Below are 144,179 nucleotides of genomic sequence, written 5' to 3' on the forward strand. Positions count from 1 at the left end.
GCTTGCCAATCACAACAGTATTTTATGTGTTTGTTCTGTCGCCCCTTGGTGAGTAGATTTTTTATCTACCTAATTAAATAATTTTATCAATAATTGATTGTTTTTATTGTTAAATCTCTCTCATGATATACACAAAAGACTGCCACTTCAATAGCACATTATTTAGGTAACGTCTGGAATGTTTAGAAAATGATGTTACTTTGTGGGCAGTGGCTGAATACCTTCGCATCTCTTATAGAATCTCGTGTATCCAGTCATGAAATTAGTGTTCATGTGGAACGGCATGCTTTAATATTTTTTCTCTATTTTTGGTTTAAAATTTCACAGCTCAATAGCACAGAAATGATAATTGGTGAATTCTATTTTCCTTTTCTGTTCCTTATCTTTGTATTTTCCCAGGTGAAGAATTAAAAAATTAAGCTTCAGAATCCACATTTTTGTCAAAATGTTAGTCAACCCTGCAATGATTATCAATATTTCAGCAGCAAGTGAATAGATGATTCTCGTCTCCATTAATATATATGTCTTACTTTGATCTAAAATAAATGTTACATCCTTTGTATTGTCACTCACATAGTACATGCACTAACCATATGCTGCCTAACTGATGGAAATTAGCAGTCTGATCTAAAATCCGTAAACACAGTGAATTATAAATATAAAGAACCATTTGAAACATTACAGTCCTTTGCTTAATCTTATCAATTAATTCTTCACACTACAAATATCAAGTTTTGCCCTCAATAGGGTACTTTCGAGCATCAATCTTAAACTGTCCTTAATGCATTTTACTGTTGTTGAGGAAAACCTTTGATGAAGAAGGGAAAACTGCAAGTCATACCAAATCAATAATTTGAAGACATAAAAATGTGATAGTCACATCCATTTTACCTAATCACTTATTTCAATATTATTACAGGTGTCAAGAAGTGTATATTACAAATCTTATTTTGCTGAAATTCACTCTGTCTCTGATGGAAAACTGTTAGCAAATAATTTACTTTGTTCACCTGAGAAAATATCACAACAATTGTTACTTCCCGTTTTTGAAGAAGAAACTGAGAAAATATCCAAAGAAGATAAATTCAGGGTTGAAAACTGTAACAATCTCAATATTTTACATTTCCCTGGTACCTTTGTTACATTTTATTCTTGGCAGAAGGCATGTTTTTAAAGCTAAATTTTTTCTCCGCTAACCACACTATGTAGGAAATATGACATACTACGCCAGAAAACTCAAATTCACCTGGGGTAACATAACAGGCTGTTTTTGATTTGGCTTTAATGATACATTAAATCCAAAACTGCAAATGTTAACACACTGGACAGTATTTCTCTAGATCACAGACTCTTAGAGACTTTCATTAAGGCATGTTCTGCTAATGATATTCCATGAACAAGTCTAAGTAAATTAACATGTCAAGAGGTCAAGATGAATCTATCAAATTTAAAAGTTCAGTACTAATCACTGAATTTTCCAAATTATAAATTCTGTAGAGAAATGTGTCAACTTACTAATACATATAAATTTCCTGTCAATACCACTAATTATTGCTCAAGGAATTCTATTTCTGTTTTAAAAACAGAAAGTAAGAAAAATCAAAACATATATTTATATACAAGATTTTTAAAACATTTTACATATTAAAGTTACATGACAAAATAAGAAATTTATTTCTAAATAAATACTAACTTCTTTAGAATACAAACTCTTGTATTAACAAAACTTTTGTCCTTCATGTAGACATATATACGCACACACGTGCTCCAATAACAGTATTCTCATTTAACACATTACAAAACAAACTTAAGGTTCTTATATTCTACGTTATGTCGTTTTTAAAATACTGGTGTTCTTTATCAGATTTAAAAATGTCTGCTCTAGATATACATGTTGTACAACAGCAATTGTATACACAACCTATTTGTAATTTAGTTGCTTAGGAACACTGTAGGCCATTCTTTATGCTCCTTTGGAAGAGTGTGGCTGTACTTCATCACTATGACATTTAAAATATTCAACAATAAATGAGGTACAATTATTTTCCATCTATAAATAGTTAAAAGTTCACATTTTGCTTGGCTGAGGACTCAATTGAGGTCCCTCTTTCTTGAAAACTTTAATAAATTAAAAATTAATTTACTGTGATCTTGATCTTACCACATTAATTGGGTGCCTTAATGCTCACTATTTCTGCCAACACACATTGTACTAATACTTCTGAAAAAAGGTGCAATGAATTAGAGTAAGTATGCATTTTAACAATATGATTTGTAAAGACACTGAATGACCATTTTAAACAGAAAAAAGTACATAAAACATTTTACTGGATTGTGATGTGCATTTTTAATGACACAATGGACTCTCCAGCAAGTAAAGTTTGCACAACTTCCAAGCCGGAATCCTGCTACTATAAATGCAACTTGCTTTTATAAAATGCCTCAAAGGCAATGAAAGTCATGCCAATTGCAATAACATCCCATAAATTCTGGCCGTTCTAGCTGGATCTAGCACCTAGTTTCTTTAGTACACCAACACCTTTCTCCTGATATTCTTCATTGGTCATCCAGAACGTATCTCGATCTTTCATAACATCTGCTAGAACAGCTCCACCAATGAATACCATGTCCTTTCGCCGAGGAGGGTCTTCTATGCGTATTTTGAATTTCTGAAACAATGGGATCTGTACATTAGTTTCAAGTTTTCAGACACTGCCACACAAATGAATTAATATTATACATATGTAGTAGGCTGGTAACTGAAGACATATTTTAACAGTGACATTAAACACAAAACATCAGTCCAGTTGGACATAGTAAGGAAGAGGAGGAGTGGTGATCATCATGCAGGAAACTTGTCAAATTACGCCTGAAGTAATTCAAGGACCTTGACAATCTAAATCAGGACATCCAGATAGACATGTAAATCAGTGTCCTGACAGCTCTCAGTAACTGCCCCCTTTCCTCCTCTCCCCTGCTGCATTTTGAAGAACAAACAAATTGTAAAGGATTAAGTTTTATTATGATTTCAGTGCACAATTCTACACTTTTTCTTGCAATTACAGCTTTTACATCAATCTTCATCTCTCATTTTTTGATATACTGTAATTCTGCACAACACAAAATTACTACAAAACCTTATTCTGCAGTGAAAGAAACCATGGTAGCGAAGTTCTCAATCATCAGTCTTATGACTGGTTTGAAGATGTCCTCCATCTTGTCCCACCTTGTGCTTATCTTTTCATCTCTATGTAACTACAACACCAAACATAGTTTGTCATCTATTTTGATTATTATAGTCATGTTACTTCCCATTATTTTTCCCTTCTCCATCTCCTTTAGGTGCTTGAACTTCATAGTAGATGTCCTGCTAATTTGCCCTTTCTCTCCCAGATGTTTTTCATATATAGTTCTTCCGTTCTCAAAATGCAAAACCTTCCAGTTTCTTTGTCTCCACATTTCCCATAAATACAATACTGAGCTCCAGGTGTACAGTTTTCAGGAATTATTTTCTCAGTTTTATATCAATATCTGATAGCAGCAGCATTCTTACTGAGTAAAGCTTTCTTCACCTGTGCCAAACTTCTTCCGACATGCTTGATGCTTTAGTCATTCTGTGTAACCTTGCTTCAGACACGAAATTCTTTCACTTCCTCTGCCACTATGTCGTTTCCAATTTTAATGTTAAGCTAGCTGAAGTTCTGATTTCTACAACTCTTCCCCCACATTTACCTTTGTTTTCTTTAATCTTAGGCCATAATCTGTGCTATGTATATTCCTTTCAGCAGGCCTTCCTTACATATGGCTAGAAAGTCCATGTCATCTACAGAAGTCAGCATTGGTGCTTGTTCCCTTCAACTTTATTTCTTTATTGCTTCTTTGATTAACAAGTTGAACAATAGTGGTGATAAGCTGGAACACCATATCTAACCCTTCTTAATAAGAAGTTTTCTTTCTTGACCTTACACTTTTATTGTAGCTGTTTTACATCATCTGTGGATTTCTGTATTAATCTTCCAATGATAATGAATGCTAAACCACCTTACATTACCAAAGATCTTCTCTAGGTCCACAAATGCACAAGCTATCCAGATTTTTCATTACTCTGCTTTCTATTACCACAAACAGGGACATGTTAAAACCAAGTGTTGCACACACCGAACTACCTAGGCACAACCCACAGCTACAAGCTACCAGTACCTCTTTCCAACTTCCCAACTCTACAGATGTTCTGTGCATACTTTCATGTATTTATTTCTATAGTCTAGTGTTATGCTTATGGTTGTACAATTACAAAATTAATTAGAAGTAACTTACAGATAATTTGTCAATGTCATTCTTAAGAACTCGTTCAAGGTACAGCTGCTTGATTTCCCTTTCCAGTCTGCTTGGTAAACCTGGGTACATGGTTGACCCACCAGATAACACTATGTGTTTGTATAATTCTGTGCGCATATCAATGTCGGCAGCCTGGATTGTATTAAAAACCAACTCAGCAATTCCTGTAAAAGAAAAGTTGTATATATAGTCCAGTTACCTTTCTTATGTATTAACACAAATGTTTTAACACAGTTCTACGAAGTGAGATTCCTATTCTGATTTGTTTCATACATGGCAATACATTCATTGGAGCTGCTACTGATGAAGGAGGAGGTGAACTTGTTGTACCCATGACATATACCATCAATGATGAAGAATTTGATGATAATAGCATTTATGTGTGCTAAACAACTAATGTTCTTAGTATACATCCAAAACACTGAGATGTGATTAACAGCGATCAACAGTAAATAATTCTGAAACTTTCTAGCTGATTAAAATTGTAAACTAGACTAAGAAACAGTGCACACTATGCTGCAGAGTGAAAGATTCATTCTGGAAATAAATAGTTACCACAAGCAAACGTTCATGCATGTGCACGTGGAATGACTCCCCTCCCTCCCCTTTCACTTCCTTTTCCACCCTCCCATCCCCTCCAAGTCTCTAAACTCTGTGGCACCCTCATTCCCCCACATCACCCACGAAAGATTGCTGCTCACATCTGACACAACTGCAGTCTGTAATTGGGCCTCAGTGATCAGAGACAGTGGCACAGAGAGAGAGAGAGAGAGAGAGAGAGAGAGAGAGAGAGAGATTGGGGGGGGGGGGGGGAGCTGTGCTTTGTGAATGTGTGTGTTTTATAATCTCCAAGAATGACTTTGTCCAAAAGCTCAAATGTTTAGCGGACTTTTCATTGTGCCTGCCTGAGACTCAATACCTTTACGTGGTAAATACTTTAATCTCTTATATAGTGATGTGCTTTTGTGTTTACCTACAGTAGTAGTTTCCATTTTTGTGTGTGCATCAGTCTCAAAAGGCATCATTCCCTACAAACAGTTACTGAGAAACTGTTCTACAGGCGGCTTAGCGAAGGCATGAGGTGCAAGTGAATGAAGAATACAATAAATTTTGTACTCATGTTACATAAAGAGGAGATCCTCACTGATGGGGATGAGGCTGGATATAAACGCCACTGTGTCCAACAAGATTACTACATGGTGTACTGCATTGAGGTCTTCAAGCAGAATGGACAGTAGATCCATAATCACAAAACCAAATCCGTACGAAAGTTCTATAAAGATGTAGCTGCAAAATTTTGCCTATGGCCCAGGTACTGAGACAAGTTTTAATGTACTGAGTGCTTCGAGGTATTGTGGTTTCGTATCTCCAAGATAGGACAAACAACATAAGCTTATCACTGGGAAAATAAAAATCCTTTGACAGGACTCATCTAAGATATGTTCATCCACACACAGATGATGCACTCTTGGGGGCAACTATTAACCACTCCTCATTATGTTTCAGACTTGGGTATCACTATTTCCATCATACACAGCCTGGCACTGCAGTTTCAGAGTACAATAAATGCAAAATGAGTACTTCATACACATATGAGCTAGTGTGATCCACTTAAATTTACGTCAGAAGAGATAAACGAGAGATTTATGCACTAGTGTATCAGATGCAGCCACTGCCAATGGAACCCTCACTACTACTGCTGATTCTTCCCATACCCCACCATTTCGACAGAGGCCAACTTACATCAAAAGTATTCTTTCTCATTTAATAGTTAAAATTTAAAAAACAGCCCCCTTGATTCTAATTTCTGGAAAATAAAAATTTCATGAATGGTTAAAAAGAACTCACACAAATTTTTATTTAGTTGCTAACTGAAACTGCCATGTGGTTGATTGGAAGCTACATGAAGAGCAAAACATTGAAAAATAAGAAGTACCGAACAGGGCCCCTTTCTGTGGACAATGTACAGTTCATAGTTCCACACTTCCAACATTACCTTGAGGGAAATCATTCTCTTGTTTAATAAAACTATCTGAAAAGACGTCACAATTCAGTATCATCATTTGATAAGAAGAGGATCCCATACGTAGTACCACGTGCCTTCTGAAGGAAACTCCTCCTAGGTAGTAACACCTAAACCAACTTGTGGAAATAAGTTACAAGATGAGCAGGACATTTTGTAAGTCTTGTGCCATAGGCAGTGCTGAATTCTGCTCCCACAATGAGACAGGGCAATTTGAAAACTTTGTCACTGGTAGTGTTGGTAGCCCTCAGTATCGTCAGTGGTGATTTGCTGGTTCAGAGAGCATTAACAAACTACTCAGCAGTTAGCTGGCACATGAACTGTGTCTGCTCTTTTGCTCTTTATTTATTCAAATAAAGTTACCGGATTGTACGACATTCAGCTTGTCTTTCTGAGTGCCCACATTGACGTACACTTTCAAGGCTACTGCTCTCTCTTAGGTGTATCCAAGTCAGGAAATGGCTGCTGGAAAGCAAATCATTGACTACTTCCCACTAAGCATGGAGGAGGGGAGTGCGATGAAAGCTCAATATCAGAAGATGATTCCACAAAAGTGGCAAGGAGTGCTCTGCCCCATGTCTTCTAGGTCTCTTCCCACTAAGATCATACTCCCTGTGGAGGCTATAGGACCACAGTGCAGGAGTATCAGTGAATTTAAAGGCATGTTCTTGTAAACACAAGTACACAATTCTTCCCTGGGCTAGAAATCTAAATTTCTCATATTTACCTCAAATCCAGTTAAATTCCCAAGTAAAGCAGAAGCCAAGTTACTGGCGAGACGGTATTTTTGTAATATCTTCTATCTAGGTGGGGACACTGTGACATTTTTGGAGGTCATTTAGTGGAGTTGCTGGCTCCTTCTAGCAGACTTCAATACCCACCATATCACTGCTTGGAGCACCATCTGGATCACTACTCAAAAGCAGCGCAGTCTGATCTGAGAGCTTTAAATCTTCCCCTGTAGCAGTTTTTTTTTCCCTTTCTTTCAACTGCCTATTACATTACCAGTGGAGATAGTGATTTCGATATTGCCAAGACATAATTAGGCACTGCCAGCCAGCCTCAAGTGATGAACTTCAATCTATGGTGAAAATTTACTTGCAACCAATGTTGGTGGTATGGAGGAGAAAACCGATTTGACTGTTAAGTCCACTGTCGCATATGTAGGTCTTAATGCATGTACATTCATCTCCTGGATTTGTTTTTTACTTAAAGAAAATGCGACAGTCTCTATATAACACTATTATTCAGTCATCTAAATTTATAAAAACTTTTTGCATTTAAAATTTGTCATAATATTTCTGCAATACGCAAAGAATATTTGAAAAGTATGATATATATGATGTTAGAGTACTTTGTTAATGTATGTTTGTAAATTATGTAAAAAAAGTGAAACACATAATTTACTAACATTTTGTCACAGATTAACAAAATGAAAATGTTTGTGTGCGTAATTTTATACATTTGTGCAAGTTGTCATTTGTATAAAATGGTACGCACTTGGCGACAATGTGTGTGGGGTGCATTGCTTAAATCCAGAAACATGAAACTGTTTTTAAAAGCAAATTTATTAAACCAAAGTACAAATGAAAATGAAATTTCTTTTACATATAAGTAGTGGTATCTTTCAAGAGTAACATTGTTCAACGTAACCCCCTCCCCCCAGCCACAATGATCGCATTCAATCTTGTCCTGAACTGGTCGCACGCATTCTGTGAAACAGCACTGTCCATATTCACAAATGATGCCTCAATAGCGGTGCATAGAGAAGCAACATTAGGGTGCCTTCTCTTACTGTAACTCTTCCAGCTATGCTTCAAACATAGTAGTTGAGCGGGTTCAAATCCGGGCTACTCGGGGGTCAGAACTCCTTTGACCAGAACATGTCAACGTTATCCGAGAACCAGTTTTGGACTACATGGCTTGTAATAGGTCCTCCTCTGCCATCCGACATATTGTTTGCTCACTGACATTCGATACTGGTGTCATTTCCTCAACAATTGCCCATGTCATCCGAAATCAGTGTCCGATCCTTTTCGATGACTGCCACAGTTCGTGACATATGTTTCCTTGAATGAGGTTTCCTTGGCGGGTCAGTGGAACCTTTCCTAGACTTCTTCAAAGCATTACTTTTGGCCACTGTCTCGTAAACAGTTGATCTTGGGTACCCAAACATCGAACTATTTCAGTGGGCGAATGCCCAGCGTGAAGACTTTTGATAATCGTGGCTCTTTGGTTGTACTCCATCCGATGCCTATGGTTTTCAAGAATACCAATTGCGATATCCGGCTGAACTACGACAGGGCAGGAAATCCAAATTGAAATTAGTCCGGATTTAAGTGCTGCACCCTGTTTGATGTGTGTTACGTAAAACAAAGCTGAACTGCTTTTGTATTGTACATAAGTGCCTGTGAGAGTATAAAAGTTGGCATGGCTTTTTGGTGCACTACCTGTACAGCGAGTGGGAACGAAAACACACAGTCTGTAGCTAGCAGTGAAAGAAGCAACACTCAGACGGAGAAGGCACTGTCTTGCCCGGAAATTTTTGCACAACAGCCTTCAATGACAACTGCTAAATTGTTACAGCTTTGGTACAATAGTTGGGCTATGTTATGGATATTAAAATGGCACAAAGAAGAATTAATTAGCCCATATTCAAGAAACCTTTAAGCTGTACAAAGGGTAGTGTAGCCACCATCACTATCTGCCACACTTATCACCTACAGTCAACAGGTTACGATCTGTATAATTAGAATTGCAGAAGTGTGAACCATTAATTGAAAATTAACTTTTTTTGAATAATTATTGCGTTAAACATAAAATTTAGTTGACCCTGTAATCATTCGCCTAGAAAGAGTTCTTTCCTGGTGTTTGATTATTCCATATAAACCTGTCATAAAAACATTTGAAGTGCTTCATTCAGTATCTACAAGCATTGATTTTTGTCTTTGAATAAATGTCTGAAAATAATAGTTGTGAAGTAACTTTTACAGTAAAATGTAGAAGTACTGTATAACTTACATAACATGGGAAGTTTTGCTTGTGTACTGAAGTAGATACCTTCAGACAAATTAAACAATTTTAATTTTCTTAGTATCTTTTCTTTGTGGCAGTAAGTAAAGTGAAAGAGTCACGTTTTGAGTGAAGTTCAGATAAAATTCTTTCATTTATAAATAAAATTCAGTAAAGTACGAAGAGTCATGAAAAGAAAATTGCTTATGTGGTTCAGTAACACTGAAGTAGGGTTGCGTAAAATTACTGAATAACAATATAGTGTGACCACACCCTGCGTACCTTTGGCTTTTGACGGATCATTCATTAAGAGACATGTAAACAAAATATCTTAATAAATTTAAATGTGTGTATTGTTGTTGTTGTGGTCTTCAGTCCTGAGACTGGTTTGATGCAGCTCTCCATGCTACTCTATCCAGTGCAAGCCTCTTCATCTCACAGTACCTACTGCAACCTACATCCTTCTCAACGTGTGTATTATGCTATTAGAATATTTAAGTATTTAATTTGTTGGTTACACAAAATGCAAACATAGAGGTGTCCCCCCCCCCCCCCTCGTCAATTTTTTTTAGCACATAGTAACAAAAAAATTAAAAATTTGTGGCTTTTTAGATCAAAATTATATAGCTATATATGGGGTTGTAGTAGCTAGAAGATTCATGTGTCTTTCTTAGAACCATATCCTCAAATTTATATTTACTTGTGACAATATTTTAGGGAACAGCAGGAAAGTAGGTCAAATTTACTTCTTCTGCTTCTCTTTGAAGTGAAAGGGCTCAGACAAGGCCAACTGATTCATTTCAAATTTCACAGGTCGCTTGTCTACAACCTAAAATGAAGGACTAAGATATTTTGGCTAACACCCTCCCATTTTTGTGAAAATCAACCCTGAAGGTCATGATGAGCAATCGACTCAAAATTGGCGGGATCGATAGATAACTGGGGTCCGCAAACACATACTTTTCCAGAAATCCAGGAAAGAAACTTTTGCAATTGCCGCTTATGTACCCACTTGGTAAACGCTTTTCACTGAGCGTGCCAATAATGCCGACACGGTAGCTCAGAGTGTTCGGTCAGAGAGCTAGCCGGTCTCTGTAATAAAAAAACTGAAGGAAGGGATCAACAAGAACGGGAGGGGGGGATAGCACAACGGCTAAGTTAACTGGCTGGGAAGCACATAAAATGGGATCGAATCTTGACGATACTGTACGGTTTTCATTTTTTCAGTTGCATAATCTGAATAATGGAGGATGTACACCCTTCGACCACTGTAGAAATATAAAGTTGGGAGGCTGTCACAGACGATGGCAAGTGAGAAGTTACCGACGCTGTGTTTTGGTGTGTGAAAGCGTTGCGAGACCGTCGTATTATTACCAGAAGCAACAGTTCTATTTCTCAGCATTCCAGATTGATAGGAGTGGCCATTGTCGAGTGATTTTTTTAGCTGATGAATGAAATGACTTTTGTTGGTACTGAGGAACTATACCATGAAGGCGAAGCAGAAGGTGATTCAGTGGAATAAATCACAAATAGTGAATCACAAAATGGTCGTAACACTTTGACAATGTCCACGTCGCAGGCAACCTGTGCTTCATCTGTACCCAATGAGTATTGCAAACCGGTTACTAAACAAGTGAACTTTGGCACTATACCTCTTGAAGTAAAAGTAAAGGCGGTAGTGCTAGCCAGGAATCATCCAAATTGGAATCTAGAAACACTGCAAAAGAGTGGAGCAACATCTGCCCTGAAAAGGAAGAACAACCTAAAATTGTGGGTAAATGATATTGTTAAAGGAGTGACAAAATACTACACATACCAGGTGATAAATAAGTGGAAGTAAGACGGATTTGTCGAGTCTTGTTGTCATAATGAGAATGTAACAACGAGAATACTCCAGAAGTGGGCTGCAACTGCAGTGCTTCCATATAAGACCAATAAAGGTTTTACGTTTGCTCTGTCATTATCTCTGGCATCACCTGTTACCAGTTTTAATCGTGATTACATGATGAACACCGATCAAACAGCATGTGAATATTGGGTGAACATTCGACGCACGTTACCGCATAAAGGAGAAAAAAATAAACCCTTGTCCCAGTTGGTAGTAAAAAAACTAATACATTCATACTTGGCGCAATATGCCATCACAGCCTCTGGAAAACTGTTGCCTAAGGTTTTCCTGTGTTTACAGGAAACTAATGTTACATTTGATCCTCGGGTCACAGAAGAGCTCAATTGCTTAACCTACTCGTTGAAAAATGTTAACGCTACTTGCTCCAAACCTGGGAAATTGGCAAATGCGATTTACAGAACATTTCTTGAGAGTGTTTTAAAACCATAAGTTGCTGGTAACAAGTTTTGGCTAATATTGGATTCCTACGGTGGACAGACTAATACTCTAATGTATGACACCATGTTCACAGATGAAGAGGGTCACCCGACGTGCACGGTAAAAGTAATACCCCCAAACTGCACAGCTGTATGCCATCCCTGTAATGTTTATTTGTACTGCCAGGTTAAAACTTTATTTTGAGGCTTCAGAACTGCAGTGTGCTTCTGGAAACCCGGTGGGAATTGCACAAACGAATGGATGCAATAACAACTCACAGCATAATTCATAAGGAACTTTCAGCACCACTTTTTCAGGCAATGATATCATATGCATGGTACGCATCACAATTAATTCCCGAAAAAGACATCTTTTTAAATGTAAACAAAGTTTGTTTTCCACCTTCCCTTTGGAAGGAACAGTGTATCTGTCGAAAGATTGCATTCATTAGATGTTCTTGGTGCCGTGAGAATGTTTGTTTCTAATGTTTATATGACAAGTACCATCCATATAGTTGTTTGAGAAAAAGTGAGGACACATAACAGTGACTGGAAGAGCCATTGTAAAGTGACCAGGAGTAACATTTTACTTGTTTACTATCTCAAGAGGTTTGAGAAATTTATTTGCCTACCTTTTCATCATTCCTTATTGATTTACTTACCTTAATAACGTTCCTACCCCTATCAATTGAGATAAGGAAAAATACAAATGAGAAGAATAACATCCGCTAGGTTTCCTCGAGATTTGATCCTGGGTTATCCCCTTGCCAGCCAGTTACCTCGGCCGTTGCCTTATCGGCACTCTCGGCAAAAGGTGTTTACCATGTGGATACATATGGGGCAATTGTAAGAGTTTCTTTCCTCGATTTCTGGAAACGTACACATTTGTGGACCCCATACCTAATGATGAAAAATGCTCTATTTACAATTATTTATCAATCCCACCTATTTTGAGTTGATGGCTCTTTATAATTTTTAGGGGTGACTTTCTCAAAAACAGGAGGGTGTTGAGTCAAAATATCTTGGAGCCCTTCGTTTTAGGTTGTACACAAGGGAGGAGCCAAATTTGAGCTGAATCGGTTGGCTGTGTCTGAGGCCTTCCCCTTGTGAGACTTAACCATTTCTTTGCCTAGATAGGCTGGCGACCACAAAACCACTAGACAAACCAATCAATGAACTTGGAACAGAAAGGTCCTACATTCATTTATTACGGTCAAATACTGTAAAGGGGTAACATTATACCATATGCACAATTCCCAGCATAATAGTGTTACACGTGGCTTTTCCATTAGGACGACTACATGTTCTGTTGAAGTATAGCATTATATCTACTCCGAGCTGCTTATTTGTCCAGATTGTGCACACACTTGCAAGACTAAAAACACAGTTCGAACAATGGAAAGTACAGGTTGGAAAATCTGTCTGGCAGAGCATGCAGGGACTAGTTAGCAGCAAGACAAGAGTGTCAGGTGCAACATTGGGAGGCTGTGGTGGTGGGAGGAGAAGGAGGGGTACGGGAAGGAGAGCGAAAAGGAGAGGAACAGAAACAGGGGAAAATCGGTGGGTTTGTTGGCAGAGATGGGCGCATGCTGAGGGTGAGGGGACATGAATAGGGAGGAGGAGATAGGGCAAGGGGGTGGCAACTGTAGAGTGGAGGGTGTGGGGACAGTACATTACTGGAGGGTGAGGACAGGATAATTTTGGGCACACAAAATGTGTTTTAAGGGTAACTCTCATCTGCACAGTTCCAAGTAGCTGGTGTTGGAGTGAAGTATCCAGATAGCCTGGATTGTGAAGCAGCCCTTGAAATCCAGTATGTTATGTTCAGCTGCAGGCTGTGCCCCAGACTGGTCCACTTCGCTCTTGGTCACAGTTTGGGGGTGGCCAAGGAAACTGATGGACAGCTGGTTGGTAGTCATACCAATATAAAAAGCTGTGCAGTGGTTGCAACAGACCTGGCATATAGTACAGGTGCTTTCACTGGTTGCCCACCCTCTGATGGGATAGGATAAGCTGGTGACAGGACTGGAATAGGAAGTGCTGGCTAGGTGGATTGGGCAGGTCTTGCATTTAGATTTTCCACAAGGATATGATCCTTGTGGCAACAGGTTGGGAGTGCGACTGGCATACGGATGGACTAAGATGATGTGTAGGTTTGGTGGGTGACGGACCACTTTAGGAAGGGTGGGAAGGATTCTGGGTAGGACGTCCCTCAGTTCAGGGTACTATGACATAATCAAAGCCCTGGTGAAGGATATGGTTCAGTTGCTCCAGTTCAGATTGGTCTGGAAGTAGGATGATAAGGTCAGGGTCTGTTTTGAAACTGTACACTGCTGTGCTGAAAGGATGGTGTTCTTAAGAAGGGAGCTGGAAAAACAACATGAGGCCAAGTTTGAGGTAAGGAATTCCTGGAAGGTGACCAGGGTGTGGTTAGATGAGAGTGGGGATGATTATAGTTGGATGACGGTACAAACTGGGAGAGGCAAGACTGAGTGTTGAGGTTAGATTGGCTTTGGTTGGAGGAATAGGTGGCAAGGAAATGTTTACATTGCAGGTATCAATAGAAGGAGAGTAGGTCTTCACAAGCCCAACATAGGACTGAAGGTAAGGCCTTTGGATAGGACAAACTTCTGAGGGGGCTTAGGATTTTGGTGGAAAGGTTAACAACAGTGTTTCCGGATTGTTTCAACTCTGGATTTTAGTGGAGTACACACAGCTGACAGCTGTTCATATTTGCAACTATGAATGCATTTCATAACGGCTGTTCCTTTGAACATGCAAGCATATCCAAAGGAACACTGTATCTTTCTTGATGATGATGATGAGACTGGATGACGACTTAGAAGTAATATGTGATCCAGTCACTCTGTGATACATTAAGATCTCACACCAAGTATTTTGGGAAGAATTCTGGACACCACACAAAATTTAAAGGCACGAACGACACTCGCCCCATTATCGGTTAAAATACAGGGAAGATCCTGTGGGAGACCCAGTTCAACCCTCAGATAGTCATATAAAACACACTCAGTTAACAGATGTCGCACTGACATACTGGGGGCTCCTCCCAACATAAGAGGAAGCCATGTGTCAGTGGATAATGTCTCACTCTAAGCCGAGTAAGTGCTACTTCTTCACACCGTTGCGAGCAGGAGGAGGTGATCCATGGTCACACTTAAGTCTTGATAGAATGTAGTTTATTGTTCCTCACTACCAGCCACTGGGACTCCCACCAACGCACCATCCGATCTGCTGGGTACATCTGTCCAACAGTGAGAAGGGCACTTTGAGAATCGGGGCAGATGACAAATTTTTTGTCATGGCGCCGTCCCATCTGCTCCATTGCCCTAAGGATAGCAAACAATTCCACATAATAAACTGAAAACTGCTCTGGGAACCCTATCCTGAGGACAGTGTCGGGGAACACGACAGAACAACCGAAAACATCTCCTTGCTTAGAACCATTCGTGTAGACGGTAATAAAATCTGGGTGGCTATGTAAAATTTCATTAAATTTATTTTTGAAAACATGGTCTGGGGTACAATGCTTCTTGTAAGCAGTCAGTTCTAAGTGCAATCTAGGCCTTGGTAGTTGCCAGGGGGATGCCCTACTCAACCCCTGACTTTGGACCTTAATGCTCACCACCTGTAGTAATTCAAGGCTCTTGCACAGATCCCAAATGGCCGTGTCGCTTGTGGTTGACGATCGAACAGCCGTTCCAGTGGCGGCTGAACAACATAACTGGATGCTAGCGAATTAAGAATGGACAATGCCCTATATGCTCGGCGTACCACGAGAAGAAGACGTCGAATAGACAGTGGAGGCTCACCAGCCTCAGCACACAAACTAACAGCACACTAACAAACAACAGGGCTCGTGCGATAGGCTCCTGTTGATAGCCTAATACCCTCATGGTGAACTGTATCCAGCATTTTAAGGTATGAAGGCTTTGCTGTCCCATAAATCTGGCATCCGTATTCAAGTTGGAGTCGCACAAAGGCCTTATAAAGTTGGAGCAAACATGATTTGTCGGCTCCCCAAGACCTATGACTGACACATTTAAGGATGTTTAACGCCTTGAGATATCTCAGTCTCAGTTCTTTAATACGTGGTAACCATGTTAACTTCTCATAAAAGGTAAGACCCAGATACTTCACCTTTTCTTTAAAAGTGAGATCAGTGTCCCCCAGTTTTAAAACGGACAAATTAAACAGACAGCAACGCAAACTGTTTTCTCTAATGAGAATTTAAAACCTGTGGTGCGAGACCATTCCTCCAACTGCCTGATCGTCAGTTGCAATTGTCGAGAAGCCGTGGTGAGGCTGGAGGATGCACAGAAGATGGAGAAGTCGTTCACAAATAAGGAACATAGTGCTGGATGTCGCACTGTGGTTGTAATACTATTTGTTGCTATGGTGAAAGCCGTGACATTTAAGACACTCCCTTGAGGGACACCATTCTCCTGCTTAAAATGGGCAGACAAGACATTCCCAACCCTGTATCTAAAATATCTGTCCGAGAGAAAGGACCCTATGAAGGTTGGTATACGTCCACGGAATCCCCACTGATGGAGCTGCGACAAAATATTATGCCTCCAGGTAGTGTTGTAGGCCTTTTCCAAATCGAAGAAAACACCGATAAAGTGTTGTTTACAAAGAAAAGCTTGTTGAATTGCAGCTTCGAGCAGGATCAGGTTATCGAGAGTGGAGCGATACCTCCTGAACCCACACTGGGAGGGACTGAGTAGGAACCTAGTTTCCAGAACCCACACTAGGCACCAATTGACCATACGCTCCAGTGTCTTTCCTACGCAGCTTGTCAGGCTAATACTATGGTAACTACCAGGGTCTGTCCGATCCTTTGCTGGTTTTAAAATTGCGATTAAAATAGATTCCTTCCACAAGTTGGGAAAGTCGCCAGTTATCCAAATTTTATTGAAGAGCTGAAGGAGGACTTCCTTCGACCATTGGTCCAACTGAAACTGAGATGTCTCAAGGCCTTAAACATCCTTAAATGTGTCAGTCATAGGTCTTGGGGTCCATACTGTAGGTTATCAGGTTGTTTCCATGGGTCATATCACAAGACATTGACAATGCAAAATCTAGCTTCCACAGAAAGGCTGGTTGTACTCTTCCATGTTGGTGGAACGGAAATCAATATCAACCTTCTCCTGTGCCTCCCGATATTGACGGAAGGTGGGATCCTGGCTGGAATCGGCTGTAATGGATTTATGAGATTCAGCCATTGTCTAAGCTATATCCACTGTCAATGTTACAAGAGACCTCTGTATTCGTACAGCTGCTATCGGCGGTCAAGAGTTGTACCTTGAGATCCTCCTCATGGCTTCCCATACTTTACATGCAGGTGTGGACCTACTGATGGAGTTCAGGAACTCTTGCTAAGAACTCTGTTTACTCTCCCGAATTATTCTCCTTGCCTTTGCATGCCCCATTTGAAAGTTTGCAAGATTCTCATCTGTAGGGCATCAATTGAATCTGTGCATTGCTGCCCTCCTGTTCCTAATTGCAAGACGACACTCATCATTCCACCAAGGGACAGGTCGCCTCCTAGGCACTTCCATAGACTTTGGGATGGATGATCCAGCTGCATGGTGAATCACAGCTGTAATGTGATCCACCCAAAACTGGATGCCGTCACATTGCTCGAAAACAGCTAACTGCCTGTAAAGCATCTAGTTAGCCTTCTTGAATAACCATCTTGGTGGCTTTATTTCAGGATCTGCTCCATCAGACAGAGGGATCCAGATTGGGAAATAGTTACTACCATGAAGGTCGTCGTCCACTGCCCACTGAGCAGTGTCCCCAAGAGCAGGCGAGCAGAAGGAGAGGTCTATGGCTGCATATGAACCTGAAGCAGTGCTCAAATGTGTGGTTTGACCCATGTTCAGCAGTATAAGATCTGTTGTGTGTAGCATATCCTCAAGTACCCAACCCTTGGGGTATGTGGTGTTAAGAGCCCCATAGTGCACTGTGTGCATTGAAGTCCTCCAAACGGAGAAAGGGTCGGGGTAGTTCATCAAGAAGATGAGTGAGGGCCCCACTATCAAGAGGCTCATGTGGTGGTAAGTACACAGAGCACACTGTGATGTCAACATGGGCCACTATCTGAACAGCAACAGCTTGTAGTGTTTTTGTTAAGGGAATAGGTGAGGAGTGAAAAGTGTCCTTTAACACAGGCAATGCAATATTGTATTTTAGTAGAATATTGGCAAGGAGTTTGGGAGATGTGACAAGTTTATAAGGTCAGCTAGGCAAGGTTTGGGTGCTATGAGGGGTTGCCAAGGAGGAACACTGTGAGTAGGATAGGGGTTGGAGAGTGGTGTCCTAAGACAGCAGTACCATGTCGGCAAGTTGGATTACTTACGGAGGTGGTATCTGGAATTCCCTTCCAGGTGCTGGAGATTGAATGTCAGAAATGTGATGTATGTAGTAGGGATTGTGTGTAGCAGCATCTTGCAAGGGATCAGAGGTGCTTCTGGGATGTATGTGGCATGGAGATGTATTCTGCCGTACCAGGTTTGTGAGGGCCAGGGACTGGCAGAATCTGAAATGGTGAAGGTCATTCTGAAAGGAGGGGTGGGATCCAGAGAAAAGTATTTTTATGCTTAGGCTGTTGGGAGGGGAGGGTGGATTTCATGGTTTAGGCATTTCAGGAACAGCAAGTGGGAATGTATTTTAACCAGGTCTTTGGCCAAAAGCTCAATGTGGAATAGTCTTTTTGTTGTGCCTGTCCGGAGCTCTATGTGTCATCTTTATGGTGAGTAGCAATGTGTTGCTGACAACACAGTTCCATTTTCATGTGCAAGTTGGTTACATTTCCTGTAAGACGCGCATCACTTGCACAACAATGTGGCGAGCTCACAGGATGGGAGCTCTACACAAGAAACCTGTTATTAATTGTACGCACAGTGGCAATGTACTGGAGGTGAACACAGTTCAGCTCACTTCTTACTCTCTTCATAATATTTTCCATATCTATTGCAACTTTTCTTTTCCACTCTTCTTTTAATGCTTTTTTCATAAATCATTACTAGTCTGTCAGAGCTGGTAGAGAGGTGGTTGTGCAGTTCTTTTGGTATCAGGAATTATCCAATAGTTTACCATTAATGATCTGTTTGGTTTGATGAAAAGGCATTTCCACAGTATACATGTCACTTACCAACTACTACATTATTGCTTGAAAGTCCTGCAATACTTATAAGTATTCAGCGACATGAAATGGTAGCACCTTTTTCGAATAATGCCTGTTCTCTCTTGGTAGTAAAAAAAAACATTCTCGAGACGACCCACATTTGTTACTATTTTATTGAGTTTCTGATGCTTTTGATGAAATATCTATGAATTCTTACTAACCAGATGTGTAATGTTGCTTCCAAAATGTGCATCCATCCGACTGACTGATGATGATGGAATCAGGGTGCTCAACACCCCCCCCCCCCCCCCCCCCCCCGTACTTTGTATCATCATACATATCTTGTGGTTTGATGTCATTGCCTGTTATGTGGGTGGCTGGGAGGGGGGGGGGTGAGGGGGGGGGGGTGAGGGGGGGGGGGGGACAACATCTGTGGTGTTCACTGTTCACAGTTTGTGAGTTGCTTTCTGGACAACCCATATGTAGCCCTGCATACCTGGCAAGTCCAATACAACTAGAGGTTGCAGGGCTACTCACTAAGGGTTATCTTGCTTCAACAGCATCTATGAGTGACAGAGGAGTTGGGCATTTTTAAAATAACATTAGGCAGTCAGGTTCCAGTTCTTGCCTGTTAAGCACCAGTAGACCAGCAAGTTATGTATTTATCTTCTTATGTGTTTTCTTCATACTTTAACTCTTAAATTCCATGCGTGTTTTTCTATCAAGACAAATGGTTCAAATGGCTCTGAGCACTATGGGACTCAACTGCTGTGGTCGTAAGTCCCCTAGAACTTAGAACTACTTAAACCTAACTAACCTAAGGACATCACACACATCCATGCCCGAGGCAGGATTCGAACCTGCGACCGTAGCGGTCGTGCGGTTCCAGACTGTAGCGCCTTTAACCGCTCGGCCACTCTGGCCGGCCTATCAAGACATGTAATCTCACGTTTTTGTAACTGTGAAGCATAGATCCGTGCAGTTGTCACTTCTTTTTAATGGCCAGCAGCACAACTCATTAGAAGTCAGCCTCCATTGGTAACAAGTCAGGATGGTAGCAAGTAGCATATTTAGGATTCTCTCAGAGCTTCTATAATTTACTTCTTTGGCTGTGCTAGAACAGGTAGGATGTGTGCACGCTGCATTTGAACACAGGAAGAGCTGGCCACAGCTTGTGAACAGCTGGATGCACTTTTGGCTACAGTCACTGTCTTCAAGCTGCTGCCTCAAACAGTAGCTTTGGTGGAGGATCTGGTGTGTTGCATGGGACACCTCAGGTGTGGCTTGTTTTGCCCATGGGCTCTGCTGCCGAGGAACCTCCCAGTGTACCCAACGTGGTGGATCTGCCCACACCACAGCACAAATGTTGGGTGGTAATGTGTTTGCACTGCTCAAGGCAAAGGGTCAATGTGGAATCTGCCCTTCTGACCTTGTCCAGTCACCTTGTGAGTGGGCAGATGGCTCCTTCAACAAGGTCCCAGCAGGCAGGTGGGGGAGGGGCTTGCTAGTTACCAGGAGCTTCAACATTATTCACATTATAAAGCCCCTTAAGAAAATAGCATCCAGAGCCCAGAGTCAGAAAGAAAGCCACTCTGTAGGTCTGCCATGGGGACCTAATCCGAGATGTGGAAGCCTTACCTGTGGCTATTGAGCGTGCAGGGTGCAGCTGCGGCTCACATTGACACCATGCTCAATTCATATGAGTAGCTAGTGGAATCGTGGAGCAGAGCTTGCAATTTTCAGCACGGTTTCCAGAGTTGTTCTAGGTCCTTTAATTTGAGGCCGATTGGAGGCTCTCAACCAAAGGCTACAGATCTCTGGCGGAGAATTTTAGGACTCTCCTTGACAGATCAGGAATACGCTACACGAAGGAAGCAGCTACTCAGGTAGCAGAGTACTTCTGGGGCAAACAGAGATTTTTTTAAGGCTAGGTGGTAGACTGAGGTACTGCGATGAACACTCACGAGACATGCAGATAGCAGAACCAGACCGTGTTCAGAGTAATGACACTTTGATTACCAAAAGTTTATCAGAAAATTGTTGAAGCATTGTAATGAAGTTCCAGAATTTACAGCCCTCCAAGAATTTATCACACTCAATTTTTGGGGCAGGGAGCTGGTTGAAACACGAAATAGAAAGCTCAGAGATATTTACTGAGTCATGGAACACAGATTGGAAAGACAGATTAGACGCCACCGGAGGAGGAGTGTTCACTGCAGTCGACAAAAACATTCTCTCTATTGGGGTCAAATTTGAGTGTGACTGTGAAGCTATTGGGACTCGTATAACAGGTCTTGGTGGAATCACAGAGTTGTTGGATAGCTTTACTGTCCACCTGATTCCATTGTGACTTAGAGTCATTCAAAGAAACTCTTAAGCTCCAAAGTGTGGAAATACCCATATCATGCACGTTAACCTGCCAAGTATAGACAGGGACGTCCACAGATTCACTGCAGCGGATACACACAGGCAGTCCTCTAAAGTATTTTTTAACATGTCTTCCAGAAACTGTCTATAATAGATGATTAGATAACCTACAAGCAACAGAAATATTTTCAACCTTGTAACCACAAACAAAGGTGCAAGTATAGAGACTGGGATTACTTATCATGATGACACACCAATGACGGTTGCTAAAGTTAATAAATCTATCAAGAAGGCTAGGACAGTGTTTCTGCTAGGAAGAGCAGATAAGCAGCTGTTAGCATCCCACTTATGCAATAGACATCACTTAGTTCCAGTATGGAGGACATAGAAGAATTATGCCCAGTGCAAAGTCTGAAGCAACAGGGAAAAAAGTGAAGACGACTCCTGTTGTAAGAAGGGTAAAAGACAGGCCTTGTAAAATTACAGACCACCATCCTTAACATATGTTTGCCAAAGAACTCTTGAACATTTTTTCTACTCAAATATTAAAAATTTCCTTAAGATGCAAAACTTTTATCCACAAAGTAGCACGAGTTAGGAAACATAGCTCATGTGAAACTCACCTTGCTGTTTTCTCAAATGATATCCTGCGAACCATGGGTGAAGGGCATGGTTCCATATTCTAGCACGAAAAGAGTTTGACATGGCACCCCACTGAAGACTGTTAGTGAAGGTCCAAGCATATGTAGTAGTACGCCAACATGAGTGTGGCTCAAAGACTTCTTACATAATACAACCCAGTATGTTGTCGTCAATGGCGAGTGTTCATCAGAGACAAGGTTATCATCAGGAGTGCCCCAGGGAAATGTGATAGGGCTGCTATTATTCCTCTATATACATAAATAATCTGGCAGACAGAGTGGGCAGCAATCTGCGGCTGTTTGCTGATGACAATGTATGTAGGAAGGGTGACTGAGTGACTATAGGAGGATACAAGATGACAGACACAATTTCTAGAAGGTGTGATAAATGGCAGCTAACTCAACGCCGAGAAATGTTTAGTTAATGCAGACAAGTGGGGAAAAGGAATCTGTAATGTTCAGATACAGTATTACAAGTGTCCTGCTTGACAAAATCATGTCATTTAAAAATCTGTGCATAGCATTGCAAAGCAATAAGAAATGCAGTGAGCTTATAAGGACAGTAGTAGGGAAGGTGAATGGTCTACATTGGTTTATTGGGAGTATTTTAGGAAATTGTGGTCTATCTGTAAAGGAGATCACATATAAACACTTGTGTGACCCATTCTTGAGTACTGCTCGAGTGTTTCAGATCCCCACCAGGTCAGATTAAAGGAAGACAATGAAGAAATTCAGAGGCAGGTTGTTAGATTGGTTACTGGTAGGTTTTAATAACATTTAGGTATTATGGGGACATTTTGGGAACTCAAATGGATATCCCTGGAGGTAAGGTGATGTTCTTTTTGAGGAACATAATTGAGAAAATTTATAGAACCAGTACTTGGAGTTTACTGCAGAAAGATCCTACTGACACCAATGTACATTTTGCATGACCACGAAGATAAGAGAACTTAGGGCTCATGCGGAGGCATACAGACAGTCATTTTCCCCTCATTATTTGCAAGGGGAACAGGAAAGGAAATGACAGTTAGTTGTACACAGTACTCTCCATCACACACCATATGGTGGCTTGTGAATTACGAGTTTAAGTGAATGTAATTTGTGAAGCAAAAGTGAAACTATTACAACAACATCTTTGTAATTACATGCCATCTGAAACACATATTACGAATGAAAGATAATGCCTGGTAGGTGGTATCCTCTTTCTCGAATGTAGGTTTGAAGACTATGCTGAAAACCATTGTAAGCACAATCCAACATTTCACGGTCAATTGCTGCCACTTGTCTCCTACAAATCAGTCAAGGTGCAGGGTTTGTGGAAATATACATGGGATTTTAGGTGTCCTGACAAAAATAAGTCACAAGTGTTTAAATCAGGGGATGCCGGAGACCACGGGAAATCACCAAAATGCAAAATGACTCCCTCCGCCTGAAACATGCAATGAACTACATCCACAAATAGATGTGAAGTTTGTGGGGTGGCACTATCTTGTTTAAGATAAAAGTTGTTCTTGTGTAGATGTTACCATCACAGATGAGAATGCAAGAGTGTTAAGCAAGTGAATGTAATGTTCAAAGTGTTGACTGTCACAGTAGCAACATAAGAAAAAGGAGAGAGAGAGAGAGAGAGAGAGAGAGAGAGAGAGAGAGAGAGAGAGAGAGAGAGAGAGAGGAGAAAAAAGGGGCCAATGATGTCAAAATTGCTAATTTCACACCACACCCTTACACGAGCTGCATGGAGTGGTATTCTGTGACTGATATGTGGATTCCCAGAGGCCCAGTAGTACAAATTTTGCTCGTTAACCTTCCCACTCGAATGACAATGAGCTTATCACTCACGACGATTATTGCATTTCCATTGTCTTCAAGCAGCACTTTGAAGGGAGAGTTTCTCTCATTGCTCATAATCTCTTACCTTCAGCTGCTGAACAATAACCGTATTGTATGGATGAAATGTTAATTTTTCTCAAAAACAGTGCACACCAACTCATGACTTAACTTGCGTATGTGTCATGTAGATCGCTCTGAGCTCCCAATCGATGCATGTCTCACCATCTCGATGGTTTCCAGCATCTTTGCTCTCTTCTAGACCCAGGTTCCCCCACTATCTACACAAGTGGCATCATACTAGCCATTTCAAACACATCCTGTTCTTGGTCACCCAGTATATCATGAGGTTGATAAGGTTTTATTATTTTAATGATCTAGGTGTCATCATCATCATCATCATCATCATCATCACCACCACTCTGGGCACATTTGCACTAAACAGTGGTCACTGACGAGTGCTTATATGCGTTGTAAATGCATAACAGCACTTAAGAATGGCCCTACCCCAGATTCTTTCTCATTATCTCACGAACTACAAAAACCATTCTGTGCAGAGATACTTGCGTCGTGTACAATCAACACATTTAACAACTGTGGTGGCTTTGTTTGCCATAAACATGTTGCTGATCATGTTGTGCATGTACCAAAAATAAAAATTTATTATGCAACATCTTACCTTGCCCTTCAACATTGATTAGATGAGGCTGGAATAAAGCCTCGGGTGCTTCAAATCTCTCACCACCAACCTTAATAACTCTGCCATCAGGTAACTGAAACAAGAGTTAATAAGTATATTAATTAACTGATCCTGGAATATGAAATTTAACAATGCTGACAATTTTTTGGAGATTTTTTTTTATTTTTTTACCTTTACTGAAAACATCAACATCCTTAGACACCAGTGAAAAACCAATCAGGCAATCAGTTTCAGAAAAGGCCAAAGTGGCCAAAATGATGCAGTAGGAATAATAGAAAATCCAGGGAAAATTATTTTCAAAAAACCTGGCGTATCTTCCTAGTTACCTTTACAGTGGTTGAGTAACATTCACAAGTCTGTCTGAGTAGATTAATGAACTCAGAATTTAGTACTGTCTGTAGAAACAGAACCAATGTATGCAGATCAAAGAGCCTGGCAGCTGTCTTCTAGCAAAAGTGCGCACCAATTCATGAAAACTGTTATAGGCATCACTGCTGAAAAATTGTGACTTCCATACATTATGTGAAGCAGATCCACAAAGTAAATTTCCCGGTCTTCTTCTTTTTTTTAAAAAAAAAAATAGTTACATGAAAAGCTTTACTGGCAACAGGTACAGCAATGTTTGAGCTATTTTTCGACACAGTCACCAAAAGAATTGGCATACTTTTCTGATCGTGGGATCAACTTTTGTATTCTTGTGTCACAGAAGTCTGCCGCTTGTGAATGGAACCAGCATGTGACAGTTGTCTTTCGCTCTTTGTTGTCGTCAAAATGCTGGCCGGAGGAGAGGAATTCCTTGAGGTGCAAGGAAAGGTAGGAACTGCTGGGAGCACAAGTAAGACTGTATGCTGGATAATCAAACAGCTCCCAGCTGTATGGGAATGAGCATTGTCATGGAGCAGCACAACACTTGCAATAAGCATTCCACACCTCTTGTTCTGAATAGCACATCGTTGTTTCTGCATCGTTTCACAGTAACAGTTAGCATCACTGCTTCACCTCTGGGCATGAAGTCAATGAGCAGAATGCCCTTCCTATCCCGGAACACTGTGCACGTCACTTACTGAACAGTCACAGTCTGTTTGAATTTCGTCTTAACTGGAGATCCACTGTGGCACCAATGCATTGACTGCTGCTCACTTTCCAGGGTCAAGTAAGAAATCCACATCTCATCACCTGTGATTATCCCATCGAGGAACTCATTGCTGTCATCATGATACTGTTGCAGAAATGTTTGTGCTGCTCCAAAAAATTTCAATTTGTGCTTGGGCATAAGGTTTTTGGCGTCTACCTGGCACACAATTTCTTGAACAGTAAGTGCTTAGTAACAATTTCATGCAACAAGGATCGTGATATCTGCAGAAAATGGATGCTGAGCTACATAATCATGATGCAACAGTCCCCCAGGATGCACTGCCGCATCAGCTCAACCAGGTGACCATTGATGAGGGACGGTTGCCCACTGCACTCTTCGTCAGGGACACTTTGATGACCTATGGAAAAAAGCCTACACCAGCAATGCACCATCTGTTTGCTCATGATGTTCTGCCCATTCTGACGAATTTTAATGGGCACTATGTTTTGTGCATTAAGGACCTTATTTTGTTGGCGGTGGGAGGGTGAATAAGAGATGTCATTTCAGAGCACTGCTGCCATAGTACTGGCACCAGGCAGGACCTGTCCGGTCGGCATTTGGTTGTCACGTCATAGATCTTTTGTGCATATGCTATTTTCCCAGTTAAATATGTCTACTTTAAAGGAAGCACCACTGGGAAACTTACTTTCTGGCTGCACCTCATAATCAACTAAGGCCTTTCCTTCTACTCCCAACTGCTGAGCTTGTTGAAGACCTTCTCTCCTTCTCCTGGTCCCTACAGGAGAAATACTTTTTCGTCACCAACCCTACCAATTGGACTCAACCCAAAACCAATGCATAACCCTGGCTCCGGCAGTTCACTCCTCCATTCAATTGTGATACAGCCTCACTGTCCCCATACCATTAACATTTCAGAATTTCTCAACGTCAATCACTGCCTAATCATCATTCCTCGTATTCCGTAACATGCAAGCTAACCTTACATCTGCAGAAAGAACCACAATCAACCACCTAAAACTTATCCCAACTTTATAATCCTACCTGCTGACAAAGATTCCACTACCGTGGTCTGGTTCAGATTCAATGATGACTTCTTCATGATCTGGACTGTGACAGCTGGTAGGTCTGACAGGGGGAGTAGAGAAGTAAATTATTGTGGGTGTGTCAGAATAGAAGGATGTGCAGTCATGTATTGGTAGCAGGGAAGGGGATATGTGGATGAAAGACAGTGACTGTTGGGTATATTGCAGGGAGAGTTTCCACCTGCTCAGTTCAGAAAAGCTAGTGTTGGTAGGAAGGATCCCGATGGTGCAAGCTATGAAGCATTCACTGAAGTGAAGAACAGTGCGCAGCAACTGCAGGGTCCAGCTGTCTCTTGGCAGACAGCTTCTTTGCTGTCAAGCCCACACAGAATGCAGCACATTCTACATTCTACATTGATACTCCGCAAGCCACCCAACGGTGTGTGGCGGAGGGCACTTTACGTGCCACTGTCATTACCTCCCTTTCCTGTTCCAGTCGCGTATGGTTCGCGGGAAGAACGACTGTCTGAAAGCCTCCGTGCGCGCTCTAATCTCTCTAATTTTACATTCGTGATCTCCTCGGGAAGTATAAGTAGGGGGAAGCAATATATTCGATACCTCATCCAGAAACGCACCCTCTCGAAACCTGGCGAGCAAGCTACACCGCGATACAGAGCGCCTCTCTTGCAGAGTCTGCCACTTGAGTTTATTAAACATCTCCGTAACGCTATCACGGTTACCAAATAACCCAGTGACGAAACGCGCCGCTCTTCTTTGGATCTTCTCTATCTCCTCCGTCAACCCGACCTGGTACGGATCCCACACTGATGAGCAATACTCAAGTATAGGTCGAACGAGTGTTTTGTAAGCCACCTCCTTTGTTGATGGACTACATTTTCTAAGCACTCTCCCAATGAATCTCAACCTGGTACCCGCCTTACCAACAATTAGTTTTATATGATCATTCCACTTCAAATCGTTCCGTACGCATACTCCCAGATATTTTACAGAAGTAACTGCTACCAGTGTTTGTTCCGCTATCATATAATCATACAATAAAGGATCCTTCTTTCTATGTATTCGCAATACATTACATTTGTCTATGTTAAGGGTCAGTTGCCACTCCCTGCACCAAGTGCCTATCCGCTGCAGATCTTCCTGTATTTCGCTACAATTTTCTAATGCAGCAACTTCTCTGTATACTACAGCATCATCCGCGAAAAGCCGCATGGAACTTCCGACACTATCTACTAAGTCATTTATATATATTGTGAAAAGCAATGGTCCCATAACACTCCCCTGTGGGACGCCAGAGTTTACTTTAACGTCTGTAGACGTCTCTCCATTGATAACAACATGCTGTGTTCTGTTTGCTAAAAACTCTTCAATCCAGCCACACAGCTGGTCTGATATTCCGTAGGCTCTTACTTTGTTTATCAGGCGACAGTGCGGAACTGTATCGAACGCCTTCCGGAAGTCAAGAAAAATAGCATCTACCTGGGAGCCTGTATCTAATATTTTCTGGGTCTCATGAACAAATAAGGCGAGTTGGGTCTCACACGATCGCTGTTTCCGGAATCCATGTTGATTCCTACATAGTAGATTCTGGGTTTCCAGAAATGACATGATACGCGAGCAAAAAACATGTTCTAAAATTCTACAAGAGATCGACGTAAGAGATATAGGTCTATAGTTTTGCGCATCTGCTCGACGACCCTTCTTGAAGACTGGGACTATCTGTGCTCTTTTCCAATCATTTGGAACCCTCCGTTCCTCTAGAGACTTGCGGTACACGGCTGTTAGAAGGGGGCAAGTTCTTTCGCGTACTCTGTGTAGAATCGAATTGGTATCCCGTCAGGTCCAGTGGACTTTCCTCTATTGAGTGATTCCAGTTGCTTTTCTATTCCTTGGACACTTATTTCGATGTCAGCCATTTTTTCGTTTGTGCGAGGATTTAGAGAAGGAACTGCAGTGCGGTCTTCCTCTGTGAAACAGCTTTGGAAAAAGGTGTTTAGTATTTCAGCTTTACGCGTGTCATCCTCTGTTTCAATGCCATCATCATCCCGTAGTGTCTGGATATGCTGTTTCGAGCCACTTACTGATTTAACGTAAGACCAGAACTTCCTAGGATTTTCTGTCAAGTCGGTACATAGAATTTTACTTTCGAATTCAATGAACGCTTCACGCATAGCCCTCCTTACGCTAACTTTGACATCGTTTAGCTTCAGTTTGTCTGAGAGGTTTTGGCTGCGTTTAAACTTGGAGTGGAGCTCTCTTTGCTTTCGCAGTAGTTTCCTAACTTTGTTGTTGTGCCACGGTGGGTTTTTCCCGTCTCTCACAGTTTTACTCGGCACGTACCTGTCTAAAACGCATTTTACGATTGCCTTGAACTTTATCCATAAACACTCAACATTGTCAGTGTCGGAACAGAAATTTTCGTTTTGATCTGTTAGGTAGTCTGAAATCTGCCTTCTATTACTCTTGCTAAACAGATAAACCTTCCTCCCTTTTTTTATATTCCTATTAACTTCCATATTCAGGGATGCTGCAATGGCCTTATGATCACTGATTCCCTGTTCTGTACATACAGATTCGAAAAGTTCGGGTCTGTTTGTTATCAGTAGGTCCAAGATGTTATCTCCACGAGTCGGTTCTCTGTTTAATTGCTCGAGGTAATTTTCGGATAGTGCACTCAGTATAATGTCACTCGATGCTCTGTCCCTACCACCCGTCCTAAACATCTGAGTGTCCCAGTCTATATCTGGTAAATTGAAATCTCCACCTAAGACTATAACATGCTGAGAAAATTTATGTGAAATGTATTCCAAATTTTCTCTCAGTTGTTCTGCCACTAATGCTGCTGAGTCGGGAGGTCGGTAAAAGGAGCCAATTATTAACCTAGTTCGGTTGTTTAGTGTAACCTCCACCCATAATAATTCACAGGAACTATCCACTTCTACTTCACTACAGGATAAACTACTACTAACAGCGATGAACACTCCACCACCGGTTGCATGCAATCTATCCTTTCTAAACACCGTGTGTACCTTTGTAAAAATTTCGGCAGAATTTATCTCTGGCTTAAGCCAGCTTTCTGTACCTATAACGATTTCAGCTTCGGTGCTTTCTATCAGCGCTTGAAGTTCCGGTACTTTACCAACGCAGCTTCGACAGTTTACAATTACAATACCGATTGCTGCTTGGTCCCCGCATGTCCTGACTTTGCCCCGCACCCGTTGAGGCTGTTGCCCTTTCTGTACTTGCCCAAGGCCATCTAACCTAAAAAACCGCCCAGCCCACGCCACACAACCCCTGCTACCCGTGTAGCCGCTTGTTGCGTGTAGTGGACTCCTGACCTATCCAGCGGAACCCGAAACCCCACCACCCTATGGCGCAAGTCAAGGAATCTGCAGCCCACACGGTCGCAGAACCGTCTCAGCCTCTGATTCAGACCCTCCACTCGGCTCTGTACCAAAGGTCCGCAGTCAGTCCTGTCGACGATGCTGCAGATGGTGAGATCTGCTTTCATCCCGCTAGCGAGACTGGCAGTCTTCACCAAATCAGATAGCCGCCGGAAGCCAGAGAGGATTTCCTCCGATCCATAGCGACACACATCATTGGTGCCGACATGAGCGACCACCTGCAGATGGGTGCACCCTGTACCCTTCGTGGCATCCGGAAGGACCCTTTCCACATCTGGAATGACTCCCCCCGGTATGCACACGGAGTGCACATTGGTTTTCTTCCCCTCTCTTGCTGCCATTTCCCTAAGGAGCCCCATTACGCGCCTGACGTTGGAGCTCCCAACTACCAGTAAGCCCACCCTCTGCGACTGCCCGGATCTTGCAGACTGAGGGGCAACCTCTGGAACAGGACAAGCAGCCATGTCAGGCCGAAGATCAGTATCAGCCTGAGACAGAGCCTGAAACCGGTTCGTCAGACAAACTGGAGAGGCTTTCCGTTCAGCCCTCCGGAATGTCTTTCGCCCCCTGCCACACCTTGAAACGACCTCCCACTCTACCACAGGTGAGGGATCAGCCTCAATGCGGGCAGTATCCCGGGCAACCACAGTCGTAGTCCGATCAGGGGATGCGTGGGACGAGCTGGCCGTCCCCGACAAACCCCCATCCCGACCCCCACAGTGATGCCCATTGGCAACAGCCTCAAGCTGTGTGACCGAAGCCAACACTGCCTGAAGCTGGGAGCGAAGGGATGCCAACTCAGCCTGCATCCGAACACAGCAGTTGCAGTCCCTATCCATGCTAAAAACTGTTTTGCTAAGAACGTCTGAACTAATCTACAGAGAGCGCAAACAAATCGACAAAATTTAAACGGTTATTAAAATACAAGATTGCCTAGTAAATGCAGTAATGCTGCTACTTGCGCACTGCTGACACTGCTCGGCGGCGGAAGGAGACTAAGCGACATTACACTATTCAGGTACTAAAACACGATGCTACACTCTCAAATACTATAATACGCCCGAAATTTATGAATTAAACAATGCAAGAACCAAAAACACGCAAAGAAATTAAGAATTAAACTATGTAACAAATGAGTGAGCTAGGAGTATACGACTTGCTGCTGCAGCTGCTTATCCAACGGCGGCAGGGAGCACAGTGGTTGCAGTTTAGCTTATACATCATATGACTGCTTTCATAGGTAACCCTGCCTTTGATGGGATAGGTGATGCTTGTGACCAGACAAGAAGTTGGTGGTGGGAGGATGTATGGGGCAGGTCTTGCATCTAGGTCTATTACATGGACTTGAAGCATGGGGTATGAGGAGGAATAGGGGTGGACGAAGATATTGTGTTGGTGGTGCCCTCCACCATCCCCACCACATCCCTGTATGCTCCCACAAGAAACACTTCACTGTCTCCCACTCGTGCCCTCTTATCCTTCCCCTTCCCTGCCTCCTCCTTAGCCCCACCACCCAGATAGCTCCTCCCATCCCGTATTCATTGTATCTAAACCAAACCAGGGGCTGAAGGCTTATGGATCTCATGAAAGCCCCCTCCAAGTGATCCATGATGGAGCCATCCTATGACTGCACCTTGATCTGTGTGTGTGTGTGTGTGTGTGTGTGTGTGTGTGTGTGTGTGTGTGTGTGTGTGCCTCTCAAAGGTGAAGCAGTTGTTGGTAGGTGCAAAGGTGATTAAGGTAAGCAGGAAAGATGTCATAAGTATGGAATCAGATGGGTACTGACTGAGGAAATGTTCAACAACAGACAGACAATGTACGTGGGACATGTTGGTACAGAAGGAGGTGGTATCAATGGTGACAAGCAAGGTGTGTGGTGGGAGTGCAACAGGCACAGATTTTTGATGATCTAGGAAGTGGTGGCATCTTTAATGTAGGAGAGAAGTCTTTGTACTATCAGTTGTGGGTATTGATCAACTAAGGCAACATACATTTGGTGGATGCTTTGAAGCCATCAACTACGGGACGACCAGGGGACTGGACCTTAACATGAAGGTAAAAGGTGTGTAGTCTGGGTGGGGTAGGAAGTTCTGTGGACCGAGGTTTTAAGGAGGGGCTGCAGGTCAGTTTAAATCACAGGGATGGGAACTTGATAGCAGATGCTGTATGCAGAGGTGTCAGAAAGCTGGTACAGACCTTCACTTAGATATTCCCATTGGTTAATTACCACAGTGGTAGATCCCTTGCCCACTGGGAAAATACTGATGGAGTTATTAACTTTTAGGGAATGAAGAGCTTGGAGTTCTGCAAAGGACAGGTTAGGGCCATTTTGTAGTGTCTTGAGGAAGGGTTGTAGTGCAATACTGGATGTAGGAAATTCTTGGAATGTCCTTGGATCTCTTCATCCACCTCACCTTAATTTACATTAATTTCTTCGGTCTAAGCATTTATTCACAGTACTATTCCTTTCTTCATGCCCTTTAAATTTTCTACATCTTTCATTTTCTGACTTTTATATTCTTCGCTGTCCCCATCCCACCTCCATCACATAAAATGCACTTAGCTTACTGCTTTTATTAACACATGCACGATGTTTAGCAATAACTTCTGTTTACGTATTACACTATCTTTCACCTATACGTTCTCAGGTTCTCAAATCTCATTCGGTGCAGTCCCCAAAAATCAGTCTCTCCTCCTCATCCCATTCGGTAAGTCTTGCCTGACCTGGGATTCTGGTTGATATTTCTGTACTCTACCCGTTTTCCTAAAACTCACCAATTCTTTTTCTTCGCCCTTCTTACTCCTCTTAAACCCTTTTGCCAGAAAAAGGAGCTCCAAAAGCTTGCAAACTGTAATACTTTTTTATACTTGTGTTCTCTTGCCACCTCTTGGTGAGTACATTTTTAAAAAATTAACTTATGTTAATCTAAAATTATTGCTCACACTCTTGAAGGAGAAATTAAACTCTAATTACATTTTCTTTATACCAGAAACATTATAATTCTTTACAGAAACGGTATAATTTTCATATAAAGATGTCACACTGATTCGCTGTTAGCACATTCAGTATCAGTTATATATGGAGTGTCTGTATCCACTGCTGAGAATGAGACAGCTGTTGCTCTTAATAAAACTGTTCAGAACAGTATGGAGACACCTGACAATATAAGTAATCAGAGAATAACTTTTGTGAGAATATTACTGATGTAGTATTAACAAAAAAACTGGTGGAAATTAATTACATTATAGTGGGTGCTGGTGAAGGTAAAATAACTGTCATTATTAAAGAAGGCAACTATACTGCTAAGTTACAGGAGATCTTTGCTGAAAATGGGATAATCAGATGTAGATTTGATCCTATACCTGTAGCATGTGAAGAAACATCTGAAAACCACTAAAAGTTTACCCAATTTTTTTAATAAACATACTCTCATTCCTATGAAACCTTCTGGCAACCACTAAGGACCACAAGGTTGGGTGTACTCAATTTTATTACGACAACCCACCATTGTGGTTTGACGTTTAATGTGGGTAATCTCCCCAAAGCTGGGACTCCGTACTTGTAAAAACCTGTTTCAAAATGTCATATGTATAAACACATCATTAAGTGATAGGTAATATCTCCAGTTTAACAATATAAAGAACAATATTTTTGTTGAAAAAGCAAGAGCCTTTCTTACCGTATAGGGTTCAACTAGTACTGTTGTTTCAAGGGCCAATTTTTGTTCCGTTTCAATGTTGTAGCCAATGTAACACAGCTTCTCCTTCATTATCCTCACGGTCTCAAAATCGGCAGAATGGTTGAAGGCATATCCACGCAGTAGCAACAGCTGAACAAAAAGACAAAAGACATTTACTTTACATACAGTAACTCAAGAAAGCAATTACTTAAGCAAGTCTCAAAATTAAATAACAAAATTTAGAGAAAGAAGTTACCTTTATCAAGTATCTAGTGATATCTCTTCCTGCAATGTCTAATCTTCTTGTAAGATGTGGTAGGGCAAATTCTTCATAAACTGGACAAATATGTGTTACACCATCACCAGAATCCACCACAACACCACTTAGAAGCCCTTGTGCATACAATGTGAGTACAGCTTGTATGGCTATGTATGCTCCAGCAAACTGATATTTCTCAAACATTACCTGAAAATTGAAACATATTTCATAAAACATTTTTTAATGTTAAATTCAGCAATATGCAATCTTATTTTCATAAAAAGTGAGAAAATCTATGGGAAATTCTAAAATCTCTGAATGCAAGTTATATGTACATAATCCTTACAAACCTTTAAATTACCGTATTTACTCGAATCTAAGCCGCACTCGAATCTAAGCCACACCTAAAAAATGAGACTCGAAATTCAAAGGGAGAGAAAAGTTTTAGGCCGCACCTCCAAATCGCAACAAAGTTGGTCCATTGTAATATGAGACAGAATTTAGGTCGAATGAATGACGATACAGCTACAGTAGTTTGGTTCGAGTCGTAAGCTTAGCAGTTAAGCTTTACCAGGTTGCCATTGCTATGCATCAGGCGCTCTGTCCGTATTTATAGGGGTACCCTTCCTTTTTCAAGTGCTTCGTCAGGTTTGAATTCATTGCTTATTTTTCTTTGATCTGGTAAGTGCCGTTCTCTTTCTTATAGGTGTTTACGTCACTCTAAGCTGAAAACGCATTACTATACTGTGTTATGCATTGTTTGTCGCATTCTGATAGTGAGTGTTTACGGCCTGTCACCGCTCGCGGAATGGCTTGCTTCTGTGCACGCTACCGCCGCTTACAAATTTAGAAAAAGAGAGAGAGAGAGAGAGAGAGAGAGAGAGAGAGAGAGAGAGAGAGAAAACGTCTCATTAGCGAGACACTGGCAAGAGACTGCTATTTGTTGTTGCTTACACTGCTGCTTTCTTTGATAATGGTCAACAAGAACCAAATAATAGACTGCATATGATAGAAGATGTTCTGAACAAGTGTTTAATGAAAATTTGTCTCCGTTTGAAAACCTTTGCATACGCCTCTTCTGCACATTACATTCTGCACGGAAATTATGTACATTACATTCTGCACAGAAATTAGAGTCATCTTAGATTTAAAAATCTAGTCAATTTCCGTGCTTCATTTCTGACTGTATCACTATTAGGCATAAGAATAATACGAATATAAATGTGATATGTATATTCTTCCGCGTTTGTCGTTGTCTTGCTCTAGTTTCGTAGTTTATTAGGCAGACAGGATTTAAATGAGATAGCAGCAAACACGAAAGAATACATGGCAAAATGTTTATATTCGTATTATTCTTATGGTGAAGAGAATACTGCATGTGATTCACAATTCATAAAAGTTCCTATTAGCAACCATCTCTTCTCATAGGTAGAAAAAATTCAGAACGTAGAGTTGGCCATATTGACAAACATCCCAAACAGTCTTGCCAGTCGGATTTTCATAGTACATTGAAATGCTGCTACATTCGAAGATCAACAAAACGGAATTTGTATTTACTTCGTTGGCTAATGTATAAAAATGCAGTGGTCGAAGCTCGGGGCCGAGAAAAAAAGCATGTCTTCCACCTTTTTTTAAATTTATTTACTGACACAGAGGTTTTGGCGCCAGTGTTTATCTTTGTGCCTGCAAAGCATGCCTGTGTAGCGCTACATATATTTGATGGCAGAAGTTAGTTGTGGCGGCAGCTACTAACGTTTTTCAGAACTTCCGCTTACTTTGCACTCGATTCTAAGCCGCAGGCGGTTTTTTGGATTACAAAAACCGGAAAAAAAGTGCGGCTTAGATTCGAGTAAATACGGTAGATGAGAGAGATTATATTTGTTTCAGGTTATTTACATTTGAAATTGTTATACATTTAGATCATGGTAGAATTTTACAAATAAAAAGAGAAATGAAGGGAGTGTAACTGCAATGACTTAAATGAGGATCTATCAAATTATTTTGATAAAGAAACGTAATTCAAAATGCCTCAAAGAGTAATAATAAATACATTAAACTGAAGTTTCCCAAAGCCTTTGATTTATATGTAAATGCAGGAGGGAGAACTTAACAGCCAGTGCAACAAGAAATAGTAACAGAGTGAGCGAGCTGAATATGCTTGGTTATGTGTGACATTGTTTACAACAATTGTGCTGTAATGTCTTTTGTGAAGGAATTATTATTATTTTCTCTTAATGTTAGTAAAGTAATGAAGCTCTAAATGCCACTGGGCATAAGCTTGTCAACAAACACTCTGATAACTACTACACATATTATAACAAGTGTTTTATTGGTATGCATCACCATCATATACAAATTTGTAACACTTTATTGTGTGGTCTGTCTTTTGATTTCATTATTTTGAATTATGTAGCTATTTGTTAGCACAAAAAAAATGAAAAAAACCCTTCCACAATTCTTATTAGAATATTATAATGTTTTTGGACTGCATTTGTGAAAAACAGTGCTTGAAAGCGCACTTCAATCAAACACAAATTCAAGTAAGAGAAAAGAAAAACAGGATTACGGATAAGCTACTATGAACAGTATAGCGAACCCATTATTGTAGCTAAGATAGACATGAAGCCCCAGCTTGCCACAATAATACAAGTTTATGTATCTACTAGCTCCGCAGATGAAGAAGACATTGAAGAAATGTACGATGTCATAAAAGAAATTATTCAGATAGTTAAGGGAGACAAAAACTTAATAGTCATCAGGACTGGAATTCGATAGCAGGATAAGGAAGAGAAGGAAAATTAGTAGGTGAATATAGACTGGTGGTAGGAATGTACAAGGAAGCTGCCTGATTCATAAATGAATACATGTATTTGCACAGAGCATAACTTATCATAGGTAACACTTCTTTAAGAACCATGAACAAAGGTTGTATATGTGGAGGACGCCTGGAGACACAGGAAGGTTTCAGATTGGTTATATAATGGTAAGACAGATTTAGAAACCATGTTTTAAATTTTAAGACATTTCCAGGGGCAGATGTGAACTCTGACCACAATTTATTGGTTACGAACTGTAGATTAAAACTGAAGAAACTGCAAAAAGGTAGGAATTTAAGGAGATGGAACCTGGATAAACAGAAAGAACCTGAGGCTGTACAGAGTTTCAGAGAGAACATTAGGGAACAATTGACAAGAACAGGGGAAAGAGGTACAGTAGAAGAAGAATGGGTAGCTTTCAGAGATGAATAGTGGTGGGAGGATCAAGTAGATCAAAAGATGAGAGATAGCAGAAATCCATGGGTAACAGAACAAATATTAAATTCAATTGATGAAAGAAGAAAATATAAAAATGCAGGAAATGAAGCACGTGAAAAGGAAGACCAACGTCTCAAAACATTCTCGGCTGTTTCCCTGAAAGAATTTAATTTGGTTTTGTATATGATGTTTATATTTCAGGCTAAAATGCATAAAAAGACATTAAGTAGTTATAATCGATACAGCTAAAATTATTCTTCTAGTAGAAATTTATGAAATTATGAGATACCTGGCGTACTTCAAATTCGTATTATCAACTGCACAATCTAATGCTAATTATTGAATTTATTTCTGGATTCATTTATAAAATAATGATATAACTTTGTGATGGTTCTCCTTTTGTCAAGAAAGTATGCTAACTCTTTCCCTTCATAAACTCTTTGGAATATTGTGAGTACCGCACAATGTAAGTAGTACAGGGCATGCATCTGATGGAAAAGCACATGTGGTTTTTTTTTTTTTTTTAATTTTGTCTACAACAATCTAATTGATGGTTGTATGAAAATGGAGATTGTGAAGTCAGTATGATATAGAAGAATGGGGTAAAATAAAAGAAAATCATTGCAACAGATAGTACTTCAAAGTTATTTAGTCATCTGGGACCCAGTAGGTCCAAATTTCAGCTGCAAGAATGCACCCCTAGACGCAAGAACTGCAGCCAACAACAAGAACAGAAAATGAAGATAAGTAAAAAGTCTTTTTGCTTGTGTCTCTTATGCCTCTTGAAGCTTTTGAAAATAATGAAGAGACTAAGAGAAATTTAATGGTGATGTGTGGGAGGGTAAGATTACACCAAGCAGGGATGGCTAGAGGACAATGGAAATAGAAGAGGACATAGATGAAGGTTAAATGGGAGATATGACACTGCATGACGAATTTGACAGAGCACTGAAAAACATAAGTCTAAACAAGGCCCTGAGAGAAGACAACATTTCATTGGAACTACTGATAGCTTGGGAGAGCCAGCCATGACAAAACTCTTCCATCTGGTGAGCAAGATGTAAGAGACAAGCGAAATACCTTCAGACTTCAAGAAGAATATAATAATTCCAATCCCAAAGCAAGCAGGTGTTGACAGATGTGAAAATTACCGAACTATCAGTTTAATAAGTCACAGCTGCAAAATACAAACATGAATTGTTTACAGACAAATGGGAAAACTTGTAGAAGCTCACCTAGGGGGAAAATCAGTTTGGATTCTGTAGAAATGTTGGAACACACGAGGCCATAATGACCCTACGGCTTATCTTAGAAGATGAATTAAGGAAAGGCAAACCCACATTTTTAGCATTTGTTGGCTTTGAAAAAGCTTTTGACAATGCTGACTGGAATACTTTTTTCAAATTCTGAAGGTGGCAGGGGTAAAATACAGGAAGTGGAAGGCTATTTACAATTTGTACAGAAACCAAATGGCAATCATAAGAGCTGAGGTGCATGAAAGGGAAGTAGTGGTTGAGAAGGGAGTGAGACAGGGTTGTAGCCCACCCCGGATGTTATTCAGTCTATATAGAGGAAGCAGTAAGGGAAACAAAAGGAAAATTTGGAGAACGAATTAAAATCCATGGAGAAGAAATAAAAACTTTTAGGTTTGCCGATGATATTGCAATTCTGTCAGAGACAGCAAAGGATCTCGAAGAGCAGTTGAATGGAATGGACAGTGTCTTGAAAGGACAGTATAAGATGAACATCAACAAAAGTAGAACAAGGATAATGGAATGTAGTCGAATGAAGTCGGGTGATGCTGAGGGAATTACTTTAGGAAATGAGACACTGAAAAGTAGTAAATGAGTTTTGTTATTTGGGGAGCAAAATAACTGATGATGGTCAGAGTAGGGAGGATATAAAATGTAGACTGGCTATGGCAAAGAAAGCGTTTCTGAAGAGGGCAAATTTGTTAACATTGAGTATAGATGTAAGAGTCGGGAAGTCTTTTCAGAGAGTATTTCTATGGAGAGTAGCCATGTATAGAAGTGAGACATGGACAATAAACAGTTTAGACAAGAAGAGAATAGAAGCTTTTGAAATGTGGTGTTACAAAAGAATGCTGAAGATTAGATGGGTGGATGATGTAACTAATGAGGTTATACTGAACAGAATTGGGGAGAAGAGGAATTTGTGGCACAACTTGACAGAAGAAGGGGTTGGTTGGTAGGACACATTCTGAGGCATCAAGGGACACCAATTTAGTACTGGATGGAAGTGTGTGTGTGTGTGTGTGTGTGTGTGTGTGGGGGGGGGGGGGCAAAAATTGTAGAGTTAGACCAAGAGAGGAATACACTAAGCAGATACAGAAGGATGTAGGTTGCAGTAGTTATTCGGAGATGAAGAGACTTGCACAGGATATAGCAGCATGGAGAGTTACATCAAACCAGTCTCTGAACTGACGACCACAACAACAACTCATCTGAGCAACACTAATATCCCCAGCAAATCACAGTTTGAATTTCAGAATAGTTGCGCTACTGATAATGTCATTTACACATTCACTCACCAAACTTTACAAGCATTAAATCACAAAACAGTGCCAGTTGGTATTTTCTGCGGTATCTATGTGGCTAAATTAATGACAAAACGGCTAACAGCACCTGACCCAATTATTTTCCAAGTAATAATTCCAAGTATTGAACCACCTGGCCTACAGATAAATTGTGATGTAACATGGATGAGGATAGGAAAATGGGTCACAGGCGCAGTAAGCAATATCCCAAAGATGAGCACCACAGTGAAGCGACAACACTGGATCTCTAACGAAACTTTGGCTTTGATTGAAAGGTGACAAAACATCTGACTGTCAGTCACATATCCAGAACAATGAGAATGACTAATGAAAAAACTGAATAATGAAATTAAACACACTTGCAGGAAATACAAGAATGACCGTATTAAGAAAATTTGCACAGAGCTAGAGCCACCTGTGATAGAACCACAGCTCAGAACTATATGACAGGGTGAAATACTTGGCACATGAGTTTTCATCCAGCAAACAGATTGTTAATGACGACCAAGGGAATGTCATCACAGACACAGAAGGCAATGACAAAGTATGGAGTGAATGTTGCTTCAAGTTGTTCACTGAGGACTCTCATCCAATATTAAGGGAACAGAACAGATACTGAACCAGTGATCCTTAGAAAAGGAGTGAAATATGTACTGAAAATGTTGCAGAAGCAGGGGTCATCAGGCTAGTGTGAAACTAGTGCTGATATCCTAAAAAAAACATGGTTACTTTGGTGTGGACATCTTGCACAGTCTATGTAAAAAAAATTTGGATGTCTGGAAAATGGCCAGACTGGTGGTGCCCTATTTTCATACCACTGGTCAAGTAATGTTCCCACTTGAGTGTGCAAACTATCAAATGATAGCCCTTACCTCCAATGCCAGTAAAATAATACTCACTATACTGAAAGAGGGGCTGAACAACTTTCTTCCACAAATAACAGATGAGCAAACTGGGTTTATTCCAGGCATGAGGATCAGTGAGCTGATCCTAAATATCCGGTAGACCTTACAGAAGGCAAGGAAACATAACATCAAGATGTTTATGTGCTTCATGGATTACAAGTAAGTTTTCAACAAGGTGAAATGGTCAAAGCTATGGACTGTGCCCTCAAGATGGGTACACAGAGAAACCTGGTATACCTGATCCAGCAACTGTACTTTTCGAACACAATGACAGTAGTAATCAAGAACACCTTCTCAGGCACCTTTCCTACTAATGCCAGCAGGGGGTTATGGTTCCTTCTCTCTCCACCATTGTTCAATGCACACAGTGAGCACATTATGAGGGATGTTCTTGAAGACTGGTATGATGACATCATTGAAGGAGGCAGAAGAATTACCTATTTCAAGTGTGCAGATGAAACTCTGATAACTGTAACAGATGAGCATGAACTGGAAACAAACATTTGAATGTCACATTGTCAGAAGACGAGGTAATGAGGAGAACAATGATGGGGGGAAAAGTCAATGACCGAAGACCTAGAGAACACCCACCATTATGTGAATAGACCAGATTAAGAGCTTGGCCAGGATGGGCTTGCAGCAAGCAAGTCATCATGTCAAAGCTGATTGTGTGAATCACTATATTCTCCTGTAGTTTTATGGGTTTGATGGTTTACCCAACCAATGGATAATGTTATATCTAACCAAAATAGTGCAGAAAGTTGTACCTAGTATTACGGACAATGTGCTCCAGGGACACTATTCTGACTATTTCAATCTTAGGTCCATTCATATATGTAAATGATCTTCCATCCATATACAAGACGTAGAATTAGTTCTTTTTGCAGATGACACTACAATTCTAATCAATCCAAGTATATAAACAGCAACAGAAGAATAGGTTAACAATGTTCTTAAAACTATCATCACCTGGTTTATTGGGAATGGTCTCGCCCTCAATTTTTTTTAAAAAGAGGTGTCAACATATTCAGTTTTGCGTACCTAGGGATACTGCACCAATGATAAGTGTAAAAATGAAGAATTTAAACTGAAAAAAAAAAAAAAGGCACACCCAGTGATTATTGTGTACTGACAGTGGGCAAACAGTGTACGAGATTTTCAGCTTCACAGCTGTGTTTGGGCTTATCTGAGCATGGCCTAGAGGACTTTTTGGAACGAACTGTCACTGGCTATGAGAGCTGGTTTCATCACACTACTCCAGAAACGAATCAAGGAGAAACAACGCGTTCAGCGAATCTGATTTAAAAAAGCTGAGCTGTGAGAGGCTCCACAAAAAGATTCACACAATTATAGCTTCTGGGCGTTAAGGCCTTTGTCAACAATAGATACACATACACACAAGCACACATACACTCATGCAAACACAACTCGTACCCATGTCTGCAGTCTCAGGCAACTGAAACCACACTGCGAGCAGCAGCACCAGTGCATGATGGGAATGGCAACTGGGTGGGGGTTAAGGAGGAGGCTGGGGCAGGGAGGGGGTGGGGATAGTATGGTGGGGGTAGCAGACACTGAAGTGCTGCAGTTTAGACGAAAGGCAGCAGAGAAGGTTGGGGGGGGGGGGGGAAGGGGGTGGGGGAGTAGCAGAAAGGAGAGAAATAAAAAGACTGGGTGTGGCAGTGAAATGACGGCTGTGTAGTGCTGGAATGAGAACAGGGAGGGGGCTGGATGGGTGAAGACAGTGACTAATGAAGGTTGAGGCCAGTAGGGTTACGGAAACACAGGATGTATTGCAGGAGAAGTTCCCAATTGCGAAGTTCAAAAAAACGTGTTGGTGGGAAGGATCCATATGGCACAGGCTGTGAAACAGCCATTGAAGTGAGGGATATCATGATTGGCAGCATGTTCAGCAACAGGGTGGTCCACTTGTTTCTTGGCCACAGTTTTTCAGTGGCCATTCATGCGGACAGACAGCTTGTTGGTTGTCATGCCTACACAGAATGCAGCACAGTGTTTGCGGCTCAGCTTGTAAATCATGACTGGTTTCACAGGTAGCCCCGTCTTTGATGGGACAGGGGATTTAGTGACCATACTGGAGAAATGAGAAATGTCCTGCCCACTATCCTTCCCACACCTCCTACAGTGGTATTCCACCATCCACCAAAACTACACAATATACTCGTCCATCCTTACACAACCCCTGCTCTCAATCCCCTACATCATGGCTCATACCCCTGTAATAGACCTAGATGCAAGACCAGTCCCACACATCCTCCTATCACCACCTACTCCAGTCCGGTCACTAATATCACCTATCCCACAAAGGCAGGGCTCCCTATGAAACCATTCACGTGACTTACAAGCTGAGCTGCAGCTCCGTGCTGCATTCTATGTAGGTATGACAACCAACATGTGTATGTGAGTCTATTGTTGATGAAGGCCTTAATGGCCGAAAGCTATGATTGTGTGCATCTTTTTCTTGTGCCTATCGCAACTCGGCATCTCCGCTATAAGGTGAGTAGCAAATTTCCTTCTCTAGTATTATTACATTCCGTCCTGGATTCTCCATTGTTTGATTTAAAGATAAGACTGTTCAAAAGGCCAGAAAAGTTATGAAAACTATGTTTCAGTAAGTGCAGTACCTCATACATCATTTTTAAATAAAGATAAAACAACCACAGGAGAATAATACACAGAGATAACTAGTTTTGATGACAAATTGAAGAAAATGTGGCCCCATTTGGCAAAGAAGAATGTGCTGTTTCACCACTACATCTACATCCATACTCCGCAAGCCACCTGACGGTGTGTGGCGGAGGGTACCTTGAGTATCTCTATCGGTTCTCCCTTCTATTCCAGTCTCGTATTGTTCGTGCAAAGAAAGATTGTCGGTATGCCTCTGTGTGGGCTCTAATCTCTCTGATTTTATCTTCATGGTCTCTTCGCGTGATATACGTAGGAGGGAGTAATATACTGCTCGACTCCTCGCTGAAAGTATGTTCCCGAAACTTCAACAAAAGCCCGTACCTAGCTACTGAGCGTCTCTCCTGTAAAGTCTTCCACTGGAGTTTATCTATCATCTACGTAACGCTTTCACGATTACCAAATGATCCTGTAACGAAGCGCACTGTTCTCCGTTGGATCTTCTCTATCTCCTCTATCAACCCTATCTGGTACAGATCCCACACTGGTGAGCAGTATTCAAGCAGTGGGCGAACAAGTGTACTGTAACCTACTTCCTTTGTTTTCGGATTGCATTTCCTTAGGACTCTTCCAATGAATCTCAGTCTGGCATCTGCTTTACCGACAATCAACTTTATGTGATCATTCCATTTTAAATCACTCCTAATGCCTACTCCCAGATAATTTATGGAATTAGCTGCTTCCAGTTACTGTCCTGCTATATTATAACTAAATGATAAAGGATCTGTCTTTCTATGTATTTGCAGCACATTACACTTGTCTACATTGAGATTCAATTGCCATTCCCTGCACCATGCGTCAATTCATTGCAAATCCTCCTGCATTTCAGTACAATTTTCCATTGTTACAACCTCTCGATATACCACAGCATCATCCGCAAAAAGTCTCAGTGAATTTCCGATGTTATCCATAAGGTCATTTATATATAATGTGAATAGCAACGGTCCTACGACACTCCCCTGCGACACACCTGAAATCACTCTTACTTCGGAAGACTTCTTTCCATTGAGAATGACATGCTGCATTCTGTTATCTAGGAACTCTTCAATCCAATCACACAATTGGTCTGATAGTCCATATGCTCTTACTTTGTTCATTAAACGACTGTGGGGAACTGTATCGAACGCCTTGCGGAAGTCAAGAAACACGGCATCTACCTGGGAATCCGTGTCTATGGCCCTCTGAGTCTCCTGGATGAGTAGTGCGAGCTGGGTTTCACACGATCCTCTTTTTCAAAACCAATGCTAATTCCTACAGAGTAGATTACTAGTCTTCAGAACAGTCATTTTACTCGAACATAATACGTGTTCCAAAATTCTACAACTGATCGACGTTAGAGATATAGGTCTATAGTTCTGCCGTTCTTTTCGACATCCCTTCTTAAAAACGGGGATGACCTGTGCTCTTTTCCAATTCTTTGGAACACTACGCTCTTCTAGAGACCTACGGTACACCGCTGCAAGAAGGGAGGCAAGTTCCTTCGCGTACTCTGTGTAAAATCGAACTGGTATCCTATCAGGTCCAGCGGCCTTTCCTCTTTTGAGCGATTTTAATTGTTTCTCTATCCTCTGTCGTCTATTTCGATATCTACCATTTTGTCATCTGTGCGACAATCTAGAGAAGGAACTACAGTGCAGTCTTCCTCTGTGAAACAGCTTTGGAAAAAGACATTTAGTATTTCGGCCTTTAGTATGTCATCCTGTTTCAGTACCATTTTGGTCACAGAGTATCAGGACATTTTGTTTTGATCCACCTACCGCTTTGACATAAGACCAAAATTTCTTAGGATTTTCTGCCAAGTCAGTACATAGAACTTCACTTTCGAATTCATTGAAAGCCTCTTGCATAGCCCTCCTCACATTACATTTCGCTTGGTGTAATTTTTGTTTGTCTTCAGGGCTTTGGCTATGTTTATGTTTGCTGTGAAGTTCCCTTTGCTTCTGCAGCAGTTTTCTAACTCGGTTGTTCTTGTCCACTGATCCTCAACACTATCTGTACTTGAGACAAAACTTCTGTGTTGAGCCGTCAAGTACTCTGAAATGTGCTTTTTGTCGCTTTTGCTGGACAGAAAAATCTTCCTGCCGTTTTAATATTTCTATTTATGGCTGAAATCATCAATGCAGTAACCACTTTATGATCACTAAGTCCATGTTCTGCGTTAACTGTTTCAAATAGTTCGGGTCTGTTTGTCACCAGAAGCTCTAATAAGTTATCGACATGAGTCGGTTCTCTGTTTAACTGCTCAAGGTATTTTTCAGATAATGCACTTAAAAAGATTTCACTGGATTCTTTGTCCTTGCCACCCGTTATAAACATTTGAGTCTCCCAGTCTATATCCGGCAAATTAAAACCTCCACCCAGAACTATAACATGGTCGGGAAATCTACTCGAAATATTTTCCAAATTTTCCTTCAGGTGCTCTGCCACAACAGCTGCTGAGCCAGGGGGCCTAAGGAGACATCCAATTACTATGTTTGAGCCTGCTTTAACTGTGACCCTCACCCAAATTATTTCACATTTCGGATCTCCGTCGATTTCCTTCGATAGTATTGTACTTTTTATCGCTATAAACACGCCTCCCCCTTCACTGTCCAGCCTGTCTCTGCGGTATACATTCCAATATGAGTTTAGAATTTCAATGTGGCAGCATATAGCTCTAGAGTTGTCACCATAAAACTGCATGAATTGCGTTACAAATTGCTGCCTGTGCTGTCTCCCTGATATTTTTGTATGAAGTATTCACTTCCAGGTGAAGAGCCTGCTCAAATAGGGTAGCATTAAATCAGGTGCTTATTTTGATGAGCCTGACTTGTTTGTCAGTTGCAAACACGTCACTTCATCCACAAGAAGTGTTGAAGACCTGTCATTCAGGTATTCACTAACAAACCTTATTTCTTTACAGAACTGAACTTCCACGTATAAGAAAGCTAAGACTGATAACTTCACAAATGAGTCTTAGATATTTGGCGTTAAGCATGAAAGCAAGAGAACTTTTAGGAAAGGTTAGAAATTACATGAAATAGTTGTTGGAAGATGTTTAGTGTTCTCATTCTGAAATACCGAATGCATATAGTCAGGTAATTTGTGCATAGGGAGCTGAAACATATACACTGTTTCTAACTGTAATACTTGCTTAAGCTTTAACGTAAGATTATGCATCTTAATGTGTAGATCATGGCAGTATTTTAAATTTTTAAATGCTGTCAATAATCACATGAAATACTGAAAAACAAATTTTTGTAAGCCTTAGACAGGCAACCTGCAACTGGGATGTGTAATGATAAACTGGTTTATTTGTTTGGTAATAATGATGTGCAAGGTTTGATTGGAAAGTTTTAAGAATGGATTTGCTACTGCTTACTGGTTTGGCGGGCATGTACACGGAGGGTGGGGAGTGAGTCATTGCCTCGTCCTCGAATGTCCTCTGACAGGAAATGGCATTTCCTTTATTCAGTTCATTGTGGCAGCTGGTTCAGTGCAGGTCTGTTAGGGTTTGTTGCCATATTCTGTCTGCGTGAAAATGGATGTAAAAACAGAGCAATGAGTTTGTGTGAAATTTTGTTTTAAAACCAGGAAATCAGCTTCTGAGATTTACGAACTATTAAAAACAGCTTTTGGAGATAACTGTATGAGCCAGTGAAATTGGTTTTGTCTGGTTGAACAGATTTAAAAATGGCCGCAAATGATTTGAAGATGAACCACGGTCCGGCTGTACTCCCACCTCAAAAACGAATTAAAATGTTGTGAAAATTCACGACTTAGTGGGCTCCGATCGTAGACTTACAATTAGGGAGATGGCTGATGAACTTTAATTAAGTTTCTATGCAGTTCAGTCAATTTTAACTGAAGATCGGAACATGCATCGAGTGCCCGCAAAATTCATTCCAGAAGTGTTGTCAAGTAGACAATACCAACGTGAAGCGTGCCAAGAACTGATTAATCGGCCTACTGATGACCCAGATTTGTTAAATAGGGTAATTACAGATGACGAATCGTGGATATATGGATATGATCCTGAAACCAAAGTGCAGTCTTTGGAGTGGAAAACTCCAGGTTCACCACGATCGAAAAAAGCACTGCAAAGTTGGTCGAAGGTGAAGACAATGTTGGTGATTTTTTTTTTTGTAATTTTACCGGTATTGTGCATCATGAATTTACCCCAAAGGACAGACAATTAACAAGGAATACTACAAATGTGTCATTGAGCGTTTGTGCAAAATGGTGCGGAAGAAAAGCCTGCATTGTGGAAAGTCAGGAGTTGGGTGCTACATCGTGACAATGCTCTGGCTCATCATGTCTTCTCCATCGTTGAATTTTTGACCAAATTCAAAATTCCTGTGCTTTGACAACCGCCATATTTCCCTGATTTGGCCCCTGTGGACTTCAACCTGTTTCCTATGGAATCAGCGTGTTCAGTCACAAGGGGACTATTTTGGAGAAGATGCATCACAGTAGGATGTAAGTACCACCATTTTACAATTACAAGCCCATTCTTAAAACTTTCCAATCACATCTCGTATTTACTGCAGTTCGTAAAGTTTCTTACACGCCAGGCTCTGAGTATCAGATTGCTTTATTATGCTGAGATAGAGAACAGAATAAATTTTCTTTTAATGCTTGTTTCCTTTACTAAGACCACTCGTAAGGTCTTCCATATTATCCAAAACTGCAAGAGGACTGATAGTGTAGATTCCGTGGAGCTCCTGCTTTTCACAAATTGTAAAATTCACTGACTTTCAATGATTTACTCCCTGCTACACAAGTTTATCTCCTGAACAATTTATTTTCACAATTCATCCATGAAAAATTATGAAAAAACTGGTTTTGAGTAGATTTTTTTCCCCTAGTTCGGTAATATCTAGTAACACTGTGTGGCGACCAAGTTGTACCTGTGACAGCATAATAAGTAAGTGTTCCATCTTCTGAACTACTGTTTCCTGGTACCTTTCCATAGGACATACTAAATTATTCCCTTGGAAACATGCAAACAATCATGAAGTTCATCACTTTCTCTGGCATTCAATGTCCAAAAAAATGGAGTGGTTCAATTTACCTTCAACTAACCTGTCTGAAATGAAATATTTTGTATAGGATCTTAAAAACTTTAAAGACAAAGCCAAAACTTTCACATGCATAAAATCAATACTGCCTAATGTATAATACCATCAGCCAAGTCATCACAAGGTAATGTAATCAATTTTTCTGCTCTGGTGATGGAAACTGACAGAAGGCTTAAACAGAGGCTCAGACGATTCTGCGGAGATCTGGGGTGCAAATTTCTCGACCTCCGCTATCGGGTGGCGAAATGTAGGGTCCCCCTGAATAGGTTAGGCGTGAACTACATGCAGGAAGCGGCTACAAGGGTAGCGGAGTAAGTGTGGAGTGCACATGTGGGTTTTTTAGGTTAAAGAATTCCCTCCCTAAGCCCGACAAGACGCCTCCTGAGACGTGGCAAGATAGGAGTAGGCAAAATGCAACAGAGAAAAACAATATTAATGTGCTAATAGTAAACTGCAGGAGCGTCTATAGAAAGGTCCCAGAACTGCTCTCATTAATAAACGGTCACAATCCACAAATAGTACTAGGAACAGAAAGTTGGCTGAAACCAGATGTAAACAGTAATGAAATTCTAATGGATGAAGTGTTTGCAACTGACAAACAAGTCAGGCTCATCAAAATAAGCACCTGATTTAATGCTACCCCATTTGAGCAGGCTCTTCACCTGGAAGTGAATACTTCATATGAAAATATCAGGGAGACAGCACAGGCAGCAATTTGTAACACAATCCATGCAGTTTTGTGGTAACAACTCTAGAGCTATATGCTGCCACATTGAAATTCTAAACTCGTATTGGAATGTATACCGCAGAGACAGGCTGGACAGTGAAGGGCGAGGCGTGTTTATAGCGATAAGAAGTGCAATAGTATCGAAGGAAATCGACGGAGATCCGAAATGTGAAATAATTTGGGTGAAGGTCCCGGTTAAAGCAGGCTCAGACATGGTAATTGGATGTCTCTATAGGCCCCCTGGCTCAGCAGCTGTTGTAGCTGAGCACCTGAAGGATAATTCGGAAAACATTTCGAGTAGATTTCCCCACCATGTTATAGTTCTGGGTGGTGATTTTAATTTGCCGGATATAGACTGGGAGACTCAAACGTTCATAACGGGTGGCAGGGACAAAGAATCCAGTGAAGTTTTTTAAAGTGCTTTATCTGAAAACTACCTTGAGCAGTTAGACAGAGAACCGACCCGTGGCAATAACATATTAGACCTTCTGGTGACAAACAGACCCGAACTATTTGAAACAGTTAATGCAGAACAGGAAATCAGCGATCATAAAGCGGTTACTGCATCGATGATTTCAGCTGCAAATAGAAATATTAAAAAAGGTAGGAAAATTTTTCTGTTTAGCAAAAGCGACAAAAAGCTGAATTCAGAGTACCTGATGGCTTAACACAAAAGTTTTGACTCAAGTACAGATAGTGTTGAGGACCAGTGGACAAAGTTCAAAACCATCGTACAACGTGTTAGATGAGTATGTGCCAAGCAAGATCGTAAGAGATGGAAAAGAGCCACCGTGGTACAACAACCGAGTTAGAAAACTGCTGCAGAAGCAAAGGGAACTTCACAGCAAACATAAACATAAACATAGCCAAAGCATTGTAGACAAACAAAAATTACGCGAAGCGAAATGTAGTGTGAGGAGGGCTATGTGAGAGGCGTTCAATGAATTCGAAAGTAAAGTTCTATGTACTGACTTGGCAGAAAATCCTAAGAAATTTTGGTCTTATGTCAAAGCGGTAGGTGGATCAAAACAAAATGTCCTGACACTCTGTGACCAAAATGGTACTGAAACAGAGGATGACAGACTAAAGGCCGAAATACTAAATGTCTTTTTCCAAAGCTGTTTCACAGAGGAAGACTGCACTGTAGTTCCTTCTCTAGATTGTCGCACAGATGACAAAATGGTAGCTATCGAAATAGATGACAGAGGGATAGAGAAACAATTAAAATCGCTCAAAAGAGGGAAGGCCGCTAGACCTGATGGGATACCAGTTTGATTTTACACAGAGTACGCGAAGGAACTTGCCCCCCTTCTTGCAGCGGTGTACCGTAGGTCTCTAGAAGAGCGTAGTGTTCCAAAGAATTGGAAAAGGGCACAGATCATCACCATTTTCAAGAAGGGACGTCGAACAGATGTGCAGAACTATAGACCTATATCTCTAACGTCGATCAGTTGTAGAATTTTGGAACACATATTATGTTCGAGTATAATGACTTTTTTGGAGACTAGAAATCTACTCTGTAGGAATCAGTATGGGTTTCGAAAAAGATGATTGTGTGAAACCCAGCTCGCGCTATTCGTCCACGAGACTCAAGAGGGCCATAGACATGGATTCCCAGGTAGATGCCGTGTTTCTTGACTTCCGCAAGGCGTTCGATACGGTTCCCCACAGTCGTTTAATGAACAAAGTAAGAGCATATGGACTATCAGACCAATTGTGTGATTGGATTGAAGAGTTCCTAGATAACAGAATGCAGCATGTCATTCTCAATGGAGAGAAGTCTTCCGAAGTACGAGCGATTTCAGGTGTGCCACAGGGGAGTGTCGTAGGACCGTTGCTATTCACAATATACATAAATGACCTTGTGGATGACATCTGAAGTTCACTGAGGCTTTTTGTGGATGATGCTGTGGTATATTGAGAGGTTGTAACAATGGAAAATTGTACTGAAATGCAGGAGGATCTGCAGCGAATTGACGCACGGTGCAGGGAATGGCAATTGAATCTCAATGTAGACAAGTGTAATGTGCTGCAAATACATAGAAAGAATGATCCCTTATCATTTAGCTACAATATAGCAGGTCAGCAACTGGATGCAGTTAATTCCATAAATTATCTGGGAGTAGGCATTAGGAGTGATTTAAAATGGAATGATCATATAAAGTTGATCGTCAGTAAAGCAGATGCCAGACAGATCCATTGGAACAATCCTAAGGAAATGCAATACGAAAACAAAGGAAGTAGGTTACAGTACGCTTGTTCGCCCACTGCTTGAATACTGCTCAGCAGTGTGGGATCTGTACCAGATAGGGTTGATAGAACAGATGGAGAAGATCCAACAGAGAGCAGTGCGCTTCGTTACAGGATCATTTAGTAATCACGATCGCATTACGGAAATGATAGATAAACTCCAGTGGAAGACTCTGCACGAGAGATGCTCAGTAGCTCAGTACAGGCTTTTGTTGAAGTTTCGAGAACATACCTTCACCGAGGAGTCGAGCAGTATATTCCTCCCTCCTACGTACATCTCGCGAAGAGACCATGAGGATAAAATCAGAGAGATTAGAGCCCAGACAGATGCATACCAACAATCCTTCTTTCCACGAACAATATGAGACTTGAATAGAAGGGAGAACCGATAGAGGTATTCAAGGTACCATCCGCCACACACCGTCAGGTGGCTTGCGGAGTACGGATGTAGATGTAGATGAAGCACACAGTGTAACTTAAGTTTCCTGACATCAATTACCTATTATCAGCTGAAAACAAAGTGTGAACTGAATAAAATCTTCTCAGTTTTCAAGCAATGCCAATTGATAAAGAGATGGTTTTATTCAGACACTGAGGACACAAAGCATGAAATGTAATTGCAGACTATGTGCACGTGCATGTGATTAGTATGGTGTTGTGAACCAAGCACAAACCACTTGACTCTAACTTGTTGATCTATCTGCTACACAGAACATTTGCACATCTATGAAGTGGCCTAAAAGGTACATACACTCATATTCTACAAAACAGGCGGCTTTACACATTTGCAATACAGTTGATTCTGCATGTGTACAGTGTGTTGCATGGAATGGTTAATTTCGTTTGCCGTAAATCATACATGCATGAAAATTAACAAAAGTTAGCACACAATGATTGCACGCCTGCAGCACAGTTCATACATTTTAGGAAATCTACTGGATTGTTGCATATGCCCCTTAGTGTTTTTCCCTAGGTTTAATAACTACGACACACACACAGAACAGAAGCTTTATGATAAATAACATTTTTCTTCATATTTTAAAACAGTCTACCAATGCTGGGGTAACTATTCTTTTCAGCAGCTGTTGAAATCACGTTGTTTTGAGGCAAAGAACTCGTCAAGTCGCATTTGGAGTGCATTTTCATCTGGAAAGGAAGTTCCTTGAAGGTTGTTTGATAGAGAGCAAAAAATCTGAAAAACTGAGTGCGCAAGATCAAGTGAAATGTGAGTGCGGAATGACTTCCCAATCCAACTCTTGAATATGTTTTTTCTCAGTCTAGAAGAATCTGGGTTCATGGAGTAGCATCACTTCACACAGTCTTCCTAGTCAATGTTATTGGACTGTGTCTGCAACATGTGTCAGTTGTTGACAATAAATGTAAGCAGTTATGTTACAGTTGGGAAAAGCAATTCACAGCATACCAGATGCATTTCTTGTGGATGCACACAGGTCTTTGTACAGAAAGTGGCTGCTTTGTCTGGGCTCAATCGTTTCTTTGTTTTCCTTATGTTACCATAAAGACACCATTTCTCATCAGCAGCAATGATACAGGCTATAAATGGTCAGTGTTGTCCAGGAGTAATTGATGACAAGCAAACAGAGATACACATAGGGCAACCTGCTGGTTTCTGTGATTTTGGCTTAGAGCATTCGGTACCCATACACCCAATGTATATGCAAATGTTGCATGATGGTGGAATGATCAGAGTTCATCACATTTGCCAGTTCTCTAGTACAGTGATGTGGATCATTGTGGATTAATTTGTAGTCTTCATCAAACCCCAAAGGTCTTCCTGAATGTGGAGAGTCACTAATGTCAAAACAACCCTCCTTAAAATCAGTAAACAATTTTCTTGCCATGCTCTGTCCGATGGTATTATCCCAATACATGGCAAAAATGTTTCCGGCTACCTCTGCTGCTATAACCTCTTTACTGAACTCAAACAGAACAATATGTCAGAAATGTTCTGCTTTCTCCACTTGGCACTATTTTGTAGCCTATACAGTTCCCCAAACTATCTCTAAATGACAATATGTTAACTCAAATAAAAAATGACAACACATAAACCCCCAACAACCGAAATACCAAGATAGGAAAAAGTACAAACTTATACACAACATATGGCTCCGAGTACACGTTTTTATCAATATGAACATCTATTTATAATATCCAGCTCCATTTATTAGTTGCCCTCGTGCATATTGCTAATGGTGTGGTCAGCTCTTCTGCACTACAGAATTGCATATACTGTATTGTATTTTATCTAAGTTCACAAAGGAACAAAAGCTTAGGTTGGGGGAACATGGGAGAGAGAACTTGTGACTTAGGGAAATGACTGGAAGCCTAAAATTTGATACTATCTGAACTGTTTGTTGTCCTTAAGAATACAAGTCCAATATCTTAACACTGCCCCACGTCATATGTCAAGGAAGAATGGTGTTAAGTCACCAGGTGAAAGAAGAAAGGGTAAGGAAGTTTATGAAAAAGTCATCATGATACATCAAACATGAAAGCTAAATACATACTAAAAAGTAAATAGACCATTATTATTTAAGGACAAATAATCATTCAAAGCAATACCTCTATCATTTTTTCTCTGTTCTTCGTTGGGTTCATTGGAGGTTCAGTCAGAAGAATCTTGCATTCTTTTGGGTTTATGTTCATTTTCTCTTCGCCAAATGTATAATCCCATACATGGCACATATCTTCCCAGTTCCTGAAAACAAGAAAAATATTTTCATGATGCTATGAAACCACAAACTTTGCAGCCTTGCAGCTCTTCTTACGTAACTAGTTATTGGAAGCCTCAGTATTGACCAAGTAAAACAACATATTTCTTAGCTGTAGAAAGCAATATTTTCTCATATAAAATACTCTTGAGTATTACAATTCTAATACAAAATACTGACAGCTATAATTTGGATTTCAAAATATCGCCAATAACTTTTTTAAAATTTTGTTATGTTTCTTTGTTTTTACGCCAGCAGCAGTAGACGTAACTGCTTGAAATCATTTGGGCACTACAGGCCAATCAAAGAATATATTGTCAGCTCTGCAAGTCTCACTTGCTGTCCTTTATCAAAGATGTTCAAAGTGAAGAGGTTTCTCTTAGACAACTTGTTTTTTCTGTAGAAGAATTTCTATTATTGTAATGTGTAACCGATGGTGGGCAGGAATTACTAACTCATGTCTGCATTAAAAAGAAATCAGCATGTAGCCATATTTATGAGTCAATTTATGACTCATTCCACACCATTATGGTTTATAGTGCAAATGAACATGAGACAAACTATTAACAAGTGCCATTTTTTGTTCACTGTGCTAAGTTTTCAGCCTCAAGACTTCTACACTGCTGTTATTTTATCATCTTTAATTTTACTGAGTTATGCATTAACCCACAACCATATGCTGCTAAAAACAGAGTTGAACTGCTACACAACTGCAAGGAGTGTAAATATATTGATGCATAGCAACACAAACATGGTTGCTGGAAAGGAAAGTTTGAAACTTATAGGAAGAAACCCCCATGAATCAGCACAAGATCATATTCTCTGTTGAATAAAAATAGTGATATTAGAAATAATACAAGAAATTGAAGAGCTTGCTTTATTTATTACTTTTGCAAATTTTATGTTTTCAATTTCTTGGGATTCACTTAAAATATTTCACTGATTTTACATTACCAATGAAAACTTTTATCTTAAGTTACGATAAAGTATGGTACTTACTACAGGAAATTCAACAACAATTTTGAAAGACAGATAGAAAATGAGAAAAGACCAATTATAATTAAAGTAATTAAAATAAATAAAAACAATATGAAAATTTTCTTTTCTACACAGATTACTAGTCAAGTAAGGTAAGTAAGTAAATAACTCTTAAGACTTGATAAAAACGGGAAGGATGCTGTTTGGATTGTAGCTGTTATGGGGAATCTTAAATAATGTCTGAAACTCTCAGTTGGTAAAAGTGTAGTCTTTGAAAGATGACGACGACAACAACAATGTAGTACATACAGACTTTATACGCTCTATCCTGGTACCTCTCAGTAATATATACCCTAGGAGACATTTCTATTAACAAATGATTTAAAATGATGAAAACAATTAAGGTGTATTTGATCTTCTATGATTAAGTGGAAATGCTGCTGTGTCCACCAGTGAGAATAAATATATGAAAAAGAATCCTTGTTATGTGTGCTGCAGCAAAAAAAAGAGAAATTTATACATTTATGCCTTCCAGTCTGGCCCAAACTGAGTAATACTATTTCCACAACCACAACTCCATCCCTTAACTCAAAACTACTGACCTCTCAACCTGGACAATATGTCACTTGCGTCATTCCTACTACCAACCCATCACTTGCCATTTGCCATATGGTCACATGTGAGGGTGATCTGTGTGCAAAGCTCACTCCACGCATCCATAAAATATGGTACATCCTGTGGTATCAGTCAATGACTCCATTTGATTAAAATGACAAGGTTTGGCAGATCAAACCATCGGTGGCACTCATTCTTGTGTGCTTGCACTAAGGGCGTTTTTCTATGCAACGGACATCCCCTACCACCAAACAGAGTCGAGTCAAGATGGTGTAAAACTGCATTCTCCAGGACTGCATATAGCCATGACAACACCTGACATGCCACGCTGCACAGCTTCATGCTGCACACAAATGCATGGTGCAGAACAACACAGAACAGTGCACACCAGGGCAGAATCACGCAGAATTGAATAGAGTGCTCCTAGGTGCACAGCAATGTTGCAGTGTGCCCGTGTCATAAAAATGGAAAATGACTAATGCTGACCAAACATAGCCGCACACAAGTGAACCATTTCCTTGGATATAATGCCACTGTGTGGAACTTCTTCCCTGTTGTGTAGCGCGGCACGGTTTGTGTACATACCAGATGTGCCTGACTGTGCCGTACCTCTATCCTCCATTTTGAGCGGTACACCTAAGCGTGGTGCAGCCGGTGTGGATGCAGCTATAGAAGGCAAGTGCAGCAAGCTCCAGTGAATTCATGTGTATATGTGCTAAGTATTTATTTGCTACAATCTGGCCACTTTCCAAGGACTACTACTTAGCCCATGGGCTATGGGCTTGTTACAATTTGCTATATTGATTGATTTCTGCTTGCTGTTCACCAATGATTACACGCGGGGTTTGTTCCATATATTAGACTTGTTCTTTGTGTAACTGTTCTTGTGTTCAATGAGACATGTAGCATCTCTCTACAAGTACAATTTTAACCCCATCGCTGGTTTAGTCATACAGTCATGCATGCATGACCACCTGCAAAGTTTTATCAAATGCCATCCCCTGGAACTGCTGCACGGGTTTTTGTGTGTCTGCTAAGCAGCTGTTGTACACATTAATATCAAGCATTTTTATTATAGGGTACATAATTTTCAGTAAGACTGACATGTTCGCTAAATAAATATAAACACCTGTTATGAGAAAACTAAATGAACTACTGTAATTTGTTGAATCATATTTATGCATATATAGTCACTTCTCTTAGATATAGCATACTTTCATTAGTATTTTCATTGTTTTTTCAATCTTTCAAAAATAAAGAACATTTCTCATGCAATTTCTTTCTTCCACATTACATTACTCAAAATTATGCATATCACTTTGTTTTCTGGAAAACAGCAAATTTCTACTTTCTTCCCCTATTTTGTTTCGATTCACAATATGGACGTACCCTAAAATAACAGAGAGTTTGTGTAGCCTATTGTTAATCTTTGAGTAGTTAGTTTTTTTAAAGCAATTCTGGACCCTGGACTTCAGACAAATGTCTCATTGTGTTATTCAGTCTTGTCAAAGTCTGAAGTTCGTGGGGTAAAGTTAAGAAAAAAATGTGTAAAGTGAAGCAGAGTATCAAATTAAAATTATGACAGTTTGTGTCTCAATATGGTGAGAAAGTATTTTTGATTGATGGTAAAATACTGTACTTTAAACTGTGTGACATAAGATTAAATGTAGAGAAGACATTTAAATTTTTGTTCTCTGAATTATCAAAAATACCTAAATTTTCCAGTTTTTTATTGATCACATCAGTAAATAGTAACAAAACAACAGTGAACTTTTTCAGATTCTAATTTTATTTTTGTCATCATTTTACAAAAATGAGACTTTTGAGTACTGTCTGGACCTCCAGTGGTTTACTGACCAACAGTTCCCATTAGATCACTTTTTATAAGTAATAAATCAAAATGTGTTAGAATTGAACATTAGGAAGGTAATTGCATAGCTGGTAAATGGAATTTAGCAAAAACATCTTTATTTTTATGGCAGCAGAGGGACACACTACAAAGTAAACATTTTGAATTTGGTCTAGACTGTAGCTTTATTGCATTACGTACTTCACATCTTTCCCCATTTGCTGCAAAAGTGAGAAAATGTACACCTTTCTTTCCTAGTTGTACATCTTTTGGGACTCATTTATTCCTTTTATTGCTTTCTGACAGAACTTGCCTTGTAGCTCTGGGACTAACAAGCTTTGTATTCGTGCGATTCATCAATCCCTAAGTAATGTTACTTCTAAACTCAAGAAGTGGAATCTTCCCTATAGCTCACCACACATTTCATAAGCACTTACGAAAACTTTCTGGATCTTCTTCCCAGCCCATACGCAGATCAAAGTCTGTCAGCATGATTCATACCTCTCACATTACAACTGCAGTCTTTTATTAGAGAAGTGCAGTGAATGTTGATGTTAGTGCCACACTTCTGTTTTCTGGTCATAAATACTACCTCTATTATGGCAACTGGAAATCTGGCACACAATTCTGTTGTCTTTCCACAAAAACACCACAACCGCAGAAGATGGCATCCTAAATCCAAAGTAACTTCTTTTTAGTCTCTTAAAAGGTGCCCTGCTAGGAAACTTTTTTCTATTTATCTTCTTCAAGCCGCAAGCAAAAGTTTTCCGTACTTCTAGCCTGTGAGACCACCAGGCCTAACACTAGAAAGTTTTCACAGTGAGAAAGTACCACAGTCAGCACCCTTACAGGAACTCAACTGCTGGTCAGAATCTTACTTTACTATCAATAATTAGGTTAATGTTAAATAAAGGACTGTTTTCCTGATGGACAATGCAAGCACAACAAGAGCAGAGTCATAGTGGATTTATTTTGATTTGTTCAAGCTGGAACCTAATGTCATCCACTAAACATACATGAAAGTGGTCCCCCAGGATGAAGTAGCAAGGCTGTGGGGTGCAATGATTATCTCTGGACGCACTCTTACTCTTTCATACCTATACATACCCAACTATAGTCTAGAAAGATACCATCCTAATGCTTCCTTATATCCTCCTACAGGTATGACCCTGATAACAGTCTCATGAAAGATCATCTTCCTTGGTTGTGCACAGCAAACATAACACCTTGAGGCACGTAAAAGCAATACAGCCGCGGTACCTGTCTCTTCATTTCTTCTGTTTCCAATGTTTATTTTCTTCGTCTGTCTTAAACATAATTAATCTTTTTCAGTCGGAGGACTGACACTCATCACTTCCGGGTTACCCACACTAATAGATAGCTCGCGAAGTGTGTTCGTTAAATCAAAATTAGGCTCACAAACTTCGCTCGCTGCAAGGGGCATTGTAACATCCCCACAGAAAATACCCTCCACCATGCACCAATTAATCACTGTCAATCAAACCATCCACATTCATTCACTTTGGAAAAGTATCTGATCTGATTTTCTCGTAACATATGCGGCGACAGCTAGACGACGCCAAAGTATTTTCTAGCGCGTTTATTCTTTGAAATAACAGAATGCATATATGCATTCTCCATGGTTGTTAGAGTGGTAACTAGGACAGCTTCTGGAGTGGGGGATTGAGGGATTGACGTATTTCTGAGAGATACATATTCTGATTTTCTTCTCGCTAAATCGAGCGATTTAACTTGTGTGCCACTAGCGGTTTGTTTGAGTAGAAAGAGAGTGTAAACGGAAAATAATTAAGACGTGGAATCACTGGAGATCTGGACATGTAATGGAGATGGATTTAATACACAGTTTCCTTCATAAATAAGGTTTGTGACTTTTTGTTCCGGAGTGAATGAACGAATGAGTTTTTTTCTGAACCATTTGATGATCACGTTGGCCCTGTAATTAGTGGGGAAGTTTCAGCTGTGTCGAAGAGAGCCTGCAATCACCGAGTCTGTGTTAAATCGTCCAAAAAGGCTTCGTACACATCTGGAATTCGCAATCTTTCGTAAAAGGAACAAATTGTCCACACGATTGATTCTCCCAACTGAATACAGTGTTTAACAGTAATAATAAATGTAAAGATCTTTCACAGCAAGCCAGCCGCTGATTACCAAGACGAAGGACTCCACCAAAGATCCTATTTGGCTGATTTCACGTAATAAAATATTATAATAAAAACTGTAGATAGATAAAGGAGAGAAAGAGAGAGAGAGCGAATGAAAATAGAGATAATATTAATAATCCTCCATTAGCATAACTTTTCGCCTGTCGTATCACGGATCAGCCAAGACACGGGAGGCCCTTACATTACTGTATAGATTTATGTGTGAAGGTGAAAGGGTCTTAAAGACAACAGATACACGTCTATACAGACAAGACATTACACAAAGTTAGCGGCTAACTGCATTCATCATCTATTCATAGAGGAAGATACGACTTAATATTATTAGCTTGTTAAATGCTAACACTCAAGCAACACTGCATGAAATAATCACAGAAATCAATGTTGGCCATACGACAAATGTATTTGTTAGGACAATGCGGCAAAATTTGGCATTAATGGGCTATGGCACCAGACGACCAAAGCAAGTGCCTTTGCTAACAGCACTTCATTGCCTGTACTCTGGGGTCGTGACCATATTGGTTGGACCTTAGATGACTGGAAAACCATGGCCTGGTCAGGTGAGTCCCAATTTCAGTTGGTAAGAGCACGTGGTAGGGTTCAAAAGTGGTGCAGACCCCATAATGCCAGGGACCCGTTGTTGGTTGGATCATTAATATGACCAAACTACAAGGCCATCAGTTCTTTTTCCTCTAACAGACAGGTCTACATGACTGTAGATAAGTCACAGCCTAATGTTTAAGACACAGCCTACTGCGTAAAACCCAGGGGAAGAACCCCCACATTTATGAAAGGTCAAAGAACGTGAGATAAGGGACAAAACAAAGAAAGGGGGACAGAAGAACAAAGGCAGGCAAGGAGCCCCATGTAGGGTGCAGCCAGAAGCCCCTGATAGCAGTGTGCAATGAGGGGATATACAATCCCAGCCCCCACCACTTGCCAGAGTTACCCCACTCAGAAATTGCCTAGGAAAAACTAGCATCAGGAACAAGGCAAGATAAGTACAGAGAGACGAAAGATGAACGAGTTTAACAAACCACACAAGGGGGGGGGGGGGGGGGGAAGAAGAGCAAAAGAATAGGTAGGGTGACCACCAGGCTGGAACACCAAACCCAGACAGCCACAGTCCAGTCTGGGCAGAGGAGGCAACAGAGTGTTCTGTCAACTCCTCAATGCGCCGATAAGGTTAAGTGGCCATCCCTTAAAGGGAGTGGTAAAAGCCCCCTTCACGAATAAAACATAAAACTAAGTCAGCTGATGAGGCATCAGCTCCTAACACGAGGGAGATTAGAAGTCCGGCACAGGGTGGCTATTTTGGGACAGTCCAGCAAAATGTGGACCACCGTCAAATGAGAACCACAATGACGGGGAACAGTTTGTTAACAGCACAATGTGCAAGCTGGTGGTGGCTCCATAATGGTGTGAGCTGCGTTTACACAGAATGGACTGCGTCCTCTGGTCCAACTGAACCATCATTGACTGGAAATGGTTATGTTCAGCTCCTTGGACACCATTTGCAGCCATTCAATGATGGAATTTTTATGGAAGACAATGTGCCTTGTACTGGACCACAATTGTTCGTAACTGATTTTAAGAAAATGCTGGACTATTCGAGTGAATGATTTGGCCACCCAGATTTCCCAACACGAGTTCCATCAAATATTTACGGGACATAAGTGAGAGATCAATTCATGCACAAAATCATGGACGGGCAACACTTACGCAATTATGGGCCACTATAGAGCCAGAATGGGTCAATATTTCTGCAGGGGACTTTCAACAACTTGTTCGGTCCACACCACATTGAGTTGCCGCACTACATCGGGCAAAAGGATGTCCGATACAATATTAGGAGATATCCCCTGACTTTTGCCACCTCAGTGTATTTGTCATGCATTATGGGCATTGTTATTATAATCAGAATCTGAATAGTTTATTGGCAACCAATTTCATTGGAATATATGTACTGTCAAAATGTAGTTAAAATGTCTGGCTCCTCTCAGAGGTGTTTACATACATTGGTTGCTTTAGCTCCTAATAAAGTGTAAGAGAAATGGTTAGGGAACTAAAATATGAATCCTTTGAAAAATGGTGATGACTTCCGTGAATTGGTGGGTAAATTTGGAGAACCTCTCTCTAAAGCCTTTGCGATCATTCTTCTGCAACTGTCACGTTCTAGCATATGGATCACGAGGATAAGATGAGAGAGATTAGGGCACATACAGAACCATACAGGCTACCATTTTTTCCTTTCTCAATCTGTGATGTTTCCTCTGCCACATACAGTACAGTGATCGGTGAAGTATACATGTAGATGACCAGGTGGGATCATCATGATCTTACTATGTTTTCTTTAGACACTTTCATTAACACTCAAGTATTTGACATCCACTGCTGGATAAAGATGCCCTCTACACATTTCACGCCTTATGGTCTTCAACTATACGCATCTTCCATGTGGTTTTCTTTTGTACCTCTTCTTAGTTCTTGGTATCCACAGAAAAAAATTCCTTGGCTCATTAACCATCAAATTATTTGCATATGTGTTTTATCCATTCCAATTTTCTTTTCATTAGTCATAATTACATCTTCAACCCCATTTGTTCCCCGGACTATCTGCTGTCCTGCCTCTCCAACCAATTCCTAGCACCTATCTTACCACCGTTTGTTACGGTACCATTACTTAAACTTATGCAGCTTAATTATAACTGAAAACTGGTGATACATACTGACCGTAAGTTTCCTTTGCAAACACACTGGAAATGTGGCTTAGACTACCACATTTATACATTCAAGTTATATATATTATTCTGTAAACCATTTTTGAATGACAATTGAGGAAAAACCTTCCTTTTGTTTGGTCACAAAGGAGTGCAACAATACAAAGGACAAAAGCTGACAAACCCTGTTTTTCAAATGCTATGTTAACGTAACAACCACTCACAGAATGCTCCAGGTTCCATCGGCATTATATGTCCTTTATTCTTGATGTTCTTGTACAACAAAAATCCCAAAGTTGAACAAGTAATACAGTTTAAAAACATACCTTACAATTCCATTTTCCATTGGATAATTTACTTCCAGCATGGATCGGAGTTTGCTTGCTTCATCTCCGACCATTAAGTCCTGTTCATTAAATAACATCAATTATTAGGCAAAATGAAGCAAATGTACAATACAGGAGAGAGAATACATGCGCTCAGTGATTACTAAGATGAAAAATTAAGACTTTAGTCAGAAAATATATGTTCAAACTACATGCACAGCACAGTTTTCTAAATTGATATACAGTATACAACCCCATCTCCAGAGCTATTCAGTAATACTGTACTACAAAAACTGGAATGCCCATGCAGAGTGTGTATAATAGCATACTTCATCTTACTTTCTACAATATAGATGTGATGTAGTTTTTACATATGTGACAATAGTACAGTTACTGACACATGCAGATGAAAAATCAAATATGGCAAAAAGCAACAAAAATCAAAATAAGGCATTTATTATTAATGAATAAAGTTTCTTCATATTTCTGTCTGATAAAGTAGGAAATATAGCATCTACACATTTCATAAGCACCCACCCCCAACCCATTATTTTCAGAATTGCTTGGACATGTCTCATACCTTGCAAGCCTGTTCAAATATTACTTTTTTTTTTTTTTTTTTTGCTAAAATGACCTGCATTATGTATATGGTATACTGGTTTTCATCTGCAAAGACATAAAAGTAGGCAAAAGCCTACCTTCTAAGAAGCAACAGCATCTCATGTCGTCAAACATAAGAACCCTCTTTCCCAATTACTCCACGATATAACAGTCAACATACTTTTGTTTTGTTTTACAATGTCATTAAACTAATATAACAGTTTACATTTGCATGAGAAAAATTTACTGCCGTGTATTCCATTTCACACTTGACCTTCTCCATATCGCACAAAAATGTATCAGAATCTTTCGAATCTCAGATACACCGGGGTGATGAGATATCACCAATGGAATGAGCGGAGTAAAGTAAGTTACAGTATAGGAGTGATGAGAAATCAGGTCTGAGAAAAGGAAAGGTGGAATGTAAGGGCACAGAGTGTAATAACTTAAATGATTGAGATGGGAAAAGGAAGGGAGGACACAGAACGTCAATTTAGTGAGCAATAAATGTAACAAAATCTGAAAAACACTTTGTAACTTAGTACTTTAATGTCTCTCTGAACGGAAATGGGCATATGGACAATTAGTCTATGAACACTTTAGGCACCAAGCGCACACAACTGTTGGTGACGAAAGGAGTGGAAATACGTAGTAACAGAATGAACACCATTTCAGTAAATTTTATTGACATGACAGTAAAAATTATGAGGAAAGCAGATGTATCAACTCTGGATCACTGTACAGTTATTTCGCGCATTGAAACCAGAATGAGTTCTAAAAATTAATTCACACCACAGCATGAAATACTTGCATGTACCCTGTAATTGCTTCAAGCAAATACTCTCCACATTTGTCTTGATAGCACATGGAACACCCGCTTCACTGTAATTTTGACACCATCTGTTCATTATAGGTACAAATCTAAGAGTGTCACATCTGCATCGTTGTGTTAATATAATCTTTGACAAAAGCTGTTTGCATTGTTCTTATGCTAGTATTGCTTGAAACAGCTCAAGTGTTTCAGAATATCTAACAAATTTGAGATTTATGGTTTGCAGGAGGGGGGGGGGGGGCGTGGGGGATGGGCAGGCGAGGTAGGGAGGTAGGTGGGACGTAGTCTCCACTTTCTGCACCATCTTCTTCAGAATACTTGGAATGTGCTCTTTCATTGTGACTGCCTGTTTTCGCAAAAATACAGTGTCATGTCTCTTTTTGCTGAAGATAGCTCCAAGGAAGTAAATACTGACAAGGAGCCTAGCTCTAGTTACTCTGCTCTCATTTGTGGCTACAATTACCAGAAAATTTGCATTCTGCTAATGGTTCAGGAAATAGGAAGTAATTCAGTAAAAACTGAGAAAAGGGCATGAAATATTTCAGTATTTCAAACAATGTCTGTGCTTGGAAACAAGCACCCCAATTCAAGTAGAAACCTAGACAAAGCTTTGTGTTTATATTTACAAATCTGGTGCTGTAAATGGATGACAAAGTTAACTTCCAATCATATATTTTCAGGCAAATACAATAGATGTCACAAGGAGTAGGAGCTGCAGTCAGGTAGATTCCAACTTCTTCACACGAACAGTGGTTTTGTACATGTTCACCTACTTCAATGGAACCAGAAATGTAAGTATGGCAACTAAAAGTACTGTAAGATAACATCTACAATCTGACATTATTATACCAGGTGATCAAAAAGTCACTATAAATTTGAAAACTGAATAAATCATGGAATAATGTAGATAGAGGGGTTCAAATTGACACACATGCTTAGAATGACATGGTGTTTTATTAGAACCAAAAAAATACAAAAGTTCAAAAAATGTCCGACATGGCACTTCATCTGATCAGAAAGCAATAACTAGCTTAACAAAGTAAGACAAAGGAAAGATGATGTTCTTTACTGGAAATGCTCAATACGTCCACCATCATTCCTCAACAATAGCTGTAGTCTAGGACAAATGTTGTGGACAGCACTGTAAAGCATGTCCCGAGTTATGGTGAGGCACTGGCGTCGGATGTTGTCTTTCAGCATCCCTAGAGATGTCGGTCGATCATGATACACTTGCAACTTCAGGTAACTCCAAAGCCAATAATCGCACGGACTGAGGTCTGAGGACCTGGGAGGCCAAGCATGACGAATTGGTGGCTGAGCACACAATCATCACCAAACAACGTGCGCAAGACATCCTTCACGCGTATAGCATTATGGGGTGGAGTGCCATCCTGCATAAGCATCGTACGTTCCAGCAGGTGTTTATCAGCCAGGCTGGGGATGATGCGATTCTGTAACATACCAGCGTACCTATCACCCGTCACGGTAGCAGTTACAAAACCAGAATCACACATTTCCTCGAAGAAAAAAGGCCCGATAACGGTAGATGTGGTAAATCCAACCCATACCGTGACTTTCTCGTCGTGCAATGGAGTTTCCACGACAGTTCTAGGATTTTCGGTAGCCCAAATTCTGCAGTTGTGGGCGCTGACAGACCCTCGGAGCGTGAAATGAGCTTTGTCGGTCCACAACAAGTCACTCAACCAATTGTCATCTTCCGCCATCTTTTGAAACGCCCACACCGCAAATGCCCTCTGCTTCACTAAATCGCCAGGTAACAGTTCATGATGCCGATGGATTTTGTACAGATAGCATTGGAGGGTACACCTAAGTGCAAACCAAAAAAACAGTAGTGTATGGAACGCCGGTGCGACGTGCGACTGCATGAGCGCTGACTTCCCCGTGCATAGACGAACCCGCTACAGTCTCCATTTCTTCCTGAACTGTCTCAGCAGCATTACGTCTTGTGCTCGGTTGGCCACTACAGGGTCTATCGTCTAAACAACCCGTGGCTTCGAACTTCGAAATCATTCTCGCCGCAGCTGCAATTGTAATGGACCTTTACCCGTTTGAATCCCCTTCCTATGGTGATAGGATCATAACGCTGCACTAGCACATTCCCCATTCTGATAATACAGCTTCACTAAAAGCTGCCTCTTCAGGTAACGTCAACATGACGCGAACTTTTTTTTTTTTTGGTTCTAATAAAACCCCATGTCATTCCAAGCATGTGTGTCAATTTTCATCTCTCTACTTACATTATTCCGTGGTTTATTAAGTTTTCAAATTTATACTGACTTTTTGATCACCCGCTACATCAGAAAAGGAAAGCAGAGGAAAAAAAAAGAGGCAGCCAGAAACAGTAAATGACTCTTACAAAGGCAAATGTGGTATTATAAGTTATAGTTAAATTAATTAACTTGATATTCACCTATAAGTAATTTTGCACAACAAAGCACACATCTACATTCCAAGGGTATGATGACAGTATTATATACTTACGGGTACATGAGCAAACTCCTATGCAGCAGTAAATAAAAAGATTACAAACTGTCATAAGAATTAAATGGGTGTAAATGAATGATTTCGTGTGTGCAGTACAAAAGACAAATTGCTGATATTGTGACCACAATATTAGAAATAAAGCAATATCTGTTTTCAGAAAATCTGTCAAGCATAGATCATAGCATGTAAGGTTAGACAAGATATAGATTGCACAAAACTCAAAATAAACCACAAAAAAATTATTTCTCAACAATCACTTACGAAATGTTTCTCGGTTTGGCTGATTTTCAATCAAAGAGTCATTCACAGATTACTATCACTGAGAAAGAATTACAACATGGGGCTGTGCAGTAATGGTAAGTACAAATGTCACAGTTTCTATGATAGCATCCCTAAGTGACATCCAAATGACCAAATCTTATTTGTGAAAGTGGACAACCTCATTTTAATAATTCACATTACTGCAAAGCAATGCTGAGCTGCAAACATACATCTTCAGACAACTGACACGAAAATTTGATAGCTAATCAAGAAAAGCAGCACGACTTACAATGTGACAAACGATTATTTTTTAAAAATGTGTATAGCCCTACATCAACAATGCATAATAAAGATGTACAGAGACATAGCACTTCAAACTGGTGGCAAATATGAACAACAACTGTCAATGACAACTACAATCAATATTGATGATGTTAAAATTTACAATTAGGAAATTAAAGTTTACAATGAGTAAGGATACTTACGGTAAATATTTATATCTGTGGTTAATAACACTAAAACAATTGAAAGACATCATGAGTCTGAAAGCATCCTCCGCTAAGAGACGAAGAAAAGCAGTGTCAAAAGTTGCCAAGAATGTCACCCTGTGGCTCACTGCACTGCAAACTGTCATTTTCGACCATGACATGTGTAGTAATCAATGTCCCACAGAAAAGGGTGATTTCACTGATGTCCTTTATAACACCCTCCTGAGGCCTCTGCATGTCAATTCTGAGTGGCAGTGCACTGGAAACGTTTTCCTTCACCACACATAAGAAAACTGTGTTTCCAATGCTGGGCATCACAATTCTGACCTCCATCACAGAAGCATCACAAGAAGGGGTGAAATGTGGACAAGAGAGTACGATGGCTTTCCCTTAGTGTGATACGCCATTTGGCAGAATGGCGGTGAAATTATACTATCTTACACATCACATGAACTTCCGAGCTCTGACCTTTTTTCTGCATGTGTTGACACTTTGCTGTGTAGAGTGTCACCGAGACTCAGGGTGAAGCTCCACGGCACCATGCTTTTGCATCACTACCGCAAAAGGTTGTAGCCATCTTTGAAACAGATGTCAAACTTCTATGTTGCAACAGGAGACAATTACGGGGGTTTCGAGGAAGTGACCATTTAACTGTGTTGCACAGTGTGTTTTGATATAAATAAAATTCACAAAAAACAATTTTTTTCTTAATGCACCTAATGTATCACTGTTCTGAGTGCAAATTTATCAGCATAAGCAAAGTGTAGTTGTTACTTTTAGTGTTAAAACGGATTTTCATGTCTCCAATATTTGGTTGTCTGCCTCCAAACTGTTCTTTGCTTTATAAACAACATCAAAGATATCACCAGCAGCATTGTTGGAACAACCACTTCAGTGTCCACACTAAGTTATTTGGGGAAACTACATAACTCTATAAGTAAAGTGATCAGATAATGCTTTTTATCTTTTTTTTTCAAACTGAATCAATCATTAAGTACAGATGCCATTTGGTTTAGCAATATTAGTCATTCCAGGTGCTTATGTATCCAATTTCAAGGTCAGGAGGGAAATTCAATATTGTTCTTCAGCTTTGACAAATAATATTGCATTAATGACTGTTGTGACATCACCTTTTGGAGCGTGTTTTCATATTTTAAGTGTTAGGTGGCAAAACCAATCAATGTGAATGCAAAACACCAGACTGCAGTGACAGACTGATTTAAGTTTAGCACGTTTGACAAAATCGCTACTGGTATCACGTTCCAGTTACCACGTTTAAGACGTTTGTTGCACATTTCCTATGTCACTGGTCAAAGCCAACAATAGTTACAAGCATTTCCCTTATCCCAATTCCCATCTGTGTGTTGCAAAGGATTTGCTATGCCTCTCTCTTCTAACTTTACGTTTCATGTACCTGAAGGCTCTGTGTCACAATGTGAATGAATGAATGGGCACATACTCTGTCCCACTGCTAGTTTTTCATAAAAAGGCACAATTCCGAGGATGCCTTAAAATCTAGAATTCCATAATAGGAGTTGATTGTGGGCTTCATTGTGCTTGTTGGGGCAAACCCATCATGGATTTCCTTTTATAGTACAGTTTTTTTGTTTTGTTTTTGTACATTTGAACAATATGATCATGTCACTTACACACATTTACATCTTTAAAATGTATTATGATGTTAATATGTATCAACAACATAACTAATAACCCAATTCCAGCAAACCAATAATAAATACAGGGCAAGATACTGCAACAAATGTTAAGAGCCCTGTACTTTCCTTCTGATTAATATGCTACATTCAAAGTTTACAATACAACATGTGTGTGTTAAATCAACGCCACTACTATAAATCAAACCCACAAACTGTATTAAGATGCCCATGCATGACAGAATTAATGAGTTACTAGGAATTAACCCACAAATTTATGCAATATGCTTTTGTGAGCTTACAGCAATGATGAGCGCCTTACTTTGACATAAACATCTTCCTGTAATAGAGAAAAAAAACTGCTAAGGAGGCTTACAATTTGATATGTGATACAAGATTTTCTCATTTTATCATCCGTCTGTAAAAGTGGCACTAAAAGAGTTATAGCAACAAGTAAAACAAGCAGTCTTGATTAACAAATCCTTTTAAAATTACATAAATCATCAGCAGTGATTAACAAATGCCGGTGAACAATTGCAGCCACAGACTAGTGTCAAAATTTACTAACCAACTTCAGAAAATATCACTTTTATACTCAAGGTCTACATATGGTTTTAACATATTGGAGCCAATTCATTGAAGTGTCTTACGGGTATCATAGCCATCTTCTTATGATTTTCACAGAACTTGCTTGATTCTGTTCTCTTTCATTAAATTTTGCACTTGTTTATCAAACCACACAAATCTGTGTCCATAAACAAACCATCACATTACGTGAACAACTAATTGAGATGCAAACTTCGGAATAGCTTACTACTACTCAATGAAACGATTTTAGCCTACACATTATCATTTGATATATGCTGTTATCTTAAGTTAAAAAGAACAAATTATGGAAATCCACATAGGAATATCATCAATCTAGGAATGGCCAACAGGCTACGGCCAACAGCTCTGTGTGTCTTTTAATCATGCCTGTCTGGGTCTTCTTTACAGTAAGTAGAAATCTACCTTTTCCTACAGTGTTAAAGAACAAATAAGGCTGCATTATTACCACAAACATAAAACGTCAGGCAGATTGATTCTGACCCTCTGTAATCATCAGATGATTACCTCTGCTTTGTATGGCACATGTTGAAGTTACTTTTACTCATAAAAAATTTGTCTGCCATAAATATTAAAGAGTGGTTTCTAATACAGTATAGGTTAATACATAAGTGTGGTATCACTGCTAATATCTAAGGTGCATCCCTTAATGTTGCATAAACAAATATAGAAAATAGAATACTTTCTTTGATTAATATCTGAAGAACCATTTTCACAATGCAGGTGACTCACAATGACACAACTATCTAAACCCTACAGTAGTATTTACAATATATCAAGATGCGTATGTACGTATGTATGAATGTATGTTCCAATATCAAACAAGTTTTTGTTGATATGTCTATTGCAAATTGTTTCAGTGCTCTCAACAATACCGAGGGACCTATAAAAAATGACAGTGCTTAACAGAAACAAATGACTGCAAGTGAAATGTAAATATCAAGTTGACTATTCCATGTTTTACAGTGAATTATCTGTGTCATATGTTAAGGTATCGCCGGGTTTATGAAATCACGGTTGTATTCAATATAACTGATCGTCATTGGGAAAACATTGTTGTAGTATTAACTACACACCTCAATGTCAGTATCACATATTGTCAAAAATTCTTACTCACCTTCACTTCTATGTCACCAATCTTATTTACAGCTCTGATAATTGGCCTTCCAACCATTGATGGGAATATATGAGCAGGAAAATTCGAGCCTGCGTACCCGCATTTAACGAACTGCAAAGAAAAGAAGCAAGGTATTAATTAGGTCAAACTGAGTCGCATCCATTACTTCCCCTTCTTCTACACATGCAAAAGAGTAGCCACAACATACTCCACATACCCATTAGTTAGACATCAATGAAAGGAAAACAGTGAAATCAAAACAGTAGGTCTACAAATGAAACACAACAAAATTTCAAAATTTGTAAACTGGCGGAGACAGAGCTTGTATGTCCAGAAAGTAGGCAAAAATCAGGCGAAGTGTAACAGCCTGACAATACATTTGACAACAAGACTGATCCAACCACTGTTTAAAAGGTGTGGTTATGTCCCACAAAATACAATAAAACTTTCGTAACAAAGAACTAGTTTTACGTTTTCCTCTGAAGTTCTTACATACGAACAAGGAATAAATAAAGGCTTCTGAAAATATAAACGAGGATGTAGACTGAGAAACTACTTGTAAGTCTGATACAATTATTTTGCCACATAAACAATACACATTCCAACACAAATAAAACAAACATAAGGGATCCCACCGCATAACAAATGTTTACTGATTTAGTACAACTTTTGTAAACTCATGAGATGACAGTTGTCACTTACGAAGAAGCATATTACGATAAAAACGATGCCCAACAAAATAGAAATAGCATACATACGTACCCCTGTTCCATTATCGCAAACAATAACTTTTCTGCCCTGACTATCCATTTAAAATATTTAACAACTTCCTAATCCTACACCACACCTCCCCGGCACCTCCCTAAGATACTGATAACCAAACATTAACGTTTCCCGTCAGAGATATTCCACTTACTGCAGCGATTCTTTTTTTAGGAGTTTTCTTCAGCCCTCTGTATTTTTAGGACAGGAGGAAAACGTCAATGAGACAATAACCGTCATTATAAAAATCCTTAATTATGATAATGGGTAAACATAAAGTAATAATCGCAGGTGACAGTTGTGGTTATATCGTTATTGATGTACACGTAGCGTTGTACCGCAGTGTGGAAACGGAAGAGAAGATGACGCAGATATGACGTGTATCACGGCATCCTTTAATGAAAAGTGTCACTTACAAAACAATGTTTCTAAACATATTCGGTATACTGTAACTTTGTTCTTGAGTTTCTCACAAATGATACAGTTATCTACAAGGAAGTGAAGTCTGAACGAAGGAGCACAAATATTCAGACCTTGATAGGATTTCGAAGTGGTGCAAATATTGGCGATTTGCTTGAAATGGTCAGAAACATATAAGTGTGCGCTGCACAAAATGAAGAAACATAGTATTCTATGTGTATAATATCAGTGAGTCACAGCTGGAATCGGTAAACCACTACATTCGAGAAGTGTCTCACCGATATTGAAACCAATTGTAGCTGCCCACAGCGGTAATCATTTACCGTGGTCAATGGCGGTAATCAAAGTTGACACTTGGCGCCGTGGCTGCCGGAACGACTGTAAATGAGAAATGCATTTAAGGTCGCTCACATCAGCCACGGCGCCGGGTAGAGCTGTGAAAGTAACGAGAAAATGTGTATCCGTATGTATTTGTTACTACAGACAACAATACTCGTTACAAACGTATCGTTACTCGTTACTTTCGTTACCGACGGTACCGTATAACTCGTATGGAATCCAGTCGCATTCATACGATTGCATTTTGGTACTTTGGTGTATCTTTTTGTACTTGAATCAGTTGGAGGCGGGTTTAACAACTGAATAAAAACAAAAACCACTAAATCTGGAATTATTTAATGTGACAGCTAAAGACAATTTGTTGCAAATGCACTAGCAAAAAAATAACGGTGCAATAATCAACATAATATGTAGCCTATACAACAGACAGAAAATGTACAGAGAAATGTCTTACAGAAACCTTTGGTTCAAATTTAAAAATAAATTTTTTTCCATGGGTTTCGGCTTCAGGGAATTCCGCCTATCAGACAATATTTGGCCTGACTTCGAGAATGCTCTTTCTGACGGTACTGAAGTAGCCATGACAGATAAATATTTTTGTGCTAAGCATGACAGCCCAGGACAGAGAAGTGTTCGCGCCTGCCACCATTTTAAAGGACACTCATGCCTACTTAATAACTTTTCTTCCAAATATTGCCTCATTGAAATTATACTGGTAACACCTGATGTCGTAGAACTTGATGTTGCGTTAGCATCAAATTCTTTCCACATTGAATCCTCTTTGCCAAAAGGAATGACCGATACAGACTCGGGCAACTCTGCTTTAAGTGGTGTTCTTGAATGAATATTTGTTTCCAATTCAGTTTCTAATAAGTTTTTGGCGAACTCGTAAGCAGATTCGTCTTTAAAAGCAAGCCTCTTAAATCTTGGATCGGTGGCTGTTAGCACCTTTGAAATAGACGCTTGCGTTTGCGAGGTCATTTCTTCTGTAAACTGTTTAAAAGGCTTTAAAATTTTGATAACTTCTAGTAGAGCTAACCATTCAGTTTCAATGAGACTTTCAACAGGATTGTGAAGAAGTCCAAGCACCTCTTCAAGGAGTTCTTGTAGAATAGAAATCCTTTCCAGCATAACCAGTGTGCTGTTCCACCTAGTTGCAACGTCCATTTTCAGTTTTAAAGACTTTTGTATAATGGTTTCAATGCTCTTAAGTCCAGAACGCACTATTAAATTAAGTGTATGTGCGACACAAGGCAGATGTTCATAGCCCGCCAACCAAATTGCTGATTTCATGTTAGCGGCATTATCTGTAACACACACATATATTCTGCCTTGTACTTCCCACTTACATAATAAATAACATAATTTCATTTTAATATAGTCAGCTGTATGTTGCTCAGGGCATTCAAAACATCCTAATAATGCAGACTTCAGTTCCCAGTTTACGATGTAGTGTAGTACTGGAACTGCTAGATAGGACGTCCAACCATCGGTCGTGATGGAAATGTGAGACGCATTTCCCAGTTCGTCTTTTAGTTTATTTTTCACTCTTACATATTGAGCATCCAGTAATGTTGTGCTTAGTATGTACCTTGATGGTAATTTATAGCCGGGCTCCAAGTACTCAGTTAAAGCTTTGAAACCAGCATTTTCAGTCACAGAAAAAGTTTGCAAATCTTTAAGTAGCATATTGAAAACTAACTCAGTAATTTTTTTTCTCTTGCAACACTTAAGGGGTTTTTGATAAAGGTGGCAATAGTTGTTTGTTGCTGTCGAGGTCGAGGTTTTAATGAAGCGACTTCAGATACTGATGTAGACGGTACTGGCATTTCAGAAGAAAATTCTCGACCTTCATGGGATCTGGTGAGCTCTAGTTGATTTGGTTAAATTGTAATTATGGTCTCGTATGACGATCGATGTTTTTTATAAGGGTTTTTTTTTATGTAGAACTCGTTTCACGCAATATAAGGTATGGCAAAGATCACATTTTGCCTTATCTCCGGTACCTTCGGTGAAAAAGTTCCACAGTTTGCTTCTTTTCTTGTCCATTTTAAATTGCACTGAAAAGAACAGTACAGAACGGTTAAACAATCGTCCTGATTGACACAAGAGTCAGGAAACGAATAAGAAAGCTAAGTACTGCTCCTGCATTCTATCTTGAAGGCTTGGCCCGAAATTGGCTCATGGAATTTCAGAAACAATCGGAATATTTCGTGACGACTGTCGCCTGTTTCTCATTGCCGCCAGTGTGACCGACCTTAGTTGTATGACTACATTTGCGAGCCGCGGGACTGTTGTGCTGTGTTTTGCGACATTAACAATTAAAATAATATCGACATTAGTGTAAAAGTATCGCATTTGAAAATGACAATCTGTATAATGCGCATTCATGAATCCGTTATACCACTAGAGTTGCATGGTATAGACGCACTTCCTAGCTTCTAGGTTGGCAGCTCCGATTCCGTGGTGTGTCAACACTCCCTCACCCATGACTTAACTCGCGGCTACCCCACACTCTGTTGGGGGGCAAATGGCTTACGCAGATCGGCGAATATTTCGTCGTTCTGCGCATGACGTCAGCATAGGAGCACGTTGTGTCGAGGCGCCAAAAGAGCTATTTTATCGGTGTTGTTGTTTTGCTTTAGTTTCTGGTGTTGTTGCGGTGCTTTGTAAAAGTTTTGCGTTAAAATGCCTGGGTGTTTTGTAACAGGGTGTCTGTCGTACAGCCGAAAGACAAATGGCACGGATATAATTTATCATTCGTTCCCAAAAGACGTTAAAGTGCAGAAGGCCTGGATAATGAAGTGCCACCGAAAAGATCGCTTCATTGTTGCGACGTCAACTGTTCGTTTGTTGCATTTCACATCCGATGATTATCTACGTGACTTGCGAGCAGAACTTCTCAATCTACCGCCGAAGAAAACACTTAAACCAGACGCAGTGCAGAGTGTAAATATACCAGAAAGTGTTCCCAGTGTTAGTGGAAATTCAGGCCCTGATGACTCAGTTTCTCCGAATAGGGCAGACAGGCTACGGGCAAGAAAGACAATGAAAAATGCAATTGAGCACCTGGCTAGTGTGTCTCCGAAAAAAAGAAAAATATACCACTCAAAAGCGACAGATGACTGTAACACTGATAGTAAACAGATCAGCGAACTCTGTAAACGTATAGAAGAATTAGAATACAGGAACCACAGACTGACAGCTATGTGTGCAAACCTCAGGTGTAGTGAGAAGTGTTTGAAACTCAAAGTGAAAGCTTGTGGTGATAAAATAAAATATCAACAAAAGTGTAAAAAGAAGCAAGTGCAGGAGAAAGTGACTCAAATATTAGGCAAATTGTTTCAAAAACACAGATAAACTGCTTGTTGAGTGGAAAGAAACGAGCAAAATGGCAAAGGGAAGATGTTTGTAAAGCGGTTACACTTCGTACTGTGTCTAGGAAGTGTTTTTTGTTTTGAAGAAATCAGGTCGGTTTCTCACTTCCAGGACTATCAACACTTATAAGAGATGGACGTCACGCTCTTTCAGATGCTTTCCTGATGTGCTGACAGATGTTTTGCAACTAATGAAAGCCCACTCATCTGTATTGACAAAAACTGAACGTGTGTGTGTGCTATCATTCGACGAAATAATGTAGATAGCAATATTACTTATGATCCTGTTGAAGATCGTGTTGTAGGGCCACACAGTAACGTGCTATTTGTTATGGTATGCGGTTTGTTTTCTAGATGGAAGCAACCCATTTACTATGCTTTTGACACACAAATAACATGTGATCGGTTAAACAGTATTATCTGCTCTGTACAAGATGTTGGTTGCGATGTTGTTGCGGCAGTGTGCGACCTTGGAACAAAAAATCGATGTGTGTGGAAAGTTTTTAATGCGACAGAAACAAATTCCTGCTTTTCCAATCCGCAGTATGAAAGAAACGAATCTGGGTGTTTTCAGATGTTCCGCATTTGTTTAAATTCATGAGGAACCACTTTCTGGATGACGGACTAAAGCTTCCAAGTGGGAAAGTTGTTAATAAATCTATTGTAGAAAAACGGTTCAAATGGCTCTGAGCGCTATGGGACTCAACTGCTGAGGTCATTAGTCCCCTAGAACTTAGAACTAGTTAAACCTAACTAACCTAAGGACATCACAAACATCCATGCCCGAGGCAGGATTCGAACCTGCGACCGTAGCGGTCTTGCGGTGCCAGACTGCAGCGCCTTTAACCGCACGGCCACTTCGGCCGGCTATTGTAGAAAGACTGCTCGCATTAGATAGGAGTGAAATGAAATTGTGTCCTAAACTGTCACAGCTTCATCTCAGTGTCAAGGGGAGAGAGCGTCAAAGGGTTTATTTGGCAATGCAACTTTTTTCGAGTACCACAGCTAAAGCCATAAAGTACCTGATGCCTGAAGAATAGGAAGCAGCAAATTTTTTTTCAGTTAGCAAACGACGCATTTGACATTCTGAATGCTCGGAGGTACAATAAGAACGCGTTATCATGTGGTTGTGGGATACATGAGGATGTTCAAGAAAGAATATTGAGAGAACTGTATAAGTGTGACGAAAAAATGCGCATAGGCAATGCAAATCCCTTGCTCCCATTCCAGAAAGGCATTATGACAACTGTTGGTCATTATTTGCACTGTTTTCAGACCTTCAGCCACTACAAATGACATATATTTTAACTGCAAGATTGAACGAGGATGCACTGGAAAGTTTTTTTTCTCACAGATCAGAGGAATTGGTCATTTTCATTTGAACCCTTCTCCAACAGAAGTAAAATATCGATTACGGCTATTACTGATGGAACACAATGGTCATGACATTCCTCTGTCCAGTGACACATCAGTAGAGGCAGATGAGTGTGACGGATTTTTGATGTCACATCTGTTCACGGAATTTTACCTCACATGAGCGAAGCACTGCAAATGATAGATGGTAAAAAAGAGCTACGAGATATTAACTTTCCTCTTCAACCTGCACCAGAAGAATCTGCTGTCAAAGAGGGATGTGACTGCTCTGCAGAAGGATTCCGTTACCTGGCTGGCTACATTGCATATCGTGCAAAGAACTGTGACAAGACACTGGGAACGCCGTCTGCTGATATTTTAAGTCCTCCAATAAATGAAAATTATGGTTGGATTGAATTTCTATCTCGCGTTGGGCTTACAGTTCCAACAGATGAGTGGCTACATAAGGTGTCTCAGTTTGAACTAATTTTAGTGAATTTAATGGATTGGATACTATTTCCAAGGAAAAAATATAGTGAAAACAATATGCACTGCTGTCCAAACTAAATATCCGGAATTTTCTTCACAAGTTATAAAACTGTTTGTCAGAACACGACTTTTCATTCGTATGCGGTTCCTCAATACGAAGCATAAAATGCAGAAAGCAGCAGCAGCACAGAAGCAGAAATCAAGACAGTGGCACTCTTCTTCCACTGCAAACATCTAAACAGGTAAATCAACTGTTTTAAATAATTTCCTGAGAACTTATGGCTGTTATAAGTAATTGCTTGTCCTTAGTAAGAGTCGCTTGCTGCGCTAGCCGCTGCCTCTCTTTGCTCCTACAGTGACGTCACTGCGGCAGCCAATCACAGGCGATTTAGCTTCGGGGCCAACCTCCCTTTTAAATAACCTTGACCCACACTACAGCCACATCCGCCTCTGAAATGAAGTAACAAATAATAAACATCTAAATCATTTAAAATTCGTCAATAATGCGTATATAAATTACTCACCTCACAATAAATATTAACAGAGACTATTCCAAAAACAATATTTCAAATGAAGCTAAATTTACTCAAAAAAGCTTGTACAACAAAGCGAAATAGCATCTACTGCACCGATGCGCGAACATATCATCCGAAAACGGCCGAGTAGAACCGAGCGCAAAGCACGGCACGGTAACGAGTAACGAAATTATGAGCAACGATTCGGTACTTCGTGTCGCCGAAGTAAACGTTACTCAGTACCGAATACATGGGGCCATATGAATAAAACTGAAGCACAAGCTTGGAGCAAAAATTGGAAGTAAGAGTATTCACTTGGAAGCAAAAGGTAAGAACAGTAGCATTAGCTTCTGACTGTAAGAATAACCTTTTGCTTTTCCTCTCTACCTTTTACTTCTAACACAGTAGCGAAAGCTCCTAGCCGCATGCTTCGTAACCATTGTCAGTGAACCATTGTTGAGCAAAAGCAGGCTTCATCACTGTTTCCTTTGCCGTGCGACTGCGTTTCTCTTCATTTTTTTTTTGCACTGAGTACTGTCACTGATCGACTGAAGATGTTCTCGTCCGATTCAAATGAAAGCTCTGTAAGTGCAGAACGTACGATGTTCTTTTTAGTCACAGCTTTAGAAAATCATCCTGACTTATTAGAGAAGTCACAACTTCCAGAAGCAAGAAGAAAGAAAGAAGAAGCTATCCTAAATGTTATTCATTTGAAACTAATATCGGCATTAAAACTGACAGAAAACAATTGCTAAAGAAAGTTAGTAACGTGAAAACGAGACTAAAAAGGATAACGAATAAGAACAGAACAGGAAATAAACCGATTGTTTTAAATGTTTGGGAGAAAAAGTTTTACAGCTTGCTACAAGGAGATGGGAATCCTTCAATGAACCAGATACCAGGTAAGATAAATTATAAGCTCTTGTGATGTTAATATTTATTTATTTTCATTCGGTTAAAAAATTACACACAGTCAGTAAATGTTAAAATGAGTTTTTTTTCCCCCAAATCGTTAACTTTCAGGAGCAGTGACACTATGGGTTGCACCGTCCATATCGACACTATCGCCAGTAGAGCCAGTAGAGCACTCGAAGTCATCTGGTAAGATTGAGTTCTGCTTTTGTTAGTCAAACAAAATTAATTATTGCTACTTATAAAGATACTAGTGGAAATTTGTTTTTCGCGAGAGTAGCGAAATTTTCTTATTACTGTATCGTAAGTGCTACTACTACTATAACTATTATTAGTGGCGCTATCAGTAATATGATATGTTTGCTATTCAGTTTCATTACGTGTCATGGCTAGAGTTAACTTGGGCCATCAACATTTCGTAACCCTTTTGCGAAGGAAAGTTTCCGCTGTTATCTTTGTAAAGTAAATCTTCATAAAAATGCAAACACGCATTAAGTTCTACCCTTGTATACATCTCTGCCATACATATGTGTTTCTAGGCACAGATGTTACACCTCGTGCTGGCCCACCATCCTCTTCGCCTAGAGCAAGTCGATATGCCAGGCCACCACCCTTGAAGAAAGGAGCATTGTCAGAAACAGACGAGACGAAGATGCTCAGTACCACAGAATTACATAGGCTGGTGGTGCTGCTGGAGCAACTGAAGCTCACTCGACTGCAAATGGAAAAAGAAGCTATGTTAATGAACTTTCTTAATATAAAGATGAATAATGTAAACAATTTGCAACAGGAGGAAAATGAAAATAGTTTTAATGTATATACCGTTCTGTAGCCTGTGTTATTCCTTTTGTTATAGACGATCAGTAGTTTTGTATCTTTTCATAAATAAAAAATTCAAAATCCTGCATTTTGTATTAGAGCTGCAATTTCTTGTCTTCTTTGACGTCCTCCCCGAAGAATATCCGCTTCAGTTAAAGGCTCCTCCTCCTCATTATCGTCATCTTCATGTAAATCCTGTGCCTTGTCTTCAAAGTTTTCATCTTGTAGATGTTTCGCAACATTATGCAGCATAAAGCAGCAAACTATTATTGTTGGAACAATTGGTAAGGCAGCTCTACACATATACTGCAAAACAGGAAACCGCCTCTTCAACTGACCAAAGCAACGCTCTATCACAACTCTATCTTTTTTTAAAAGGTTATTGAAAGACTTGTGACTGTCCTCAGTTGGATTACGAAAGGGGGTCATCAGCCACGGCTCTAGGCCATAACCTTCATCACCCAAAAGAACAGTGTTCTTACATTCACTCAGCACTTTCCAGACACTTGAATTTCTCCATATTCGATTGTCATGTAATGACCCGGGCCAGCTAGCCTCAACACTAGTGAACTGTTCTTTCACATTGCATGTAGCCTGCACATTTATACTAGCAAAACCCTTTCTGTTGATATATTCGTCGCCAAATTGCATACGTTTTGGAATTCGCACATGTGTACAGTCAATTACACCAATAGCGCTTGGAAATTTACATTTTTGTAGCCACTAATTTTTAGCCACAGTAATATCATGTGTTGATGACGGAAACTTGATCCACAAATCAGCTTTTTCCATTATCTTTTTAGAAACACTACTCACTGTTTTACTCACTGTAGTTTGATGAATTCCAATTTCTTCTGCTAGTCTAGACTGAAATCCTGGATCAGCTACGTACCAAAGGAAAATCTTCATCTTCTGTTCCGACGATAGTGCTCCACCTCTTCTTTCCCCTGCCTCTGTCAGAAAATGCTTTGCAATCCACATAACATTTTCTTCGTTGAAACGATACAGAGTTTTATAATGCTCTCCAGGTAGACATCGACGTGGTCTGTAGGATTTTTCGCGGCGTAAACGTGCTGCTATTTGAGCCATATCGGCACTCTGCAAACGTGAGCCTGTTACTGACCAGCCTTCAAGTTTTACAAGCAATTGCTTCCATAATGAAGTCAGAGCTTCTCTTTATTCTTGCAGTTCATCTAATACCGATGCAAGAGCTCAAGGGGAAAGCAAAAGCTTTCATTGTTCTTTTTGTTCTCACAAGAAAAAGATCTTGCTTCACATTTTATTCATAAATTCCGAAGCTTTAGCTTCGAAATTTGAAGGAAAAGCATTTGCTTCACTTTATTATTACGGCCCATGATCTTGGTACTATGATGTATTTATTATACTTGAATACGTTTGAAGTGGGTTTAGTTATGATATTAAATAAATAGTAAGTTTTAAATTATTTAATGTGGAAGCTAAAAACAATTTCTTACAAATGCAAGATACAACGTATGTATTTAAAATAGCTGATCAGCGAAATGAAAATAATGTCAGTGATTCAATCAACTAAATAAACTAAAAAAATGTATTGAGCTTTATTTCAAAGTAGGACCCCAGTTATAACGAGACCAAAAAACAAATAGTAACCATTAAACTGAAACATTCGCTGGTAAATTTTTTTAAAAAAAAGTGTGTTTGCGTTAAAGACGGTGGACCTGCAGATCATCGAGGATTAATCTGCAAACACAGACCAAGAAGTAAGATCAAAAATATTTTATAACAGTAACCATCTAAATCATAGACCCACGCACGTCAAATTCGTCAAGAATGTCTATACAAATTAATCGCCTCACAATAAATATTAACAAGAATATTCCAATTCCAAAAACAATATCACTGAAACTAAATTTGCCCAATTCTCTAAATAGTAACTATTGCGCCGACGGGCGTACGTCCTTAAATCTTCCGCAAAAGGCCGCGCAGAACCGAGCGATACGAGCCGAACGCGGAGTACGGTAACGAGTAACGAAATGTATTTATGAGTAACGATTCGGTACTTCGAGTCAGCCAAAGTATTCGTTACTCAGTACCGAATACATACGGTTCGCTACAGCTGGGTGTCAACTTTATTTGCGCGTATAACGCGCATGTTAGTGACCTGTACACACCTATTGTTTAGCATGTTTGTGGATGCTGGTGTAGAAATCTGTTAAACACAGATGTAAACTTTAATAAGCACAATGGATAAATGATGCATTTGGGTGCTGTGCAACTTGAATCTTCCGTATTCTAGATAACATTGTAGGAGCATCAAAAGCTGAACTGGAAATAAAAGCTTTCTTCGAAGTATGCTTAATCATGTTGTTGAATATGGGGGGCACTGAACTGATTATGGATGAGTGCATGGAGGCTGATAACAGCATTACGACTGTGGAGTTCAGTATCAATGTTGTCGAGTAAAACTCAATCATAGTGACGTTTAGCGAACTTTTTCACCACTGACGAAAAAATTATGCATCCGAAGGTAGAACAAGGGATGTTACTCCAAGTGGAATGGTTGTTACCTGTATGTGTTTATCTGCAGTTACGAGTAGATCATTTTGATGGAGCGAAAATTAATCCAGAACCAGACAACATTTTGTTCCAGCGTTGTGGGAGAGTAAGTTTCCCGTCATTGGTCAAGAATATGTTTGTCCACTTCGCCTGATTTTTACGCGTTGTATGTACTTTGAAGGTAGGTTTATTTTCTTTTGCACAAGGGTATCAAATGAACAACTTGGTGCACGGACGACAGTGTGTAGTGGAGAAAGAAGTCTACCTTCCATGGAAATAACTGGCTGAACTGTATACAAATGTGGTATTCCAGACGCTAATTGCATCCCGCCAATCGTGTCTTGTTCACCCATGCTAGACAGTGTGCTATCTCTGTAAATGTCATAATTAAATCCAGATTGGTCGGTATTTAGAATTTAAGCTGCTAAATAATTAGCAACGATAGTGTTCGTGAATTCAGTACTAAATGAAGTCGCAGAATTCTCTATCTCATCTTGCTCTTGAGCACGTTTCTACGTTACATACTGTGTAACTTTGCGTCTTACAATCTTGTGAACTGCCTTAAAATTGCACACCCAAGTAGATCCAGTTTTGAAATCCACCAGTCCAAGCGGTCTATCGTCCCACGGCATTATATCGACATCTTGCACAGCCATGTAGTTAACCACTGCCTCTTGGAAAATAGATTGAACGTTATCCCTTGTCGTTCATAATATCTCTTACAATGAGATAGATATTCCTGTCATAGACCCTTCTGAAGTGATGGAAGTGATGCGAAATTCTTGTCAATGACCAGCCTTTATTTTTTTCTTCGATTATTTTCCTGACATAACTGAAAGGAACATAGTCAGTAACAGGCTCATAAATTGGTTCGACATACATAATGTCCTGGGAAGGTATTTGTACCGGTTCTTAATTCTACAGGATTTCAGTGATAGTGGGATCTTCAAATTTCTTGACCAAACAGAAGTTAGTGATTGCAGTGTCTCTTTTCATGTACTTCAAGTGATGGAGACAATAGTTCAATCTGGTGTAAAACTTCTAACACCTTGTTTGCATCAATTCTCACTGTGCACGATGATGTTGTTGTTGCGGTCTTCAGTCCTGAGACTGGTTTGAGGCAGCTCTCCATGCTACCCTATCCTGTGCAAGCTTCTTCATCTCCCAGTACTTACTGCAGCCTACATCCTTCTGAATCTGCTTAGTGTATTCATCTCTTGGTCTCCCTCTACGATTTTTACCCTCCACGCTGCCCTCCAACACTAAATTGGTGATCCCTCGATGTCTCAGAACATGTCCTACCAACCGATCCCTTCTTCTAGTCAAGTTGTGCCACAAGCTGATCTTCTCCCCAATTCTATTCAATACCTCCTCATTACTTATGTGATCTGCCCATCTAATCTTCAGCATTCTTCTGTAGCACCACATTTCGAAAGCTTGTATTCTCTTCTTGTCCAAACTATTTATCGTCCATATTTCACTTCCATACATGGCTACGCTCCATACAAATACTTTCAGAAACGACTTTCTGACACTTAAATCTATACTCGGTGTTAACAAATTTCCTTCTTCAGAAACGCTTTCCTTGCCATTGCCAGTCTACATTTTATATCTTCTCTACTTCGACCATCATCAGTTATTTTGCTCCCCAAATAGCAAAACTCCTTTGCTACTTTAAGTGTCTCGTTTCCTAATCTAATTCCCTCAGCACCACCCGAATTAGTTTGACTACATTCCATTATCTTCGTTTTGCTTTTGTTGATGTTCGTCTTATATCCTCCTTTAAAGGCACTGTCCATCCCTTTCAACTGCTCTTCCAAGTCCTTTGCTGTCTCTGACAGAATTACAATGTCATGGGCGAACCTCAAAGTTTTTATTTCTTCTCCATGGATTTTAATACCTACTCCGAAATTTTCAAATGGTTCAAATGGCTCTGAGCACTATGGGACTCAACTGCTGAGGTCATTAGTCCCCTAGAACTTAGAACTAATTAAACCTAACTAACCTAAGGACATCACAAACATCCATGCCCGAGGCAGGATTCGAACCTGCGACCGTAGCGGTCTTGCGGTTCCAGACTGCAGCGCCTTTAACCGCACGGCCACTTCGGCCGGCCTCCGAAATTTTCTTTTGTTTCCTTTACTGCTTGCTCAATATACAGATTGAATAACATCGGGGAGAGGCTACAACCCTGTCTCACTCCCTTCCCAACCACTGCTTCCCTTTCATGCCCTACGAGTCTTATAACTGCCGTCTGCTATCTGTACAAATTGTAAATAGCCTTTCGCTCCCTGTATTTTACCCCTGCCACCTTTAGAATTTGAAAGAGAGTATTCCAGTCAACACTGTCAAAAGCTTTCTCTAAGTCTACAAATGCTGAAATGTAGGTTTGCCTTTCCTTAATCTTTCTTCTAAGATACGTCGTAAGGTCAGTATTGCCTCACGTGTTCCAATATTTCTATGGAATCCAAACTGATCTTCCCCGAGGTCGGCTGCTACCAGTTTTTCCATTCGTCTGTAAAGAATTCGTGTTAGTATTTTGCAGCTGTGACTTATTGAACTGATAGTTCGGTAATTTGCTCATCTGTCAACACCCGCTTTCTTTGGGATTGGAATTATTATATTCTTCTTGAAGTCCGAGTGTATTTCGCCTGTCTCATACATCTTGCTCACCAGATGGTAGAGTTTTGCCTGAACTGGCTCTCCCAAGGCTGTCAGTAGTTCTAATGGAATGTTGTGTACTCCCGTGGCCTTGTTTCGACTCAGGTCTTTCAGGGCTCTGTCAAACTCTTCGCGCAGTATTGTGTCTCCCATTTCATCTTCATCTACACTCCTGGAAATTGAAATAAGGTCACTGTGAATTCATTGTCCCAGGAAGGGGAAACTTTATTGACACATTCCTGGGGTCAGATACATCACATGATCACACTGACAGAACCACAGGCACATAGACACAGGCAACAGAGCATGCACAATGTCGGCACTAGTACAGTGTATATCCACCTTTCGCAGCAATGCAGGCTGCTATTCTCCCATGGAGACGATCGTAGAGATGCTGGATGTAGTCCTGTGGAACGGCTTGCCATGCCATTTCCACCTGGCGCCTCAGTTGGACCAGCGTTCGTGCTGGACGTGCAGACCACGTGAGACGACGCTTCATCCAGTCCCAAACATGCTCAATGGGGGACAGATCCGGAGATCTTGCTGGTCAGGGTAGTTGACTTACACCTTCTAGAGCACGTTGGGTGGCACGGGATACATGCGGACGTGCATTGTCCTGTTGGAACAGCAAGTTCCCTTGCCGGTCTAGGAATGGTAGAACGATGGGTTCGATGACGGTTTGGATGTACCGTGCACTATTCAGTGTCCCCTCGACGATCACCAGTGGTGTACGGCCAGTGTAGGAGATCGCTCCCCACACCATGATGCCGGGTGTTGGCCCTGTGTGCCTCGGTCGTATGCAGTCCTGATTGTGGCGCTCACCTGCACGGCGCCAAACACGCATACGACCATCATTGGCACCAGGCAGAAGCGACTCTCATCGCTGAAGACGACACGTCTCCATTCGTCCCTCCATTCACGCCTGTCGCGACACCACTGGAGGCGGGCTGCACGATGTTGGGGCGTGAGCGGAAGACGGCCTAACGGTGTGCGGGACCGTAGCCCAGCTTCATGGAGACGGTTGCGAATGGTCCTCGCCGATACCCCAGGAGCAACAGTGTCCCTAATTTGCTGGGAAGTGGCGGTGCGGTCCCCTACGGCACTACGTAGGATCCTACGGTCTTGGCGTGCATCCGTGCGTCGCTGCGGTCCGGTCCCAGGTCGACGGGCACGTGCACCTTCCGCCGACCACTGGCGACAACATCGATGTACTGTGGAGACCTCACGCCCCACGTGTTGAGCAATTCGGCGGTACGTCCACCCGGCCTCCCGCATGCCCACTATACGCCCTCGCTCAAAGTCCGTCAACTGCACATACGGTTCACGTCCACGCTGTCGCGGCATGCTACCAGTGTTATAGACTGCGATGGAGCTCCGTATGCCACGGCAAACTGGCTGACACTGACGGCGGCGGTGCACAAATGCTGCGCAGCTAGCGCCATTCGACGGCCAACACCGCGGTTCCTGGTGTGTCCGCTGTGCCGTGCGTGTGATCATTGCTTGTACAGCCCTCTCGCAGTGTCCGGAGCAAGTATGGTGGGTCTGACACACCGGTGTCAATGTGTTCTTTTTTCCATTTCCAGGAGTGTACATTCTCTTCCATTTCCATAATATTGTCCTCAAGTACATCTCCCTTGTGTAGACCCTCTATATACTCCTTCCACCTCTCTACTTTCCCTTCTTTGCTTAGAACTGGGTTTCCATCTGAGCTCTTGATATTCTTACAAGTGGTTCTCTTTTCTCCAAAGGTCTCTTTAATTTTCCTATAGGCAGTATCTATCTTACCCCTAGTGAGATAAGCCTCTACATCCTTACATTTGTCCTCTAGCCATGCCTGCTTAGCCATTTTGCACTTCCTGTCGATCTCATTTTTGAGACGTTTGTATTCCTTTTTGGCTGCTTCGTTTACTGCATTTTTGTATTTTCTCCTTTCATCAATTAAATTCAGTATCTCTTCTGTTACCCAAGGATTTCTACTAGCCCTCGTCTTCTTACCTACTTGATCCTCTGCTGCCTTCACTACTTCATCCCTCAAAGCTACCCATTCTTCTTCTACTGTATTTCTTTCCCCCATCCTTGTCAATTGTTCCCTTGTGCTCTCCCTGAAACTTTGTACAACCTCTGGTTTTCCGGCCGGTGTGGCCAAGCGGTTAAAGGCGCTGCAGTCTGGAACCGCGTGACCGCTACGGTCGCAGGTTCGAATCCTGCCTCGGGCATGGATGTGTGTGATGTCCTTAGGTTAGTTAGGTTTAAGTAGTTCTAAGTTCTAGGGGATTGATGACCTTAGAAGTTAAGTCCCATAGTGCTCAGAGCCATTTGAACCATTTGAACAACCTCTGGTTTAGTCAGTTTATCCATGCCATATCTCCTTAAATTCCCACCTTTTTGCAGTTTCTTCAGTTTTAATCTACAGTTCATAACCAATAGATTGTGGCCAGAGTCCACATGTGTCCCTGGAAATGTCTTACAATTTAAAACCTGGTTCCTAAATCTCTGTCTTACCATTATACAATCTATCTGATACCTACCTTCTGTGCACGATAGAAACACAAACACAAATGTCCACTTACCGTTCACTACATCACTCACACATAAATGCTACAGAATATACTTCTCTTGCACAGCCAAGGCACTATGCTACCACATGCACAAATTACGCGCTGATGACCTCGCTGTTCAGCGCCCATAAGATCCAGGACAGATTACCTGCAACTGACATTCTATTACGAACCGATTAGAATGGGCAGCTAACATGTGCGCTACTGATATCTCGGGATCGATTATGCCTAACTACAAAACATGAGTTCAATGCCTGTGAGCCACTTTGCGAATGTACCTCGAGAGACGGTCGTGGGTAAACTCATACAGATACCTGTGTGTGAGACATAGTAGGGACATGAAATACAGCGGCCCTTAGGGCCAGTCATGAGTAAAGCAGATAGTGGACTTCGTTTTATTGGTAGAATACTAGGGAAATGCAACAAGTCTACAAAGAAATTGCTCGTGCAATCCATCCTGCTCGAATATGTGGGACTGGTACCGAATAGGACTGCCAGGGGATATTGAATTTATGCGGGGAAGAGCAGCACGAATGGTCACAGGTTTATTTGCCCACGGGAGAGTGTCACAGAGATGTTGAAAGAATTGAACTGGCAGATTCTTGAAGATAAACTATCCCGAGAAAGTAATCTAACGAAGTTTCAAGAAACAGCTTTAAATGATGACTCTACGAATATACTAAAACTCACTACATATCGCTCCCATGGGGATCTTGAAGACAAGACTAGATTAAGAACAGCACACACAGAGGCATTTAAGTAATTATTGTTCCCATGCTCCATTCGTGAATGGAACGGGAAAAAGACCTAATAACAAATACAGTAGGTCGTACCCTCTGCCATGCATTTCATAGTGGTTCGCAGACTATATATGTAAATGTAGATGTAGAGATGTTAATTTTAAAGACTGAGACCTGAACTTGACCATAGAGCATTTACACACCATGCATTGAGAACACGTTACTCTTGATCTACAACAGTTTGATGACTTGGACTGATGCCAGTACCGAATGGCGCCAGGAGGAGCAGTATTAGAATTAGTATTTATTTATCTCTGACAGTTTAATAATTACTATAATTTGTATACGAGGTGAATTTTGAAACCGTGTTTCATTTAAGCCATCATGCATCAACTATGACGGACTTCTTCGACATTAACAGAATTACCTTATGCATCACTTCTTGTAGTTTGGAGTATGTCTGAGGAGGCAACAAAAATATATTGCACAAGATTTTTTTTTTTGTTCAAGAATTACCACTAACAATGATGTGTAGTAAACCCACGTCAGCACATTTTTAGGAAGTTTTAGAAGTAAGATAGCCTTCATTTTAGAGAAATCTGTGCATATAGCTGAAACTATTGTGAAGTTATATGTACCTTAAGTATTGAAAATGTTTCTGAAAAATCGGGAAAGAAAGATTATCGCAACTTTTTCACACTATGTGGTACTTTATTTAAGGTGCGTGTCCACCAGCAATTAAATTCTGCAAGTAACTCCTGCAAGTACTTGCTGAAGTGTTTACATTAGAACAGAAACTTGCGCAAGTTGTAAACGATGCACCTGTGTACCCACTCTGAATTTACCCACTTACTTTACTGCATCTATAGTTAAAACCTCACGTCTACAAGACAAATTTAAACAGTGGACTAATTTCGTTCATCCACTGTTTTTGTTCTTCTGATGTTTCGAATAATCTTGTTTTAAATTAGAGAATCGTTGTTCTACATCTACATCTACATCCATACTCCGCAAGCCACCTGACGGTGTGTGGCGGAGGGTACCTTGAGTACCTCTATCGGTTCTCCCTTCTATTCCAGTCTCGTATTGTTCGTGGGAAGAAGGATTGTCGGTATGCTTCAGTGTTGGCTCTAATCTCTCTGATTTTATCCTCATGGTCTCTTCGCGAGATATACGTAGGTGGGAGAAATGTACTGCTTGACTCTTCGGTGTCATTATAATGATATTGCTGTGCTTTGAGACATTCCAGTGTTCGTCCTGTACATTATGATTACTAAGACAGACTGCTCCCCCATGAACCATAGACCTTGCCGTTGGTGGGGAGGCTTGCGTGCCTCAGCGATACAGATAGCCGTACCGTAGGTGCAACCACAACGGAGGGGTATCTGTTGAGAGGCCAGACAAACGTGTGGTTCCTGAAAAGGGGCAGCAGCCTTTTCAGTAGTTGCAGGGGCAACAGTCTGGTTGACTAACTGATCTGGCCTTGTAACACTAAACAAAACGGCCTTGCTGTGCTGGTACTGCGAACGGCTGAAAGCAAGGGGAAACTACGGCCGTATTTTCTCACGAGGGCATGCAGCTTTACTGTATGGATAAATGATGATGGCGTCCTCTTGGGTAAAATATTCCGGAGGTAAAATAGTCCCCCATTCGGATCTCCGGGCGGGGACTACTCAGGAGGACGTCGTCATCAGGAGAAAGAAAAGTGGTACTCTACGGATCGGAGCGTGGAATGTCAGATCCCTTAATCGGGCAGGTAAGTTATAAAATTTAAAAAGGGAAATGGATAGGTTAAAGTTGGATATAGTGGGAATAAGTGAAGTTGGTGGCAGGAAGAAGAAGACTTTTGGTCAGGTGAATACAGGGTTATAAATACAAAATCAAATAGGGGTAATGCAGGAGTAGGTTTAATAATGAATAAAACAGTAGGAATGAGGATAAGCTACTACAAGCAGCACGGCGAACGCATCATTGTGGCCAAGATAGACACGAAACCCATGCCTACGACAGTAGTACAAGTCTATATGCCAACTAGCTCTGCAGATGATGAAGAAATTGATGAAATGTATGATGAAAAAAAGAAATTATTCAGATAGTGAAGGGAGACGAAAATTTAATAGTCAGTAGTAGGAAAAGGGAGAGAAGGAACCGTAGTAGGTGAGTATGGATTGGCGATAAGAAATGAAGGAGGAAGCCGCCTGGCGGAACTCTGCACAGAGCATAACTTAATCATAGCTAACACATGGTTCAAGAATCATAAAAGAAGGTTGTATACATGGAAGAAGCCTGGAGATACTGACAGGTTTCGAATAGATTATATAATGGTAAGACAGAGATTTAGCAACCAGGTTTTAAATTGTAAGACATTTCCAGGGGCAGATGTGGACTCTGACCACAATCTATTGGTTATGAACTGTAGATTAAAACTGAAGAAACTGCAAAAAGGTGGGAATTTAAGGAGATGGGACTTGGATAAACTGACTAAACCAGAGGTTGTACAGAGTTTCAGGGGGAGCATAAGGGAACAACTGACAAGAATGGGGGAAAGAAATGCAGTAGAAGAAGACTGGGTAGCTTTGAGGGATGAAGCAGTGAAGGCAGCAGAGGATCAAGTAGGTAAAAAGACAAAGGCTAGTAGAAATCCTTGGGTGACAGAAGAAATATTGAACTTAATTGACCAAAGGAGAGAATATAAAAATGCAGTAAATAAAGCAGGCAAGAAGGAATACAAACGTCTCAAAAATGAGATCGACAGGAAGTGCAAAATGGCTAAGCAGGCATGGCTAGAGGACAAATGTAAGGATGTAGTGGCTTATCTCACTAGGGGTAAGATTGATACTGCCTACAGGAAAATTAAAGAGACCTTTCGAGAAAAGAGAACCACCTCAGATGGAAACCCAGTTCTAAGCAAACAAAGGAAAGCAGAAAGGTGGAAGGAGTATATAGAGGGTCTATACAAGGGAGATGTTCATGAGGGCAATGTTATAGAAATGGAAGAGGATGTAGATGAAGATGAAATGGGAGATATGATACTGCGTGAAGAGTTTGATAGAGCACTGAAAGACCTAAGTCGAAACAAGGCCCCCGGAGTAGACAACATTCCATTAGAACTACTGACCGCCTTGGGAGAGCCAGTCCAGACAAAACTCTACGATCTGGTGAGCAAAACGTATGAGACAGGCGAAATACCCTCAGACTTCAAGAAGAATATAATAATTCCAAACCTAAAGAAAGCAGGCGTTGACAGATGTGAAAATTACCAAACTATCAGTTTAATAAGTCACGGCTGCAAAATACTAACACGAATTCTTTACAGACGAATGGAAAAACTGGTAGAAGCTGACCTTGGGGAAGATCAGTTTGGATTCCGTAGAAATATAGGAACACGTGAGGCAATACTGACTCTACGACTTATTTTAGAAGCTAGATTAAGAAGAGGCAAACCTACGTTTCTAGCATTTGTAGACTTAGAGAAAGCTTTTGACAATGTTGATTGGACTAAACTCTTTCAAATTCTGAAGGCGGCAGGGGTAAAATACAGGGAGCGAAAGACTATTTACAATTCGTACAGAAACCAGATGGCAGTTACAAGAGTCGAGGGACATGAAAGGGAAGCAGCGGTTGGGAAGGGAGTGAGACAGGATTGTAGCCTATCCCCGATGTTGTTCAATCTGTGTATTGGGCAATCAGTAAAGGAAACAAAAGAAAAATTCGGAGTAGGTATTAAAATCCATGGAGAAGAAATAAAAACTTCGAGGTTCGCCCATGACATTGTAATTCTGTCAGAGACAGCAAAAGACTTGGAAGAGCAGCTGAACGGCATGGACAGTGTCTTGAAAGGAGGATATAAGATGAACATCAACAAAAGCAAAACGAGGATAATGGAATGTAGTCAAATTAAGTCGGGTGATGCTGCGGGAATTAGATTAGGAAATGAGACACTTAAAGTAGTAAAGGAGTTTTGCTATTTGTGGAGCAAAATAACTGATGGTGGTCGAAGTAGAGAGGATATAAAATGTAGACTGGAAATGGCAAGGAAAGCGTTTCTGAAGAAGAGAAATTTGTTAACATCGAGTATAGATTTAAGTGTCAGGAAGTCGTTTCTGAAAGTATTTGTATGGAGTGTAGCCATGTATGGAAGTGAAACATGGAAGATAACTAGTTTGGACATGAAGAGAGTAGAAGCTTTCGAAATGTGGTGCTACAGAAGAATAATGAAGATGAGATGGGCAGATCACATGACTAATGAGGAGGTACTGAATAGGATTGGGGAGAAAAGGAGTTTGTGGCACAACTTGACTAGAAGAAGGGATCGGTTGGTAGGACATGTTCTACGGCATCAAGGAATCACCAATTATGTATTGGAGGGCAGCGTGGAGGGTAAAAATCGTAGAGGGAGACCAAGAGATGAATACACTAAGCAGATTCAGAGGTATGTAGGCTGCAGTAGGTACTGGGAGATGAAGAAGCTTGCACAGGATAGAGTAGCGTGGAGAGCTGCGTCAAACCAGTCTCAGGACTGAAGACCACAAAAAAAACAAGACAGACTGACACGAAATCTAAACCAGCATCTTCCAGGGGAATAAACTAAATACTATTTACTTGTGCCGATGTACATACATTACACGTAATCAGGACCGATTATTGCTTATAAAACTTATAGTGTTTACGGCATATCGTGACAGTGACAGGTTCTGCTGAGCGACGCCAGGCAATTATGAGTATATGTCATAATTTTGTATTATAGATTTATGTGAGTTAATATATTGAAAACGTTTGTTTTGTATTTATTTCATGACCCACGGTCGAGCTCAGCAAGGTGTTCCAGTGCTGTTCTTACGACGCGGGAGCTGGTGGACTAGGTGCTATTGGGGTTCAACAGACTGCTAGCGGGCGGCAGACTACCTGGAAGATGTTGTCGAGATTGAGTTAATTATTAAAAATGTCTTGCTAATAAATGAACACAAAATTGTTTTCACTTCTGTATTTGATGTACGACTGCTAACATTAAAACGTTGTAATATATCTGATCTGTACGTGTTGGTGATTGATGTGTATGTAACAAGCTGTCCGATATACTGTTCAAAACATTAAAACGTGTGACGAAAAGTCAGACATAAAACAAAGTAAAATAAAAATAGTAAAAAACGCTGAAAATGTGAGTGTACTTAGTTCTCATAATGGTAATTCATAATAAAATGAAATAATAATGGTATAAACAGACTCTATAAGACAATCGTATAGGATCTCTGTATTAATTATTCTTTTACTTGCTGACGAAAGAAACAAAAAAGACCAGCGTTATTACTCTCTCTCTCTCTGTTCTAGTCTCGAAGTTAACACACTCTACGGCGACCATTACGCATTGCAAGTTGTAAATTTTAAATAATATACGATTATTTATGCTGATTGTGTATTTTTTCATTCATGTGCCTTGTGAACTTCACGCAGAAATATAAAAAAAAATATTACTTGTAAGATTTTCAGCACTCTGGATAAACGACAAGAAAGGTCGAACAATCGACCATCCTTGGCAGCCATCTTGCGTAAGAAAAATTTCATTATAAGTTTCATTGTGTTCCGTCATCAAAGGAGTATTAAAGGACTTGCACTATTATTATTAAGGAAAAGAAAGTGAATGTACTACTTTATGTTGTATGAAAGTAAAAATTGTATGAAAGTGAAAATTAAGAACATTCCAATAAGTTCAGATATTGGCCGCTTCTCAGCAAGACGAAGATAAAGTTAAGAAAAAGGGAAATACTTTTTTTCAGTACAAGGTTTCACTACAGTAAGATATCCTGCAGCAATATTTTAATGTGATAACACGACATACAATCCCTGAGGCCATTTTTTTTATTCTTTTGTCCGAATGAACGCTCCACGTAGACCTCAGTTTTAACAAAAGTCAAAAGCGCCTCACGCAATCCGATATTAACAAGGCGGTGAGTCGCTCGCTGTTCAATAATCTGAGTTCAGAGAATTTTTTTTACGAAAGTATAGATTCAGGTCCCACATGTTATCATGATTTTTTCTTGTGTCCGCTCCACCAAACAGGTGTTCTATTCATGCTCTTGCCGGGCGTAAATATCAGCAAAGTGGTAACATCTCCTTTCGTCACATTCGTTAGGTACACTGTAAGTATACGGTGTAAGGCTTGAGAAATATTAAGATAGTTCCGTAGCGAAAATTGGTTGATATGGCAGTCATTAACTTTTAAAATTTAGTGGCATTAATATTAGTCAGACACCTTTAAATGGCTATTCTTATAGCTCAGTGGAAGCTGTTGGGTGCTTATATTGACAGTTAAAATACAGAAAGTGTTCTTTTGTAAAGACTTGGATCGGAAGTGTAGCAATATTTCTGAATCTGAAGTTAATATCACCAAGGTTTATACTGATGATTTTGCACTTCAGTATTCAATGCATGCTGAACTCTACTGAAGCTTTAGAAGTCTCAATGCTTGTTTAACCACTTAAACGTGATTCGATCGTTATAGGAAAATCAGCGAACGATATTACTACGATTGTGAATTCAGAGCATGTGACTTACGCCAAGTAAACCCAATAGAATTACTAACGGCTTAGGCATTGTTGAAGAACAAATATGGTGTAATTGTGTCTTTTGGTAAATTGCTGGTGCCTTGCAAGCCAGTTAGAATTAATATCGGAGCGATATCTGAACACACATTATTCCGACTGTGAATAAGAGTGTCTATGACAGTGATTCATAGCTGCATTAAAATTGCTACACCACGAAGATGACGTGCTACAGAAAACTTAACCGACAGGAAGAAGATGCTGTGATATGCAAATGATTAGTTTTTCAGAGCTTCACACAAAGTTGGCGCCGGTGGCGACACCTACAACGTGCTGACACGAGGAAAGTTTCCAACCGATTTCTCATATTAAAACAGCAGTTGACCGGCGTTACCTGGTGAAACGTTGTTGGGATGCCTCGTGTAAGGAGGAGAAATGCGTACCATCACGTTTCCGACTTTGATAAAGGTCGGATTGTAGCCTATCGCGATTGCGGTTTATCGTATCGCGATATTGCTGCTCGCGTTGATCGAGATCCAATGACTGCTAGCAGAATATGGAACCGGTGGGTTCAGGAAGGTAATACGGAACGCCATGCTGGATCCAAACGGCCTCATATCACTAGCAGTCGAGATGACAGGCATCTTATCCGCATGGCTGTAACGGATCGTGCAGCCACATCTCGATCCCTCAGTCAACAGATGGGGACGTTTGCAAGACGACAACCATCTGCACGAACAGTTCGACGACGTTTGCAGCAGAATGGACTATCAGCTCGGAGACCATGACTGCGGTTACCCTTGACGCTGCATCACAGACAGGAGCGCCTGCGATGGTGTACTCAATGACGAACCTGGGTGCACGAATGGCAAATCGTGGTTTTTTCGGATGAATCCAGGTACTGTTTACAGCATCATGATGGTCGTATCCGTGTTTGGCGACATCGCGGTGAACGCACATTGGAAGCGTGTATTCGTCATCGCCATACTGGCGTATAACCCGGCGTGATGGTATGGGGTGCCATTGGTTACACGCCTCGTCATCTCTTGTTCGAACTGACGGCACTTTGAAAAGTGGACGTGACATTTCAGATGAGTCACGACCCGTGGCTCTACCCTTCATTCGATCCCTGCGAAACTCTACATTTCAGCAGGATAATGCACGACCGCATGTTGCAGGTCCTGTACGGACCTTTCTGGAGACAGAAAATGTTGGACTGCTGCCCTGGTCAGCACGTTCTCCAGATCTCTCACCAATTGAAAACTTTTAGTCAATGGTGGCCGAGCAACTGGCTCGTTACAATACGCCAGTCACTATTCTTGATGAATTGTGGTATCATGTCGAAGCTGCATGGGCAGCTGTACCTGTACACGCCCTCCAAGCTCTGTTTGACTCAATGTGCAGGCGTATCAAGGCCGTTATTACGGCCAGAGGTGGTTGTTCTGGGTACTGATTTCTCAGGAGCTATGAACCCAAATTGTGTGAAAATGTAATCACACATCAGTTCTAGTATAATGTATTTGTCCAATGAATACCCGTTTATCATCTGCATGTCTTCTTGGTGTAGCAATTTTAATGGCCAGTAGCGTATTTAAACTGTACTGTGTATTATCTTGGTAAGATACCGCACTCATTTCCCTGCGATCTTGTAAAGATTCCTATGAAAATCTTATTTAAATTTTCTTAAAATAAGTTCAAAATTGTTCTGCCTTTCAATTATATTTTAAACCTCATTTCTCTATGTCTTTTAATTCATATGATGTTTTCTTAGAGAGGCGCGGCTGGGACAGAGGATTCGATGGCAATTGTTAGTGAGCATACACTCATCATTTGCCATCATTGCTTTTCTTCGCTTGTTTCGCAGTACGTCCTTGAGATATCTGTACCGGTCATTTCTTGTACTCGCCGCGAAGCGTTGACTGATTTTTTTTCCCGTGAGTCATACACGCGCAACCACCATCTGGTGACACGTTCCCCTATTACATATTATTTTTCAATTTATATCAAATCTCAGAAATTTAGGTTTTAAAATCTGTTTACCGGGTAGTAACGTGTCATTCTGGCGCCGAACAAAGGGCCAGACAAAATAATTTTTATTGTACTAATCTGTGTTTTGTTTTGTGTTTCATGTGCCGTATTCTGAGAGAAGAAAAAAAAGAAAGCTATTGTAATTGTCAAGAACTGGACCATCGATGAGAAACTGGCTGGCTTGTAAGAAAAGAAAAAGTCTTAATAATTTTGTGCTCTCGTAATTACGACGCTGTACGATACATTTGTACAAAAGTTAAAAGACATCGACGCTTTTTGCCTGATTGACATGTTTCACGACTTTACACCGTTGCTTAATAACTAATGTTTTGGCAGTTTTGAAGTAACTGTGTTAATTTTCTTTATAAAATTGATACTCATTGCTGTGATAAGTTGTTAAACATGTCTGCCTTTGCGCGAGATGGCATGTCATTCATTCTAATGTTTCGTTTTGCCCTTCAGGCATCCATCTTGCCTTTTCTGCTTAACATTGTTACAGTTACACGTAATATTAAATCATCGGCACTTTGTCATTACGCAATTTAATTGCATTTGGATTTCTAATATCAACATTAAAGTCTTTTTTTTTTCGCAAATGCCATACGACAAATTTCCAAACACTGATACCGTTAATGAAACAGAAGGACAGGCGCACGTCGAAGGCGGCAATGTTGCCGACCCAGCAATGGCGCGCACGGACGTTTCCGAAACTGGAGTAGCAAATGTTACCGGTGTTTTTGAGTCAGAGGAGGTACGACCAGCAACCGGGAACGAATCATAAAACTGCTCAAATTGCGAAACCGATTGCATAATTCTATGACTTATGCCGGAGACTAGCCTCTATGTTGACAGTTGTTATTACAAAACAAAGTGCCGACTTGACCACAAATATGTCAAGAAACATAGGCGAAAAACCTGATGAACAAAGTACTGAATTGTATGCAAAATTTGAGAACTTACCCAAAAATATGCAGAAGAAGTTTGGTACTGTTGTCACAAATCTGAACGATCAGTTAAACGCAAATCTCACCCAGATCAAAACTGAATTCACGAGCCTCACCTTGAGATTCTAGACTGACTTAAAAAGTTGTCTGAAGACGTGAAAGAACTCAGACAGCTATGTCAGACACAAGTGTCAAATTTGCCGTAACAGGTTAGCTATCTCTCCTTTGAGTCAGATCATAAGATAGGAAAATCTCACTGCTCAAAGCGAAAAAAATTAATAGAGTATTTGACGAGTGGATTGCGTAAGATTGACATCTTCAGAAAGCGGAGAAACGCGCCACAGGTGCAACGGAGCGGTGCGGGACTGCTGGGAGTAGATTGCAGTCTCTTTGGAGTGAATCAATTGTCACTCGCGCCTCCTACTGAAATTCAGTTCTCAGCCCGAAAAAGCTATACAAAAAAAGGCTGCACACCTCGTAACTGCAAGTGGCACTAAAAATTATTTTGCCGGTGGAAGTTTGATAACAGTTACATGAAAGTATTTATGCACATAAAATTTGACTCTATAACGGTAAGATTGCAGACCAAGCCATACTTTATGTGGTACAAAGTGTGAAAAGTTCATATGCACACATGATTCATTACCATAGCCATATATGGCAACTATTAATGATACTTCCCAGAAAATTTACAAACAGATTGTTTCTTTGAGAACAGCTCGCTCAAATGTTGCTATAATCAGTTTCACGTAACAAAATGTTCAAGTTCGCGAGTAAGCAACACGCCACGCGGAATTTAGTTATTTAAAATCTCGCCAAAAGTTCTGAATTTCACACCGTGCATTAAATCGAACTCTCTTCCACACTTTACGGCACTTCTCAGAGATACATTTTGGTACCGAAATATCACAATATTAACCATTTTCGTCGGAGCACATATCAATAGGTATGGTCACTGTGAGATCCAAGTCCCGACGCTACTCATCTCTCCACACAAAAGAAGATTCTAGTTTCTAAAATAAGAGCGAATATGCTAATTTATGATTAGCAGAGAGACCTCACAGCCAATCGGGAAGCAGCATCAAACCCGTTCAGCCCGCGCATATATGCTGATCCAGTCCAAATTTTCTCTTAATCAGAACAGTAAATTACCATAAATAGATTTTGAAAACCCACATATATAAAATTAACTCTCTCTTAACACAACTGCTTCACCGAAATCATAATCTCATTTCCCCAGTACCATAGACTGACGAAACGGTTTATAACCTCACGAGACCAGTTACTTCATTGTATAGTATAAAAACTTCACATAAAACATTATTTTACATTCACACCTTCATTCACTCTCATAACTAAGCGCAATTATAATAGTAATTAATAAACAATTATAAAATGAAACAAACAGAACGTCGTACTCTGTGACCGAGCGGTTCTAGGCGCTTCAGTCCGGAACGGCGCTGCTGCTATACGGTCGCAGGTTCGAATCCTGCCTGGGCATGGATGTGTGTGATGTCCTTAGGTAGGGGACTGATGACCTCCGATGTTAAGTCCCATAGTGCTTAGAGCCGGCTGAACCAGTTAAACAAACAGAACTGCAAATAAAAATTACAGTATTTTGAGTGCAGCTCAAACTGTGTCCGTCAGCTATGTAGTGACCTCAACCAGATCGCACAGAACTTACATACTCACGTGCATCTGACGCCACCTGTCCTGCGCGTGACTCATACTGTAGTTCTGTTAACTGCTGTTACGATCTCAATAGGCACAATGTAAGGCGCTAGGCATCAAGTGCAAGCTGTCGGTGCTGAACCGGTAACATCAGGCGCATCAGTTCGCAACCAACTCGGTTAGATATAAAACATATTAACAGACGAATTGCCTGGCTGGCGGCAACAAGTGACGAATTAAAGTATGAACTCCGATTAATACAAAGTTCGCCGCGGGTGGCAAAACTTCCACCGCCGTTTTTGTCTCATAATTCGGCGGGGGCGAGTCAAAAAAATGCGACGTTACCGCAACGTACTGGACCAACAGTTCTTATGGAAATCCTCCACTGGAACCAGCGAGTGCGGCAACAACCGCGATGTTGTTAGAGGAACGACGCCAATTTTAGATTTTTATTGCGGAAAAGAAATTCTTACATCCCATCGTGTTCATAAGAAGATTAAGTGGAGTTTTGCCTGCAACCTGGACAGATCGTCAAAAGATACAATTTGCAGCTGCCTATATGCAAGGCGAACAGCTGAACAGTGTTCTACTTGCGAACAGTTCGAGCAAGCGTTCTTGGCCAAGTATTGGCCACTGCATATACAAGCCCGCCTGCGACGGGAAGTATCAATCCTCAGACATACACAAGGGAGCCTATGAAAATATCCCCATCGACGCGCAGGTCGCCGAAGTGGCGTCAAATCGAAAGACCTGCACCAGGCGAACGGTCTACCCGACGGGAGGCCCTAGCCACACGACATTTCCATTTCCATTTCGAAAGGTACATTAGCAAGACGCAATACTGGGACAATCCCGTCGCTGCAAAGGATGTTATTGGTGTACTTAAAGGAAAGCCGGCCGCCGTGGCCGAGCGGTTCTAGGCGCTTAAGTCTGGCACCACGCGGCTGCTACGGTCGCAGGTTCGAATCCTGCCTCGGGCATGGATGTTTTTATTTGAACCATTTTGAACTTAAAGGAAAATTACCGATGATTTACATGGATAATTGATTCACGGGCAGGAAGATAACACTGAGTTTCTTTTTTTTTTTTTAGTTTGTCGTTGATATGTTGGATCTTATCCACGATGACATGCGACACACAAATGATAACGGTGGCGTGCCAACAGTGTATTCCAACAACCACATCAACAATGGAAGGAACCGCGTTGCTTGCAACAGTGTTCGTAAGCAGCTGGAAATCGCCCGGACTACTGTCAAAAGATTGACAGCTGTTGCGAATCGGTGTGTTGGTAGAACTCCTGAGAGTCGTGTACCTGTGATACCAATACTAGAGGTATCTCAAGTACTACCCCTCTCCTGTCGATCCTCTTTCCTCTGTGGAAAGTACAGGACCTGTCATTAGTCGTCCACTTAACTGTGAGTGGCATGTCAATGGTAGATCTAGGTGTACTGTACACGGTAGACATGGACCCAGGGAGGGCTCAAAGTGTTGTACCGATCCCACCAACAAGTCTGAGGTGCTCTGTCTCACTGAAACTGAGCCAGTGGGACTCACTTCACCTGTTCTGGGGAAACCTAAATCTTGTCCAGTGTCAAGAGGAGGCAAATGCAAAAGGGTAGGGGTCTATCAATCGTCGGGAGTTCAACCGTAGGCGAATGATGGTACCCCTCAGGGAAATGGCAGCAAGTGACGTGAAAGAATAACCAGGTGCACTCAGGGTGTATGCCTGGGGGTCTCATGTTGAAGAGGCTATTCCAACTGCCACTGAGCGAACAGAATGCAACCAACTGCAGATTGCAGCACACGTTGGAACAAATTATGCCAGTCGTCTGGGCTCTGATGTCATACTTGGATCATACCAGCGACTGACAGAGAAGGCTGAAAAGACCAGAATTGCACATGGACTTTCAACGAAGCTCACAGTTTGTAGCATTGTCACCAAAACTGATCGTGGCCCTTTGGTTCTGAGGCGAGTGGAAGCACTGAACCAAAGACTTCGAAGATTCTGTGACAAGCTAGGCTGTGACTTTCTGGACTTGCACAGTTGGGTTGAGAATGTAAGGTCCCTCTAAAAGGGTCAGGTGTCCACTACACATCAGAGGCTGCTACTCAGGCAGCTCTCTGTGTGTGGGGTGCACACAAAGGTTTTTTAGATTAGGTGACTCTCCATCCAATCCAGATAATGACAGCTGTAGGAAACTCAGAAGTATCAGTGTATGATCGAAAGAATTGCGTCCCACAGGTGAGATTATTAAAATCCTAATGGTAAACTGCCGAAGCATTCGCAAAGCATTGCCAGAGTTTGAAGCGGTCATCAGAAGCAGTGAAGCTCACACAATTCAGGGTGTATCAAAAAGAATTATCAGATTTAAAAAAATCATAAATATTATGTTATATGAGATACGTGCATGAACAATGTACTGTTGGAAAGAGCAAACTCTTGAGTTTTACAGAGTTCCTGCTGGGTAGCGGCAGTGTGCGTCCACATCGGTTCTAGTAAAAATGGTACCGGAAAAAAGAAAGCGTTCTGTGTTCTACATTTTGCGCTGTGCTTGTCAGTAATAACTGATCAGCCTGACTTTCGTACTAGTTATGGTGTGAATCCTCCTACAACACAGAGTATTAGACGATGGCATGAACAATTCAGAGAAACAGGTTGTTTGTGTAAAGGCAAATCGCCGGGCCGTCTCCGAGTGGCTGACACAGACATCGAACGCATGTGCCATAGTTTCGCAATGAATCCGCAGAAAACCGTTCGCCGTGCAGCTCGACAGCTCAACATGCCCCGATGTCTGTCTGACGTGTGTTTCTTAAATATTTACACATGAAACCATACGAAATACAGCTATCGCAAGCTCTTTGTGAAGGTGACAAACAACAATGTGTGGAGTTTTGTGGTGATGGTAAGTTCTTAAACTGCTGAGGTCATCGGTCCCTAGGCTTACACACTTCTTAATCTAACTTAAATTAACTTACGCAAAGGACAACATACACACCCGTGTCCGAGGAAGACTCCACATCACACAGGAACTGGAAGAAAGACGAGGATTTTGCTACTGCACAGCAATGCGCTTCCAAACTACATACAAATACTACAGTCCAAAGCAGATCTGCGTTCCTCATGGTGCATTCACACCGTTCACCGAAACGTTCCATCATCGTTGTTCTGTACCATCCAAAAGAGAAAAACTACGAACTATAAAAGTTTTGCTAATTTCATCTAACACAGAACTCGGTAAAATTTTTGCCGCATCTCTCTCTTCTGATACATTGAAAACAAATACCGTCTGCACGCCAGCATCGAATATATGTGGCGATCCTATTAAATATACAGGTATTGATCTATTGGTGCAGGCGTCCAGTGATCAAAGTCGCTTGCACAGACCAGTGCAAAGTTTCATCACCCATACTGTAGGAGGACCATTATCAGTCGCAAGAGAAGGTCCCTGTTTTGTTGTTTAATACAGTCTTTTTTCTGCTGTAACACGCTTTGTACACCGCTATACATTTAGTTTTTTCAGCCACGACTTCAAAGTCTGTGTCAGGTCACCAACTGATATTAACACATTTCAATCAATTGGCTCTCACAGAAAACTGGACATCACATGGCGTAAATCATGTTGTTGGTGCTACCACAATATACGCACTGGATGATTTTAAATAAAAGACAGTCACAACATATGGCAACTGGAAGAGTTTCCAAACTGGTGTCCAAAGGTGATTGACAGCCTCTACATTTAAACTTATCTTTCACCGTGATGGAATAACTGATGGCTCAGTGTTCCACTTCGATTGATTCCTCATATTGTGGTCATGTACATTACCACTGTTTCAGTGCTAGCCATCCCTGAAAGGTGTTGCCCCTCCACCAAGACCCATTCTCCATCTCAAACAAGCGACCTCAGTCGATCATTATGTGGTAATCAACAGCATACCAGCAATGTACTGTAATAATAAGCATCAAGTTGATAGTGTGAACAATTTTAGCAATTTTACCGTAATTTCAACACTGACCAATGACACGGCAGCATGAGTCCCAATTTTTGTAACATTGCCAAAGCGCCCCTCCTCTATTTTGCGAGTACCATTTTGAATGTAGATAGATGAGTGCGCAGCATGTCGATACATTGTTAATTCTCGAACATATACATCAAGGTATACCAGACAGCGATCTACATATTTTTGGCACTTCGAGCATAGTGCATGATTTACGATCTTTCTCTACGCGAATGGAAGTCACAGGACATTCTCGGATTCTTAGGATAAAGTTAGAGACTAAAAGATCTCCTTGTACTGTCTTTGACCAGCCTGCCCCGCAGCACTGTCACTGATTTAATCTGCAGCTGACCAGAAGCAGACCGCTACATTCCACCTCTCGTGAAGGAATAGAGAGAACCGAGTCTGTAACTGCTGTTCCACACCCATCCAAGAGCACAAGATTTCTCCAGGTGCACACATGTTGAGGAGGTTTGCTCCCCTTATCAGTGTACAGTAGTATATGAAAGTGTTGTGATGTAATAGTAGATGGTTAAGAAGGAGAGGAAATGGGTGGTTTTTTTGCATGACTGAGCTCCAGGTGGACGCAGTTTGAAGCATTTTACGTAAACCAACTGCGCTGTCAATTCTAAAGTATTGTTCTAGTGTCTAGAATCAGTATCAAGAAGGTATTGGTAAGAGGAAACATAAACACATGCACTCCTTAGGCCACACGGATTTGCACTTAAAACAGAATGTAATGTTAGAGTGGTACGGTTTCCAACCTATTAGTCGTGTGGAATGCAATGCTGTTAATATTCCAATGTAAGAAATGTACTTCCAGCGCATGACATATATTCTCCTTGCAGGTTTCTCTACCATAAAGTATGATGACAAAATGAAAAAACTACTTCCTTAAAATACCGATTCTGTGTGATACGTGCACAATACAGCTTTCCAGAGATATATAGTGTCCACTGTTCACATCTGATCATGGTTTCAGAAATTATACTATGCTCGCATCAGTTCTATATAAATTGATCGTTAGTATTGGAGAACACCTCTTACAAAGAAAGAGATAAGTGCATAGCAGCGGCATTTGACATGTGAAATTACATGTCTTGCCGCCACTAACTCCATAAACAGGACATCTGCCAAACAGATGTATACACGGGGATTGCATTACCTCACAAACACCTGATTCTAACTTAGAACCACTGTAGTTATGAAACTGAAGTCTCGATTTTATGCCCAAGATGCGACAATGGAATGGAATATGTATGATAAATCTTCATTTGTTTAGAGGAATGTGTAGAAACAGGATGGATATGTTTGATCACTCATGAGATGGAAGTCCTCTGATGACTGAGAGGTTTGGTGTTAACAGTCACAAGTAGACAGTGCTCTTATTGTAAGCCAAACAGAACACGCAGTTGTATATGAGTCGAATGCAGGTTTGTCACACAACTGGTGCATCCTGACAGAAAAATGGAAAAAAATGATTAAATGATCTGCAGTGACATATCCCTCTCTCTCTAGAATGCATCATCAGTCTGCCATTAAATCATACCTCATTACAACTCCAGCTCAATCGATCACTCCATCCACTCTCGGTTATCCTTTAACACAGATGCAAGAAAGTATAGAGGCAGATGGTTCTCCTTTTTCCAGGACACCATCAAAGACAGCAGTCAACTCCTGTGTATCGGTATTACCTCAACAGACATACAGTAGAATGATGACTCAATGAAAAAAATGACTGTTTCCATGGTTCCCGGTGCTTCCATGTCAGTGTTTTTTGGTATTCCTCTTGCTCTCGTAGTTTTATCGATTTTATGTTATTTCTACTTACGCAATCATGACATCACTTCTCATTCCGGATTCTAAAACTGCTTGTGGTACAGTTGCCAACAGCTAGCATAAATGCACTACTTTTCTTGTCAGGTGACACAGTATAGCCCTGTATTCGAATGCATCCAGTCACCTCCAACCACATATTCTACCGTTGTAGTGCATTCGCTCTGTTTTCTGTATGTCTGTGTCATAGAAGGCTCCCATGACCCAGAGTAGACACGAGTTAGTGTTTGGTTGTGGATCTGCAGCATGTTATACCGGAAGCGGTGTTGGGATGTCGATCTATCTGGGATAGGGTTTCAAGACAGATATGCTACACATAATATCTGGAGCGGTGTTGGGATGCAGGTCCACTGTATGCCATATCTGGAATAGGGTTTTAATGTGGATCTGCGACACTTTATGTTCAGAGATGTCTTCTATGTCTGAAGTTGGATCCATCAGCAGGTTGACTGGGACATAGGAGCTTTCTGTGACTGACAGCTCATGCAGGCCCAGTAAGACACAAAGGGAAGTAGAGAAAGAACACATGTTTTGACGGGAATTTCTCAGGTATCAAGTATGAAAGGGATGCTGCCACCCGATGCTCTTGTTCGAGGATTAGCATGTCATCTGGTCTAACAGTCGCGAAGCCAAGCAGAGACCTGCATGTGGTGTGGCCACTTCTCAGCCTCTCATTGGTGCACCCCAACTCCTGGCAGCATGCAAGGTGGCATTCTGCGCAGTCCAGGCGATGGTGAACGGTGTGTGCACGCATGCTTTGTGATTGAAAGATTTGTAACTGTGTAATTACATGTGATGGGTGTTTCATGATGGTACTCCTTGTGTGACTGGAATAAAAAAACGATCTATTTAATTACTTCTTAGAAGACCTACATCTTCCCACCCAGCAGAGAATGATGAGCAAGAGAAGTACAACCACTGCAAACTTAATTTTTATAAATAAACAATATACGCTTGAATTTCTTGTCATGAGCTCCTTCCTCTCCACCACAGAGCCACCAATTTCCATGTAGACGAAGGGAGGGGGAGAGGGGAGGAGGAGGATGGGGGTTTATCACAGGTGGAGGGGTTAATTAATTGACCAATTTAATTAAGAAGTCAATCAGACTAATAAGAGTGAGAGGGGGCTATTCGAATAACTCAGATCTGAAAGTGCACCTGTATCAGCGGTGGGGAGGGGGGTGGGTTGGAGGTTTCCTGAGGGGTTGGGACGAGGAGGGGGAGGGGTGGGGGATCAATAGGTTAAGGACTGGTCAATCAAAGGAGGATAATAGATTTCCCCCTGAGTTTGTACTTGCTCCTGATGTAGGCAACCCACACTAACATATGCGCTCATGTCCTTGTTGCACCACTTCTGATGAAATTTGGGTAGCTGAGACATAAAGACTGTTGTCATAGTGGCGTCACACCGATTCCCCATTTGCCAAAAATTCAAAACCGCAATTTCAGGCAAAAATCATTTTGGTCGAATTTATGCTTCAGGGAGAGACCAGCAATGCACAACGCTATTACGAAATCCTACAAAAAACTCAAAAGCAGCATTATAAACAAAATATGGGGAGTGTTGACGAGAGGACTGTCGTTGTTGCATGGCAACGCCCATCCTCACGTAGCCTTAGCCACAAAGGCGCTCCTGGACACATTTGGTGGGGACGTTTGGAGCCTTCCCCCCTTTCCCCTCCCGGTATTCCCTCGACTTGGCGCCTTCATATTAGTGTCCTTTCACAACCCTGAAGACACACATAAGTGGAATGAAATATTCCACTGATAAGCAGAGGTAGAAAGAGGTTCTAAAGTAGGGGAAGGAGCTGGTGGGAGAGTTCTTTGAGGAGGCCATAAGGAACTTTATGCCACGGCTCACCAAATGCATGAATGGGATGTAGGTTATGTGGAAACATAATCAACAAGTAAATAAAAATGTCGTGTGGCTAGGGCCTCCCGTCGGGTAGACCGTTCGCTGGGTGCAGGTTTTTTGAGTTGACGCCACTTCGGCGACCTGCGCGTCTATGGGGATGAAAGGATGATGATTTGGACAACACAACACCCAGTCCCTGAGGGGAGAAAATCTATGACCCAGCCGGGAATTGAACCCAGGCCCTTAAGATTGACATTCTCTCGCACTGACAACTCAGCTACTGGGGGCAGAGACATCAAGTGTGTCAACAACATACTGTAATTTTGTTTCTCGAAAACACGCCTTCTGCAAAAACGTAAAAATCTAGTAAGGTAAACATATGTCTTCATTTTAGTTTTGACTTATTTATACATGTCGTGTATCTAATAAAGATTTGTTGTAGCGTAAGCTTACATTTGTTTTGTTTGACGGTGAGATAGGTTGTCAACTGTCATCCGTCTGCGCAAACACAATGTTGGAGATCCTATTTCACATACAGTACTATAGTCTGTTTACTTTCCTTGGTCGCTGAGACCCATGTTTCGGCTCGGAATTCGTTGACTTAGTTTGGGACATTTCGTGCTATTTGCAGGTTCTGCTAAAGTATGCGATCTATAACTGTTCAGCACAGCTGTGAACAGTCGTTCAGCGTGCAGTGAACACGTGTGCATATGTTTCTTTCTCTTTGTGGTGTTTACGAATATGTACCATGTCTGAAAATAAACGCCCATGTAAATGAGCTCTTTCGCGACACCTATCTTTCCAGTACGTCATTTACACCAGTGCAAACAATCGGTATGGATCGCAAACCATGAGCATTGGAAGAACTGCGAGGATCCTACTCCCCTCTTCTCCGCGCTTGTTAAAAAGAGTCAGCGCAGTATAAGGCGGCCCACACGCAGTGTCGTATTTTCGCCCAAAGCGCTGGGCGAGCTCATTCGTTACTCCAGAATGGAAGGCCGGCAGTGTTTGCCACCTTTCATCCACCATTACCACAGAATCGAGGGGCACGTCCTGCAATCTTTCTCAAACGATTCACCGTAAACTACTTGGTAAAAAAAAAAAATCATTTGGACGTTACTTATAGCTTTACATGTCAGGTTCATGATGACATGACCAACTTTTCGTTAATGGTTACACACTACTGGCCATCAAAATTGCGACACCAAGAAGAAATGCAGATGATAAACGGGTATTCATTGGACAAATATATTATACTAGAACTGACATGTGATTACATTTTCACGCAATTTGTGTGCATAGATCCTGAGAAATCAGTACCCAGAACAACCACCTCTGGCCGTAATAACGGCCTTGATTCGCCTGGCATTGAGTCAAACAGAGCTTGAATGGCGTGTACAGGTACAGCTGCCCATGCAGCTTCAACACGATACCAAAGTTCATCAAGAGTAGTGACTGGCGTATTGTGACGAGCCAGTTGCTTGGCCACCATTCACCAGACGTTTTCAATTGGTGAGAGATCTGGAGAATGTGCTGACCAGGGCAGCAGTCCAACATTTTCTGTCTCCAGAAAGGTCCGTACAGGACCTGCAACATGCGGTCGTGCATTATCCTGCTGAAATGTAGAGTTTCGCAGGGATCGAATGAAGGGTAGAGCCACGGGTCGTAACTCATCTGAAATGTCACGTCCACTGTTCAAAGTACCGTCAATGCAAACAAGAGGTGACCGAGACGTGTAACCAATGGCTTCCCATACCATCAAGTCACGTGACGCCAGATGACGAATACACGCTTCCAATGTGCGTTCACCGCGATGTCGCCAAACACGGATGGGACCATCATGATGCTGTAAACAGAACCTGGATTCATCCGAAAAAATGGCGTTTTGCCATTCGTGCCCCCAGGTTCATCGTTGAGTACACCAACGCAGGCGCTCCTGTCTGTGATGTAGCGTCAAGGGTAACCGCAGCCATGGTCTCGGAGCTGATAGTCCATGCTGCTGCAAACGTCGTCGAACTGTTCGTGCAGATAGTTGTTGTCTTGCAAACGTCCCCATCTGTTGACTCAGGGATCGAGACGTGGCTGCACGATCCGTTACAGCCAAGCGGATAAAATGCCTGTCATCTCGACTGCTAGTGGTACGAGGCCGTTTGGATCCAGCACGGCGTTCCGTATTACCCTCCTGAACCCATCGATTCTATATTCTGCTAACAAAAAATGCTTCAAATGGCTCTGAGCACTATGGGACTTAATATCCATGGTCATCAGTCCCCTAGAACTTAGAACTACTTAAACCTAACTAACCTAAGGACATCACACAACATCCAGTCATCACGAGGTAGAGAAAATCCCTGACCCCGCCGGGAATCGAACTCGGGCGTGGGAAGCGAGAACGCTACCGCACGACCACGAGCTGCGGACATTCTGCTAATAGTCACTGGATCTCGAGCAGCAATGTCCCGATACCCACCTACCTTGTGTGAATGCTCTGAAAAGCTAATCATTTGCATATCACATAATCCATCTTCCTGTCGGTTAAATTTCGGGTCTGTAGCTCTTCATCTTCGTGGTGTAGCAATTTTAATGGCCAGTAGTGTAGTTACTGTGACATTTACATGGAAGTAAGACATTGCGAGAAATTCGAAGAAGTTTGCAAAGAAAAAGAGGGGTCGCTATGATTTTACGTTTGGTGCATATTACATAATATGTTGCTGCGTATAAAATTTAGCTGACGTATCAAATTTTTCCTTGGACTTCGGTGGAGGTCTCATTCTGTCACCAGTCTCGAGAAAATTGATCTTATGTAGCACACTCATTTGCAATCGCTTAGTGCGAGCGATAAAACCAGAGTGAAATATCCACAACATTCCTCATATTTCGTAAACAATTTGAGATATCGGAAAGTGATTGTGGCAGAGTGAGAGGTCGCAAAGAGGAGGGTATTTTGCTATATGTTTATTACGCAAAATTTCATTATCTACCTTGTTATTCAACTAACTACAGACTCTTTTAATGAAGAATTTAATCTTTAAGAGCCATCGATAGCTGGTGAAATGAGAAATCCTATGGATTTGAGAACAACATAACTGAAGACATTTCATGTTTATTTTTCACCGAGGATGTGCTTTTTCATAAGTTACTGCCCTTACTTTTCCTCAGTTCCTCTCTTAGCAAATTTAATAAACAGCTGTTTCAGATTTCTCTCGCAGTTGTGTCTGCACAACGTGTTACTGAAGTGACATTTTGTAAACTCCACCGTATTTTGGAAAAGGAAGCAAATTTTAACATGACAGCTAGAGAAATGTGTAGGATTTACTCAAAATTCGGCACTCATGACGCTTCTCAGAAAGTTGCAAATGGTTAACAAGCAAACAGAAAATAAAGTCCTGCTTTTTCAGCGGAATTCTTTTAGATACCAACCAAAGCGGAGGCGTCAGATCTTTTTGAATGGTCACCATGGAAGTGTGAGTAAGGAGGGGTTCCACTTATTATTTACAAGAGATGTGAGTGCAGAGTGTGGACTAGAATGGCACTTCCTCTCCAGAGCTCGTCATTTCCCCTACAGCGCCTGCCCGCAATCCCCTCCGCTGCGTTCCTCCCCTCGTGTTCCCTGCCGGCTGCACATCTACCGGCCACGTTATTGTCCACAGACTCTACTCTCCCTGTGACAGTTACGGTGCTCCTCCCTCTTCACTGCACGCTTCCCTCTGCACGGGGACGAAGAAAAAGTGAACAGTTTTCACTTATATACTTTGTGAGTGATGTAACGTAATTTTGGCTGACGTAAGTTCAGTTTGCAGATATAACTGAGAATGTATTACAATGTTAACGTTTCACTTCTGTTTCGCTGACTGTTACCCCATACCTGGCTCTGGTCTTACAGACCTATTCACGTCAGAAAGACGTATGAGTAAATGTGATATACACAGCCCGCCAGAAAAATGTAGAGTGTGTTGTAGTATGGTTTTTGACTCAACAGATTTTAGTACTTTCATCTCGGTATTGAGAAAAAAATATGTCTGCAGCACGCTTGACATTCGAGCAACGAAAATGTATTGCGAAGTGGTTTCTCAAGTTTGATAATGCCGTTAAAGAGCAACGTCAGTGGAGGCTGGAGTTAGAAACAGGACCGCCAACCTGCCTAACAATTAAATGCATCATTGACAAGTTTGAATTGCATGGAACGATTTGTGATATTCAAAAAGGAAGATCAGGAAGACAGCGTACAGCTACAAGTCATGCTTCGTCGGCTCTCTTGTTGGAAACGTTTCTCATTTCTCCACAGACGTCTGCTACACAATGTGCACTGAAGTGGGAGTTAGCAGTACAATGGTACAAAGAATTTTGAAAGCTGCTAAGTGTAAAGTTTACATCTCACGATTACTGCACGCGATTAATGATGACAATTCTAATCGCCAAATGCAATTTTGCGAATGGTAACAGCAAATGGTAACTGATGACGAACAATTTGGAGAAGGAGGTAGTGTGGAGTGACGAGGCACAATCTAAACTTAATCGAACCGTGAATCGGTATAACAGTTTGTACTGCGCACCGGAAAATCCGCATGTTTTTGTGGATAAAGCGGTCAGTCAGTGGACTATCATCTAGGGGCTTAGTAGGACCCTTTTCCTTTGATGCTACTTTCATTGAAGAGCTGTACCTAGAAATGTTAAGCACACCATTTTTGCCAGGTATACGTGCGCTTTATAGAGCTGATGAAGAGGTCTTCTACCAACAGGATGGGATGCCACCACACTACCACCTAACTGTACGAGCTTTCCTGGATGACAATATTCTGGGGCACTGGACTGGACGAAGAGGGCCCATTGAGTTCCCTTGTAACCTCCCAACAGAAAAATAATTATAATATTCACATTTAGTGTAACTTCTGAACAGAAAAAATCTCGTTTAAGTTCCCAATAGGAAAATTTCTTTCCAATAATACAATTTCAAGTTTTAATGCGACCTTCCACTAAAGACGGACTGAATAACGAGGTTAATAAGTTTTGACGTCAGCAGCGCTGCATCATGGCCCTGTGAAATCATCCTGAATAAACTGAAAAATTCTTACCTCCCAATGATGTCGCCGGATAACGCTATCTATATATCTGCTCCTATAAGAAATTTTTTTGGCACAGCCCAGTTCAATGCTGGCCACAAGATTTTCATTTGTAGGAAAACAACTGATTTTCTTTTGCTTAATCAACATGAGTATGCACAGGAAAAATTCGTAAAATCTTTAAACTCAGTTAAATGATTGGTAAAAGTTTTCTTCAGAACAAAAGTTATTATTGAAACATTTCTGCAAGGAATTACACGGGACTTTAACGTTACAATTGTGGTTAAATCAGTTGTGGCAATTAACATGTGCGCGCGGCAACAAAGAACAAAAATTTTTTAAATTTTTTTACCTTATACCACATCGCTCAGGCACCGCCGTCGTTCTGCACGACCGGCCGAACACAAGTCAACTGCTGCACTGCCCTGTCCGAACTCCATAACCCAAGTGCTCTGTGTGAGTTACTAAACTCACTAAACTCGACTTAGCTGCCAACACTGCTCTGACCTGCGATTCTACTGTAGCATAGATATTCCACATCGCAGGCAGCGCGTGAGCAATCTATCGAAATTACATCTGCTCAATTGCGCTAGCGAATAGTAATGAACCGCTAATGAACCCCTTACATAACCCTCCACTGGGTAGTAAAAATTTGGCAGCTATGGTGAGTCAATTGGACTTGTCATGAGCAACAAATTTTTCTATTGCAAATAGATATAACATATTTAGTTTACTAAGTCTACAGTCACAGAGTATATATGACATTATTGATAAATAATAAAAGTACAGAACATATTAAGAAATGTCATAAAGTGCACACACACTGTAAAAGTATTTAGGATTTTTACAAGAACTGAACATATTAAGAAGTGAAATAAAGTGCACATGCACTGTAAAAGTCTTTAGCATGTTTAGGAGAACTGATCATATTAACAAATGAAATGAAGTGCACATGCACTGTATAAGTCTTTAGTATTTTTACAAGAACTGAACACATTAAGAAATGAAACACAGTGCACACATGCTGTAAAAGTCTTTAGCATGTTTAAGAGAACCGATCATATTAACAAATGAATTGAAGTGCAGGCGCACTGGCCCGCCGCGGTGGCCGAGCGGTTCTAAGCGCTTCAGTCCGGAACCGCGTGACTGCTAGGTCGCAGGTTCGAATCCTGCCTCGGGCATGGATGTGTGTGATGTCCTTAGGTTAGTTAGGTTTAAGTAGTTCTAAGTTCTAGGGGACTGATGACCTCAGATGTTAAGTCCCATAGTGCTCAGAGCCATTTTTGCAGGCGCACTGTGTAAGTCTTTAGCATGTTTAGGAGAAATGATCATATTAACAAATGAAATGAAGTGCTCACACTGTATAAATAAGTCTTTAGCATGTTTAGGAGAACTGATCATATTAAGAAATGAAATAAAGTGGACACACACTGTATAAGTCTTTAGCATTTTTACAAGAACTAGGAAAAGAATGGGAAGGATAGCATCATGGTTGTAGCTCAGTGGGTTGCACATAGTTGCACTAAAAGTCCATATCTTTTTACAGAAGCACAACACCAAGTGAGGCAATCTGAAGTTCTCTTCCCTGAAGTATTTATCAGTGTAGCCAAGACACTGTAATGTTGTATTAATATTGTATGTTATCATTTTGGTAGTACATTAGGTACACCAAACAGTAGGTCCACAATAACATCTCCATCATTCAAGGTGGTGGACAGCTTGATATGTCAACACCACTTGCTTGTAGAATCCATACTCTTACATCAACGTAGACTTATTGCAAAAACCAAACAGAGTGCTCCATGACCATGAGGATGGGCAGGATGAAGGGATGCCCCAGTAATTGGTGGTAATTAGATCATTAGGTGAAGGATACATTGAGTCTTATTCTAATGATCATTCAGAAGTACATATTTGTATATCATCTTAGTTGAATAACAGTGGCCTGTTGTTTCATTATGTATTACAAAGCATTCATTGAGCATTACAAAGCATGATTCAGAAATACATAATGGTATATCATCTTAATTAAATAAGTGTTGGCACTCAGTGGCCTGTTGTTTCCTTATGTATTACAAATGATATAGAAATCATTCTTCAAAAACAGGAGCTATTGCATGTAGCAATAAGCTACCAGTGAGTATATATGATATTATGCAAGTGACATAAGATATATTTAAAATGTAAGACATTTGACCTAATACTCAAGGTGCTTAGCTTCATAATACATACAGGTAATGGAATCCGTACATCAGACAGAATGGAATGTTGCATTAATTTTGGACTAGCAATATTTTTAGACTGGTGACATTATTTATTTGTGTACTGGTAATAGTTGGGGCTAGTAATAATTTTTGTGTACTAGCAATGCATTACATTGGAATTAATATTTAATTGCTGGAGCATGAAAATATTTGCCTTTTGTGTACTGCTGGTAATAAAGTAATGAAAGTCGTTTGTCATTCGTCATGAGTCAGCTGCAGCAAGATTAGCAGACAAGTAGAGTATATGTGATCACATTCATGAATCATAGAAACAACTGGGTAAAATGCAAGTACTGGAACAGGTTTAATAACTAAGTGCCTGTAGCATATAACATAAGGACATATTTCAGAAATGCTCTTAAAATCATGAAAAGCTTCTCCTGGAAAAAATACAAAGTGGAATATTGAGCTGAAAGAAGAAATGTATTCCTATTATGCTGAAAAGAAATAAACTTCGAATTAACAGGTAATGAAACGTGTACTTAATATGTATGTACTCTAGCTGTCTTTCTCAAAACATTCAGTCATTATACTATGTGACATATGACATACTGCCAAAAAGAACTCCAACAAATACTTAAATAACTACATTGCATCTCTTAACTAATAGAAAATATATAAACTTCATCATTCTCATCATCTGCAAAGAAAAACTTCATTATGCATATTACCAAATACTTCATATAACTATTCATCATCATTCATTATCATTTGCAAAAAAAAACAGACACTTCATTATTCACATTACCATTTTCTTCACACAACTATTCATCATCATTCATTATTTCATACATTATTGAGTTTCTTACTTCTAGAATATTTCATCACTAAAATTAACATGTGTAGTTTTGTCCGACAGACTGCCACAATCATGTCACATTCTGAAAGAAAAATAATTAGTCAAGACTGTTATGATATGGTGTGTATAGTAATGTTCTTGTTAATGCTTGTTAATTCTGATCCATTTACTTTTCATGACGAAGTATTGCATCTTCTTTCTTTCATTCTGATGGTAAAATATCCATGTCATTTGTTTCTTTTATGGGGTATTGCTATCTGAAAATGATGAATAAGGATTATTATCTTGCATTTATATCATATACTCATTGAAGAAACTCATGTTTCTAATGATATAACTAAGCATACAGCATAGCATAACAGAAAATGTATTAGGTCAAATCCATAGACAATCATATTTTAAGCTGCAGAAGTGTATACACAATATCATAATGTAGTAGCATAAAAATGTAGAACAGTCAAGATAGTGGGATATTATAAGGCAAAATGTCAAGGTCAATTGGTGTTTGTTATATCTTAAAGACTACATAGTTCATACAGAGAATATTCTACTTTCTATAGGAAAACTATCATATATACATTATAAAGTGGAAAATGTCTCAGGTCTGTGATTATAGTACGTGGATTGACTTCCTAAGTTCAACTTATTAGGAATTTCCCAAGAAAATTACATCTTTAGAAAAAGTGCACGGTCTGAATCTGACATATAATGACAAGAAAAGTGACCTGTTAACTTTACCTTGCTGGGCACTTGCCAAGAAAAATACGATCATCATCAGGAAGTGGTAATATAAATGTAAGTGTATTTGGAGAAAATGGCATTACAGTGTGATAAATCATAAAGTATGTTTATTCTATAAAGGGTTTAATATTTGAAATGTGGTGGTTGCCCTTGGATTTTCTGGTTCTTAAAGTTTCAATATGTACTACATTGGGGTGAGGAATGCTGCGAATTCTATATGGACCAGCGTATAGAAGCTCAAATTTACTGTATCTACTCTTTCCTCTGTTGGATAAATAGTGTGAGTGTACTAATATCTTCTGTCCTATGTGAAATTCACGGCGTTTACAAACCTGTTTTTGCTGTCTTCTGCGGCGCAGTGCGGCACGCTTGATATTGTTGAGCGCAATGTCAATTATTTCATGGTGGCGTAGTCGACAAGATGTAGGAAAAGATACCAATTCTTTAATTTTGTTGGGTGGTTCAACGTTTTTCAAGATAACAGTAGGAGATAGCACAGTAGATTCATTTGGTATAGAGTTAATTACATCCTGGAATGAAAATATGTTTGTGTCCCAATAAATATGTCTTTTATGGCAGTATATTCTACATAGTTTACCAATTTCTTTCATCATCGTTCAGAAGGATTCGAAGAAGCGTGATACTTCGATATATAGATCGGAGAAATGTTTCTAGCTTGTAACATATGTGTCCATGTTGCAGATCGACATTGTGGTCCATTGTCGGAAATTACTTTCAATTCATGACCTACAAGAGGTAGAAAATGTTTTACAAATGCATTTGAAGTAGATTTAGCACTAGCTTTGCGTAGCAGAGTGAAGGTAACAAATTTCGAAGTGAGTTCAACAGCAACAAAGATGTAACAAAATCCTCTATTATATCTGGGAATGGGTCCAAAAATGTCTACAGCGGCCTTATGTCTTAATTTAATGAGCACAATAGGATATAACGCTGGAATATGTGAAGTCGTCAATGATTTAGCTTTCTGGCAGATTTTATATGACGTTAAAACTCGTCGAATACGTTTCTCCATGTTGGCAAAATAACTATTCTGTAGTAGGAAGAGAATCGAAGCATTTGAGATGTGGTGCTGTAGCCGAATGTTGAAAATTAGGTGGACTGATAAGGTAAGGAATGAGGAGGTTCTACGCAGAATCGGAGAGGAAAGGAATATGTGGAAAACACTGATAAGGAGAAGGGACAGGATGATAGGACATCTGCTAAGACATGAGGGAATGACTTCCATGGTACTAGAGGGAGCTGTAGAGGGCAAAAACTGTAGAGGAAGACAGAGATTGGAATACGTCAAGCAAATAATTGAGGACGTAGGTTGCAAGTGCTACTCTGAGATGAAGAGGTTAGCACAGGAAAGGAATTCGTGGCGGGCCGCATCAAACCAGTCAGTAGACTGATGACCAAAAAAAAAAAGTAGGATAAGAAAACATTTTCTGGCGCCATGACGTGCGTAGCTTAAGTGAGTATACCAAATTAATTTGTTAACCAGTTTGTCAGGAGTGCAGAGTAATCAGTTGTTGCTGTCGGGGCGAGAGCGGCGAAACAGAATGTTGTTGCATACAGTATAATTGTTTAAATGGTGACATTATTCCTGTCTTGCCAAAGGTATTTAATTTCTTTCCACACGTTGTCTTTGCTCTGTTCTTTCGCCATGTCTTGTAATGACGACAAAATAAACTTTTCAAATGCAACTTGTTGAATATACATGAGGGTGAAATTTGTTTGGCAGAAGTTGGTTGCGACGTCTTGCTGATTGTTGCTGAGAGAACGGTATAGTGCGTCGGTTACAATATTTTTTTGTACCGGGAATGTGAACAATTGTAAAATTAAATTCCTTTAAATAAAGTTTCCATCTGCTTAACCTGTCATGTGTAAATTTAGCGGAAAGTAAAAACTGTATAGCTCTATGATCTGTGTAAACGGTAGTATGTTTTCCATAAAGAAAATGCCTAAATCTGGTATGTTTCCATACAACACATAATGTTTCAAGCTCTGTAACAGAATAATTCCGTTCAGAGGGTGACAGAATGCGACTTCCAAAGGCGATGTTTTTAATTTCCTGAAAAATATGTTCGCCTAGAGCAGTGTTAGAACTGTCAGTGGCAATGGAAAAATTTCTGGCGGGATCTGGATGTGATAAAAGTGGTGCGTTCAACAAAGCATGTTTCAGATTAACAAATTCAGACTGTGCTTGGCTATCCCAGGACCAAATAGTGTCTTTGCCATTAACTGGCATAATTTAGGGGTGTCTAATTTTACGAAAAAAGTTAGACAATCCTAGAAAGCTGCGTACTTGTTTCTTGGTCGTTGGAACAGTAATGTCACGTAACGCTTTAAGTGTTTCCAGGTCAGGCACTATGCCTCCTGCTGATATTACGGGTCCAAGAAATTTTACGGAGGTTCTGCCAAAGTGTGACTTGCTAAGATTAAATGTGAGTCCTTGTGCACGAAAAGTTTGTAACAGCTGTGCAAGAATCAAATTATGTTGAGACCAGTTAGCTTCTGCGATAAGGATGTCGTATACGGACGTTGCGATTCTATCTTTAAGTTCTGTCGGAAGTATTGAATTCAGACCACGAATAAATACTGCTGAAGAAATTGTTAGACTAAACGGTAATTTGCGAAATTGATAACAATCACCCAAAACATAGAAAAGCTGTGTACTTTCTGCAGCTCGGATGGAGCTGAATCTGCCAAAATCCCGATTTTAAATCTAAGGTGGAATAAATAGCAGTACCATGAAATTTCTGTACAAGTTCATTTAGTGTCTGTGGGCGATCAGTTTCATTAATAATAATGTCGTTGACATGACGGGAGTCAAGTACGAGGCGAAGTGAGCCATCCTTTTTCGTTTAATATGGAGCAGGTTTATATACGGACTAACTGCCGGTTCAATAACCCCTGGTCTAGCATGGCTTGTAATTCTTTCTTAACTTGTTCTCTGTGGATATAAGGAATAGGATAATGTTTGGCTTTAAACGTGTCGTGCTGTTTAACTTGAAATTCATACATGAAACCGGACATAGTATCAGGAATGTTGTCAAAAACTGGGGCTTGCTGTAAAAGAATTTTGCGTAGCTCTGTACGTTCATCATCTGTATTTGCGTTGCTCTGTTTTACTTTATCAGAAATCTTTTGCATAACGTCGCAATCGGCTTCATCTGGTGTATTGTAATTGTGTACATACATATCTGTGAACAATGTGATATGCCAATCTACGTTACGGAATATAGAAATGACCACGGTTCGATTAATTGCCTGTTCTTCTGCTGATAATGCGTGCTGAAATTCCAATGCCAGTTGTACCTTTGCATTCTTTAACATCAAACAGGAACTTTGGAAGTCTATAATTACGTCATGTTGCAACAAAAAATTCGTACCTAAAATAACGTCTGTTGTCAGTAAAGGAACAATCCAAAAATTTGTGTGAAACATATGACCTGCAATAAAAAATGATAAGGTCTGTAATTTTGCATTTACTCCTTTACCAGATACTGCTCCTCTTACTTTAGTTTTGCCTAGTGGTAATGTAGGGTAAGTATTCTCTTTGTTACATTTGTTGAAAGTCTCTTCATTTATTGCTGACATAGGTGATCCAGAATCGATGACTGCTGAAAATGTGGATGATCCAGTTTTTACTTCAATAGCAGGGTGGGAAATATTTTTTTGTATAACTGATTTTTCGTGTACAGGCGTGTCTCGGATATCGTCAAAAGTAATAACATTTTCGCGAACAAAATCCTGTATGCCGAAAGTTTTGTCTATGTTGCTGGAAGATGTAACCTATACTGTATCTAGTCAAGTTTCTTCTGACGTACTGTTATTTGCAGGAGGATGCTGTGGCATGTCGACTGTTTGTAGTGTTCTGTTACTTCGTCCTGACGTATTTGGCTGAGGATGATACCGACTGTTCATTCATATTAAACTGTGGTTTGGGATGATTTTGCTGCTGATAAAAACCTACTGTTATTAAACGTGCGCTGAAAACTGTGCTCATTGCTTTTACGTCTGTCATGATCGACACTACTATACGGTGCGTTGCGATGGGAGTTGAAATAATGTTTTCTGTACGTACTGGCTTCCTTGTCGCCGAACGTTATTATTCGGCGGAGCCGATGCTGTACGTGCAGGTGGCGAGACATTAAAGCCTGCCTGACCTTGTAAACCAAATTGTTGGTTAGATATGCCAACTGGCTGGTTTTGTTGGTGTTGTGGGGAAAAGCCTCGATTGTTGGCAAATGTGTTTGCGGTTGCTGATAATTTTGAGGATACTGATGATTAAAATTTTGTTTGTTATTAAAGTTGTAGTATTTGTCATTTCTGGAGCGTCTATCACCTTTGCTGTTAAAATAGTGTGGCTGGTCGTGGTTGCTGTAGACCTGTTGGCCTTGGTTATGTCGTGAAAAATTTTTATTTATGAAATAATAATCTGACTGCTGAACTTCCAAAAGCTGTAATAAATCTCTAAAAGCCGAAATGTTTTCTTTCTGTTGTCCATTTAAGAACGAAACTCTTAACTATCGTGGTAATTTTGAAATACATAGTTGGATTAATGTTGACTCACTGTATGGTTCGCATAAATATTGGTTTTGCTGTACCATATGTTCAAAAATTGCGTGGTAGTGGAGAAATTTGAGTTTTCATAATTTGGTAGGCTAATTAACTGATTTTTAATTCCGCGCTGTGTCGTCTTCGACCAATACGCTGACAGAAAAGCATTTTGAAATTCTTCTACCGAGTAACACTGTATTGCGATCGGTCTCATACGAGTTGCCGGTTCGCCTTCCAAAAAACTGCAAATAAATTCTAATTTGTGTGTTATAGGCCAAGTTGGTGGAAATGCAAATGTAAATTGTTGTATCCAGTCCAGAGGGTGAATCTGTGTTTTGTCATTCTTAAGTACCTTAAATTTCCTCATGGACAGAAAGTGCTGGTAATTAAAATTATCGTGTCTAAATGTCTGACCAAGATCAGGGCTGTATAAGAATCTGTTTGTCTGTGTCTGTTCGGAATCTAAGTCACGTACTCTCTGTAATCTGCCTAAGTTGCGGGAGTGTGACAGATGTTCAGAATGTGGCATATGCTGTGACGTGTTCTAGACTGAAACATTTCTTATTTCTGTCACTTCATGCATTAAAATTGACATTTTTCGACGTAGTATATTATTTGATGTGCCTAGCTCACTGATTGTTTGCTGTATATTTTGGAATTCAGGTGTCTGAGTGAAGGAAACTGGTGACATATCGTCTGATTTAGTCTCATTATTTTTTTCAATAACGTCAACTCAACTGGCCAATTCATCAAATTTTTCAGTCAGTGCTCTTACCTGATCGTCATTTTTGGTGTCACAAATATCAATTTGTTTTTGCATTTTATGTGTGGTTTTGTTTAATTTCTTAACATCTGCTTTAATGGTATCGGGATCCTGTACTAATTCCAGTTGTTCAAGTCTGTTGCTAAGTGTCTGAAAGTCTTCTATGTATTTAATTTCCAAAGTCTGAATACTAGTGTCTGTTTTTGTTTTCAGATCGGTAAGTTCATTCTGTAGTTCTGTGTTCGATTGTGTTGATTTCATCTGATATTGTAGCAATGTTTGTGTCTACATATGTTTTTACTTTTGCGAACAATTTACGCTTATTTTTCTGTCTCTGTGTAGTAATTGTTTCCATGACTTGTTTCTTTACTTTATTCTGTTCCTGTATGAATTTGCGGTAAAGCGTTTCGTTGTTTTGTAGGTGGCTATTAAAACGTTCGTCAATTTGGGTGTTCTATTGTTCAAATTTCTCGTCAACTTTCGCATCCAAGGTGCGTGAAAGTTCTGCTGCTACTGCTTTAAGCTCATCGTGTAACCGTGTTGTGTTTTCTGAACATTGTTTAGCGACTGCACTGATTTCATCTCTAAGAAATTTTGTTGTGGCTTCGTGTGTATTACGTATCTCTTGTGCAATGGATCTATTTCCTCACTGCTGTTCCTGGCACAAGCCTTAATTTCCTCACGTAATTGTTCTTTAGTGTCATTACATTGCACTGCAATGGATGTAATCTGTTCATTAATCTGTCTGAAGTTTTCATCAGTTTGTTTGATTGACCTGTCATGATTTTCATTCGACTGTTTGAAATTTTCATTAAGTTGTTTGTTCAGTTCAAAGTTGAGTAAATTGTTCATCTTCGTTATTAACCTTTATCTGCTCACTGTGTAAATGTTGCACATCTGATGTGTCAAACTGGGCAGCGTTCGTTGTGGTGGAAGGCGTCGCGTCATCAATTGTTGTTAAATTTACAGTGGACATAATTAAATCTGTTTGCCCATCATTTAAGTTTGAATTGTTACTGGTGGTTGGCACACACTGATTGTCTAAAGTTGCGAGATTAGAATTATGACTCTTAGTGTCTCTAATATTGTCAGTCAAACTGTACAGGTCAGTGTTTTCATTCATTACACTTCGCGATGTACTGTTTACAGTTTTTCATGGCATTTTTTATAAATTAAAGGTGAACACAAAATCAAGCCAAGACAAAGCGGATACAAAGTGGAATAAATACAATGACAACAAAGAGCAATAATTGCCGATGATCTGTGAAAAAGGGGTGGCAAATTAGTAAATGCGTTGCGCCAATTGCAAACTACATTTAACACTAGATAAATAAGAGCAAATATATAGCTGACTACTTCTCAGAAAAGTCTCAAAATACAATCCTGGCCGGATGTCGACAAGGGTAACCTCCCAACAGAAAAATAATTATAATATTCACCTTTAGTGTAACCTCCTAACAGAAAAAATCTCGTTTAAGTTCCCAACAGAAAAATTTCCTTCCAATAATACTATTTCAAGTTTTAATGTGACCTTCCATTAAAGACTGACTGCATATCGAGATCAATAAGTTTTGACGTCAACAGCGCTGCGTCATGGCCCTGTGAAATCATCCTGAATAAACTGAAAAATTCTTACCTCACAATGATGTCGCCGGATAACGCTATCTGTATATCTGTTACTAAAAGAAATTTTTTTGGCTCAGCCCAGTGCAATGCTGGCCACAAGATTTTCATTTGTAGGAAAACAACTGATTTTCTTTTGCTTAATCAACATGAGTATGCACAGGAAAAATTCGTAAAATCTTTAAACTGCGATAAATGACTGGCAAAAGTTTTCTTCAGAACAAAAGTAACTATTGAAACATTTCTGCAAGGAATTACACGGGACTTTAACGTTACAATTGTGGTTAAATCAGTTGTGGCAGTTTACATGTGCGCGCAGCAACAAAGAACAAAATTTTTTAAAATTTTTTTACCTTATACCACATCGCTCAGGCACCGCCGTCGTTCTGCACGACCGGCCGAACACAAGTCAACTGCTGCACTGCCCTGTCCGAACTCCATAACCCTGCTCTGACCTGCGATTCTATTGTAGCACGGATATTCCACATCGAAGGCAGCGCGTGAGCAATCCATCGAAATTACATCTGCTCAAGTGCGCTAGCGAATAGCAATGAACCCCTAATGAACCCGTTACACCCTCCATGGTCACTAGATGTAACACCTAGGGACTTTTACTTGTGGGAAACTGTGAGAGATAACGTCTATCGATGTAAGCCATGCACACTGGAGGAACTTCGCCAGGAGATTACTACGACAAGTGCAGCGATCTCCACTGTGACATTGAATGACGTAATTGCGCTCGTCGTTCTGTTATGATCATTTTGAACATTTAAAGTCACCATGCGCTAAACTGAAGGCTGTACAACACGTGTGATCAAATTGTTAAATGTTAAATAAACACATAAGTAATACTTTTCGTTCCTTAAAGTGTTTATACATTTATCGGGCGAACTCGGTATGAAAATAAGAAGCCATGGATGAATGACATTGTAAGAAAAGTGGACTGTACCTGATAATGTAGGGAGAGTAGGAGGGGAGAGTGGTAACTGAAATTTTCGCACAGGGCCGAAAAAACCTGTAGGCAGGTTAACTTCAGGGACTTGCTGCAAGTATTTGCAGAAGTGTTTCCGCTAAAGTTGCATCGTGAGATAGTCAAGCGGAAGTTAACATTATGGTGGTTAAAAACAGAGGAGTTGCCACCACTGCTAGACAATAATAATAATAACCATGGTAAGTATTGTATATTAGTATATAATTATTGTAATTATTATAATAATAATTATTAATGTTATTATTGAAGTGTTGGCAGAAGAGCCAACACCGTGTTGCTAGAGGAGGCCGAAACGCACGCTTTTAAGCTCACGCAGACTGGCGTGAGGTCTGAAACAATTAAAGGAGTTTATAGTAGCAAATAAAGTACGTAGTTGATGTAATACTTAACTTTAATCCATAATTGGAGAACATCGCTCTTGTGGATACATTCATAACAATCTCAATATAAACTGGTAATGGCGCCTTGCTAGGTCGTAGCAAATGACGTAGCTGAAGGCTATGCTAACTATCGTCTCGGCAAATGAGAGCGTATTTGTCAGTGTAGCATCGCTAGCAAAGTCGGCTGTACAACTGGGGCGAGTGCTAGGACGTCTCTCTAGACCTGCCGTGTGGTGGTGATCGGTCTGCAATCACTGACAGTGGCGACACGCGAGTCCGACGTATACTGATGGACCGCGGCCGATTTAAAGGCTACCACCTAGCAGGTGTGGTGTCTGGCGGTGACACCACAATTATTATTGAAAAAACCGTTATGAAAACAAAATTAAGAAAAAAAGAAATTTATGGGCTGAGAAATGGATTCAGAGGCATGCATATTTACGTTATCAAGAAACACTGTTGAATAGGATAAAATCAGAGGACTTCATCCAGATTAAAAACTTTCTGGGAATGTCATATGCTAGTTTTGAACACCTCTAGTCTACTGTACAACGGATCAAAACCGGTTACAAAACGTGGAAAACTATACCACCAAACGACAGCCTTTTAATTACTCCACAATTTTTCAAACACTATTAATTTGAACACAAATGTCATTCATTTATGGTTATGCTAACACTAAAAAAATCAGCTAAAATTTAAAGACGTCTGCACTGCCATTTTGCTTCCCCTTCTTATGAAACGAAGTAGTCTGTCAATGAATTTCGCACTTCCTTGCCGGTGGTGGCCAGTTACATGTGTTTAGTGATTCCAGGGGTACATCTGTCTTTGGCCCATTCTCCTTTTCGATACTGACATTTTCGCATTGGTATTGAACGCATAAAACTTCTGGGAGTATGAGAAAAACTCCGAGCAGCTGGCAAGTTTGGTAAGAACTTGCAGCAAGATGCAATCTCTCCACTGACTTGTGGAAGCTGCTTCTGCATGTCGACGAAACTTGCGAAAGTCGAACTGCTGAGGGTGTTTCTAAGTCAAACTACTTGCAAAAGTAGCTTCTGTAAGCGCCTTGCAAATGTTTACTTGCCGGTGGACACACATCATTAGACTCCAGCTGCAAATTCTTGTGGACTGGGCCAGGGGGTTGCAGACGGTGATAGATATAGGACTGGTGGCTCGCAACGATATTTCAGGTGGTATGCGTACAAGTGAACGACACACATACAGATGTAACTACAATTACTTTCGTACTTTATTTTTAAACTAAATTGATAGTGAGAAAGAGTTTAATAAAAGTAGCATCTTTAAACACCCTAACCCCCCCCCCCCCCCTCCAACCCATTCCCATCATTATTCGTTACTGCTTTGGCCATGAATAAATTATCTTATTTCGACGTTAGCGATATTTTGAGTGGACCTTGTCGCTGGTTGTTCGAAATTTTTCGTGTCGCTTTGCAACTGCTGCCAACTTATGCGGTGCACCAGTGTGAGATGTTGCAGTAGGCATTACACAGTGAATAGTTTATAAGCATAAGATGCACTTTACGTTGATAACACAGCAATAAATCAACACATGTACAGTCGTACTCAAAAGTGTCCGAGCGACCTGAATTGCATTTCGCCTGATTCGCATGCAACCCACATAACGCAACTGTCTAGCAGGTCCTCTAATCGCTCCTCGGTACAGTCGTTTGACTATTGAAAATTGTTCCAACATTCACCAATAGAAAACACTAGTATCGCAATAACTCAATATGTAAAGTAATACCAAGCTACTACAAATACCAGGGAACCCCTTATCACAGATAAGACTGTCCTTAAGGCTTGTAAGCTCTCATTTATTACAATAAATGACATACCTGAAATGTTACCACTCTCATTATTACGTCAGATAGGTAATGCACGTAGTAAGTTCGTCGTATTCTTGATTTCCTCTTCAAAGTAACATACCGTACTTATTGTTTAACACAAAATGATAACAAAAAATTTAAGTTACTTACGAGCAGCTAGTTGAGAATATGTATGAACTTCAAATGACACGGCGAACCGTCTCGTTCTGCATATGGATTCAAACCCAGGACATGCAGACTAAGCAAAGACTTCGAGACTGACGCGAATTCCTACCCAGCATCTATTGTCCTTGTTAACGAACTACGAGAGATGTTAAATATTGCTTCTTCACAAGTAATGTACTTGAAATGCCATGAGGTAAAGCTTTGTGTTGGACAGGGATTCGAACACACAACGATTGTTATCGAGGCGCAATCAACTGTGACATATCGGATTTTCTCGGCAGTAGCTAGATGTTTTAACTGAAATGACGAGACGAAACATTAATTTTTTCCTTCCCAGAACTCCAACCTGGCACCTATCGCTGTTATATTCCAGAGTAATCGAACGTTAAATATGGGTTTGTTACACCAGCAGAGACATGTGAGCATGTTTGAACTGGAAATGACATGATGAAGAGTTCAGTGCTGACTGGGAATCGAACCCCACACATATCGTTGTTGGCTGCACTCAAAGAGACGTCAGCTATCGAATTTTTCTCCACCAGCAGCTCGGAATAACATCCTTGAACTTACAGTGATGTCGCAAATAGTTCTGTGTCTCACTGGGCATCAAAAACGTCAGATATCGTTAGTGTTGACAACGAATGAAAATACATTAAAAATCAAAATTATTATCCACCAGCAGATAGGTGTTCTCATGCTAGAGCTTGATAATACATAGTGAAAAATTTAGTGCCGGGCCAGGATTCGAACCCGTTCACGCGCAGTATGTGGTGATGTTGCGGAATCTGCAGTTTTGAACAAACAACAAATTGTAGTCGAGCTGTATTGTCCCGAAGGGATCGAATTCCGCGTTAAGGGTGGTCTGAGTTGCATTCCCAGTTCAGAACCAATTTTATCGACATACAGAAGCTCAAATAAAAGATGGAATAAGTGTCCTGTGACCCTACATAGCGTTTGTTTCGTCTCTAGAAATAAATAACTAGTATAAGAAAGATTACTGCTGATAGAGTTTCTACGTGACGCGACTCCTGACTTTATTGTGGTTCAACCTAACGTCTACTTGCTAGAGAAGGAATATCATGTTTAACGTGAATTTCAGACCACAATGCCATTATACCTTCTTCACATGGCGTAGCCAGAAGAGAGTAGAATTTGTCTCTCGTTATCGAAAATCATCAGCAGAATTTGGAATCGAACCCAGACCATAAGTATATGAACCTATCTTCAAGCCAATAGACCACCAAATCCTCTTCTCTGTGACTCATCTTTCTATCAGAACAACGTTGCGCCAGAGTGGATGAGAATTCTGACACACAGGCTCCCTGTAGTGGTTTGCAGCATGTTCAGTACATTCATTTACTTGGTTGACCGAATCGCCATGAACTAGCTGCCTCGGCTACCCAGTGCATACACTCGACTCTATTTTGTAATCACCGAAATAAAATCACGTAACTGCCACGTACACAGAACTGCCAACACTGTAGGATGCAGAAATTTAAATAGGAAGTGTTCCTTTCCATTTGAACTTAATTCCCTTCACTTCGCACCCCAAAACATTCTCATGTGAAAAAGGGCTAACTTCTGCGACATTTTGTTCTTTTCAGGTTTAATAGACGGCCAGAAAGGTATTTTCTACACAAAATGTCGTGTGGTAGTGGCACTTTATTCTTCATCAAACCTTGTTTGACAGCTTTAATTCAGAACAAGTTTGCTACATCCCCGTAATCAATAATCCGCATGTGCATTGTCAAACTGTTATAGATAACATCAGAGAATTCGCATATATCGTTGTTGATTAATTTCACTCTCATGTTTACTATTATTTTAACAACACTAAAGGAAACCTTACGAAAATTATGCCCTGTATTATAAGAAATGAAATAAAACTACCCACGATAACCTTACGAGGAAACTCTGTTTCAATAAAACTGAGAATCTGTACACAAGCGTGCGTCTATCGGCACGTGTTAGAAAAATACTATTCACTTGGATTTCGATTGGGTCTGTGTTTGATTGGTATGCTGTGTCATACTCAAGTGGTATGCAAATGTGGCATTTCATAGATAAAGTTATGGATCCCTACAAACCCAAAATTTGCTTGTTAGCAGCGGAAAGTGGCGTTAGCTGTTGGGCAGCGTTGTAAGTTTTTTACCATTGCACTACGAGCCGAAAGTATTTTCTTGCGATTTCCTTATCGATGTTTGATCTGACTGCTTGTATCTCTTTCACAGGAGGGATAAAAACGTTACAGTCAGCAAGACTGGAACAGCAAACCATAACAGACGCTTTTTCAAAGGTCAGCACGTTACCACAGAGCTAGGGAAGATGCATGTGTCTTCACATCCTTTTACGAAGCCAGTAAAAGCTAGAACTCGTAAACCGCTTTTTAAAGGACGAGATTAGTTGCGATTTTCACGTGCAACGACTTTCCTGGGCTGACAACCGTAAATTTACAATCTTTTGTTACACTCAGCGATAATAACTCAGATTATTCAACGGAAATGACAGGAAAAATCAAGTGAACTTTGAGGCTTAATTCAGTGCACACCAGGAAGTAACTCTTCGATCACAGAGTTGCCAAACATACCTTGCCTTGTTGCCAAATCAACAGTTACATTACCAGCAGGAAGAAGACGAATCGATGTGATCCTACAGAGGGCTGGGAAGTGACCATAGCTGGATTCTGAAAGACGCGACTGCTACGGCCTGGAAAACGTAATCTGTCTGATTCACATTTCTGTAACTAGTTTTAGGGACTGGAGCGTAGTTACTAATAATACTCAGAACTGACTGAAAATTAAGCTTCATAAATCAGTAACTCTCATAGTTGTTTTCATATTTCGTAAGTGTACTCAAAACTAAGAAACTCATTGATGGACATTTTCGTGCCTCGCCGATAGTCGAGCACAACAAACAAATAAAAATACAAAAAGAATGTGTGTGTGTGTGTGTGTGTGTGTGTGTGAGAGAGAGAGAGAGAGAGAGAGAGAGAGAGAGAGAGAGAGAGAGAGAGAAAGATGAAAATAAATAAGAAAGAGAGAGAGAGAGAGAGAGAGAGAGTAAAATATTGTTGTAAAGAAATTGAATCATGGTATGTAAAGAAATCTTTCATTAAAATGACACTTTCCACATCATTACGAAATGTCGTATTCATAATCTGTGGAACAAGTACTAATCTAATCAAATCTAATTATATCATATTGCTGACTAGCCACGAAGAGGCATGAACTACCGAAATTTTCGCCAATATCAGTAACGAAATCTGAACTTGAAAATAAAAGACACACACACACACACACACACACACACATTCTTTTTGTATTTTTATTTGTTTGTTGTGCTCGACTATCGGCGAGGCACGAAAACGTCCATCAATGAATTTCTTAGTTATGAATACACTTACGAAATATGAAAACAACTATGAGAGTTTCTGATTTATGAAGCTTAATTTTCAGTCAGTTCTGAGTATTAATAGTAACTACGCTCCAGTCCCTAAAACTACACTCCTGGAAATGGAAAAAAGAACACATTGACACCGGTGTGTCAGACCCACCATACTTGCTCCGGACACTGCGAGAGGGCTGTACAAGCAATGATCACACGCACGGCACAGCGGACACACCAGGAACCGCGGTGTTGGCCGTCGAATGGCCCTAGCTGCGCAGCATTTGTGCACCGCCGCCGTCAGTATCAGCCAGTTTGCCGTGGCATACGGAGCTCCATCGCAGTCTTTAACACTGGTAGCATGCCGCGACAGCGTGGACGTGAACCGTAAGTGCAGTTGACGGACTTTGAGCGAGGGCGTATAGTGGGCATGCGGGAGGCCGGGTGGACGTACCGCCGAATTGCTCAACACGTGGGGCGTGAGGTCTCCACAGTACATCGATGTTGTCGCCAGTGGTCGGCGGAAGGTGCACGTGCCCGTCGACCTGGGACCGGACCGCAGCGACGCACGGATGCACGCCAAGACCGTAGGATCCTACGCAGTGCCGTAGGGGACCGCACCGCCACTTCCCAGCAAATTAGGGACACTGTTGCTCCTGGGGTATCGGCGAGGACCATTCGCAACCGTCTCCATGAAGCTGGGCTACGGTCCCGCACACCGTTAGGCCGTCTTCCGCTCACGCCCCAGCATCGTGCAGCCCGCCTCCAGTGGTGTCGCGACAGGCGTGAATGGAGGGACGAATGGAGACGTGTCGTCTTCAGCGATGAGAGTCGCTTCTGCCTTGGTGCCAATGATGGTCGTATGCGTGTTTGGCGCCGTGCAGGTGAGCGCCACAATCAGGACTGCATACGACCGAGGCACACAGGGCCAACACCCGGCATCATGGTGTGGGGAGCGATCTCCTACACTGGCCGTACACCACTGGTGATCGTCGAGGGGACACTGAATAGTGCACGGTACATCCAAACCGTCATCGAACCCATCGTTCTACCATTCCTAGACCGGCAAGGGAACTTGCTGTTCCAACAGGACAATGCACGTCCGCATGTATCCCGTGCCACCCAACGTGCTCTAGAAGGTGTAAGTCAACTACCCTGGCCAGCAAGATCTCCGGATCTGTCCCCCATTGAGCATGTTTGGGACTGGATGAAGCGTCGTCTCACGCGGTCTGCACGTCCAGCACGAACGCTGGTCCAACTGAGGCGCCAGGTGGGAATGGCATGGCAAGCCGTTCCACAGGACTACATCCAGCATCTCTACGATCGTCTCCATGGGAGAATAGCAGCCTGCATTGCTGCGAAAGGTGGATATACACTGTACTAGTGCCGACATTGTGCATGCTGTGTTGCCTGTGTCTATGTGCCTGTGGTTCTGTCAGTGTGATCATGTGATGTATCTGACGCCAGGAATGTGTCAATAAAGTTTCCCCTTCCTGGGACAATGAATTCACGGTGTTCTTATTTCAATTTCCAGGAGTGTAGTTACAGAAATGTGAATCAGACGGATTACGTTTTCCAGGCCTTAGCAGCTGCGTCTTTCAGAATCCAGCTATGGTCACTTCCCAGCCTGCTGTAGGATCAAATCGATTCGTCTTCTTCCTGCTGGTAATGTAACTGAGATTTGGCAACAAGGCAAGGTATGTTTGGCAACTCTGTGATCGACGAGTTACTTCCTGGGGTGCACGGAATTAAGCCTCAAAGTTCACTTGATTTTTCCTGTCATTTCCATTGAATAATCTGAGTTATTATCGCTTGAGTGTAACAAAAGATTGTAAATTTACAGTTGTCAGCCCAGGAAAGTCGTTGCACGTGAAAATCGCAACTAATCTCGTCCTTTAAATAGCGGTTTACGAGTTCTAGCTTTTACTGGCCTCGTAAAAGGATGTGAAGACACATGCATCTTCCCTAGCTCTGTCGTAACGTACTGACCTTTGAAAAAGCGTCTGTTATGGTTTGCTGTTCCAGTCTTGCTGACTGTAACGTTTTTATCCCTCCTGTGAAAGAGATACAAGCAGTCAGATCAAACATCGATAACGAAATCGCAAGAAAATACTTTCGGCTCGTAGTGCAATGGTGAAAAACTTACAACGCTACTCAACAGGTAACGCCACTTTCCGCTGCTAACAAGCAAATTTTGGGTTTGTAGGGATCCATAACTTTATCTATGAAATGCCACATTTGCATACCACTTGAGTATGACACAGCATACCAATCAAACACAGACCCAATCGAAATCCAAGTGAATAGTATTTTACTAACACGTGCCGATAGACGCACGCTTGTGTACAGATTCTCAGTTTTATTGAAACAGAGTTTCCTCGTAAGGTTATCGTGGGCAGTTTTATTTCATTTCTTATAATACAGGGCATAATTTTCGTAAGGTTTCCTTTAGTGTTGTTAAAACAATAGTAAACATGAGAGAGAAATTAATCAACAACGATATATGCGAATTCTCTGATGTTATCTATAACAGTTTGACAATGCACATGCGGATTATTGATTACGGGGATGTAGCAAACTTGTTCTGAATTAAAGCTGTCAAACAAGGTTTGATGAAGAATAAAGTGCCACTACCACACGACAGTTTGTGTAGAAAATACCTTTCTGGCCGTCTATTAAACCTGAAAAGAACAAAATGTCGCAGAAGTTAGCCCTTTTTCCACATGAGAATGTTTTGGGGTGCGAAGTGAAGGGAATTAAGTTCAAAGTTCCATTAGACTGATAACTTCTGAGAGACAGTTAGTTACAACTTTTCTTTTGCATTGCATGACGTTTTCAACAAACAGATAGCACAATAGAGTGGCTCAAATGGAAAGGAACACTTCCTATTTAAATTTCTGCATCCTACAGTGTTGGCAGTTCTGTGTACGTGGCAGTTACGTGATTTTATTTCGGTGATTACAAAATAGAGTCGAATGTATGCACTGGGTAGCCGAGGCAGCTAGTTCATGGCGATTCGGTCAACCAAGTAAATGAATGTACTGAACATGCTGCAAACCACTACAGGGAGCCTGTGTGTCAGAATTCTCATCCACTCTGGCGCAACGTTGTTATGATAGAAAGATGAGTCACAGAGAAGAGGATTTGGTGGTCTATTGGCTTGAAGATAGGTTCATATACTTATGGTCTGGGTTCGATTCCAAATTCTGCTGATGATTTTCGATAACGAGAGACAAATTCTACTCTCTTCTGGCTACGCCATGTGAAGAAGGTATAATGGCATTGTGGTCTGAAATTCACGTTAAACATGATATTCCTTCTCTAGCAAGTAGACGTTAGGTTGAACCACAATAAAGTCAGGAGTCGCGTCACGTAGAAACTCTATCAGCAGTAATCTTTCTTATACTAGTTATTTATTTCTAGAGACGAAACAAACGCTATGTAGGGTCACAGGACACTTATTCCATCTTTTATTTGAGCTTCTGTATGTCGATAAAATTGGTTCTGAACTGGGAATGCAACTCAGACCACCCTTAACGCGGAATTCGATCCCTTCGGGACAATACAGCTCGACTACAATTTGTTGTTTGTTCAAAACTGCAGATTCCGCAACATCACCACATACTGCGCGTGAACGGGTTCGAATCCTGGCCCGGCACTAAATTTTTCACTATGTATTATCAAGCTCTAGCATGAGAACACCTATCTGCTGGTGGATAATAATTTTGATTTTTAATGTATTTTCATTCGTTGTCAACACTAACGATATCTGACGTTTTTGATGCCCAGTGAGACACATAACTATTTGCGACATCACTGTAAGTTCAAGGATGTTATTCCGAGCTGCTGGTGGAGAAAAATTCGATAGCTGACGTCTCTTTGAGTGCAGCCAACAACGATATGTGTGGGGTTCGATTCCCAGTCAGCACTGAACTCTTCATCATGTTATTTCCAGTTCAAACATGCTCACATGTCTCTGCTGGTGTAACAAACCCATATTTAATGTTCGATTACTCTGGAATATAACAGCGATAGGTGCCAGGTTGTAGTTCTGGGAAGGAAAAAATTAATGTTTCGTCTCGTCATTTCAGTTAAAACATCTAGCTACTGCCGAGAAAATCCGATATGTCACAGTTGATTGCGCCTCGATAACAATCGTTGTGTGTTCGAATCCCTGTCCAACACAAAGCTTTACCTCATGGCATTTCAAGTACATTACTTGTGAAGAAGCAATATTTAACATCTCTCGTAGTTCGTTAACAAGGACAATAGATGCTGGGTAGGAATTCGCGTCCGTTAAAAATGTTTACGTTATGTAATTTAAAGTTGATATTTGCTAACTGATACTGTCTGAAATCGAAGTATACCACGCTCTGTATGCCTAATCAGGAATGACTGTTAGTTTCCGTCAGTCTCGAAGTCTTTGCTTAGTCTGCATGTCCTGGGTTTGAATCCATATGCAGAACGAGACGGTTCGCAGTGTCATTTGAAGTTCATACATATTCTCAACTAGCTGCTCGTGAATAACTTAAATTTTTAATGTAATTTTGTGTTAAACAATAAGTACGGTATGTTACTCTGAAGAGGAAATCATGAATACGATGAACTTAATACGTGCATTACCTATCTGACGTAATAATGAGAGTGGTAACATTTCAGGTATGTCATTTATTGTAATAAATGTGAGCTTACAAACCTTAAGGACAGTCTTATCTGTGATAAGGGGTTCCCTGGTATTTGTAGTAGCTTGGTATTACTTTACATCTTGAGTTATTGTGATACAGAGCAGTGTTTTCTATTGGTGAATGTTGGAACCATTTTCAATAGTCAAACGACTGTACCGAGGAGCGATTAGAGGACCTGCTAGACAGTTGCGTTATGTGGGTTGCATGAGAATCAGGTGAAATGCAATCTAAGTCGTTCAGATACTTTTAGGAACGACTGTGCATAATTAGATAACAATTCTGCTGGAACTGGCAGCGCTTGTGGCAAACTACAGTGGCTATCAAATTGTCGGTATAGCAACCATGGGTCTTGATGTTAGCCACGGCGTGATATAGCTCTTCTTGGCATCGTAAATTTAACCAAACATGGTAAACAATGAAACCATGGTCGATAGACCACTTTACGTTCCATCCGAGGCTAATTTACATGCTCGCAAGCTCTTCGTACCTCAATTTATGCCACAATAGCTGACCAAGACTGTCTCGGACCACTCAGTAACACAGTCAGAACTCGACTAACTCGCCACAAAGGTATCAAAGCCTTGCTCGTCAAGTCCACCTTTTCCAGTCTCGTCGAACTACTTCCGTAGCGGCGGGCTTTGCTACAGGTTTTATATTTAGCTTCCCTACTTATGGACAAGTAAAATATACGGAATTTTTACAAATTATTACATTCAGAGACTATTACACATAAAACCAGAGGTGCAACTGCAACATAATTTTTTAAAACGCCAAAATAATTATCATGTTTATTACATACATTGAAGCGCCAAAGAAACTGGTATAGACATGCATATTCAAATACAGAGATATGAAACAGGCGGAATACGGCGTTGCGGTCGGCAACGCCTATATAAGACAGCAAGTGTCTGGCGCAGTTGTTGGATCTGTTCCTGTTGTTACAGTGGCAGGTTATCAAGATGTAAATGAGTTTTAACGTGGTGCTATAGTCGGAGCACGAGCAATGGAACACAGCATCAACGAGGTAGTGATGAAGTGGGGATTTTTCCGTACGACCATTTCACGAGTGTATCTTGAAAATTAGAAATCCGGTAAAACATCAAATCTCCGACATCGCTCCGGTAGGAAAAAGATCCTGCAAGTACGGGACCAACGACGACTGCAGAGAAGCGTTCAACGTGACAAAAGTGTAAGGCTTCCGCAAATCGCTGCAGAGTTCAATGCTGGGCCATCAACAAGGGTCAACGCGCGGACCTTTCAACGAAACATCATCGATATGGGCTTCCGGAGCCGAATACCCAGTCATGTACCCTTGATGACTTCACAACACAAAACTTTACACCTCGCCTGGGCCCGTGAACACCGACATTTGACTGTTTATGACTGGAAACATGTTGCCTGGTCGCACGAGTCTCGTTTCAAATTGTATCAAGCGGATGGACTTATATGGGTATGGAGACAACTTCATGGATCTATGGACCCCGCATGTCATCAGGAGCTGTTCAAGCTGGTGGAGGCTCTGTAATGATATGGGGCGTGTGCAGTTGGAGTGATATTGGACCCCTGGTACGTCTAGATACGACTCTGACAGGTGTCACGTACGTAACCATCCTGTCTGATCACCTGCATCCATTCATGTCCGTTGTGCATTCCGATGGACTTGGGCAACTCCAGCAGAACACTGTGACACCCCACACATCCAGAATTGCTACAGAGTGGCTCCAGGAGCACTCTTCTGACTTTAAACACTTCCGCTCGCCACCAAACTCGCCAGACACGAACGTTATTGAGGATATCTGGGATGCCTTGCAACGTGCTGTTCAGAAGAGATCTCCATCCCTTCGTACCCTTACGGATTTATGGACAACTCTGCAGGATTAATGGTGTCAATTCCCTCCTGCGCTACTTTAAACCTTAGTCGAGTCCTTGCCATTTCGTGTTGCGGCTTTTTTGAGTGCTCGCGGTGGCCTTACACAATATTAGGCAGGTGTACCAGTTTCTTTGGCTCTTCAATGTATTTACACAACCAATGATCTTGACTATGCCGATACACTAGATTACAATGTCAGCAGAAACCTTGCACGGATTACACATTAACCTATCGATTATTGGTGTTACACCATCACCTCTACTGATCTCGGCCTCAGTGTGAAGCCGTGTTCCTTGGACGGTATACGGCGGTGGAGTTTTATAGTGGTTCATCAGTGATAGGCTTCCGACCAAACAATAATTTCAGAGTTATTGCTTAGCGTTAGCGAACGACAACCTCAGAGATTTACAATTTCTTTTGTATCAAAAAAATCAGGGAGATTACAAACTGTGCGTTCACACCGTATGGAGTTGCGTCCCCGAAGACATTGTTTGCGAATGAGTTCATTTTCTACTTTTTGTAATAAAGTATTATTTATAAGTACTACATAGGAATCTTTCTTGCGTATGTGGATTCACTCTTGTCGTTACAATACTGACGGTGTGAGAAGAGAACCAGGGAAGTGTTAATCGACTGATAGGGTTTTTACCGAAATACTCGTTATTTCGCCGTAGCTTGTAAAATGAATTAGTGCCTTACGGCGAAGCCGTGTCGCTAGATAAGTGATCCTCTCATTCAGCTCTTATCACTGCTCTTTTAAACGACCATACACGAACCTGAAGTGACTTTCAGACTAATTTGCAGCACTCGCGTTAAGAATCACTCCGCGTCTTACAGGAGGAGGAGCAATACCGGTCAAGGGGTAGATCTTTGGGACTGGAGTTGGTGATGGGTATTCCGTAACCAACTCGATTAAGACCACATCCACATTCCAGGTGTGGACTGATGCTCTCTAAACTGGCGACCCCTACTGGATACAAAAAAACAGAATCTCAATGCAGTTGACCGGAGAAGACGGGGATTTGGTTCCCTCGTAAATGAGAGAACCGCCGAAATTGATGTAAACTGGTAATGTCTGAGCCGTAGATAAATCCAGAAGAAAGTAGCTTATGGTAATACGATGTATCAAAGTTTTTTAAAATTATCATCACAATAGATACTTAACGGGCAAACTGAAACTGACCGGGATGTTGCGCTACAAACACTAATCTCAACAATATGCAGCGGTTTATCAAAGTCTTCACGAGGATTTGCGTGGAGGAATGTATTCGGTGAGTTCACATACCCGAACGTACTGAACCGATCCTTATCTAAAGAAATGAAAACATGGGGGTCGAGATGCCTCGATAGCTTTCTATTCAGAAACCACAGTGATAACTAAACACGCACTGTTGGCCTGGAACATTTAACTCATGTGCAGCAGGAAACATGTGGGAGTAAATGCCCAGATCCTATTTGATAACGTCCTGACCTGACGATCCTTCAATTCCCAATTTCTCTCTAAACCGGGGTTGCGATTTTGCTGAAATTTTTTGCAAAACTGTCTCACACCTGAGTAATATTTTCTGGTGTTCGTAGTCGTATCGGAAAGATTTATAATAACGTCTTTTATAATAATGTCTTTTATGATAACGTCATTGTCATGAACTGTCTAAAACTTTTTCGGAGAAATATTATTAGGTAAAGCTGTAGAGCCAAGTTGAGTAAGGAAATCAGAAATAATCATGAAATGAAAACTATTTATTGCCTTTCTTAGATGATTTTGTGATAAGGAAAATACGGATAGGTAACGCTCAGGACAACTACACTGGCGCAGATGTAAAGACACTGACCAGTCCATGCCCTGTGCAAGCTGGTGCTTCTTCAACAAAGCCGTTAAATCCTAATCCTGGTTACTGTCAACGAATTGTCGTGACAGTAAAAATAAAAAGTTAATAAGAAAGCAAAGGAAACTACCTTACCTGCCATCTGAATATATACCTTTCCTAAGAGATGTGACTATCTATAAATGTTTGTCAAGCCTGTTCTTGTTAAAATCAGAACATTTGTCGAGACGTATGAGCCGTAAAGTCAGTGAGGTGAAAACGGTAATTTACCTTCTTTTGTAACCCGTTAATTACAGTGACACCTGGCTCGCAACCTTAGGAAATATGCCTACATTTCAGAGCACTGTTACGAAACTTGCTTACGGATTGAAACTATGTGCTGGTCCAGATCTCCAAATGGAACCTTCCCTTTCGTGGCCAGTTTTCTTCCTAAATTAGCTATCCTGGTACGTTTCACAACAAGCACCAGAGCTTCATTTCTGCCAGTACTTCTCGACTACTTTTCAGACTTATTCAGAATACGGTTACGGTTATTCTGTCCTTGTGGGTGACTGTCGGAAGGCTGGCCTAACTTCAAGTCCTTGCTGTAAATAGACAAACTCTTTACGGTATTTTGCCACTATGTTATCAGGTACCCAATGTATGTTGCCCTACCTCTGGTGTTCAAAACAACTGAAAGCCGTTTGGCATAGCCTTTAGAATCTTGTGGCGTCCTAGACGTATTGGATTCTGTAGACACTCCTCAAATTCGGAAACAAAAATAATCACAGTAGTTTCTGGAAAATGCAGCGCCCTGGGGGAATGACATAATTCATTAATGGATTCAAAAGGTTAGAGATGATATCACTTCTGTCTATGTCTTCTATGCTGCATTCTGATAGTATCACATTTCAATTTTTCCCATGGGGTAACACTGCAGCCATCGGAGTTTGCCCCAAGATACATTTCTCGAATAGGCAGCGTCGTAGAAGCCGTGGTATTCCGACACGGCCAGTTACTGGTGTAACAGATTCCATGATTCACTATCCAAAACCGAATTTTCTGCCTCTAGAATTGTAACTCTCTATCAGTTCAGCCTCAAATTGCTACCTGTTCTGCATCACACAACGGTAACAACTACGACTCCATTTTCATCGATGTGTTGCGGACATGTAACACCTTTTCGACATTAGTTGTTTCACAGATATTCCACCACTTTCGTAAGGCGCTACAGGAAACAGCTGACAATATCAGAGCTCCCTCGCGGTTTCTATGGTACTCCTAAGAGCCATCACAACATCAAGTCCTAAGACAAAAGTTACGAAGAACAACATCTTCTGTCACTCTCTGCTCATGTAATCTGTCCAATGATTGGTCTGTAGCTTCGGCGTTGTTGTATTCTTGTTGTACCCCGTCACATTCCCTATACATTGTCTACAGGAATTCGTTTTTGAGGTAGAGCGTTGGACTCCATGTTATGGCGTGTTACACAGTCATCATCTCACACACCGAAATATCTATAAAGGTTCCCGAAGATTAGACAGAAATACGTGTTAATATTGGCTTTGTGTTCGCCATGTAATTATTGATGAATTTCTAAGTGTCTAAAAAATATTCATTTTTTCGTGTGTAACGAAATGAAAGCAGGTGAAAACATTCTTAATTAAGATGAAGTATTTCACTTCAAAAAGATTGCAGATCGAATGATGTATTTCTTTTTCATTCAAAACATCCAAATAATAAGGATTTTTTTAGAGACAGAGAAAGTATATGAGGACATTGAAAGGATAATACACGACGTAAAGGGAGATGAAAATCTAATAGTCATGGGGGACTAGAATGTAGTTGTAAGGAAAGGAGTGGAAGAAAAGGTTACAGGAGAATGTGGAACTGGGACAAGGAATGAGAGAGGAGAAAGACTGATTGAGTTCTGTAATAAATTTCAGCTAGTAATAGCGAATACTCTGTTCACGAATCACAAGAGTAGGAGATATACTTGGAAAAGACCAGGTGATTCGGGAAGATTTCAGTTAGATTACATCAGGTCAAACAGAGATCCCGAAATCAGATACTGGATTGTAAGGCGTACCCAGGAGCAGATATAGACTCAGATCACAATATAGTAGTGATGAAGAGTAAGCTGAAGTTCAAGACATTAGTCAGGAAGAATCAATACGCAAAGAAGTGGGATACGGAAGTACTAAGGGATGACGAGACACGCTTGAAGTTCGCTAATGCCATAGTAGAGTGATAAGGAATAGCCCGGCAGGCAGTACATTTGAAGAGGAATGGACGTCTCTAACAAGAGCAATCACAGAAATTGGAAAGAAAAACATAGGTACAAAGAAGGTAACAGCGAAGAAACCATGGGTAACAGAAGAAATACGTTCGCTGATCGATGAGAGAAGGAAGTACAAAAATTTTCGGCGAAATTCAGTACTACAGAAATATAAGTGGCTGAGCAATGAAATAAACAGGAACTGTAGAGAAGCTAAGACGAAGTGGCTGCATGAAAAATGTGAAAAAATCGAAATAGAAATGATTGTCGGAAGGACTGACTCAGCATATAGTAGAGTCAAAACAACCTTCGGTGACATTAAAAGCCAGGGAGGTAACATTAAAGACTGCAACGGGAGTTCCACTGTTAAATGCAGAGGAGAGAGCGGATAGGTGGAAAGAGTACACTGAAGCAGCAACAAAACGATTATTCACGTTGTTGTGTAGAATGTATGAGTTTGGTGACATACTATCTGACATTCGGAAAAAGTATCATCCACACAAGTTGAAGGCTGCAAGAGCTGACAAGTGCGAGAATTATAGCGAGAATTAACAAGCTCTTGCATCCAAGTTGCTGTCAATAATAATATACAGGATAATGGAAAAGAAAATTGAGGATGTGCTAGATGACGATTAGTTTGAATTTAGAAAAGGTAAGGGCACTAGAAACGGAATTCTGACGTTGTGGTTGATAATGGAAGAACGACTAAAGAAAAATCAAGACACGTCCATAGGACTTGCCGACCTGGAAAAAGCATTCGGAAATGTGAAATGGTGCAAGATGTTTGAAATTCTGAGAAAAATAGGGGTAAGCTATAGGGAGAGAGGGGTAACATACAATACGTACAAGAGCCAAGATGGAATAATAAGAGTGGACGGCCAAGAGGAGGAGGAGGTCAGTGTTTAACGTCCCGTCGACATCGTGGTTATTACATACGGAGCACAAGGTCGAATGAAGGAAGGAACCATCCCGGCATTTGCCTAAAGCGATTTACGGAAATCACGGAAAACCTAAATCTGGATGGTCGGAATCCGGTTTGAACCATCGTCCTCCCGAATGAGAGTGCAGTGTGCTAACCACTGCCCCACCTCGCTCTGTGACGACCAAAAGCTAGGTGTTCACATTAAAAAGTGTGTAAGACACCAACACTGATGGAAATAAAAGAAAGTTTCAGGAATGGAATTAAAACTCAAGGGGAAAGATATCAGTGATACATTTCGTTGATGACACTGGTATCCTGAATGAAAGTGAAGAAGAATCACTTGATATGCTGAATGGAATGAACAATCTAATGAGTACAGAATATGGACTGAGAGCAAATCGAAGAAAGACAAAAGTAATGAAAAGTAGCAGAAATGAGAACAGAAAGAAACTTAACATTTGGATTGATGGCCACAAAGTAGATGAAGTTAAGGAATTCTACTACGTATGCAGCAAAGTAACCAATGACGGACGGAGCAAGAAGGGCATAAAAAACAGACTAGCACTGGCAAAAATTGCATTCCTGGCCAAGAGAAGTCTACTAGTATCAAACATAGGTCTTAATTTGAGGAAGAAATTTCTGAGAATGTACGTTTGGAGCAGAGCATTGTATGGTAGTGAAACATGGACTGCGGGAAAATCGGAACAGAAGAGAATCGAAGCATTTGAGATGCAGTGCTACTGGCGAATGTCGAAAATTAGGTGGACTGATAAGGTGAGGTATGAGGAGGTTCTGCGCAGAATCGGAGAGGAAAGGAATATGTGGGAAACACTGACAAGGAGAAGAGGCAAGATGATAAGATCATCTGTTAAGACATCAGGGAATAACTTCCATGGGACAAGCGGGAGCTGTAGAGAGCTAAAACTGTAGAAAAAGACTGGTATATGTCCAGCAAATAATTGAGGACGTGGGTTGTATGTGCTACTCTGAGATGAAGAGGTTGGCACAGGAGAGGAATTCGTGGGAGGTCGCATCAAACCACTCAGAAAAAAGAAGTGCTGCGTGGCCGTCCGGAGCCTGGTCAGCCTGCGACCATACATTCCCGTGACTACCGCTGCCAGCAGTCATGTACAGTGGCTAAGTCTTTCTGCAGTATCGCAGAAGGAACATCCAGCTTCTCGTACCATATTATACGACTTCGTTCAAACCCACTGAGGTGCAGACAATGGCGTCTTTATCGGAGAAGAAAGGAATATGTGGAAGACACTGAGAAGGAGAAGGAGTTGTACGCAGCTGTAGAAGACAAAAACTATAGAGGAAGACAGAGATTGGAATACATTCAACAAATAAATGAGGACGTAGGTTACAAGTGCTACTCTGAGACGAAGAATTTGGCACAGGATAGGAATTCGTAGCAGGCCGCGTCAAACCAGCGAGAAGACCGATGACCTAAAAAAAGAAGCTCGGACAGAAGTTTGCTGTTTTCGGAGTGAAAATCTTAACGGATGACGCAAAATGCTGGTGGAGATCGAGATTAGAGAACACGTTTCTTCAATTGCTCAGAGCATCCAAATCGGAACCAGTAATAATATACGCCAGAACTGCTAAAAGCAACATTCTCGGAAAGATCTGGATCACTGTGTCTTAATAGACATTATAAGGAGTATACACGTGAAATATGCTACCGATTGTTGTAACATTAGAACCAGGGCGGCGAGGCAACAATATCGCTACGGGTTTCCTCGGAAACAGCAGCTCAACAGAGCCGCGATGGCTATATAAGGAGGCTCCCTGTGCATGAAATTCAGTCCAGTTCAGCAGCAGGTGAGGGCAACACCGGGTGACGGCAGCTGCGAGTTTTCACCTGAGTGTAGCCAAGTCTGTGACTCGACAGGTTGTTCGGCGACTACGCGTCTACAGGTCTTGGCGTCTGCGACTCTTCACATCTGCGAGTTACACGCCTGCACGATACGCGCTGGCGACTGTGCGCCTCTGTGGTTCACCATATCTGTGCGGGACTACTCTTCTGTGACACCTACATGTGTGTGAAAGTACGTCTGGGACTCTTCACCATTTGTGCATACAGGACTGTGACTCGGACGAATTTGGGACTCCACATCTAGGACTGCTGCGTTTTTGTACGTTGCTCGTCTGTGAACGAAGCCGTCGACGACTCCACGATGCGCGTCTGAGAATCTTTCCAGCAGCACGCGGTCTGCGAGTCTGTGCTGTGCCTCCACAAGTCTACGCATCTGCTACTCTTAAGTAGTTACGCGCCCTTACGCGCCCGTGAATCGAATCTACGCTATGCATCTACACTAAACGTCCACGAGCCTACACTGTGTCCTCGAGCTTACGCGATGCTTCGGTCAGGAGAACACTGCAAGGGCAGTGGCAAACGCCTTATAGCCGCGATGCCAGTCCTGTTGCTGGACCGTTCGTCGGTCTTTCGCAGGAGGGTCTTTACGGTTAGTGCTTCAGACTGTCGGGGCTGACCGTTGGCGAGTGAGCACGAAGTGTAGTTTCGTGTACGTGTAGCGTAGGCTGCTTAGCGTAGATTCTTGGCCGTGCAATGTAGAGTCGCTGACGCTTAGACTCTCGGATGCCTAGTATAGACTCATTGCGAAGATTCTCAGATGCGCAGCTTAGCGTCCCCGACAACTCGATTCGCAGATGTAACAGTACAGACAAGTAGGAGAGTCAGGTATGTAGTCCTAAATACGTGAGTCACAACCCTGCGTGCAAAAATTGTGTGTCCCAGATGTACTGCCCCATACATGTAGGAATCACAGAAGAGTAGTTCCAGACGTGCTGAACCACAGAAGCGTATAGCTGCCAATGTGTAGTCGAGCAGGCGCGTGATTCGCAGATGTAAGAGCCGCAGACGTGAGTCGCAGAGGCA

At 40.8% G+C, this 144,179-nt stretch overlaps 1 protein-coding gene across 2 annotated transcripts; it reads right to left on the minus strand.

Moving 5' to 3' along the window:
• Window positions 1-1,646: 1,646 nt before the first annotated feature.
• Window positions 1,647-71,702, minus strand: LOC124777305 (actin-related protein 2-B). 2 transcript variants are annotated; one of them, XM_047252659.1, is made up of 10 exons: window positions 71,548-71,702; window positions 70,786-70,896; window positions 69,385-69,402; window positions 62,725-62,804; window positions 53,908-54,043; window positions 33,863-34,072; window positions 33,607-33,756; window positions 24,366-24,459; window positions 4,318-4,502; window positions 1,647-2,669 (listed from the first exon to the last, which is right to left on the minus strand). In XM_047252659.1, the coding sequence occupies exons 1-10, from the start codon at window positions 71,593-71,595 to the stop codon at window positions 2,499-2,501; spliced, it is 1,203 nt and encodes a 400-aa protein (XP_047108615.1). In that variant the 5' UTR covers window positions 71,596-71,702; the 3' UTR covers window positions 1,647-2,498. The 2 variants fall into 2 exon arrangements, with proteins under 2 accessions (XP_047108615.1, XP_047108616.1); XM_047252660.1 differs by lacking the exon at window positions 69,385-69,402 and having other exon boundaries at window positions 1,650-2,669.
• Window positions 71,703-144,179: the final 72,477 nt, after the last annotated feature.

Source organism: Schistocerca piceifrons, chromosome 2 (assembly GCF_021461385.2).
Source record: "Schistocerca piceifrons isolate TAMUIC-IGC-003096 chromosome 2, iqSchPice1.1, whole genome shotgun sequence".
Classification (NCBI taxonomy): Eukaryota; Metazoa; Arthropoda; class Insecta; order Orthoptera; family Acrididae; genus Schistocerca; species Schistocerca piceifrons.

Bases quoted from the DNA above. Each gene is read 5' to 3' on its own strand.
- LOC124777305 (XM_047252659.1), bottom strand. From the start codon at position 71,595: ATGGATAGTCAGGGCAGAAAAGTTATTGTTTGCGATAATGGAACAGGG. The intron at 54,044-62,724 runs GTATGTTTTTAA...TCTTGTTTTCAG, and splicing joins ATGGAAAATGGAATTGTAAG to GAACTGGGAAGATATGTGCC. The intron at 2,670-4,317 runs GTAAGTTACTTC...CCATTGTTTCAG, and splicing joins ATGACATTGACAAATTATCT to AAATTCAAAATACGCATAGA.